A 144,179-nucleotide genomic window follows, 5' to 3' on the forward strand; every position below is an offset into this window, starting at 1 on the left:
CCTGGATCCCACTGCATTGTCAAGCTATCACCCCATTTCCCTCCTCCCATTCCTGTTCACACTCTCCAACAGGGCTCTATTCACCTGCCCTCATCCACTTGCCTGCTGTGTGATGTTGGGCAAATCACGTAACTACTCTGTGCCTCAGTTTCCTCATCTGTAAAATGGGGATTCAAAACCTGTTACAATCCATCAATTATATTTATTGAGAACTTTCTGTGTGCAGAGCACTGTACTAAGTGCTTGGGGGAGGACAATATAACAGACACATTCCCTGCACACAACGAGCTTACAGTCTTTCTCCCCATTAAACTGTGAGCCCCATGAGGGACAGGGACTGTGCCTAATCTGATTATGTTGTATCTACCCAGTGCTTGGCATATAGTAAACATTAACAAATATTATTACTATTCTTATTATCATCATTATTACTATTATTGTTATTATTCTTATTATTATCATCCTTTGAAAACAATAAAGGTGACTTTTGATGGTGAGATCTTTTTACAAGCATTTGCTAGCTCCTCTGTATTCAGCCAGCAGCTATGGTGGAGTCCCAGCCTGCTCAAGGTGCCTAGACAGTAGCTGTCCGGTAGGTCTTTCCTGCATCTGCCCTCCACTCTCTCCAATCCAAATTCCAACTGTCCTGTGGAAGGACAATACCCCCGAGGTGCACTGGGCAGCTAATGGCCAGAAGCAGGTCCTGCAAGACAGCTGGTAGTTCTCCAACTGTGTTTGAATCCATTAACCAGGCCTCAAGCCCAGAAGCTCAGCAAAGGATCTGGCCTCCGCTGAATCTGGGTCAGCAAAGGCGCTGGCCTTTGCTGAAACTCAGTGGGTGTCAGAGAAGGGGGCCAGAGACTTGGATTTTGGAGTCTTGGCAAAATGTTGCGCTCCAGGGCTGACCTCCTGGAGTATAGCATTGCCTGGAACGATAGTCAGTGGGACAGGGAGAAGATGGCAAAGCTGGCACCCCACACCAGAGAGTCTCTGACCAGTCCTCCTGTCTCTTTCCTCTCCAAATCCCCAACGCACAGAGTTGAGGGTCCAAGCCCTGTGATTGCCTCTACCATTTCCCCCCGCCCCGGTGTCTCTCACCACCCATACTCCTGTCCTGCTGTGACTGGCTCCTCCATCCTTTGGCCAGTGACATTTTAGGTGAATGACTGTAAAAATCAACCCATCAATCAATTGTATTTATTAAGCAATTACTGTGTGCAGAGCACTATACTAAGTGCTTGGGGAGTACAGTATAACAGAGTGGGTAGACTTGTTCCCTGCCCAATCACAAGTTTACACTCTAGAGGGGGATACAGACATTAATACAAATATGTAAATTATGGATGTACACATAAGTACTGTGGGGCCAAAGACTTGGTTCCAACAAAAAAGGTCCTCAAGGATCTTGTAAACTTCTTCACTAGATTCTAAACATAGATTGATTACTGCAAGCCTGCTTCCTCCTTCATTCAATATTTGAGCAGGAGAAGTGATCCTCTTCCTCTGTGAGTGAAAGTAGGAGTTGCCGGTTCATGATTGCAAAGTGCTTGATTTGGGCAAAGGTTACACAAGTGTAAAGAACTGGAGGGGTGTTATTTTTCTTTCAGCCATTCTGATTAGCAAAGGCACAAAGCCTGTACCTTGAAATAAATTAGGTTGGAAAGAGACTAGTCATGAACAACATAAGAACTCTATCAGAAGTGGGGAATTGGACCACGGTTGTGGGTATGGACCTAGGGAAGAGAGAGAAAGCAGAAAGTTCCCCCTATCATGCCTGTTTTTCCTCTCCCTATCCCTGGTACCCAAAATGATTCCCCAGCCATCACTCCCTGCCTGGGGACCCCAAAACAAGGGCCTAAAGCAGGAAAAAAACCCCCTAAGAATGGAAACATCCCCAGATCATAACTCCTACTACAGCCCAGTCAGTACACTTTGCTCCTCTAGTGCCATCTTACCTTGTACCTGGGTCTCAGCAATCAGTAAGTGCTCAACAAATGCAGTTGATTGATTGTCAGAGCCACAGTTCTTTCTGACTGCTGTGGAGCTCAATAAGCTAAAAACCTGTGGGGAGTGAATGAAGGGTATAAGAGGACAGTGGTCCCAAACTTTTAGAGCAGAACAAAAGGACACCTTCGAGCAGCCCTCTTTTTTTTAATGGTATTTCTTAAGTGCTTATAATGTGCCAGGCACTGTACTAAGCACTGGGGCAGACACAAGCTAATTAGGTTTGACACAGTCCACTTCACACATGGGGCTCACAGTCTTAATCTTCATTTTACAGATGTGGTAACTGAGGCACCAAGAAGTTAAGTGAATTTCCCAAGGTCACCCAGCAGATAAGTGGCAGAGATGGGTTTAGAACCCAGGTCCTTCTGACTCCCAGGTCTGAGCTTTATTCACTAGGCAACATTGCTTCTCCTGATTAACTTGTATCTACTTAAGCACTTAGAACAGTGCTTGTTGTGTAGTAAGAGCTTAACAAATGCCATTATCATTATTATCTCACTGCACCCACATCCTCTCTTTGACCTGGAACTTTTTCCCTAGCGATGTAAGCCAGAACACCACTCTCCCCTCCTTCAAAGTCTTATCAAAATCTCATCTCCCCCACGAGGCCTTCCCAGATTAAGCCCTCTTCCCCCTACTCCCTCTCCTTTCTGTGTTGCCTAATCACTTGGATGTTTCCTTGAAGCACTTGATATTCACCCCACCCTCAGTTGAGACTGTTTTATGTCTAATTTATTTATTTATATTAGTGTTTCTCCTTCTAGACTGTGAGCTCATTGCGGACAGGAAACGTGTCTACCAACTCTGTTGTATGGTACTCTCCCATGCACTTAGTAATAATAATAATGGTACTTGTTAAGCACTTACTATGTGTCAAGCACTGTTCTAAGCACTGGACAAGTTAATCATGTTGGACACAGTCCCTGTCCCACATGGGGCTCCCACTCATCCCCATTTTACAGATGAGGTAACTGAGTCCCAGAGAAGATAAGTGACTTGCCCAAGGTCACACAGCAGACATGTGCTGGAGCTGGGATTAGAACCCAGGTCATTCTGACTCCTAGGCCTGTGCTCTATCCATTAAGCCATGCTTAGTACAGTGCTCTGCACACAGTAGGTGTTCAACAAATACCATTGGTTGAGGAGACTGGAGGGGCCACATCCAGTGCTTCCAGTCTGTGAAATTCCCTGGTTCTTGGGTGGACTCAGAGTGTGGATCCCATCGCTGCCTGGGCTTGGGGAGGGGGCAGGGGCTGGGGTAGGGGCAGGAGCTGGGGCAGGGGCTGGGGCAGCGGCAAGGGCAGGGGCTGGGGCAGAGGCAAGGGCAGGGGCACTTGTTTTCTGTGTGATCTTGGGCTAGTGACTTCACTTCTCTGTGCTTCAGTTACCTCATCTGTGAAATGGGAATTGAGACTGTGAGCCCCATGTGGGACAGGGGCTGTGTCCAACTCGATTGTCCCGTATCTACTCCAGCTCTTAGTACAGTGCCTGGCATGAAGTAAGCACTTACCAAATACCAGAATTATTATTATTGTTATTACTGGGGCAGGGGCAGGAGCAGGTGCAGGGGCAGGAGCAGGGGCTGGGGCTGGGGCACGGGCAGGGGCAGGAGCAAGGGCAGGAGGTGGGGAAGGGGCACGGGCAAGGCAGGAGCTGGGGCAGGGGCTGGGGCAGGAGCAAGGGCAGGGGCAGGAGGTGGGACAGGGGCACGGGCAGGGGCTGGGAGAGGACAGGGTCAGGGGCAGGAGCTGGGGCAGGGTCAGGGGCAGGCTGCAGACGGGCGGGTTTTGCGGGCGCGCTATTCTAAGGATTACGGGTGCGGGCGGTGGGCCGGGGCTCCGGGAGGTGGAGTTTCCGACGTGGCAGCCGCTCAAGCGAGCTGAGACCGCCGCAGGAGCGGGAGGGACCAGCTTTAGCAGCAGCAGCAGCAGCAGCAGCAACAGCAACAGCAGGACCAGCCGGAAGAAGAAGACGCCTGTTCTGGAAAGTCCGGCGCTGCGCGTCCCAGGTGAGACACCCCGGGGGGAGGGGGGCGTAAGGCAGGGGGTCCCCGCGTCAGCCCCAGCCCCCCGCGATCCGCACCCCCAAACTGGGCGGCCTGGGGGCCTCCGATGCCCTGCCCGACGCCTGGGATGGAGGGGTGGGGGGGCTGGTCGGGGGGGGGAGGAATGGGGCTCCCCCCCACAACACACCTGCATAATAATAATAATGGCATTTATTAAGCGCTTACTGTGTGTAAAGCACTGTTTTAAGCGCTGCGGAGGTTACAAGGTGATCAGGTGTCCTACCAGGGGGCTCACAGTCTTCATCCCCATTTTCCAGATGAGGTAACTGAGGCCCAGTGAAGTGACCTGCTCAAAGTCACCCAGCTGACGAGTGGCGGAGCCGGGATTTGAACCCTTGATCTCTGACTCTAAAGCCCGGGCTCTTTCCACTGAGCCACACTGCCTCTCTGCATCCCTGCACCTCTTCTGCATTCCTCCCCCCTCCTGCATCCCTGCCCCCCCCTTACATCCCTGCACCCTTCCTGCGTCCCTGCCCCTTCGCCTGCATCCCTGCGACCCCTCCTCTAACCCAGCACCGGGCCTAAGTCCCCTGCCTCGACGTCCACTCCAGGACCCCCCCTGTCCCGACCCCATGGCGCTCCCCAACGCCCTGCTCTCCCCGGGGCGCGCTGCGGGGAGCGCGTTGCATGCGGAGATTGCGCACTGGTGTGAGGGTCCCGGGGTCGGGGGGTGGAGGAGGGAGGCCGACCCGCCCTTCCCCTGCCCCTCTGTCTGTTCCAACCCGGGGGGGAACGTGTATACAGGAAACCAGGGCTGGGGGATAGGTGAGGGGTCCTCAGTACCCTGCTTAGAGAAGCAGTTTGGCCTGGGAGTCAGAAGGACCTGGGTTCAAATTCGGACTCTGCCACGTGTCTCCTGTGTGACCTTAGGCAAGTCACTTCTCTGGGCCTCGGTTACTTCATCTGTAAAATGGGGATTAAGAGTGGGAGCCCCATATGGGACAGGGACTTGTGTCCAACCTGATTAACTTGTGTCTACCCCAGAGCTTAGAGCAGTGCTTGGCACATAGGAAGTGCTTAACAAGTACCATCATCATCATTATTATTACCCCATCCCCCGGTCAGTGGGTCCAGCCCCCATCCAGCCCCCAGCAGTAGGAGACTCTCCAACCCTGCCTGGAGGAGGCACCCTTAATCCAACTCCTCTTTGATGCTCTCTGCCTTCCTCCACCCGACTCTCGGCCTGGATTCCACCTGTCCAGGTCCAGGATTGGAGCTTTGACCCATCAAGGGGGACTGCGGTTCCTTACTCCCCTTTTCCCTCCTCCACCAGCCCCTACTGTCGGCCAACCCACCCTCTCGGGTGCTGGGAGATCCCAAATGATGGAGAGTACTTAATAATAATAATAATAATTACAGTACTTGTTAAGTGCTTACTATGTACCGAGCACAGTTCTAAGTGTTGGAGTAGATACAAGTTAATCAGGTTGGACACAGTCCCTGTCCCCTGTGGGGCTCACAGTCTTAATCCCCATTTTAAAGATGAGGTAACCAAAGTCCAGAGAAGTGAAGTGATTTACCCAAGGTCACACAGCAACATGTGGCAGAGCCGATATTAGAACCCAAGTTCTTCTGATTCCCAGGCCTATGCTCTCTCCACTATGCCACACTGCGCGTTTTCTCAGTCTGGTTCCCCACACTGCCAATGGGCCAATCAATCAATCATACTTATTGCACACTACTGTGTGCAGAGCACTGTATTGAGCACTTGGGAAAGTACAGTACAATAGAATTGGCAGACACATTCCCTGTCTACAACAAGTTTAGAGCCTAGAAGCAGGGACAGACATAAATATAAATAAATAAATTTTGAATGTGCACATAAGTGCTATGGGGCTGAGGGGAGAGTAAGTAAAGGGAGCAAATCCAAGTGCAAGGGTGATGAGGGAGGGAGTGGGAGAAAAGGAAATGAGGGTTTAATCAGAAGAAGTTGTCTATCCAGTCCCAGAGTCAGTACTGGGGGCATTTTGAACCTCCTTCTCACTCCCTGAACCTTTGGGCATGAGCGGAGAAGTCTCAGTGATTTTGACAGAAGCAATCTGTCAGAGCTCTTAGGAGCTGAAAATGAGAATGAAGTTTGTGTTGGAGGTAGGGGGAAAGAGAATAGTACAGTTCCATGGTGTGTCTGACCCTAGCAAGTCAGGAAATTAACGTGGATCTTCCCAACTCCCTTTGCAGGGATGAGGGAGAGAGGGAGGTTGGGCCTCTGGACGGTAAGGGCTGAGGAAGGGGAGGGGCAGGCTTTGAGGATTTTAGCAGTAGTATGTGTAGTTTGGACGTGGGACTGAGCCAGGCCAGCCTGCTCCCATCATGCACGGGGTTAACCGCCATCGAGTAGATGAGACAGGGATGGATGATTCCTTCCCTCCATCTGCACATTAAGCACATTAGGCCCCGGGGGCTGCTTTGGATCACTGTCTTGTTGAATTACCTCATGGTTGAGGCATTTTACCCTGAATCATTTAAATAATGTGCTTTTATCTTTGCTGTGTTGCAGACTGGAGTGATTCAGGAGAAGGTCTCAGAACTCCAGCTTCTTTCAGGTAAAACTTGGTGTTGGAAAGAGGACGTTACCTAATGAATCATTCTCTGATCCTCTGGGCTTTTCCAAAAGAATAACAGGAACGCTGCTCATTCCTTGGAAACTTGAAAGTGGTAACCCAGGCAGTCCATGAAGTTTTGAGTTGAGATGAGCCGCACGTAGCCGGTCTCTTGGCTTACATCGTGTTTCAGCTTTGTAACATGTCTGTTTCAACTTTTCAACACTAGCCTCCTTTGCTGCACTAACTGGCGTGGACAGGGAGGGACCTAGGAGCTGTGGGGAAGTGGGGAAGCAATTTTCAAAACCGTGATGGAGCGGAGGGAAAGTTTATAGAGGGTAGATGTTGGGGGTGGCAAGAATGGAATGAGAGAGGCCAGGAAGCAGGGGATTGACTCATCAGGTAGAGTCCCAGATGAGGTCGACATCCATTTTACTTCCAATGAAATGAAAGTTGGTTCCCTATCATGGAGCCTTTCTGACTCTAGAGACATATTAATAGAGCTGTATTACCCATCTATGGTTGGAGTGCACAATTCTGGGTAATTTTGATAATAATAATACTCGTGGTATTAAGTGCTTACCGTTTGTCATGCATGGTTCTAAATACTGAGATGATACAAGATAATCAGGTCAGACAGAGTCCTTGTCCCACACAGAATTCACAATTTAAGTAGGAGGGAGAACAGGTATTGAATTCCCATTTTACATATGAGATGACTGAGGCCCAGGAAAGTTAAGTGACTTGCTCAAGGTCACACAGCAGGCCCTTGGCAGAGCTGGGAGTAGAATACAGATCCTCTGTCTCCCAGGTCTGTGTTCATTCATGCTGCTCCTCTAGTTCCAGAATTAATCCCCCATGTATAACATTGTTCTTTTGAGAAAATTGGAATTGGGTTGCAATTTTCAGGAAGCCATTGTATTATCTAAAAGGACTATGGTATTAAAATGGAATTGAAACTTCTCAGTTGACTCAGGTGTGGTTTGTCCATGTTTACTTTTTTCAATTGTTTGTTGTTTATTCCTCCCTCTAAAAGCAAGGGCACCTCTGCCTCCAGAGACGCACAAGCACATTTTTGACTGGAGGGTGATGGGGGATTTGTGGGTGATATCTTTGAAAGCTTTTCTGACCAGCTGTAAAAGATGTCTTGAATTTGGTTAAGGAAAAGCAGACCAAAGGCCTGCTTTTGGTTTTTGGCTGAGGGTAACTCAAGGGAAAATGATTGAGTTGGGATTGCCTCCCCTCTTCTTGCACCGACAGTATTTTGGACAGGAATGTGACAAAAATATTTCCTTTGGCCGTTGGTCCCTGATAAGTCATTCTTAGTGGCAACACCTGAGATTTGGTGAGTGGGTGTGAAAATTCCTTTTTACCAGGAGAACTGGAGGGGTGGGTGTGTGTTAGAAGATGTGCTGATTCAGTCGCTGCTTAGGCTTACATAGCTAAGCCATGTTGCCTCGGAGCGATTCATTACTATTGAAATTGTTCTTGGGTAGAATTTGGTACACTGCACTTGGCAGAAGCTCCTCTTGGCTCAGAAAGCAAATGGTGAGCAGAGCGCATAGCTCAGCCTATCAGTGCCTGGGCGAGCTTAATCAGTTTCAGATGAGGATCGGGAGAAACCTTGTTGATGCAGGCATTTTGAGGTGATTTTTCTATCTCAGGGCCCTAAGAGTGGCCTTGAAAGTGAGCCAGCCATTGTCCTGGGGTCCTGTGGAAGGGGGGCACCCTGGAAAGAGATTCTAACCCTTTAGCCATTCAGGGTGGCGGTCTGGGAGTTTCAAGACCGAGACTCCTCTGTCACTCTCTGCAGGAGACTCTGCTCATCCTCATTGTTGATTGATTCATTCGTTCATTCATTCATAGTATTGAGCTCTTACTGTGTGCAGAGCACTCTACTAAGTGCTAGGGAGAGTATTGTATAATAATAAACAGATTAATTTCCTGCCCACAGCGAGCTTACAGTCCTGAGGAGATGGTTGCTTAGCCTCAGCCTAGGTTGGGCTGATCCATCGTAGCCAGAAAATGTTTGAGCCCCCAGGAATTCTACTAAAAACTGCTGTGGTCCTAGCGTGGAACTACTCATCTCCAAAAGTCCAATCCTCGTGCTGAACATCACATATTTTCCTGGCCTGGGGTTGGCTTTTCTGGGCAGCTAGACAGACAACCTTTCTCCTGAGACAAGGAAGGGAACACAGTGAGTCACAGACCTTCGAGGCTGCAGCATCTTGTGTCCTCAGACGAATATCCAGAACTGTGGCAGTATTTCAGAAACTATGGCTTTTTCACTCTCAGGGAACGGTGGCTGCTTCCACCTCCTCAAGCCCTTAGGAGTTTATGGTTTACGATGCCCCTGTGGGCCTGCTCTTAACCTCCAGCGGACAGCCCTGGCTAGTGTGATCATCCTTCCTGGGTTACTGGAAAGTCTGGTTTTCAGCTGGCCCACCCTCTGTCTGGTACCTATATGGAACCAGATGCATTTATGTATGGTTTTTGAATTCTGAGTGCTGAGCACCTCCGTCACTGAATTCCTTAGCAGCATTAAAGTTCATGCAGAAATAAGAATAGAATGCAAAGATTGGAGCACCCAAGCTGGGCGGCACTTAATGTACAGATCCTTATACTCTACTGTTTCTCCCATCTGTAATTTATTTTATTGTCTGTCTCCCCCTGTAGACTGTACACTCCTTGTGGATAGGGATCACAGCTACCACCTCTACTGCATTGCAATCTCTCAAGCGTTTAGTACAGGACTGTACACACAGTAAGCTGTGTGAAACAGCATGGCATAGTGGATAGAGTATGAGCCTGGGAGTCAGAAGGTTCTGGGTTCTAATGCTGCCAACACCACTCATCTGCTGTGTGACGTTGGGCAAGACACTGCACTTCTCTGTGCCTCAGTTTCCTCACCTGTAAAATGGTGATTGACTGTGATCCCCACATGGTACAGGGACTGTGTCCAACCTGGTTAGCTTGTATCTATCTCAGTGCTTAGTACAGTGCCTGGCATGTAGTTAAGTGCGTAACAAATTCCATAAAAACATAAATACCAGAAAAACAAAGTAAGCACTCAATAAATAGAACAATACTTGTAAGATCTGCCAAAAGTAGACATACTGCTGCACATTGGTGCCTGTGATGTCATCACAGGCCAGGGGCCTGGCATGGTGCATGTGATATCACGGGTGTCTCCTTGTCCGGAATTTGTGAGATCCATCGGGGCCTACGCTGGCCCTGGAGCTGAGCAGAAGCCAGCCTACCTCAGTTCAGATGTAGAAGTTGATTGATACAGGAAAGAGGAATGTTGCCAATGATGCCTTTTAAAATCCAAGTGAGGGTGGGGCCAGAGGAGCTGCAATTAGCCCAGAGGCACAGCCAGCAGGAGCTAGTTGGCATTGGAGGGGGCGGTGAAAGAGGGTGAGCTGCCACGGCACTAGGCAGCCCTTGTAACCTCCAATTAGTGTCTGTTCTCAAGAGGGAGACTGCTGAACGGCGCCTGGAGTGTAAACACACCAGCAGGGCTGATGTCCTGAACCCAAACAGTGGCACTGGGCCCCAGGAGACAGTTTTTTTCTTTTCCTCCTCTCTACCCTCTGTAATGGAACAGCTCAATCAATCAATCAGTCAATCATATCGAGCACTTACTATCTGCAGAACACTGTGCTAAGTGCTTGGGAGAATACAACAGAATTAGCAGACATGTTACCTACCCATAAAGAGCTCAAGGTATAGAGGGGGAGGCAGGCTTTAATATGAATAAGTCCAGGTAAAGGCTGCCATCAGCAGTTTTTAGAAGGATTTTAAGTGTTTAAATTGGCCAGTGCATTCTGAGTGTGTTCCTGGGGATATATCTGGTTAGTAGCTGGTTTTACACACACACAAACACACACACACACACCCATGCACACCTGTATTAGAGACAAATGAACTGCCTTTTCATGAGTTTAGTTTTGCACTAGTGTGAAATTGCCTTAATTTTTCACCTTTTTAAAATGATGCAGTAATAATAATGATATTAAGATTTTACTACGTGTCAAGCGTGGGGGTGGATACAAGGTAATCAGGTTGGGCACAGTCCCTGTCCCACATGAGGCTCACAGTCTTAGTCCCCATTTTACAGATGAGGTAACTGAGGCCCAGGGAAGTGATGTAACTTGCCCAAGATCAAACAGCAGACAAGTGGTGAAGTCGGGATTAGGACCCAGGTTCTTCTGACTCCCAGGCCTGTGCTCTATCCACTAGGCCAATGCTGCTTCTTTAACATTTCCCTTAAAGGAATGAACAAAATAGGAGACCTGTGATGTGAATAGTTGACGGGGGAGGAGAGGCAAGGGGTGGGGCAGGGCTTCTGCTTTTACCAACACTGTATTTGAGTTGGTCCGTTTCCAAGTTTTGACTCGAAAACCATATTCTACTTTTACCAGTTTCTGCGTCACCCTTGCTGGATATTAGCCCAATGGGGACGGGAGAATATTTGGTGGCTGTGACATCAAGTAGAAAGCGAGAACGTGAAGTGAATGCGCCCAAGCATGGCTCTGTGTGTGAAGAGAGTAGAAAGCAAAGGAAATAGTAAATGCATCATATTCTGTGCCCATTTGACAGACACAATAGAAGTGTGTAAGTTAGAGAGATAATATAAAGTAAACCTGGGAAGAAACAATGGTAGGCAAGTAACAGCTGGGAAACATAATTGAATTTGAGTCTAGCAGCATTGAGGCTGAAATGGGGATTACGATTTTGAGCTCCACAAAACTTGTCCTCATTTTGGACCAGCTCCAATAAAAAATTTGGCTCTGGTACTAAACAAAAAATCCACTCGAGTCGAGGCCTCGCCGGGCTGAGATGAGGCAGAGCTGTAAGTTGACTTAAAGTCTGTAAGTCTTCTCTGGGGTTGTGGATATATATGTATGTATGTGTATATGTGTGTGTGTGTGTGTGTGTAACTGAGACAAGAGATTTGGGTAGAGAGACATTTTGACAGTAGTTCAACAAGGCAGCATTGCCTGCTCATGGAACAAGATAAAATAAATGACTTCAGTGGCATGCCAGTCAGAGATGAATCCAAAAATAACAGCAATTCTAAATCTGGGCCAGTGTTAGTGCAAGGCAGACCATAACGGTTGGGCAAGGGGAGTTAGGTACATGGTCTGCTCCAAATGAACCTCCTCTCTTGCCTCCTTCCCCCCACCCCTGGCCACAGTGGTGCTAAGAGAGGGAGATGAGGGCAGATGAGGCAGAGATGAATAGCCAAGAGGCAACAGGGCCTCAGATACTGGAATAATAATAATAATTGTTGTATTTAAGTGCTTACTATGTGTGAAGCACTAAGGGACAGATTCAAGATATCTGGTCTCATATGGGCTCACAGTCTGAGTAGGAGGGAGCACAGGTATTGGAAACCCCGTTTTGCAGATGAGGGAATAGAGACACAGAGAAGCTAAGTGACTTGTCCCAGGGGAAACAGCAGACAAGTGGTGAAGGCAGAATTAGAACCCAGGTCCTGTGACTCGCAGGCCCGTATTCTTTCCACTAGGTCATAGTGCTTCTCCATACAGCAGAAAGCTGCACATCCTATGGGTCTGAACAGAGGCCTCATTGCTTGAAACAACAGGAATCAACAGGAGAAGCATCCATCCTAGAGCTGTTTATTGTTCTCTTATCTAGACTGCGGTTATCTGAGTCCACCCACCTTAATTGTTGTTTCAACAGTGGCTTTCTACTGAATTTAACCCTGGCTCTGCTCCAAGAACAACTGCCCAGAAGTTTATTCTTTTAGAGGACAGATTGTGCCGGTACAGCCTGTTGCTGGAACCCTCCTACTTAGGAAGGCTGAGTGACAGTACTGGCTATTATAATAATAATAATAATTATTATTATTATAATAGTGCCCACTATGGAAGGGTTGTGAATTTGGGTTAGGGGCTGGAGGGGTGAACCTGGCTTTCTCCAGAATCAATCTGGTACAGGCCTGGAAGTTTGTGCAAATTTTCCATGTTGGCCTTTTTTAAAAAAAATGGTATTTAAGTGCTTACTATGTTCCAAGTGCTGTACTATGGGCTGGGAAAGATGCAAGATAATCACGTTGGACATGGTCCATGTCTCACGTGGGGTTCTGTAATCCCCATTTTACAGATGAGGTAACTGAGGTGCACAGAAGTGAAGTGACTTGCCCAAGGTCACACAGCAGACAAATGGCAGAGGCCAATTTAGAACCCAGGCCTTCTGACTCGCAGGCCACGCTGCTTCTTCTTTTGCTTCTTGTTCCCCAGAGTGACTCCCCCAGATCACAATTATGGTATTTATTAAATGCTTACTTTGTGGTAAAGGCTGGGGTAGTTAAAAGATAATCAACTCAGTCACAGTCCCTGCCCTAGTCAAGGCTCACTGTCTAAGAGGTAGGTAGAACAAGTATAATATCCCCATTTTACAGAGAAGAAAACCGAAACCAGAGTAGTAAAGTGACTTGTCCAAGGTCCCACCTCCGGCTGTGGCGAAGCTAGGTCTAGAACCCAGGACTCCTGGCTCACAGCCCCATGCTCTTTCCTCCATGCCATGCTGTTATACTGTTTCCTTGGCAAGATTGGAGGAGTAGTTTAGTCTGAGACTCAGTGTCAAACATCGTCAGCTTATCTACTAGTACATTTCCCATCTCTCCTGGAGGAACCATTTGTACTCACGTGGACACCAGTTAACTCTGATTTGAAGTGATCCTGCTTTCCCATCTCTTTTTATGGGAAGTTGGTATTATCAGACATAACGTGTCTACAGAGTTTGCATTAAATTTACCTTGTGGGAACCTCAGAGGGGGTCCTGATCTCCTCTTGTGTTTAGAGCTGAATATTCTCCATCAATCCCTCTCACGTTAACGTTCGAGAAATCTTCCTTTCACAGTAAGTTGCCTATTGGGAAAATAGGCAGTGTGACCTATCACGAGTCTGGAAGTCAGGAGAGCCTGAGTTCTAAACCCAGCTCTGCCATTTGTCTGCTATGTCACCTTGGGCAAGTCACTTAGAGAAGCAGCATGGCTCAGTGGAAAGAGCACGGGCTTTGGAATCAGAGGTCATGGGTTCAAATTTCGGCTCCACCAATTTTCAGCTGTGTGACTTTGGGCAAGTCACTTAACTTCTCTGTGCCTCAGTTACCTCATCTATAAAATGGGGATTAAGATTGTGAGCCCCCCGTGGGACAACCTGATCACCTTCTAGCCTCCCCAGCGCTTAGAACAGTGCTTTGCACTTAGTAAGAGCTTAATAAATGCCATCATTATTATTATTATTACTTCACTTGTCTGTACCTCAGTTACCTCATTTATAAAAAAGGGATTAAGACTGTGAGCTCCATGTGGGACATGGACTGTGTCCAACCTGATTAACTTATTTATATCCCAGCACTTAGTACAGTGCCTGTCACTGAGTAAGCACTCAACAGAAACCATTGAGGGAAAAAAATACTCCCAAGTTTACACTGTAAACTCCTCCTCTAGATTGTAAGCTTGTGATGGGCAGGGAATGTCAGCCAACTCCTTTGTACTCTCCCAAGTACCAAATACAGTGTTCCACACAGAGTAAATGCTCAGTAAATATAATTGATTGGTTGATTGATTTAAATGATGACCCTAATGTTAATAATAATTATGGTACTTTTTAGGTTCTCTTACTATGTGCCAAGCACTGGGGTAGATACAAGTTAAACAGATTGGACCCAGTCCCTGTCCCACATCGGGCTCACACTCTTAATCCCCATTTTTTACAGATGAGATACCTAGGGCACAGAGAAGTGACTTGCCCAAGGTCACACAGCAAACAAGTGGTGGAGTGGGAATTAGAACCCATGACCTTCTAACTCCCAGGCCTGTGCTCTATCCACTACACCATGCTGCTTCTCGACCCTCTAAGGTTTGGTTTCCTGATGGGATCGGGCCCCTTGGGAGGGGCAGCTCTGCTCTGCTAGGGTGGCTTCTAGCTTTGAGGTGGAATAGAGGAACCAGCTGTGATAAAACCGAATAAAAGCACTTCTGGTGCTCGGGCAGGAGAGGGTTTTGTTGATTGTGAATGCCTGTTTATTGGCTTTGGCAAGTTCGCAGTCACCACCAGGCTGCTAAAAACATTGTAAAGCTCAAGCTGTTCGACTTGGGAAGCGCCTGGGCCCTTGGCACAGCATCTCAGACTCTGAAGAAAGGGAGGACCGGGAGATTCCCAGCTGTGCGCGAGCTGGAAACTCTTTCCTTGTTTTTTCATTCAGGCTGCGAACATGGTATCCAACCACGGTTTCCAGGGAACATGAGCATACCAGCTGGGTTTTCTGTATCAGAGAGCACATGCATTGTATGGAGCAGGGTCCTATTCGTTCCATTTCTGTGGCTTTGTCCTTGGCAGGTCTCTTCGTTGGCTCTCTTTCAGCAGGCCTGAATCCTTCCGTCATTCAGGTATATGGTGTGGAGTCAGACAAATAGCTAGAGCTCTCAAGGTCCTCTGGGTTGGCTGCAAAAGTGTCTCTCTGGCCTGGAAAGACAATTGGCCCAAATGAACTTGGATCAGTGTAGGCAGCCAGTGTTGCTAGGGATGCTGTGACCCAAGCGTCTCGGTTGGTGACAGAATTCCACCCAAAAAGACAGGAGGGTGGCGTATAAACAGCTGGGGGTGGCATGAGAATCAGAATGCAGGACTTCTCAGCAGAAAACTGGGAAGGAATTTATGCACAGGACCCAGTCCTGTTTTCCTATAGCCTCAGATCTTCTTCTCAACTTGGAAACTCTGCCAAGATGGGGTCCATCCCTAGAATCGAAGAAATGAAACCCCTCCTGGGGCCATGGTAATCGTAACTGTGGTATTCGTGGAGTGTTTTTACTATGCATCAAGTTTTGTGCTAAGTGCTGGGGTAGATCCAAGACGGTCAGGTCAGACGCATTTCCTGTTCAAAATGGGATGCTCAATGTAAGTAAAAGGAAGAGCACATAGTGAATCCCCTTTTGGTAGACAAGGAAACTGAATCACTGAGAAGTTAAGTGAGCCTAAAGTCTCACAGCAGGCAAGTGGCAGAGCCGGAATTAGAACTCAGGTCCTCTGACTCCTAAGCCCATGTTCTTTCTGGTAGGCCACATTGCTTAATCAATTGTATTTATTGAGCATCTACTGTAAGCAGAGTGCAGTAGTAAGTGCTTGGGAGAGTACAGTATAGCAGAGTTGGTAGAAACATTTCCTGCCCTCTTTGTACTCTCCCTTTAAGAACTGTAAATGGTAACTCATTTTGTGGTCTTATTTCCTCTGTGCTCTGGAGGAGAAAATTGGAGCTGGATGCTCTTGGGAAGGATTTTCAGTTGCTATGAGTATTTTGTGTTTTACCAGTGAGAAAGAATTTCAAGAGAGTTGCTCCAAAGGGAATTTCAGTATAATAATTATGGTATTTATTGTTTACTATGTGTCCAGGACTGGAATAAATATCATATAATCAAATCAGAGACAGTCTCTCCCCTGATACAGAGCTCACAATTTAAGAAAGAGGTAGGAAGAAGCAGGTATCTTATCCCTATCGTACTGATAAGGAAACTGTGGCACAGAGGGGGTGATTAATAATTGTGCTATATAAGTGTTTAATATGTGCCAACTAGCATACTAAACTCTGGGGTAGATACAAGATATTCAGTGATATTATTGAGTGATTACTATGCACAGAGAAGCAGCTTGGCCCAGTGGAAAGAGCACGAACTTTGGAGTCAGAGGTCATGGGTTCAAATCCCAGCTCTGCCAACTGTCAGCTGTGTAACCTTGGGCAAGTCACTTAACTTCTCTGTGCCTCAGTTACCTCATCTGTAAAATGGGGATTAAAACTGTGAGCCCCCCGTGGGACAACCTGATCACCTTGTAACCGCCCCAGCGCTTAGAACAGTGCTTTGTACATAGTAAGTGCTTAACAAATACCATCATTATATTATTATTATTATTATTATAGAGCACTGTACTAAGTGCTTGGAAGAGTACACTACAACAGAATTGGCAGGCACATGCCCTGCCCATAATGAGCTTACAGTATGTAGAGCTCACAGGTGTTGAGTCTCCATTTTACAGATGAAGAAATAGAGGCACAGAGAAGTAGTGACTAGTCTAAGGTCACACAGCAGGGGAAAGATAGAGCTGGGATTATAAATCTGGTGGAAGTGATAGCACCAGGTCTTCTGTCTCCTAGGTCAATACTCTTTCTATTAGGCCTCTAGACCGTGAGCTCCTCTAGGCTGTGAGCTCTTTGTGGGCAGGGAATGTGTATGTTTATTATTATATTGTACTCTCCCAAGTGCTTAGTACAGTACTTTGCACATGGTAAGCGCTCAATAAATACAATTGAATGAATAGGCCATGCTGCAAGGTCACTCAGCAGGCTAGTGCCTGAGTGGATTTAGAATCAGCGCTTTGACTCCTCATCCCAACCTCATTTCAGCAGTCCCATCCTCTAGGGTAAAACATGTAGCAGGAACCCAAGGGACCAGGGTTGTAGTCCAGACTCCTCCACTGATGAACTGTACAACTTGAGAAGGCAAAGTCAAAAGATCTTTGCCTTTTATAACAGTTAGGCCGGGGCAATTTAAACTTCTCAAGCGTGTAGAATGAATAAATGTAATCATATGTGTAAGCTACTTGCTTTCCAATTAAGACACCAAGTGCATGAGAGTTACTGATCATTGATTCCCTTCTACTCCCCTATCCGAAACAAGTATAGCCTTGTTGAAATGATAATAATAATAATTAGGGTATTTGTTAAGCACTTACTATGTGTCAGATACTGTTCTAAGAGCTGGGGTAGATACAAGATAATTGGGTTGGACACAGTCCCTGTCCCACATGGGACTCACAGTCTTAATCCCCATTTACAGATGAGGGAACTGAACCCACAGCAGACAAGTGGCGGAGTCGGAATTAGAACCCATGACCTTCTGACTCCCAGGCCCGTGCTCTATCTACTAGGTCATGCTGCCTTTCAAGAGCACAAATCAAAAGATCTGGGCTCTAATCTTGCCTCCTTCACTTGCCTGCTGTGTGACCTTGGGTAAGTCATTCATCCTTTCTATGCCTTAGTTTCATCTTTGAAATGGGAATTCAGTACTCCTCCCTACTACTTAAACTGAGCCATCTGTAGGATAGGGGCTATGTCCAACCTGATTATTTTGGATCTACCTCAGAGTGCTTAGTACATTATTACTATTAATAATAATAAAATATGACAGAGCTTGTCATATTTGGAAGTGGCACCTGTATTCAGAGGGGCTTGGGAGGGGAATAGTATGGCTCTGGAGCCAGGTGAGTCAATCAGGGGACTCTCGAGAAACAGTTTGGGTTTGGGGTTTAAGTGGACATTTGAGTGATGTCATACAGATCCTGAACAGTTTATGAACAGGAATAAAATGGCTGTGATGTTATATGGAATGGGTTAGGGGGTGGGAAGACATGTAAATTTTTCTCTGCCACAGAATGGCCAAATGGCAAAAACCCATGCTGACAGTACATATATGCTTCGTTCCTTCTCCCCTTCCTTTCCCCTAGTTTTTACTGCTCTCAAGCATGCTGTAGTAAATAACTCCTTGTTGGAAATACTAATTAGCTCAGGCTTAAGGCCTGAGAGACCAGCTCTTAGAACAGTACTTGTTGCATAGTAAGTGCTTAACCAATACCATCACTCTAAGACCGAAACTCAGGGATATCAGGCAGCATCTTGTAGAGCCTTGCATTTGCCAAGATTACTGGGCTCAGCATACTCTGGAGCCAGGGCTGAGGTAGAGTGGCCATGTTACCGGTTTTCAGTGGGTATGCCCCGTGTCCAATACAGACATTCATTCATTCAATCGTATTTATTGAGTGCTTACTGTATACAGAGCACTGCCACCTTTGTGTCTGATATTTTTGTTTTAAGTGGCCTGTCTCCCTCCCCTTCACCTCCTGCCACCAAGTTACAGGGACCCAGCTTAAGTTCACGAGGACCTGGGAGGGGAAAGCAACAACTCTGGCCCAAGAGTGAGGGGCAGGGGCAAAAGGGAGGAGGAGGAGGCAGAAGCTAGGGACCCTCCCCTGGCTGGTGAGTCAGCAGCTTTAGCCAAGAGCTGAGCTTTCAACATTGTCATCCAGCGAGGCTGTCCAGCCTGGTTTCCTGCTGCTGCTTTGCATTGTCGGGTGACATCCAGGACCAAGCTGTGATAAGTCCGAGCTGAGCTAGCTCGCACATTCCTATTGGAGCAAAGGAACCCAGCTGCAAATCTCTGCCCCTTGGGCTTTTCGAAACTTCTGGGATCATCTCCGGAAACACAAATACTTTGCCACACCAGCCACGCTTTTTAATACTCTCTCCAAGTGGGACTGCCAAGGGAAACTCGGGGTGGAAAAGGAGCTGGAAGGAAGGGAATCCAAGATCCAGTTTGGGTCTGGCGGGCGAAAGGATTGCGCTCTGTTTATTCATTCAATCGTATTTATTGAGCGCTTACTGTGTGCAGAGCACTGTATTAAGCGCTTGGGAAGTACAAGTTGGCAACATGAAGAGACAGTCCCTACCCAACAGTGGGCTCAGGGTCTAGAAGGGGGAGACAGAGAACAAACCAAAACAAGGATGGGGAGGGGGAGGATCTCCCCCAATCAATCAATCGTATTTATTGAGCGCTTACTGTGTGCAGAGCACTGCACTAAGCACTTGGGAAGTACAAGTTGGCAACATATAGAGACAGTCCCTACCCAACAGTGGGCTCACAGTCTAAAAGGGGGAGACAGAGAACAAAACCAAACATACAGAACAATGCTGGGCAAATAGTAAGTGCTTAGCAAATACCAGCATTATTCCTGGTATTATTACCAAATCCCAGAATTATTATTCCTGTGAGGGGAGGGGGGGAGGAGGGCCTTCTCCCCAGGGCTAGTTTAGCCCTAGACTGCTCTGTCCACTTGCTGCGTGAGGGACCACAGCCCTCCGATTCAGTAGGCTGTTGTCACAGATGGATTGTTAATGGGTTTGGCAGCTAGTGAGCCTTGTGGCCAGGGAAGAAACAGACTTACCAGGTGCACTGTCCCTTCCGATGGCCAAACAGCAACAGAGCTGAGTGAAGCAAGAGGTGGGAGCCGGGTGTCTCAGTCAACCCAATTCAGTCCCTCTCTCACTTTCCCTCTCATTCGCCTTTTGTCACACTCAGGTGTCCCAAACAGAGCCCCCCTTTAATCCAGGGACTCTCCCTGCTGACCGAATAGCCCCTGCTTACCACCTCCGCACACTGCATTCAGCTCCTATTCTCCTCACTCAGAGCAGGCGTCCTGGGCCTCTCTCCTGAGGGTTGGAGCTTGGGGGGAAATCCTCCCTGCCTCTGATAGCATCTCTGGGGATGGCTAGGCCACTAAACCCACTGGCTCCTGCTTCTCTTGGCTCCAGGCAAGAGAACCCATCATGGTTCCCAGCATACTCAATTTTCCAGGTGTTGGTAGTAGCTGGACTGGTTTGTGTTTGAGGTGAAACCTCGTGACATTCACGTACTTGGACAAGGGGCCACCTGTGCCCCCAAATACACGTACCCACAGAGGCACAAACCCTCCCTCCATGGGGACAGTCTGTTCTGATAATAATTGTGGTATTTAAGTGCTTACTGTGTGCCAGGCATTGTATGGGGTGGATACAAGCAAATCGGGTTGGACACAGTCCCTGTCCCACATAGGGCTCACAGTCTCAATACCCATTTTACAAGTGAGGTAATTGAGGCCAAGTGAAGTGATTTGCCCAGGGTCACACAAGTGGCAGAGTTGGGACTAGAACCTATGCCCTTTTGACTCCCAGGCCCTTGCTCTAACTGCTATGCCAGGCTTCTTATTCACTGCTTATGACTTTTGCCAAGGAACATTTGCTGCTGGGCAAGTCTTGCATTCTCTCTGCTCACCCGCTTGACACTGGGAAACCTGAGGCAGCAGGTCTGCAGGACCCCAGGAAGCAGAATCCTCTGAAGAGAGAGAAGGAGGGGCCTGAGGACTGGATCCTATCTCGTCTTTTATCTGCGAAGTAGCATTCCCTAGCAGAAGGAGCATGGGCTTTGGAGTCAGAGGACCTGGGTTCTAATCCTGTCTCTGCCACTTGTCTACTGTGTGACCATGGCCAAATCACCTCATTGTCGGCAGGGAATGTGTCTGTTTACTGTGGAATTGAATTCTCTCCCAAACAGTACAGTGCTCTGCACAAAATAAGCACTCAATAAATACGATTGAATGAATGAACTTTAACCTCCCTGGGCCTCAGTACTCCCACACCTGGGATTATAAATGAATATCCTCTGACTCCCAGACCCGAATTCTTTCCACTAGGCCACACTACTTCTCTAATAATAATAGTGGTATTTAAGTATTTATTGTGTGCTAAGCACTGTACCAGGTGTTGGAGTAGATATAAGATAATCAGGTCAGAAATAGTCCCTGTCCTACATGGAGGCTCACAGCCTAATCTCCATTTTACTTATCAGCAAACTGAGGTGCAGAGAGGTTAAGTGACGTGCCCAAGATCACATAGCTGGCAAGGCCCAGATAGCAGTGCTTTCCATCGTATCAATGAGAAAAGCCCCCATGAATATACTGTGTGGGTAGGCTTGAGCTGGAACTTTTCATTCCTCTGAGCACTCATCTCCTTAGTTACCACATAATAATTGTATTTTTTATGCCCTTTCTAACTGTCAATCATTGTACCAAGCCTCACGGAATATACAAAATAATCAAGTCAGGCACAGTCCCTGTCCAGAGGAGTGATTTCTGGGGAGAACTTTAGCTGGGAAGTGAAATTTGCAGTTCCGAGTAAGGTAATTTCTGGAGAAAACTGCCCTCATTTGCTGCTGAAAGAGCTCATTAGACAATGGGTATTATATATTTAAAGGATGAAAAATGTCACCATCTATTTTAAGGCTACCGGAACACTGGAAAACTGAGGTCGAAGTTAAGCAAAGTTTGCCATGTAGGCAACCCAATTATAGTGTCTGAGGTGAATAACTGGATAAGGAGAACGAAGTAAGTTTTTTCACTGTTCTACTCTCTGGGGAGCCCTGAGCTGCTCATGGATTTGGTATAAGCTTATTGCAAGCAGGGAGTATTTCTGCCAACTTTGTTTCATTGTACACTCCCAAGCTCTTAGTGCTCTACACATACTAAATGCTCAATAAATACTGGTGGTGATGATGATAAGAGGAATCAGCTTGTTGTGAGCAGAGAATGTGTCTATTTATGGTTATATTGTACTCTCCCAAGTGCTTAGTACAGTGCTTTTCACAAAGTAGGCACTCAATAAACACAAATGAATGAATGGATGGAATAGAGGGCATCCAGACTATGATGAGCCAATCATTCGCTGCTTTGAGCAGCTCTTGTCCCATCTGGCAAGTTCCTATCTGAACTCTCTTGGAGAGGTTCATTCATTCATTCAATTGTATTGAGCGCTTACTGTGTACAGAGCACTGTACTAAGCGCTTGGGAAGTACAAATCGGCAACATATAGAGGCGGTCCCTACCCAACAACGGGCTCACAGTCTAGAAGGGGGAGACAGACAACAAAACAAAATATGGAAACAGGTGTCAAAATTGTCAGAACAAATAGAATTATAGCTATATGCACATCATTAACAAAATAAAAAAAATAGTAAATATGTACAAGTAAAGTAGAGTAATAAATCTGTACAAATATATACAAGTGTTGTGGGGAGGGGAAGGAGGTAGGGTAGAGGGGGAGGATGGGGAGAAGGAGAGGAAAAAGGGGGCTCAGTCTGGGAAGGCCTCCTGGAGGAGTTAAGCTCTCAGTAGGGCTTTGAATCAATCAATCAATCAATCGTATTTATTGAGCACTTACTGTGTTCAGAGCACTGTACTAAGCGCTTGAGAAGTACAAGTTGGCAACATATAGAGAAGGGAGGGAGGAAGAGAGCTAGTTTGGCGGTTGTGAGGCTTCATTGAAAATAGCATTTCACTACTGGTGAAATGATTTAAGATGGAAGAGAGATGTGTAGGTTACCAGATTGGATCGAAGAGGAGGAGTGGGGTAAAGAGGGTGTGCTTGTGACATTATTACTTAGCTACTTCTTCCAACCCAAGAAGAGGCATATCTGTAATTGATATAGCCATAATTTATATTCAGTAATTTACTTATATTAATGTCTCTCTCCCCATCTTGAATGTGAGCTCGTGGTGGGCAGGTAATGTGTCTACCAACTCTGTTGTATTCTCCCAAGCACCTAATACAGTGCTCTGCACACAGTAAGCACTCAATACATGCGTTTGATTGGAAGTTCTCATAACCAGGGTTCAAAAATTACAGGCCTCCCTGGCTTTACACTGGGTTTGCTTTCAGAGGAAGCTCAGGACAAAATGAATTCACTCATTCATTGTCATATTTCTTGAGTGCTTACTGTGTGCAGAGCACTGTACTAAGAGCTTGGGAAGTATAAGTTGGCAACATATAGAGACGATCCCTACCCACCAGTGGGCTCACAGTCTAGAAGGGGGAGACAGAACAAAACAAAACACCTTAACAAAATAAATAGAATAAATATGTACAAATAAAATAAATAAATAAATAGAGTAATAAATACGTACAAACATATATATATATATACAGGTGCTGTGAGGAGGGGAAGGAGGTAAGGTGTGGGGGATGGGGAAGGAGAGGAGGAGGAGAGGAAGGAGGGGGATCAGTGCAAAGTTGTTACAGATCCTTTCTGGCCATAAAAACTATGGTGCGGATATGCTGTGAGAAGCAGCGTGGCCTAGTGGTACAGTACAGGCCTGGGACTTGGGTTCTAATCCTGATTTTGTCGACCCCTCACCCACGTTCTGACTCTGGCCTGAAACGCTCTCCCTCCTCAAATATGACAGACAATTACTCTCCCCCACTTCAAAGCCTTATTGAGGGCACATCTACTCCAAGAGGCCTTCCCTGACTGTCCACTCCCTTTCCTCTTCCACTCCCTTCTGTGTCACCTTGACTTGCTCCCTTTGTTCATCTTCCCTCCCAGTTGCACAACACTTACATACATGTCTGTAATTTATTTATATTAATGTTTGTCTCCCTCGTTAGACTGTAAATTTGTTGTGGGAAGGGAATGTCTGTTTATTGTTATATCATGCTCTACGATTGATCGAATGAATGAATCCCGATTCCACCAGATGTCTCTTGTGTGACCTTGTCCAACTTCTTAGTGCCTCAGTTCTTTCATCTGTAAAATGGGGATTATGAATGTGAGCCCCATGTGGGACATGGACTTTGTCTAACCAGATTAGCTTGTATGTACCCCAACACTTAATATAGTGCTTGGTACATAGTGAGTGCTTAACAGGTACCATAAAAAAGACAAATACACACAAGTGCACATACACACATCCCTTCCCCACCGTTTCCTCCCCAACTCTGTAAGAGCAATGAGATAGAGAGGCTCGCACGGGGCTCACATTCTTAATCCCCATTTTACATTCGAGGGAACTGAGGGACAGAGAAGTGAAGTGATTTGCCCAAGATCACATAGCAGACAACTGATGGAACTGGGATGACCCAGAAAGACCCAGGTCCTTCTGACTCCCAGGCCCATGCTATATCCACTAGGCCATTCTGCCTCTCACTGCACACCCGCAAAATAACTTTTATGGCCAGGTCGTAGTATGGGGAAGAACTGGAACTAGCAGCATCTTATGCCGAACATAAATCCTGGGACAACTGAAATTCAGGATTTGACCCGGGTGTCAGTCCCCTACTTTTTGAGTTGTGGGTATCAGAGTATAACACCGTGAAATCAGAAATGTGGTGAGGATTTTTTTCGTTTGTTTCATGTTTTTTTTTAAAAAATAGTTGGATCCCAAGGAATGTAAAGTGAGGAAAACCGGAAACACGACCGGTTCTGGCTCAGTTTCCCTTCTCCGCTGCCCACACATCTGGACTGGGGCTGGAGGGAGTCCAGACCGGAATTACTGTAAACTAGTTTCCTGAGGCCAAGCAGACTGGCGTTCCAGACCTGAACGCACAATAAATCAAAGCAGTCCAATCAAATGAGAAGTCTGGGTCCTACCCTGGCACCACCCTCTGGCCAGAAGCCAGGCCTCACCCTGCCCTTGGGAGCCTGGTCAGACACAGGGCTGGGGCTCTAATTCCGTCAGGTTGTTTTTATCGATTCTGCCTTTGGTTCTGTGGCTCTGCAGGGCCAAGGCTCTCTCTCGGCTATTTTACATCTGTTCTTATATGGATTCAGAACATTTCCCCAGAGGCCTCTGCTCTAAAACCCGTGAAACCTGAGCGGGTGAAAAGCCCGGCATAAGAGCCACTCGGTGTTGCCCTGGGCTGGTGAGCAGGGCTCTGATGGGCAGCCAAGGGCTGTAAGTGGATTCAGTGTCTGCCTCTCCCACCCTTAACTAAGGCTTCTTTTGGGGCATTGCCTCAAAGTCTCATTGGGGACGGCATTTTCCTTTCCATTCAGGACCGGAAATACAATCCCCGATCTCTTCCTTTTGGAGCACACCCGATCCCTTAGTGCTGCACCCACTGCCTCCAGGGTCTGCCCACTCTGCCCTTCCCAGCTGGTCCCTCTCTCCTTCCCCCTGCTCTCCCTAATCCCTCCTTCCTCTGCAGGAAATGAGGGGTGTCTCCCAGGATATCAGCAGGGTCGTCAGCCTGCAGTCAGAGGAGGGGTGCCGGTTTTGGGGGTAGGGCATAGCGGGGGAGCCAGCAGACCCAGGTTCCAATCCCAGCTCTGCCCCTGACCTGGTATGTGACCTTGAGCCAATCGTTTAACCTCTCTGAGCCTTTTGTTTTCTACTGATAAAATACCTGCTCTCCCCACCCCGAGGGGGACAGGAACTGTGTCTGCTATGATTATTTTGTGTCTACTCCAGTGCTTGACAGAGTGTTTGACACATAGTAAATTCTTAATAGGCTGTTAGCTTACTGCGAATAGGGGAATCAATCAATCAATCGTATTTCTTGAGTGCTTACTGTGTGCAGAGCACTGTACTAAGTGCTTGGGAAGTACAAGTTGGCAACATATAGAGACAGTCCCTACGCAACAGTGGGCTCACAGTTTAAAAGGGGGAGACAGAGAACGAAACCAAACATACTAACAAAATAAAATAAATAGAATAGGTATGTACAAGTAAAATAAATAAATAGAGTAATAAATATGTACAAACATATATAAATATATACAGGTGCTGTGGGGAAGGGAAGGAGGTAAGATGGGGGGATGGAGAGGGGGATGAGGGGGAGAGGAAGGAGGGGGCTCAGTTTGGAAAGGCCTCCTGGAGGAGGTGAGCTCTCAGTAGGGAGGGAGGGAAGGGCTAACTTGGCAGATGGGCAGAGGGAGGGCATTCCAGGCCCGGGGGAGGACTTGGGCTGGGGGTCGATGGCGGGACAGGTGAGAACAAGGCACGGTGAGGAGATTAGTGGCAGAGGAGCGGAGGGTGTGGGGTGGGCTGTAGAAGGAGAGAAGGGAGTTGAGGTAGGAGGGGGCGAGGTGATGGAGAGCCTTGAAGCCGAGGGTGAGGAGCTTCTGCCTGATGCGCAGATTGATTGGTAGCCACTGGACATTTAGGATATTGTTGTATTACTAAGCCCAGGGCTTAGTACAGTGCTCTGTGCACAGTAAGCACTCAGTAAATACAATTGATGGACTGGCTTAATACAATAATATTAATAATAATTTTATAGCAGTTCAGCAGGAAATTTGTCTAGCTACCAATTTTTCTCAACCATATGTTGCACCTTTGGGAGATTCTCCCTCAGTGACTTTGATCAGTCGATCAGCCAATGATATTTATTGAACACCTACTGTGTCCAGAGCACTGTTCTGAACACTTGGAAGAGTACAGCACACTAAAGTTGGTAGACACAGTCTGTAGAAAGCCTGGTCCCTGAGCCTGGGTCTCCCTATGGACATTATGGAAGCAGAAGAGGTTCATTTTGAGAGGATTTTCACTTTATGGGAATGTGTCTGTTCATTATTGTACTGCACTATTCCAAGAGCTTAGTATAGTGCTCTGCACATAGTAAATGCTCAGTAAAGACGATTGACTGACGGACTGACTGACTTTATTTACCCAAGGGAATAGTAGGCTTTCCCACCCCTTTGGCGTGCTCACTAGTAACCCCCCTTTTTAATTGTTTTGCAGGTCTGACCTCGTTCAGGATGCATCTCCGGGTCCTGTCTCTGCTGTGGGCCTCCCTCAGTACCTGGGTTCATGTTCAGGCTGAGTTCTTCACCTCTATAGGTAATAATAATAATTATGGTATTTGTTAGGTGCGTACTATGTGCCAAGCACTGTTCTAAGCATTGGGGTAGATAAAGTTTATCAGGTTGGACACAGTCCCTGTTCCACATGGGGCTCACAGTTTAATTTAGAGGGAGGAGGTATTAATCCCCATTTTGCAGATGAGGTAACTGAAGCCCAGAGAAGTGAAGTGACTTGCTCAAAGTCACACAGCAGACAAGTGGCACATTAGAACCCATGTCTTTCTAATTTCCATGTCCGTGCTCTATCCGCCAAGTCGCCCTACTCCTCTGGTCTGGCAGAGTTGGGGAAGAATACCAGAGATCCTTCTCCTGACCGGCAGGGTTGGCTTTTCACTCTTAGCTGCTGTGGGTCCTACCGGTCTGTGGAAGGCTGTCTGCACAGAGTGCCGGCGTGGACTTGAATGCTTCTTCCTCTTCTCCCCTGCAGGGCAAATGACAGACCTGATTTATGCAGAGAAAGACCTGGTGCAGTCTTTGAAGGAATACATCCAGGTGGAAGAGGCCAAACTCTCGAAAATTAAAAGGTAATTTGGAGCTCCCTGTAGGGACGCACCCTGGGCTCTCTATCTCTCTCCAAAGTCATGGCTGCTTTGTTTTTAGGGAGGCAGTGTGGGCTAGTGGAAAAGGCATGGGCCCAGAAGTCCAAGGACTGGGTCCTGGTTGGGCTGGTCTGTTACCCTCTCAGAACCTTAGTTTTCTCATCTAATAAGTCCTGTGGCTTGGTCGAAAGAACATGGGCCTAAGAGCCAGAGGACTTGGTTTCTAATCCTGGTTCCCCCTTTTACCTGCTGTTTGACCTTGGATGAGTCACTTAACTTCTCTGTGCCTCAGTTACCTCATCTGTAAAATGGGAATTCAAACCTGTTCTCTGTCCTTCTTAGACTGTGAGCCCCATGTGGGACCTGATGATCTTGTATCTGTCCCAGGCTTGGCACATAGAAAGTGCTTAACAAATATCATGGTTATTATCTGGGAAATGGGGAAAATCCCTACCTCACAGGGATATTATGAGGACAAAAATGAGATGACTAATGTAGGAGTCCTTTGGACATATAAAAATGTGGTATAATTTCACAGTATTTTAATTATTTAACACTTTGGCACTTACCTATTCCCCTCTATATAGGGAGGAGAGGTGGTGGGGAAACAGGCCCTGACAGGTAATCCCCATTTCTCTTGGCTTGGAACAAGAACTGATTCTTCTTCACTCAAGCCCATTCAGAATGGGTGCTGCAGTAACCCCTTACGCCTCTTCTGTTGTTAGTGGGAAGGTTTGTGACTCCAGGAGATCCCATTGCAGAGAGAATTGTCATCAGGCCTCATGAAGAGTATAAAGAATTTGGCACCGGGAAGTGGAAAACCTGTGTGATCCTGGGCAAATCACTCAAGTTCTCTGGGCTTGAATTTCCTCTTTGGAAACATAAAGAAATAAGATTCTGTTACCACTAAACTCACTTGAGTGACAGAACTGCCCTGCTAGGTAATCGTTACTGAAGGGTCCACACATTCACACCAAGATCATGGTTTAGAACAGATCCTCCTTATTGTAGTGACCCGCCGGCCCCATATGCTACAGTGCCTCATCGCAGCACCACCGGGTAGACACAAACTTTCACAGCAAAGACTTGTACCTTCTATAGCTAGGAAATCCCAACTCCCAAATTCTTCCCCTTTTCCTCCCCTTAGTTCCCAGCCCAACAAAGACTGTCTTCTAGGCTGTAAGCTCATTGTAGACAGGGATCGTGTCTGTTGTATTGCGTTGTCCTCTTCCAAGAGCTCAGTAAGTACTCAAATATTGTAAATTGATTGAACAAAGAGTCCTTCAGAGTGAGCAACTTTTTCCATTCTTTGGATGAACGCATGTGGGAAACTCTTCTCAAGGAAATTCCTGTTCTGCTGAGCATTCAATCAGTGGCATTTTCTATGTGCAGAGCACTGTGCACAGTCCATGTCCCACATGGGGCCCGCAGTCTTATTCCCCATTGTACAGATGAGAAGTGAAGTGACTTGCTCAAGGTCACACAGCAGACAAATGGCAGCGCTGGGATTAAAGTCCAGGTTCTTCTGACTCCCAGGCCCATGTTCTATCCATTAGATGACCTGCTTCTCAACTAATAATACAAACTTAATAATAAAGGAGTCACTTTTATCCCAAAAGCTGATTATCTCTGAGACGAGGGACGGTCCACAATGTACCTCATTTGGCAAATACAGTGACTTGGTAAGGTGAAATGAATCCAAGCTTGCTCATCTTTCTTCTCCCCCGACAGCTGGGCTGAAAAAATGGACGTGCTGACAAGCAAGTCCACGTCAGATCCCGAGGGTTACCTGGCACACCCGGTGAATGCCTACAAACTGGTGAAGCGTCTTAACACAGATTGGCTGGCCCTGGAGCAGTTAGTCCTCGAGGATGTGACAAATGGTGAGATGCAGAAGCTGGGATAGTTGGTATCTGGAGGGCAGACCCAACTCCATCTCCTCCTACAAACTTTCCCCGATCCATTTTCCAATAATAATAATAGTAATAATAATGACTGTATTGAGCGCTTACTATATGTCAAGCATTGTTCTAAGTGCTGGGGTAGATACAAGATAATCAGGTTGGATACAGTTTCTGTCCACATGGGGCTCACAGTCTTAATCCCCATTTTACAGATGAGGTAAGTGAGGCACAGAGAAATGAAGTGACTTGCTCAGGGTCACAGAGCAGCCTGCTGAGTCATAGAATCCAGTCAACCCTGGGATTTAGGAACAAATTTCTTCCTTTCTAACACTCATGCATGAAGTTCTGCTCAGTGTATTTATATTGACCACTCTAATTGCAAATAGTTTTATGTTTGCCTCATCCCTTAGACTGTAAAATCCTGACAGGTGGGGTCCATGGCATATCCTTAATCTGTGCTTTCCAAGTACTTAGTGCAGTACACCAAACCAAGAGGGTGCTCAATAAATACCACTACCAAGGGTACTGTCGGGTGTCTCTTCTGGACTGTGGATCGCCTGAAATGACTCTCCAGCCAGACATCCCAGTCTGAGTTGTCTCCTGGCCTAGAGGCACAGCTGTGTTTGCATATGTGTGTGTGCATGCATGTGTACACGTGTTATGTGTACACACACAAATAACTTCTTTTTTCCTAATGAGATCTGTGAGACTCTGCTGCTCTTGTTTAAGTGACTTTTGTTGTGGGCAGGTACCTTCCTCCAAGCCCTGCCAACCTAATGCATGGCAGCCAGAGTCTGTTTGTTCTCGGCCAGATCGTGTCTTTTCCAAGCCTTTTGGAGGTAGCTGGGGTCCGCTCTCATCTCTGGCGGGCTCTTTCTCACTGCTCTGAAAGGCAGGATAAGGCTCACTCTCCAGGACCCTGAAAGGAGGAGTTTGCTTCAACTTGGAAAAGGCTAGGGAGTGGATATGCCCATTCCCACTGGTCTTCCAGGCTCAGGAAGAGGTGAGAGGGCTAGGCTTTCACCAGATATGTAGGTCACAACAAGTATCAGAGCCACCAGAAAAGACCTTCCTCATTCATTGCCTTCAAAGTGCTTTCCAAAATAAGAACCAAGCCCCTAGAGTTTTGCTTAAGTGCCTCTCAATGCTGCTTTTGTTATATTGGACTCTTGGAAAGAAGAGGAGGAAAGCAAATATACCCCGCATTTCCCTTTTGATTCAGATGTAGTGGTTTGATCAAGTATTTTTGCTCCTGGAATAAGTGAGTCCTCAGGGCTCCAAAATCTACTTAGCATCTATAATAATTTGACTCCACAGACTTTCTAAACTGAAGCCTTGTGTGTGTCCAAGCCTCCTGACTGGATTGAGAGTCCAATTGTTAATCGAAGTGATTTAGGAAGTGAGTTTGAACTCACTCCTTCAGAGTTACCTGTTCAATATTTTTTTAAACTGTGATTTTGACTTTTGTCCTTACAATGCAAGAAGTTGCAAATATAAGTTCCTACAACATATCATTCTCTCCGTTTTTTAAAATAGTATTATTAAGCACTCCCTATATGCCAGGCACTGTACTAATTGCTGAGGCAGATAAAGCTACAGATTAGGTAACTGAGGCACAGAGAAGTCAAATGTTTTCCCCAAGGTCACACAACAGACAAGTAACAGAGCCAGGATTAGAACCCAGGTCCTTCTGACTCCCAGGCCCAGGGTTTACCTATTAAGCTGTGCTGCTTCTCAGTCCATTCTCCCCAGAAGAAGATTTTCATTAAGTCCGTGAATGGCAGGTTACTAATGCATATGGATGGATGGTGTTTTTTGTTTTTGTTGCTTTTTTATAGAATTTATTAAGCACTTTCTATGTGCCAGACACTGTATTAAGCACTGGGATAGATATGAGAGAATCATATTGGACACAGTCCCTGTCCCTCATAGGGTTTACAGTCCAATTCTCCATATTACAGATTAAGTAACTGAAGCACAGAGAAGTCAAGTGACTTGCCCATGGTCATGAAACAGTTCTGTACTGGAGTCAGGGCTAGAAACCAGGTCCTCTGGTCTTTCCACTAGACCGTGCTGCTTATCATTGGCTGATTACTAGTGGATATGGATGAATGCTTCTAAAACTCAGATCAATCTAGCACTAGGGCAATAGAGGTTGATGTTGGGATTCTAATACTAATGCTGTGCCTGACCTGCTGTGTGACCACAAGTACTTAACCTCTCTGTGCCTCAGTTCCTTCCATTCAATGAAATGGGATTACAGACCCTGATCCTCCATTTCTTACAAGGTAGGTGTGAAGACAGAACAGGATTTTGGAGGTAAAAAGGGACCCGGAAGTTAAAAGGTGATTCATTCATGGAGGTCACTGGGCCTAGTGGAAAGAGGATGCAAAGAGGGTGCACTCAGGAACCGTTTGATAAATACGATTAGTTGGGTTTGGCATCTGATCCCAGCCCTGCTTCTGGCCTGCTGGGACACCCTCGCTAAGTTACTTAGCCTCTCTATATGCCTTAGTTCCCTTAACTGTATAGCGGTACACAAATAGATTGTGAGCCGTGTGTTGGACAGAGACTGTTCTTTTTGATGATCTTGAATCTACCCTTGCACTTAGCGCATCATAAGTGCTTAATTAAAAATAAGGTGTTAAGAATAAATTATAAAAATCTGTGATTTGATTTCTCCCGGTCTCCAGGTTTCATTGCCAACCTCACAGTGCAACGACAGTTCTTCCCCACGGAGGAAGATGAGACCGGAGCAGCCAAGGCCTTAATGCGCCTGCAAGACACTTACAAACTGGACCCGGACACCATTGCTAAAGGGGACCTTCCAGGTGGGAGGCCTGCAACTTCCCACTCCTCCCATTGCTTGCCCTTTAGCTCTTGAGAAAGCAGCTGAATTTACATTTGGGCACCTGCCACTTTCTCGGGGGCCCTTGAAAAACACCAGGACCATCCCTGTCAATTAGTAAAATTTATTAATTTCTTACCATGTGTAGAGCGCTGTACTGAGCCCCCAGTGTAACTCTCAGTCTGTCAATTGACGTCTTCTTGATGTGAGGCCTGCTGGGTGCCCTGGTGCTGATCAGCACCTTGCCCCTGGGTCTGTATCCACCCAAGATAATTTGGTCTGGATCTGCAGAGATCCTGGGAAAAAAAAAATTGGAATTGCATTTTTTCTTTCCTGTGGGAAGTCTTCCCCAATTCCCAGCAGCAATACATATGCCCACCCTGAGCACTTATATACATATGCATTAGAGAAGCAGCTTGGCTTAGTGGAAGGAGCATGGGCTTGGGAGTCAGAGGTCGTGGGTGGCTCCGCCACTTGTTTGCTGTGTGACCTTGCACAAGCCACTTAACTTCTCTGTGCCTCAGCTACCTCATCTGTAAAATGGGGATTAAGACTGTGAGCCCCACGTGGGACAATCTAATTACCTTGTATCTACCGCAGCGCTTAGAACAGTGCTTGGCACATAGTAAGCGCTTAACAAATACCATAATTATTATTATTATTATATGCTTCTTTTTTGTAGAACAATTTATTCAGTTCTCTCAGCTTGACATTTGTACTACCTTTATTTCCTTGTTCTTTCTCCTTTCTCTATTTGTAATTCATCTCTGTATGTGTGTCTTTCCTATTAGGATGTAACCTACTGTAGGGAAGATAATTTGTGTCTTGATTCTGCTGTACTCTCCCAAGTGTCAGTCAATTAATAACAATAATAATAATAATAATGGTATTTGTTAAACACTTACTATGTGCCAGCGCTGTACTGAGCACTGGGGTGGATGCAAGCAAATCGGGTTGGACACAGTCCCTGTCCCTCTTGGAAGTCACAGTCTCAATCCTTATTTTGCAGGTGAGGTAACTGAGGCCCAGAGAAGTGAAGTGATTTGTCCAAGGTCACAAAGAAGACAAGTGGTGGAGCCAGTATTAGAACCCATGACCTTCTAATTCAAATCCTGACTGTACCATTTGTCTGCTGTGTGACTTTGGGCAGGTCTCAACTTCTCTGTGTCTCATTTTCCTCAACTGCAAATTGGTTATTCAATACCTGTTCTCCCTCCTACTTAGACTGAGCCCTATGATGGACATGGACTGTATGAGACCTGATAAAGTTGTATCTATCTGAGTGCTTAGAACAGCCCTTGCCACATAGTAAGTGATTAACAAATAGCATACAAAAAAATCAGTTTACCAATCACTGGTATTTACTGAATGCAAAGCACTGAACTAAGCTTTTGAGAGTGTTTACCAGAAGCAAAGAAACACATTCTCTGTCCTTGAGGAGCGCACAATCATTGTGTCACTGCTCTTTCCCCGCATCAGGCAGGTATCCCTGGAGAAAAACTGGGTGTGTTTTTTTAAATCATGTGAACACACAACAAAAACTTGAGCTCTGTCATGAGGTTTTGGAGACTTAAGTTGTTAAGCTCTCTGATCAGTGAGCTAGGAACTTTTCATCATGAAACATCCCCCTTAAACAATGGTTGGTAATTTGTTAGATTTGCATCTTTCTTGATAAAATCACCCCAAGAAGCAAGAGCACTCAAATCTGCTAGGACATGTGTTTTCACAAAGTACTTTGACTAAGACACAGTTGCAGTTTTGGGGTGCACTCTCCCAACAATGCATGTCTGTCTGGATATAGCACAGCGTGGCATTGGAAGAAAACATTGTGTGCATATGCAGTGATCATCATAATAAGCTTTCTGAAACGTGGAGTTCTGCAAGAATGCAACCCCCTTAGAACAGAGCTGGGAGTTCAAATAGTCAGATTAAAATACATAAAACCAAGCAACAATGACCATCTTATATTAATTCCAAGTTTAACAGCGATGCACCCCTGGGCATATGCAGGCTGGACCCTGTTGGGCTAGTGGAGGGAAGAGTCCAAAATAAACTCCCTCTTCCCTCAAGGATAAACTAATCAGTGGCATCATCAGTGCCTATAATCAATAGAAATTGGCCCAGAGAACTGTGGATCAAAAGTAATTCATTATTATAATAATATTTTTTTAAATAGCATCTGTTAAGCCTTTAGTTTGTACCAGGCACTATACTAAGCACCAGGGTAGATACAAGCTAATCAGGTTGGATGTAGTCCATGTCCCACATGGGCCTTAGTGTTAGTCTCCATTTTACTGATGAGGTAACTGAGGTACAGAGGAGTGAAGTGACTTGCCCAAGGTCAAACAGCAGGCAAGTGGTGGTGCTGGGATTAGAACCCAGGTTCTTCTGACTCCCAGGCCCATGCTCTATCTGCTAGGCCATGCTGCTTCTCACAGAAATAATTATGACATTTAAGTATTAATTGTGGTATATGTCCAGGGATGGGGCCAGTGGCCCAAGATAGGAAAGGGAGATTATCATGATTGTGGTATTTAAGTCCTTACTATGTGCCAAGCACTGTACAAAGTACTGGGGTAGATACAAGTTAATCAGGTTGGACACAGTCCGTGTCCAAAGTGGAACTCACAGTCTTAATCCCCATTTTATAGATGAGAAAAATGAGGCACAGAGAAGGTAAGTGTCTTGTCCAAGGTCACACAAGAGACAAATAACAGATGCAGGATTAGAACATAGGTCCCCTGACTCCCAGGTCCAGGCTCTTTCTACTAGACCACACTGCTTCTCTATGTACTAAATAGTTTTCTTTGTTTCTTTCAGTTTACTACCCTGTAACATTCAAACCACCAGGCTTTGGAAGCAATTTAGCCTTTCTGGGTAACTCTATTCTTTAGAGAATTCCCCCAAATGAAAGTGTCTTTAGTATTAACACAGCTACGATCTCAGGTGGATATCGACACACTGAGTGTGGGTTAAGAGTTTCTGACCAAACAACATTCATTTTGCCATTGTCCCACGGGCAACACAAGGAGAGGCAGAAGGGTCGGGGAGAGAGGAAGTTTAGGGAGGAGTTTTAGGGGGAGGAATAGATGTGGGGCTTGGAAGAGGAACAGCAGATCCAGTCTCCCCATTGGAATAAGTGTCAGTTGTCTTGTGTCTCCCGCCTTGAACTCTCCTTGGCCTGCTTTTTTGTGGCCATCATTCCCACCATCGCAACCAACTCTCTACCCTCTTCCTCCTATCCCCTATGTCCTGCCCAGTTACAATCAAACCAGAGGGATGCCTTCAAGGCAAGTGCCATGTAACTAGGCTGAGAAGCAATGTGACCTAGTGGGAAGAGCATGGACCTGGGAGTTAGAGGACCTAGGTCCTAATCTTGGCTCCATCACTTGTCTGCTGGTTGAACTTGGGCAAGTCACTTTACTTCTTTGCACCTCATCTGTTTTCTCATCTGTAAAACGGGGATTAAAACTGTGTGCCCCACATGGCACATGGATTGTGTCTAACCTGATTAGCGTATATCTACCCCAACACTTAGTGCAACGCTTGGTACATAATAAGTACTTAACAAATAACATTAAAAACAAAAAAAATCCCTGTGTTTTAACTGGGCTCTCTCAAGGGGTCTGTTCTTACATGTCCTGTTAGCAGGAAGAAGGAGAAGATTTGGGATTAAACTCCTTTTTCCAGGAGCAGAATGGCTTTGTCCCTATAGACCATTGGTTCAGCCTGAACGCTGTTTGCCCAAATAGGGTACTGAGTTATGGGTGGAAGAGTTGGTTTCAAGAATTCACTCTCTAGCTTGGGAGCTGGAGAAACTAGGTGAAAACATAACTGCCTCTTCTTTTCAAAGCCACTGAGGGAAGTTAATTTTCACAAAGGCAAGGAGGCTAGTACCTCATGCTTTGCTGAAAAGATCCTTCATTTGTCTGATGATTTTTTTTGGGGGGGTAAAATTTATAAAACTCCACCACACACAATATGTGTTGGTTCAACAAAACCTCTGCCCTTTAGGTTGGGAGCTAGCCACCCATAAGGGGTGGGGGATAACATTTATACCAATTCAGAAAGTAATGCAGATTTCCTTTTACTGCCAGTAATCCTTTAGAGGGAGGGTGGGCTGGTGTCTATCTTCAAGGCCGCTGTACGCAGTGTTGTTACAGCCTTCGATGTGCTCCAGGGACCAAGTACAGATCAACACTGACGGCAGACGATTGCTTCGGCATGGGCAAGACGGCCTACAATGATGGGGATTACTATCACACGGTGCTGTGGATGCAGCAGGCTATGAAGCAGCATGACCAGGGGGAGGATGCAGTCACCTCCAAGGTGGAGGTCTTGGATTACCTCAGCTACGCCGTTTTTCAGCTCGGAGATCTACACAGAGCAGTGGAACTCACCAGGCGCCTGATTTCTCTGGGTAAGCACTAGGCTGGTGTTTATCGGGCAGCCTGAGATGAGACTGGGGCTGCAAGAAGAAGAGATAGTGATGCAGACATCCTCTGCAATATCATGGAAAAATCAGTTGATTTTTGTTTCCCTCTGGATCATTCCGGTGAGGTGGTTGGCTTTCTTTCTTGAGAAGCAGTGTGGCTAGGGCAGAGGATAGAAACCAGGAGACCTGGGTTCTAATCTCAGAGCCACCCCTTGCCTGCTGTGTGACCTTGGGCAAGTCCCTTAACTTTTCTGTGGGTTCATCACAGGGAATGGGGGTTTAATTACCTGTTCTCCTTTCCCCTTTCCTTGGGTCATATCCAAATTATGCAGTGAAAACACGTTATAGGAAAATTGAATGCATTCATCTCTTTGTGGGAGAACATGTCTACCAACTCTGTTATATTGCACTCTCCCGAGTGCTTAGTTCAGTGTTCTGTACACAGTAAGCACTCAATAATTATGATTGATTGATTCACTATTTAATTGGCCACAAAAGGGGTTTGGAACATTGAGAAATGGAATAAAGACTAAAAGGAAATAGTTTTCCAAGTGAGCTGAGGCCAGGGAAGTCCAAGGGTCACATTTTAAGACTAGGTGGTTGGAAATAGTTGAAGTAGAAGAGGGAATGAAGAGACGAAAACTGTGCCCCCTGTTAGGAATAATAAAAAAAAATGTTTAAAATGGGGTTTAATTACCTGTTCTCCTTTCCCCTTTGTAATACCCATGTAGGACTGGTACTGATTTGACTATCCCATGTCTATCCCAGCACTTAGCACAGTTCATAGCACAGCCAGGCTTAGTCAAAAGAGCACAAGCTTGGGAGTCAGAGGACCTAGATTCTAATCTAACCAACAGCCTGCCACTTGTCTGCTGGGCGACCTTGGGCAAGTCATTTCACTTCTCTAGGCCTCAATTTCTTCATTTGTAAAATGGAAATTAAATCCTACTTCCTCTATTAAGACTGTGAGCCCCATGTGGTACAGGGACTATGTCCAACCTGATTATGTTGTATCTACCCCAGAATTTAGTACAGTGCTTTGGCACATAATTATTCCTTAAAAATTTCACAACTATCATTATTATTATTTTTGGTGCATAGTAGGCTCTCAACAATTACCACAGTTATTTTTATTATTTCTACAGGGGGAACAGTTTTCGTCTCTTAATTTCCCTCTTCTACTTCAACTGCTTCCAACCATCTGGTCTTAAAGTGTGACCCTTGGAGTTCCCTTGCCTCAGATCTCTTGGAAAACTATTTCCTTTTTGTCTTTATTCCATCTCTCGTTTTGTGGCCAGATAAATACTGAATCAATCAGTCATAATTATTGAGTGTTTACTGTGTACAGAATACTGAACTAAGCACTTGGGAAAGTGCAGTATAACAGAGTTCCCTCCCACAATGAGCTGAATGAATTCAACTTTCCTATAACGTGTGTTTTCATTGCATAATTTCATTGCATAATATGGATTTGACCCAAGGAAATACTAGGCAACATTCTTCCCACAATCTATCTGTTCATTGTTGCATCGTATTCTCCTAAGCACTTAGTACAGTGCTCTGCACACATAAGTGCTCAATAAATGCAATTGAATGAATAAATGAACAACTGCAAGTCTGTTCTGGTAGAAAATGATCCACAAGTTGGCACAGGTAGACTGAGTGTAGGAAGAAACACATGTGAACTTTGGGTGTGACATTGGCCAAGGTATGATGTGGCTACACTTTCCGGCCTCTGCCTCACTACTTTTCTTTCTGTGTTTCCAATTTCACAGAATTTCATGCAGTAAAATAACAATGAGTGCCAAGAGGGTAAAGTATTCTAGTGGTGAGCCAAATAATGATATAGGAATTTTTATCAATAAATGTCACTAATTCAGTAATTTCCAGAGTCCAGGGTTACTATACTATGCTTTTCCTCTAAATAAGATTCTTCAGAAGCATAGCCACTATGGCAGAGCAGAAATACCTATACCTGAACAAATAAACACTGGCAATCTAAGCTTAATTCATCTGTTTGTCTAAGGGATGTGAGCAAAGCTCTATGGAACCATAAACACCCGTGGAACAACATAAAGCCAAGAAGCGAAAAATCAACTGGAAACCTCTTCTAGTTCTCCTATGCAGTGTGCTTTCACTACTTATTTTGGATAGTGCATTCTTGAGGAACTAGGGAGTGTTCTTTCAGCAGCCTGTGTCTGGGTAGAATGAGACGTGGCCTAGGAATCAATAAGTGAATGATATTTATTGGGTGCTTACTGTGTGCAGAGCACTGTACTAAGTGCTGAAAGTAGGAAGAAATGGTCATATGCACACCTGCTCCACCAATCAAGACCCATATACTAGAGCGCAGGTTCTTTAATGGGGGGGTTTCTTCAGGAAGGTAATCACCGTCCCTCCAACCTTCTAAGGAAGAGTATAGAACGACTTACCTAACTGCCTATTCTTTTCTTCTTTGTTCTCTAGACTCCAGTCACGAACGAGCTGGAGGAAACTTACGATATTTTGAGAAACTGCTCGAAGAAGAAAGGATGGAGAAGCGTCTAAACAAGACATCAGCCAGTAAACCAGTGTCACAAGGAGGGACCTATGAAAGACCTCCAGATTACCTGCCCGAAAGGGATGTGTATGAAGGGTTATGCAGAGGAGAGGGCGTCAAGCTGGTAAGAGGCATTAATAGTAATAATAACAATAACCATAATTTTAAATGCTTACTTTGTACTAAGTACTGGGGAAGATACCAGATAATCAGGTCGGATACAAACCTTATCTCATGGCGCTCACAGTCTAAGTGGGAGGGAGAATGGGGATTGAATCCCCATTTTACAGATGAGTGATTTGCCCAAGATCACACAGCAGGCAAGTGGTGGGGCTGGAATTAGAACCCAGGTCCTATGATTCCCAGGCCCATGTTCTTTCCACTAGGCCATGCTGCTTCTTAGGCTTAAAAGTAGGTGTTTTAATCAACCCTCTGGGGTGTTGCCAAGCTTACGGTTGAAGGAACCAGGTCAAAAGCCACAAGCTTCAAGAAACCTTTGGCTTTTGGTTGCCTTCGTGGGATAAAGTGAAATCTGGATTTGTGATTGGAGTTTCTGCCCCTCAGCACTTGGAATGCTGGCTGTTCCTGGAATTTCTGTTTGGCTTTGAGGCCAGGGGTTTTGGGAGGGGATTAATCATTCAAGAAATCAGTCCAATTTATTGGGCCCCTACTATATGCATGGTACTGTACTAAGTGCTTGGGAGCATTCAACAGAAGCTAGACATATGTTTCCTGCCCTCAAGGAGTTCATAAGCTAATGGTAGGGGAGACAGACTGACACAATTATTTACATGTCATGGGAGCAGGAGGGAGAATGAGGATATAGCTGGTAGTAGCATGGATACATCAGGCTGAAAGAGGTGCATGGTTTATTTGTTTATTTGGTTTATTTTTTTATTTGTACTTGCATGTACAAGTACATATATAAATATACAAGTAATACCAGGTACATATATGTAAGTACTCAGGATGAATACAAAACTGATGGATCGGTGCATTAGTGTGCTGTGACTCACCCTGGAAAGGCCTGTTGGAGGAGGGATTTGGAGATGGGAAGAGCTTTGGCCTGACAGATTTGCGGGGAAGAGGCCGTTCCTGACTCAGGGAAATGTGTGAGCGGGTGGCCAAGGCAGGAGAGTCCATTCATTCAATCGATTGTATTTATTGAGCACTTACTCTGTGCAGATCACTATACTAAGTGCTTGGAAAAGAGGGCAAAGGCCCCACCACGACCCAGGCTGCATTACAACATGCTCAACACCTCTTCTTCCCCCATTTCCATTCACCCTGGCCTGGGTCTCATCAATTAATGGTATTTATTGAGCACTTAATGTGTACTAAGTGCTTGTAGGGTACAATACAACAGAGTTGGTAGTCACATTCCCAAGCCCTCAAAGAGTTTGCAGTTTATAAAGGGGCCTACAGTCTAGATAGTCAATCCAAGGTATTTATCGAGTGCTTATTGGGTGCAGAGTACTGTACTAAGTGCTTGGGTTAGTACAGTACTACAGAGTTGGTAGACACATTCCCTGCTGTCAGAGTATACATTCTAGAAAGGAGCCTGTCTAGAGAATCAGTCAGTCAATCAATGGTAATTAATGAGCTCTTACTGTGGGCAGAGCACTGTGCTAAGCGCTTGAGAGAGTACAGTACGAGTCAGTCAGTCAGTCATATTTATTGAGCTCTTACTGTGTCCCGAGCACACAGAGCACAACAGAGTTGGTAGATAGATTCCCTGGCCACAACAAGCGAATAGTCTAGAGACGAGCTTACAGTTTAGAGGCTGATGAGGCTTCTGTCCATGGGAAGGAGACATGGAAGGACAAACCCATCAGAAAATGAAGCAGGTCTGCATGGGTTTGCACTGCAGCAGTCAGCCAACCCCCAGTCTCCCCTAGCAGGCTGTGTGGAGACCAGTTACTGGTCTCCAGCTGCCTGCACAAAGTCCTGTCTGAGACACGGGCCACCATTTCCTGTAGAGCCCAAGCTATCCAGTGCAAACCCACCATGACCCAGCCTCCATGGGATGAAGTTTTGGAGCCAAAGGACACTGATCCTTCCCCATCGCAGCCTAGCCCCGGGCCCCCCCTCCATGGAGGAGCACTGCCTTCTCCCTTAGGGCTTGCTGGGGTCTCAGGGTGGCCTGCTCGGGCTGAGGAGGGCAGGTAGACACTTCAGGTGCTTAGTACGGTGCTTTGATCACAGTAAGTGCTCAATAAATATGATTGAATGAATGAGAGAAGGGAGAGGTCAGTCCCAGATCAGTCTACCCTTTCAGCATCACTCTAGACTATAAACTCGTTGTGGGCAGGGAATGTGTCTGTTAATTGTTCTATTGTACTCTCCCAAGAGCTTAGTACAGTGCTATGCACACAGTAAGTGCTTAATACGATTGAATGAATGAAATATGATTGAATGAATCACTCACATTCACATGGTGCCCCTGTGCCTGAGAACACAGATAGGGGCAGGAAATCTAACCAGTAATTCTCCTGATGTTAACCTGGGACTGTGCCCGATGTCGTTTGTCTCAGGGAAGGGCTGGGAGATTTTGGGAAACCCTTTGAACCAGTCCGGAGTTTTTCCTGGGAACTGGCCTTTGTCTCCTAAAACTAGCCTAGGTATTCAGGTCCTCTGCAGGGACTTTGGCAGCTGGACAATTTACTCAACATCTGCTCCGTGGCTTGCTGTCAGGGGAAACACCCAGCTGCAGGCCAGGTGTCAAGGAGTAGTTGTAAATGTAGAAAGCAGCACCACCTAGTGGAAAGAGCACCACTTGGGAGGCAGGATCTGAGTTCTAATCCCAAATCTGCCACTTCATTCATTCAGTCATTCATATTTATTGATGATGATGATGGTAGTATTTGTTAAGCACTTACTATGTGCCAAGCATTATTCTAAGCACTGGGGTAGATACAAGGTAATCAGGTTGTCCCACATGGGGCTCACAATCTAAATCCCCATTTTATAGATGAGGTAACTGAGGCCCAGAGAAGTTAAGTGACTTGCCCAAAGTCACACAGCTGACAAGTGGTGGAGCAGGGATTAGTACCCATGACCTCTGACTCTGTACTGTTTCCACTGAGCCACGCTGCTTTGAGCACTTGCTGTGTGCAGGGCATTGTACTAAGCCCTTGGAAACTACAATACAGCAATAAAGAGAGACAACCCCTGCCCATAATGGGCTCACAGTCTAGAGTAGGGAAGACAGACATCAATACAAGTAAACAGACATCAATATTAATTAATAGAATTATAGATATGTACATATATTCATAAGTACTGTGGGATACATAAGTAGTTGTCTGCTGCTTGACCTTGGTCAGGTTGCTTAACTTCTCTGGGCCTCAGCTTTCTCATCTGTAAAATTAGGATTGAATACCCCATTCTCCCTCCGATCTAGACTACGAGCTCCACGTGAGACAGAGATTGATTCATTCAATCATGTTTATTGAGCGCTTACTATATGCACAGCACTGTACTAAGCACCTGGGAGAGTACAACAAGAAGCAGACACATTCCCTGCCCACAACAAAATTGGGTCCTACCTGATTATTTTGTATCTACCCCAGTACTTAGGGGAGTGCTTGGCACATAGTAAGCACCTAACAAGCACCACCAACCAGTATGTGAGAGCTGTGGGAACTGAAGCTTTGTGGCTTGGTGCCAGAACCAGATCACAGCAAGTGGGTTGCTTTGGTTTTGTATTTGAACAACAAAGACATTTGTGGCAGGGAGAGTTTTCATAGTAAAGGCAGTTTGGTCTTATGAGACAGAAGAGGGCTGTTCTAGAGAGCAGATAGGCCACGTTTCAGTGGCCCATGAATGAACTTTCAGAGCTGGCCTGTCAGAGAACTCTCAGCGTCTGTTTAGCTCCCTCTAATAGCGCTTTGTTGCCTGTGAGGTGGAGGCTAATTTTCCCACCTTCCATGTGATTTTGAGGGCTTGGAGGGGAACCACTGGGGAGAACTCAGCAACAGGAGCAATAATTCCGCTGGTCATCAGTCAGTCAATCAGTGGTGTTTATTGAACTCCTACTGAGTGCAAGCATGGTACCAAGCACTTGAATGAATGAATTCATTAATTCATTCAATCGTATTTATTTAGTGCTTACTGTGTGCAGAGCACTGTACTAAGCGCTTGCGAAGTACAAGTCGGCAACATATGAATGAATGAACTTGGGAGAGTACTTAATAATTAATAACAACACATAATATTTGTTAAGCACTTACTATGTGCCAGGCACTGTTCCAAGTGCTGGGTTGGATACTTCAGAAGCGGTCAGTCAGTCAGTGGTATTTATTGAGCACTTACTGTGCACCGAGCACTGTTCTAAGTGCTTGGGAGAGTAGCATATAGCCGAGTTGGTAGACACGTTCCCTGCCCACAACGAGCTTACAGTTTAGAGGGGGAGTCAGACATATAAACAAAGAAGTTATGGATATGAATCCTGTGGGGCTGAGGGAGGGGTAGGTTAAGACTGAAAATCCAATTACAAGGGTGATGTAGAAGGAAGTGGGAGAAGAGGAAATGAGGGTTTAGTCGGGGAAGGCCTCTTGGAGGAGGCGTGCCTTTAATAAGGTTTTGAAAATGGGGAGAAAGATCATCTGTTGGGTATGAAGAAGGAGGATGTTCCAGACCAGAGGCAGACATGTTCCCTACTTTCAAGGAGCTCATAGTATAGTAGTGGGGAGACAGACTTATGTAATTATTTACAAATAGTGAGAACAGAAAGTAAGAACAAAGATATGACAGGTATTCTAAATTGTAACTCCCGATCATTCCCCCTAAACCCACTTCCCTTTGACTGACTTTTCCATCTTCATCAACACCACCACTATTTTCCCAATCCCAAAAGCCTCCAGTTGTTAACCTCAAGTCTTCATTGTTTAACTCTCACATTTAATCTACTACCAATTCATGCTGTGGGGTTTTTTTGCACATCTCTCATATCCTCCCTTTCCTCTCCACCCAAATAATAATTACTGTGGTATTTGTTAATCACTTTAAAGCACTTTGAACACTCAATCACCTTGCTCCCTCCTATCTCACTTTTCTACTCTCCTACTACAACCCAGACCACACATTGCTCTCCTCTAATGCCAACATCCTCACTATATTTTGATCTCATCTGTCTTGCTGCCGACCTCTTGCCCACGTCTTGCCTCTGGCCTGGAGCTCCCTCCCTCTTTATATCTGACAGCCCACCACTCTCCCTACCTTCAAAGCCTTACTAAAAGCACATCTCCTCCAAGAAGCCTTTCCCTTCTAAACCCTCATTTCCTCTTCTCTTACTCCCTTCTGCATCACCCTGACTTGCTCCCTTTATCCACCACCCACTCCATCCAGCCCCACAGTGTTTATGAACATGTCCGTAATTTATTTATTTGTATTAATGCCCATCGCCCCCTCTAGACTGTAAGCTCACTGTGGGCAAAGAATGTGTCTATGTTGTGAATGTAGGCAGGGAATGTATACTTTGTTCTCTCCCAAGTGCTTAGTACAGTGCTCTGCATACAGTAAGTACTCAGTAAATATGATTGATTAAGCACTTGCTATGTTTCAAGCACTGTTCTAAGAGCTGGGGTAGATACAAGATAATCAGGTCCCGCATGGGGCTCAGAATATAAATAGGAGGGAGAACAGGTATTGAATCCCCATTTTGCAGATGAGGGAACTGAGACACATAGAAGTAATGTGACTTGCTTAAGGTCACACAGCAGGCAAGTGGCAGACCTGGGATCAGATCCCAGGTCCTCTGACTCCTAGGCTCTTTCTACTAGGCCACACAGTTTCTCTTTCAAACTGCTACCACCCTCATGCAAGCTCTGGAGTTACTTCAGGCTGTTGTTTCAGCCTCCTTGTTGTCCTCTAAACCTCCAGCCTCTTCCCACGCCAATCTATAGTATGTGCTGCTGCACGGTTCATTTTCCTGAAGTCTCACTCAGCCCACATCACTCCTTTCCTCAAAACCTGCTGGCTCCCTGTGTCCCGCTACATCAAACACAATTGGCTTCAAGGTTCTCCATCATCAGGCTGTGTATTATCTATTTGTTCCCCAAATCTCTCTCTTCATTCCTCCAAAGACAACCTTCTAGCTATACTTTTCTCTCAATTCTCCCACCTCCCTCCCGTTTCTCATGTTATTCCCCTGGCTTGGAATTCCCTCCCTCCGCACAACAGGCAGACTACAGCTCTTCCACCATTCAGATCCCTCCTAAAATCCCATCATCTTCAGCAAGCTTTCCCCAGTTAATTTCCCAGAACCCTGAACTATAGCATCCTTTGTCAACCTTTGCACTTCTGAATTTATTTACCTCCCTCCTTAACCTTCATATATAATAATAATAATAATGATGTTGGCATTTGTTAAGTGCTTACTATGTACAAAGCACTGTTCTAAACACTGGGGGAATACAAGGTGATCAGGTTGTCCCACGTGGGGCTCACAGTCTTAATCCCCATTTTACAGATGGGGTAACTGAGGCTCAGAGAAGTTAAGAGACTTGCTCAATGTTACACAGCAGACATGTGGCGGAGTTGGGATTCGAGCCCATGACCTCTGACTCCAAAGCCCGTACTCTTTCCACTGAGCCACGCTGATGTCTGCACAATGTATTTATTTTGACAGCTGTAATTATACATTTTTTTGTTTGTCTCTCCTATTAGAATGTAAGTTCCTTATAGGCAGGGAATGTGTCACTTTGTTATTCTATTTTTCCCAAGTGCACCTCACCAAACAGGTGCTCATTAAATGTGGTTTCTACCACTACTAATGCCACTAACATAAATGCATCATGGTAAAATAGCTGAATAAATAATTGAATGTACAGAGATATAAATGGGCAGAGAATGTGTCACTTGCTTCTTTTGAATTTCCCAAGCATTTAGTATAAAGAGTTGCAACTAGTGGCTCTCAATAAATGTACTACTACTGCTACTTAAAGTGGTTGTTAAATTGGCATGGAGTGGCAAATTAATTGGGGTCTTAATGTGTTTCTTGTGTGTGTGTGTGTGTGTGTGTGTGTGTGTGTCTGCCTCAGACGCCCCGGAGACAGAAGAGACTTTTCTGCAGGTATCATGATGGCAACAGAACCCCCCAGCTGCTCATCGCCCCCTTTAAGGAAGAGGACGAGTGGGACAGCCCTCATATTGTCCGCTATTACGACGTCCTGTCCGATGAAGAGATCGAGAAGATTAAAGAGCTGGCTAAGCCCAAGGTAGGAGTCGCCTCTTTCCCCGGTCCTGTTTTTCCCTTTGGCTGTTGGAGGGTTGCTCTCAATTCGAGAGGTGGTGTGTTTTCTCAGAAGAATTAAGACTGTGCTTTGCTGGCTGGGATACATATTTTGGCTTTCCTAGAGGTAGAAGAACATTTCCCAGGGTGTAATCCCACAAGGTCCTCTGGCTAAGGAGTGAGACTGATCCTCCCATGACTTATGGTTGTCTATTCTAATAGGGGTGGAAGTACAGATATTGAGTTAGATGCCAGTAGGGAAGGGGACAGGGTAGTAGGTGTACAAGTACAGGTGATGCAGACTGGTGAAATATGAAGGGCCGTGATAGCCTCCTGTTTGCACGGGAGCAAGAGAAAGAAGAGAGGTGAAGGGTGTGTCTCCCTGAATGCCTGGCTAAAGCCCCCCTCCCCTCAGGCTATCCTATGCGACTCCTCTGTCTGACTTGGAATGGGAGCCGTTTGCCTAGAGCGGAGAGAGCAGACCCAAGGAGGAAAAATTTAGCCACAGACTGAATGTGAAAGTTGAGAGGAAGTGAAGAGTCCAGGGAAACACCAAGGCTGTGGGTTTCTGGGAAGGGGAAGATGGTGATATTATTGAATAATAATAATAATAATAATGATGGCATTTATTAAGCACTTACTATGTGCAAAGCACTGTTCCCAGCACTGGGGAGGTTACAAGGTGATCAGGTTGTCCCCCAGGGGGCTCACAGTCTTAATCCCCATTTTACAGATGAGGGAACTGAGGCACAGAGAAGTTGTGACTTGCCCAAAGTCACACAGCTGACAACTGGCGGAGCGGGGATTTGAACCCATGACCTCTAACTCCATAGTCTGTGCTCCTTCCATTGAGCCACGTGAGGGGATGACATAAATGTCCTTGAAATACAATAGGTTTCAGAGAGTCAGAACCAAAGGATCCCAGAGAAATTTGGTTGTTAGTGAGTTTATTAAAACTTGAGACAGGTCTGTGAATTCCTGACTCAGAACTGTTAAAGGGAAACTGTCCCTTTTATGGTAAAAATTGACCCCAGAAAGCAGCACAGGAGTATTAACCTGTTGGCGGAGGGTTGAGACACATGGGGAATTAAGGCACAATTGTTGAATATCAACAACCTCCCATTGCCACAGTTTAAAAAAGGAGTTCATGCTTGGGACAAGCAACTTACTCTTTTTAAATCTCTAATTTCCACATGCTAGAGACTGATTTCACTCAAATTTTTAGACGATGTTTAGAAAGTGTCTACTTCATGCTGTTTTTCCTTGTTTGTTACCATGGAAGTAAGGGGTGGTTTTGGCCAGGTCTGGTTTCGATCAGTCGACCTTTCCTTAGTTGCCAACTTTTCATCTGGAGCAGAGGAGGGTGAACCTGGGGTGTGGCTCTGAGAGGTGGTGGGGCTTCCAAGAGGCAGAACCTCTTGGGAACCAGGCTTGGAGGGAATCTGGCACCCTGACGTCCTCTGAGATGGCTGAAAAGTGACCCTGCAGCCCACAGGAAGAGAAAAGTCCATGACTGAGTGACAGGCCCTGCGGAGATGCGAAGGAGCCCCGGCTCTTTCTGGGAATCCCAGCCAGACTCCCAGCTGAGGCAGAGAGCCACAACTTCCAATAGGAGGGGAAGAATCAGAAGTGGAGCTGCCATTTTAGGAGCTTTGCTTCTGGCTGACTGCCCCTCCCCAAAATCAGTGGGACCGAGCTAATGGCTCCATCCCCACGGTCAAAATTATGTGAGAGGGCAGTGCGATGGCCCTCACTGACGGCCCTAGTTTCCTATCTTCCTTTTTCACGGTGTCTCCCGAACATAAGATCTATTCCTATGTCAGGAATAATCTTACCAGTCTGTGGAAGCCCTCTTCCTGGACACTGTGGGCTGAGGGAAAGAGACTCCCTGGGTTTCACCTTATCCCCTCAGCATAGAAGAAACTGCAATACTAGTACAAGTACAAGAAGAAACTGCAGGCTGGATTGGATGGAGCGAAGGTCCAAGTTCCAAAACCAACCCAATTTCAGTTCACGGTCCAAGGGGTGGAGATGGAAGAGGAACATTTTGACCCAACTTGCAATAGTCCATGGAGCAAAGAGAGAGAGAGAGAGAGAGAGAGAGAGAGAGAGAGAGTTGGAAGGGAACAGGGAGAGAACTAGACAGCAGACATGGAGAGAAGAAACAGCTGAAGAAAAGACAAAGGGAAAAGTGAAGAACTGCTGTGTGGAATGATAACTTGTTGGGCTGCTAGGTCACTTAAAATCCTCATTAAATTTCAGTAGGATCTTAGCCTCTCCTGCTATCTACCCCTTCCTCCATGTAGGTTAATTATTGTTAATATTTTTGTTGTTATTATTGTTATTGTTATTCTGTTTGTTAAATACTTACTTTGTGTTTAGTACTGTTCTAAGCATTAGGGTAGCTACAAGTTAATCAGGTTGGACACAGTCCCTGTCCCAAGTGGGGCTCTCAGTGTAAGGAGAAAGGAGAACAGGTATTTAATCCCCATTTTACACTAGAGGAAATTAATGCACCGAGAAGTGAAGCCCCACATGGGGCTCACAGGGAGTAGAATTTAATCCCCATTCTACAGATGAGGAAAATGAGGTAGAGCAACTGGTAGAGCAAGGTTAGAATCCAGATCCTCCAACTCGCAGGCTTGTGTTCTTTCCAATAGACCATGCTGCTTCTCGGTCAATTAATTTAGTTCATTGGTAATTAATTGCTTTCCAGGAGTTGGAAGTGAATAGGGGTAGCAACAGATGCTGAGTCCCCAGGGACAAGCAGTCCTTCTCTGAAGAGTTCATTTCTTCCAAGGGGAGAATTGACTACTAAACATTTCCCAGTTCACTTCATCAACTGGCACTGTCATGACTTCTCATGCTCCTCAGTGACCCATCTCCCATCCATCTCACCTTGCTGCTATACTTAGTGGGAGGTGTGAAAGTCATCTCTTCCCCTCTTCCCCAGAAGAACATTTCCTGTGTCCCTTCCTGGGGGGGGCGTGTAAGAGAGAAATCCTAAACCTACCAATGAGATTAGACTGAGGGACATAGAACGAATTATCAATCATCAGTCAATCATATTTATTGAGTATGCAGAGCACTGTACTAAGCACTTGAGAGAGTACAATACAACGATATAATAGACACATTCCTGAGATCCCCCAATGGGCAAGGGGAAAGCCAGCAAAGGCTTGACCCGACCGTTCAAGAGAGGGTGGGTAGGATGGCAGAGGTTGGCCTGGAGACCAGTGGGACCTTGGGAAAATGATATCACTTTGCCCTCTCCCCACTCTCCTCTCATCCTTTCCAACTCTCAGCATTCAGTGACTCCATGTCCCATGGCTGTTGTTTGGAGGGTGGCCATCCCATGGATGGAGATTGGTCACAGGACCCTGATCAAATTCCCAGAGGTTTCCCAGCATTGGTCTTGGCATTACCCATGCAGCCTGGGTCTGTCTTTATTCCAGGTGTCGCTGGAGAGAAAAGTGCCCACTGGATTTAGTTAATTATGGTATCTATTAAGCACCTTACCATGAGTCAAAACACCATGCTAAGCACTAGGGTAGGTACCAGATTATCAGATCATCACACTCCCTGACTCACCCAGGGCTCACATTCTAAAAGGAAGAGTGCAGGTCACTCATCCCCATTTCACAGCTGAGGAAGTTGAAGCCCAGAGAGGCCAAGTAACTTGCCCAGAGTCACATAGCAGGCCAGGTGCAGAGCTGAGGCTAGAACCCAGGTCTCCAGACTCCAAGTCCCGTGCCTTTTTCACTAGGTCATATGGATTAGGGGCACGTAGCTACTTGAGAGGGCGGCCTCAGCTGTGTCTTAACATTAGGCTAATTTTGGATGGATGCCGGCCTGAGAAATCTGCCAGATTCACTTCACTCTCAAAATATGCACAATTACGCAACTTGAAGGAGAAGCCAGGCCCCCAAACTCACTCTGTAACTGTTGCACAACTGAAATCTGAAGAAGATCAGAGAAGCAGCATGACCTAGTGGAAAGAGCGAGGACCTAGGTTCTAATCCCCACTCTGCCACTTGTCTGCTCTGTGACCTTGGACAAGTCACTTAACTTATCTGTGCCTTACTTTCCTCATCTGTTGAATGGGAATTAAATCCTACTCCCTGGGAGCCCCAATCGATTTATCTTGTCTCTGCCACAGTACTTAGAACAGTTCTTGGCACTGAGTAAGCATTTAACAAGTACCATAATCATTAAGAATTATTAGGTCGAGGGAAGGGGTGGCTGGAAGGAGGGGAAGAGTCTCTTCTTTAAAGCTGCTGTTCTTTGGTCCTTTCCTTTCTGGCTGTTTCTCCCAGTTGGCAAGAGCCACAGTTCGCGACCCTAAAACAGGTGTCCTTACCGTAGCCAACTACCGAGTATCCAAAAGGTAAGTGGTGGGGACTGACCCCTGTCCTCTCTCCCTGTTCCAGGGGCAGATTGACCCCAAGCATATCATCACCTATCTGCATGGGGTTATTTCATTTAACTCTTTTCCCACCTGCTTGAGAGGATTTCTTTTGCATGCATAACTGGCATAACCTCTTGATCTTGCTGATGGTTGTCTTTCATTCCCTCTAACCCTGGGCAGAAGAATGCAGAGTTCTCTTTGGATTCTCATTATATGCATCCTCACTATCAATCACCAGTAAACTACAGCCATACATTTTGGGTATCACCTTTCAGACCACCACATCCCTTCAGGATGTGGGGTGCCTAGTCGATGACTGCTGAGTAGAAATTCCAGTTATTCATCTGTATGGATCATACCCGGGCCCTAGTGACTAATAAGCAGAGAAGCCTGCCTCCCCCGGGGTCTCCGATGGCAGATTGGGGAAGGGAGGCTGGGCCTGTGCGGTGATGGCTTCAAAAAGGGCCACAAGGGCAAATAGCTATTTCATCTACAGAAAAGGAGGTTGAGTCTGTCCCTTCCTCTCCTCACCCAGTGTCAGAGAACAGCTGAGAGGGGGTGTCCTTTAGTGCCCAGCTGATGATTAAATTGACTTTGGGCCTAGAGGAAGTGATCTGTGGATCCTGTAAAAGCAGAAATACATTTCACCTACAGGCACCATCCAGTGGCCAACTAATTAAATAATAGTTAAAGCCTATATCCAAGTGGAGATCTTCAGTCTGTCCCAGGACCCACCCCACTTTCCCCTCCGGGCCCGATGATGATGATATGAATAATAATGATAATAATAATGATAATAATAATGAGCTTACCATGTGCCAAGGACTGAAGTAAGTGCTGTTATAGATAACCAGATTGGGCATCCCACACAGGGGTCACAGTCAAAGAGGGAGGGTGAGCGGGCATTTTATCCCCATTTTATGGATGAAGAAACTGAAGCTTAGGGAAATGAAGGAACTTGCCCACGGTCACACAGAAAGCAGGTGGCAGAGCTGGAACTGGAACCCCAGTCTCCTGACTCCCAGTCCCATGCTCTTTCTAGTAAGGCATGCTGATTCCACCCACTGTAACCACCCGGGCCTCCCTTGCCCATGTAGGACCTGGGATGTCTCCTGTTGGCCAGGCAGAGGACCAGTCTGGGACTTTTCCAGGCTCTTGGGGTTTTCAGTGGCAGGTCCCATGACTCTTTGCCACCCCCTTGGTATGGTCGGACTGTCTGGACTTCCTCTTCAGCTGCATTTTCCCCCTCTCTCCCTCTTCCCTCCCTCCCAGCTCATGGCTGGAGGAAGAGGACGACCCTGTCGTCGCCCAGGTTAATCGGCGGATGCAGTACATCACCGGGTTGACGGTGAAAACGGCCGAGCTGTTGCAGGTACACTGTGGGGTAGGGAGGGCCGAGGATCGGTGGTGTGTGGATGTGGTCGCGTTTCTCCACACTGTCATGCTGAGGCACCGGAACCCATCAGCAGTGAAACAGAAATTCCAGGTGAAAGTGGAAAATGACTGTGGGCATAGGGAAACATCTGGGGAAAGATCAGACTCAAAAATTTGTTCTTCTCTGTTCTTCTCTTCTTTTTAAGTTTCCCTGATAGTCGCTTTATTCCTCCCTTAAAAACCCCCTGAGCACTCAACTACTTGGAGTACCCCGAGGCAACTACCAGTTTTGACTGTCTCCCGCCCCTCATCACTTTGGTTAGACTCTGGGGTTAACTGAAAGGAAAATAAAATCAGTTTGAGAGACTGGAATCACGTCACTGCCCTGCTGTGACAGGAAATAGTAGTTTCTCTGCCTCCCTTTCTGAAAGTCCTAGTGTAGACAGATCCCTTCCCAGGTAGCCAAACCCTAATTGCAACCAATATACCCAGAATAATGACCCATTTTCTTTTTCTGTTTTCTTTTAGTCTGCCAAGGCTAAGCTGGCAGGAAAATTCTCCTCGATCAGGCAACTCCCCCAGCTCCCTTAGCAAATGTTGATTGTAGGCTTGATTTAGACATGTGGCTTTTACAGGAAGGGCATTGCTTATTTATGCTTGCAAGAATGTTTGTGTTGGGTTCCTTTAAACCTGTAGTATTTCTTCCTCCAGGTAGCTAATTATGGGATGGGAGGACAGTACGAACCACACTTTGACTTCTCCAGGGTAAGCACCTCATTTTTTCCAAGTGACTTCAAACAACGCAGAGTGCAAGTTCCCTAAATTTATCGGAACTAATTTTCTGTGGTCAGAGAAAGGGGGCTGGAGAAGCTAGAAATCTCGTTATCATTTGCACTGAGAATCAGGACCCAGTCACTGAAGCAGGGCCAGCTTTGGATATTTAACTGCCTTGAAGTGGGAAAAAGTTACCATCTCCCTAGGTTGTGCATACTGCAGGATGCATTCATTCAATCATATTTATTGAATGCTTACTGTGTGAAGAGCACTGTATTAAGTGCTTGGGAAGTACAAGCCGGCTACATATAGAGATGGTCCCTACCCAGCAATGGGCTCACAGTCTAGAAGGGGGAGACAGACAACAGAACACAACATATAGACAGGTATCAAAACCGTCAGAATAAATAGAATTATAGCTATATGCACATCATTAATAAAATAGAGTAGTAAATATGTACAAGTAAAATAGAGTAATAAATATGTACAAATATATACAAGTGCTGTGGGGAGGGGAAGGAGGTAGGGTTGGGGGGCGATGGGGAGGGGAGGAGGAGAGGAAAAAGGGGGCTCAGTCTGGGAAGGCCTCCTGGAGGAGGTGAGCTCTCAGTAGGGCTTTGAAGGGAGAAAGAACGGTGCATGATGCTGTGTGTATTCTATCAGGCATACAGCATAATAAAATGCCATCACACAACTAACCTAGAGGGTTTGGACCCAGAACATTTCTCTGGGAGACCCCTGGTCCTCCCGCGATACTCCCATCCCTTGTTCCAGAGCCACTGTGCTCTCATTCCAGGTCTCTCTGATTCTGAATCCCACAACTCGATGGTAGGAGCTCTCTGAATGATGTTGTCTCTTGCTGGCCCCTCTGAAGTCGGCCCCACCCTGAAGGCCTGGCCAGGATAGAGGGTCGGGGGCAGATTGGATTGTGGTGGTTGTGTCATGAGCTAGCTGGTCTGGAGCAGTATTAAATTCTCCTTCAGAGGTCAGCTCTAGAAAGTGTGTTGCCTGCCTCTCAAACCAAGAAGCCCAACGCATTTTGGAAGGTTCGGCCCAATCTTATCTGGGCACTGTCCAGCCATGGAGGAGGAGGAGGCACAGTTGAATTTTCATCCTCTTTGGGCTGCCATAGTTACTGCCAGGAAACATTTGGATTTCATTAAAGATTGGCTTGGCTGGTCCTGGCTCTGTAGTCATTACAAATTTAGAGATCGGAACTCAGCTACATTTTGGAAGAGCTACCCACTCAGAGGTGGCTTGGGTTTTTATTTTATGGTTCTTTTTCCCACCACACACAATTGGAAGAAAACCATGTAATATGTCTGTATGGTAAAGCGGCCTCCACCCCCTTTAAAACAGAAAGCCTCTGTACTTAGCTCTGGGGCAGATTCAAGATGATCAGACTGGACACAGTCCCTGTCCCACATGGGGTTCACAGTCTTAAGAGAGAGGGAGGGAGAGCACGTGTCACCCCCGTTTTCCAGATGAGGAAACTGAGGCCCAGACAGGTTAAGTAGTCACACAGAAGGCCCTTGGAAAAGCCGGGCCTAGCGCATGGGCCTCCTGACTCCCAAACCAGTAATCCTTCTCCTAGGCCCTGCTGAAAAGCTGAAATTACCTATATTTGGAAGTTTCTGTCACCAATCAATCGATGGTACTCAGCACTTACTGTATGCAGAACACTGTACTTAGCACCTCGTAGAGTACAATATAGTTGGTAGACATGGTTCCTGCTTCCAAAGAGCTGACAATCTAGTTAGGAGCTTACCTCCTGGTGGATTTAGACTATTCTCACCCTTCCTACATCGAATGGGCCTTTCCCTGAAATCCCTGTTCCTCAACATGTCAAAATGGCTTCGGCTTCTGACTCCTTCAGAACTGTGAAGTGGCACTATCTTGTCTCTGTGGTGGGTGGGTGGGTGCCCCGTCCCATAGCCAAACATCCTGTTTTGCCAATTCCTCGATTCCTAAGCAAGGACTGAGACCTCACTAGTGAGTGGACACCAGAGCTTCCTTAGATTGGGTAGGGATTCTCAGTTTGTTTGTTTTTGTGGTATTTTGACTAAGACTTCTGGGCTGCGCGTCCCCGTGACACTGGTGTGGGCCGACCTCAAACTCAGGTTAAAGTTGTTGTCTGTTGCAGCGACCCTTTGACAGCAGTCTCAAAACGGAAGGAAATAGGCTAGCGACGTTTCTTAACTATGTAAGTATCTGTGTGTCCTTGTCTGTGTCCTTGAGGTTTGCAGTTCATTCTCATTTAATTTTTGTAGAAAGATGAGCCAGATGCTTTCAAGCGTTTAGGGACTGGAAATCGTGTGGCCACTTTTTTAAACTACGTAAGTACTATTATCCCACACTCTGAGTGAGAGCTTCAGTAAAAATGAATGGTAATAGATGTGTTATTTATTGAGCATCCAGGCTGTGCAATGTACTGTACTAAGCACTTGGGAAAGTACACAACAAAAGCATGAGGCATATTCCCTGCCCGCAAGAAGTTTCCATTTTAACGAGCATAACTTCCAGAGAAACCCACCGTGGTACTGAGTTATATCACCACAGGTTACTCTCTACGACCTTAGCACAGACCAGCTTCCTTTAGTACAGCTAATTTTCCAGGCCATTATCTTCTCCTCCACAACTTGTAGGTGTCACCCTTGTTAAGAATATGTTAAGAATGTTAAGAATATGAAGATTTGTACAGAAGTGTTGAAGTGGCAGTCAGGGGAATATATGGAGGAAAGATTAGAAATTCATTGAGGATGGCCCTTCTGAAAGAGAAAAAATTTCCTCTTCCTTCCCACTACCTTTCGATGGGTCATTTTTCTATTCGCTAGCCCTTTCCCAAGAGGGTTTGCAGGGGTAGGAAATGGAACTGAAATTCAAGAAGAGCTCCTTAGAAGTTTCAGACAGAGGTTTGGTGGAGCTCAAGGTTGCAATAAATAGTGAAGGTGATTTTTTTTTTGTGGGGGTTATCTATGATTTTCAGTTATCTGGGCTCTTCTTGTCCCCTGTTACCATGGATAACAGAGAATGGGAGGTTTGTGAGTGGTGACAAATCACACTCCATCTCATCCTGACTCTGAAAATGTCTTGGGAAACCACTTGGAAATTTGTGGTGTTAGGGCCTTTTAAGGAACACTAAGGGAGCCAAAGTGTTGGTGGATCAGCAGAATTAGGCCATAAATTAGAATTTGCTGAGGAAATGTCCCAGTCTGCAGGCCAGTGACAGAAATGTAGTGTCTCCACAGCCTGCAACAATAGGTCACACTGCCACTTGAAATCTTTGAGGCGGTGGTCTGGGGCAGCCCCTGGGGACTTCACTCTGGGGCTTCTGGACCACCTTTGGTCAGCTTGTGGGGTCCAAGGCATGAAAGACCATTGGGCTGTAAGCTGTGCTATTCCTGGGTCAGACCCACAGTCCATCCATCCACCTCTTCAGCTCCCAACTCTGGCAGCGGGATGCTGGGGTGATCAGAAGACTGTAAGAAGACTTAACTAGTGAAGTCAAAGTAGGGTTTGCATCTCAAAATGGTGACTTTGCAAAGGAAACTAATCCTCTGCAAAAGTTGTTTGAGGCACGTATAAGAAGCCAGAGACAGATCAAGCTGAGAGTGATTTGATCTCTCCAAGTTTTAGTGCTGGCCTCAACCCTGACAATGTTTTTGGCCAGTTTTTATTCACTTGTGGGGAAAACATCCTGCACTCCAGCTGGGAAGCAGCTGTTCATGACTGAGGGCCCTACCCAGGCCCCAGTACTAACAGATTGGGGATCCTCTAAGCAACACAGCAGAGACTCAGGAGTTCTGAGTTCTAATCCTGGCTCTGCCACTAACTAAACGAACTGTGCATTTCTACTCTCACCAGTACAGGACAGGGGACTGGAGGGTCATGGGGGAGGCAGGGCAGTTGACCAGCTAAGGTTAGCAGTCATGTTCCCAGAAAGTATCTTGTCCTGCTTTCAACTATTTTGAGCTCCCTCTGACAAAGCTGAGAGGGCGTATTTCTTTTTCAAAACTTAACAGAACAGATCTTAACCTTCTGCTCTCTCTTTTAGCTTTCAGCTCAGGTATCTTTAGAGGATGAGGAGAAGGGAGAGGGGAAGGGAGCAAAGGTGGACAGAGAAAGAGGTTGGCACTGTAGTAGTAATAATAATGATAATAATTGTGGTATTTGTTAAGCCCTTACTCAGTGCCAGGTACTGTAGTAAGCTCTGGGGCAGATACAAGCAAATCGGGTTGTACACGATCCCTGTCCCACATAGGGCTCACATTTTACAGACGAGGTAACTGAGGCACAGAGAACTTAAGTGACTTACCCAGGGTCACAAAACAGACAAATGGTGGAACTGGGATTAGAACCCAGGTCCTTCTGACTCCCAGACCGGGGCTGTATCCACTAGACCATGCTGCTTCCCAGGTGACTGATTGGCAGGAAGCTCAAAACACGTCAGGAAAGAGAAGTTGTCGTTAGAGGGCAGAATAATTAGGAAGACCAAATGGCAAACAGGAAGTTTCCTAAACTGTAAATTAGAAATTAGCCAAGCATATCTAAGGGAATCAAATACAGATATTTCCTGTTGTGAGGTGGGTTTCAGGGTCTTGATGCAGCTTAACAGAGATAGGAAGGAACTGAGAGTGGAGAAGGTGCCTGGCCAGAGTCGAGAGGAGTCTCCTGAACCTACCTCTGGGTCTGAAAATAAGATCTAAGGGTTCCACCCTCCCCAGCATCTTCATACTTTCACCCACTTGGCAAAAGCTGGGACCCTGGAAAAAGGATTGATTATGATACATGTAAGTGCTTACTATTTGCCGAGCACTGTACTAAGCACTGGGGTTAATACAAGGTAATCAGGTGGGACACAGTCCCTGTCCCATACCGGGCTCACGGTCTAGGCTGGAGTAGGATCATGGAAGTCCCCTCCTTCGGGTCAGAAAATGACGACTGGCTGTAACCCGTGGTGCCATACACACACAACTCACTGGAGTGATATTTTGTATTTGAAAAGAATGAAACACGTCAGAGTTTAGCAACATTTCCTCTTTCAAAGAAGAAAGGGGATCAGTGGACCTTCAGGCAGGTTCTGGGCCCATCAGGGGCCATGCCAGAGGACACGATTTCACTCTTTTTGCTCCCAGAATCCAACTGTAAATTTCACTTACAAAGTCTAAGAAGGCTGTCTCCCTGTGTGCCATTGAGAAACATGGATCTGAGCCGTCTCTGTCAACCGAACTTTTTTTTTTTTACCTCAGGCAGATCTGAAGGATGGCTGAGTTTCCAGCCTCACTTTCCCCCTGGGAACAGGAGGAGAAACAGCCGCCGGGCCTTGAAGCATCAGCAGTCTCCGTTGCTTGGTGACTGAATGTAAATAAGACCATGGGGCTGCCTTCCTGGCCTGCGTGCTAAACCCAGGGAGGAATTTGTAATGCTTCACAGTCAGTTACCTCATCTGAGGCCATTCCAAGGACATGGTTCCAATTTACACAAGAAGCAGTGCCAACCTCATGAAAAGCCTTTTTGAATTCTTCCCCCTGCATTCGAGGAGGATGGAAAGCCATGATGTGCAGCTGTGCTTCACTCCCCTCTTTCCGTTGTTGGTTTAGAGCAGGATGGCCTAGCTATCCAAATGCCATCTTGAAAGGCCTGTTGCACCTCGAACGTTGACTTCCTGAACAATCATGGATATTCCACGAAGTAGGATACCCAAACAGCTGCTGAGTGGTGGGCTGAAATCAGGAATACAGGGAAGGCAGGAAAAACTTTGGAAGGATACAGTATAACTTTGGAAGGATACAGTATAGCCCAGCCTTAGACAGTGCTACATCTCAGCTGAAAACCAGGAGCCAATTGCTCCAGATAAACTAGCAGTGGACACTGCAATCTGGAAAGGAGCTGCTCTTTTTGAGCAGATGCTTATTATCAATAATCAATTGTATTTATTGAGTGATTACTGTGTGCAGAGCACTGTATTAAACTCTTTGGGGAGAGGTCAATTTGACAGAGTTGGGAGACTTTTTGTTTTTTTTTAAATGGTATTTGTTAAGTGCTATGTGTCAAGCAGTATTCTAAACACTGGGGTAGATACAACTTAATCAGTCTGGATACAGTCCTTGTTCCACATGGGGCTTGTGGTCAAGTAGGAGAGAGGCCGGGTATTGAATCCCCATTTTGTGGTTGAGGAAACTGAGGCACAGAGAAGTTAAGGGACTTTCACAAGGTTACACAGCAGGCAAGTGGCAGAGCCAGGATTAGAACTCAGGTCCTCTGGCTCCCAGACTTGTGCTTTATCCATTAGACCACGCTGCTTTCCAACATGTTCCCTGCCCACAACGAGCTCAGTCTAGAATACTAAGGATCATGACACAAGAGACCAAAGCAAAAAACAGGGCCAGATGCTGCAAATAACAAAAACAGCAGCGCAAATAGGGACAGTCAGAGTGTGTGTGAGTGCATAATACAGTCAAGACTGTATGTCCCATAATGCACACCCGTCTCTGACCCAGTGGGTCATCTTTGACAGTATGACAGTGACTGTTCTATGTGTCTGGGGGTAAGGAACTCCTGAAAATAGGAAAACCATTGAACATGAAGCAATTGGAAAGATGGAGCCTTTAAGAATAGCCTTGTAGAAAAGCCCACTAAATTTTCATCAGCTCTCTACACACAAATCCAGTGCTTGTAGATGGTATTTTTAGGCCTATTTTAATCAGTTAAGCATGATCTGATCGAGCAATTGACATAATCCCTCCCAAAGCCTGTTGCTCTGTCCAGGTGAGAAACAGAATCTGGTTTTCCTTTTGTGCACACTCCTATGACATTGTCTACACCAACATTTTGGGGGAAGGAGAAACAAGAATGCACATTGTGTCAAAATTTAAAATGTCTTCCACCCATCATGATTCAGCTGAGAGCATGGTTTGGAGAATATTAAACTACAGTATATGATAGATGTATCTGTGCATGTGTCTAGCAAGCCTTTGTTTTCAGAATTGGCACTTCTGAAGGTGAGCGCCTCCTTACGTCTGTGAGGGCTGCCGAAAAGTTCAATTTGTGACCGACACTTCCTCCTGCATGGTTGCACTTAAGGATAGGACATTTCTGTGCAAATTTTTTATCAACCAATGGTATTGAGCGATTACTGTATGCAGAACACTCTACTAAGCACTTGGGAGAGTACAGTATAATAGTGTTAGTAGACACGTTCCCTGCCTACAAGGAGGTTACAGTCTAATAATAATAATAATTGTGGTATTTGTTAATTTCTTACTATGTTCCAGACACTGTAGTAAGTGCTGGGGTGGACACAATTTAATCAGATTAGACACAGTCCCTGTCCCACATGGGGGCTGCCAGTCTCAATCCCCATTTTACAGAAGAGGTAACTGAGGCCCAGAGAAGTGAAGTGGCCTGCCCAAGGTCACATAGCAGACAAGTGGCAGAGCCAGGATTAGAACCCGTGACTTCCTGATTCCCAGGCCCGGGCTCTATCCACTATACCATGCTTCTCCTCTACAGTCTAGAAGAATTGTAACTCACTTAACCCTGGGAATCAGCATGGCTTAGTGGAAAGAGTGTGGGCTTGGGAGTCAGAGGATGTGGGTTCTAATCCTGGCTCTGCCACTTGTCTGCTGTGTGACCTTGGGCAAGCCACATCCGTAAAATGGGGATTAAGACTGTGAGCCCCATGTGGGACAACGTGATTACCTTGTATCTACCCCAGTGCCTAGAACAGTGCTTGGCACATAGTAAGCATTTACAAACACTATTATTATTATTATTATTAATAATAAAAAAAAATAACCCTGGCAGGTTCTCCAGATTGGGCATCTGTGGCTTCCATTTGAGGTGAATGGGGGAATTAGAAACAGTAAGAGGAAATGGATCAGTAGAGAATAAGGGTCTCTAATCAGTAAAGAGACTGACTTTTTTTTAAAGAAAACAAGTAGAGTAAGTAGTAAGATAGTAAATTGTCACTATACATACAGGGTGAACCCTGGAACAGCTTGTCTCCTGGAGTGGTTGCACTCTGGGACCAAGCCTTTGGGCAGCCTGCAGAGGGACTGATGGATGGGATCTATTCCAAAAAATAGAAGTACGTCCAAATCGCTCAGAGCAATGGAGTCTCTCATCCACAATGATGGCAAGCCTCAGTCCTGCCTGTATGAAAGAATGGATTAGAGTGATGATGATGATGATAATGGTATTTATTAAGTGCTTACTATGTGCCAAACACTGTACTAAGTGCTGGGGTAGATATAGTAATCTGTAAACAGCACGGTTTGCCCTGAGCCCAACACCCAGGTCTGTTACCGAGGTCTTGTCTTTGTAGATGAGTGACGTCGAAGCCGGTGGTGCCACAGTGTTCCCAGATTTTGGGGCTGCAATCTGGCCCAAGAAGGTAAGCAGTCTGCTCCAAGCGCTTAGTACAGTGCTGTGCACACAGTAAGCGCTCAATAAATAAATACGATTGATGATGCTCCATCCCTGCTCAGCCCACGGGCCGAGTTGGGAGAACATTGTTATACTTGATGCCATTTATTGGCCTGTGCCCTTCAAAGACCTGACTTGGGCACCTCAGGCTTGGCCTTGTTAACGATGGTTCCCTAGAGCAGCTGAGAGGAGCCAGCCGAAAGAGCTGAGTGATTCCCTGCCAACGGGAGGGGCTCCTAAACCTTCCCAATCCCCTTCTCCTGCCAAATCTCTTGCCCCCCTCCTTGGGGAGCGTCCCAGTCCCTCCTCTACAGGGCAGCATCTGGGATTGCCCCAGTCTGGCTTGGGGCAACCGGAGCTATCATGTGAGTGGGTGGGTGATAGTGGATTGGAATATAATTGACCTGGCTGCCATCCCCTGGGTCAATTAATCAATCAGTGGTATTTGTTGAGCACTTACTGTGTGCTGAGCACTGTACTAAGCACTTGGAAGAGTACAGTGCAACAAAGTTGATAGATCCTTTCCCTGCCCACAGTGAGAGTGAGGTCCTCTTCATCCTCCAGGACCCATTCGATGGGTCTGTTGAAATGTCTCTGGGGTGGCTGGAAGGGTGAGATACCCAAGGCCTAGCCAAGGGTCTGCCCTGAAGGTTTGCGTTTCATGAATAAAACCCCAAAGCTCTGATCTTGCGTTCTAGAGTACATGATTAGTGATTACACTCAACAGTGTTTCCTGGTCTTGGTTGTGGTTGAGGAGGAGAATCTGTAGCTTTTTAAAATACTTTGGCTCCGTGAACAGTGTCGGGTGTGCCTGGGCAGAATGAAAACCACATTGCCTGATGCTAATTATGTGTAAACCATCATCAGAAAGCGGAAGACTGGTGCAATTGTGGAATCGGCTGGGGATGAACAAATTACTGAGTTATGTTCTTTAAGCCCCCTATCATCTTTATGTCTCTGCTCTGCTTCTGAGCCCTCAGGGCTTGGGGGTGGGTAGAATGGGTCTCTTCCTAACAGCTTTGTCCTTCCTTGGATTAATTTAGCCTTGTGTTTTCCGTTCAAACCCCATATTGCCCGCTCTCCCATATTGGGTGTGGGGAGTGGTCAGCGACCAAACTTCACACTCATTTCCAAACCCCGCCAGCACACCAGCTTTGGGGTGAAGTTGGGTGGGGATGGGAGTGCTGTGAGGGTGAACAGTGCTTCTCCAACATATCATAGAGTGCCCTTTTCTTTCCAGGGGACGGCGGTGTTTTGGTATAATCTGTTCAGAAGCGGAGAGGGAGATTACAGGACACGACATGCGGCTTGTCCAGTACTAGTAGGGTGCAAGTGGGGTAAGTGAAGGTCACTTCTTGGGGCAGCCCCGGGTCTGCAGGCCAGGGCCGAAGCCTGGTGATTGGCCAGTGCCCATGATGCTCATGCCTGTGGCCCTGCTTGACTAAGGGCCAATGGGGCCCAGGCCTCGATTTCTGTATTTGAAAGGAGAGATTTATGAAGGTTATCTTGGTTGGACTTAGAAGCGATCAACAAGCTCTAACAAGGAGGCGGGAACTAAAAACATACTCTCTTCCTCAGCAAGAGAGCATGGTCTCAACAAAAAGCAGCATGGCCTAATCGATAGAGCATGGGTCTGGGAGTTAGAAAGACCTAGGTTCTAGTCCTGGCTCTGCCATGTGTCTGCTGTGTGACCCAGGGCAAGTCACTTCATTTCTCTGTTCCTGCTACCTCTTCTATAAAATGGGGATTACGGCTGTGAGCCCCATGTGGGATATAGGCTGAGTCCAACCTGATTACCATCTATCTACCCCAGCGCTTACAACAGTGCCTAGCACATAGTAAGCATTTAACAAATACCATAAAAAACAGAGAAGTAGTGGCATTGCCTAGTGGAAAGAGCCTGGGCCTGGGAGTCAGAAGGATCTGGGTTCTAAACTTGGTTCTCTCACCTGCCCGCTATGTGACCTTGGGCAAGTCACTTCACTTCTCAGTGCCTCAGTTTCCTCAACTTTAAAATGGAATTTCAAAACCTTTTCTCCTTCCCGTGTGGGACAGGGACTGGTCCAACTGATCAACTTGTACCTATCCCAGTGCTTAGTACAGTGCTTGACATATAGTAAACACTTAACACATATAATTATGATAACAGTAATAACACGGAATTGGGGTCCCCTGCATTCTATCCTATCCCATTTCCACACACCCTGGGAGAAGGTTCAGAGGTTTATTCTATTCGTCAGAGTGCCCAGCATATTCAAGGTAAATGTTTATTTTTGGTTTCATTTGAGCTGCAAAGAAACAAACGCAGTTAGAGATGAAACTGCGGTATGTTTAAAACGCTCATGTAGGGTGAGATTCAAACAGTTGGCCGCCTTGAGTTGGAGAGAAAGTGGCCTCCCCACCCCCATTCCATATGGCCTCATTGCCTCAAGCTGAGTATGCAGGTAGCATAAGGTAATGGCATATGCAAAGCAGCGCAGAAGTGACCCACAGCAGCATTGCCTGTTAACCGAAGACCCAGAGCAGTTTAACTGCATGACCTCAATGCCCACCCTGCTGTGGATCATTTCCTTCCTGCAAAATACACAACCCTGCTACCATCATCTTCAAGAGGGGCAGAAGGACACCTAGCTCTAGCCTCTGCCATCTTTTTGAGGGACCACGTGCCACCATTTTAGGGGATTGCTCAACCACCCCCATCATTAATTCATTCATTCAATTGTATTTATTGAGCGCTTACTGTGTGCAGAGCACTTTACTAAGTGCTTGGGAAGTACAAGTTGACAACATATAGAGACGGTCCCTACCCAACAGCGAGCTCACAGTCTAGAAGGGGGATAATGATGGTATTTGTTAAGCACTTACTATGTGCAATTTACTGTTCTAGGCACTGGGGAGGTTACAAGGTAATCAGATTGTCCCACGGGGAGATCACAGTTTTAATCCCCATTTTACAGATGAGGTAACTGAGGCCCAGAGAAGTTAAGTGACTTGCCCAAAGTCACACAGTTGGCGGAGCCGGGATTTTAACCTATGACCTCTGACTCCAAAGCCTGTTCTCTTTCCACTGAGCCACGCTACTTCTCCCATTTTCATTGAGGGTAAAGAAGAGCAGAAGGGAGGAAGAAACTCTTAAAATAGGAATAGGACCCTTAGAGAGTCCTTCTTTCAAAAAATGCTTTCACAAATTAAAATATTTCATATTTATAGAGGTTGAGAGAGCAGGTCACTTGATTTACTTAGTCTGGAATATTCATGTTAATATGTGCTGAATAATGTATTTGCAGGGTATAATTCAGTTATAATTCAGTTATTCAGACTCCTTTAGTCTAAGAGATGGAACCCTAAGGGCTGAACCCTTGCATTCTGATTTACAGATAGATTATTATAAAAACCAGACTCTTCTGTGCACGTCCATGGTGTCTTTTATCCCAAAACCCCCCAAAGTAACAGGTATCCATCAGCAGTTGCTTACCTTGTTTACCATCTGAAACCAGTCCTGAGTAGATGCAGTATAAACTTAGATGACAGAGAGAATTAATACCCCCAGAAAAGGGACTTTCAGAGGCCTGAAGAACAGGGCAGGCAGGCTTGTTTTAACCCTGGATTCCCAGTAATCAATCCATCAGTGGTATTTATTGAGTGTTAACTGTGTGCAGAGCACTCTAGTAAGCAGTTGGGAGAGTACAATACAATAGAATTGATAGACACATTCTCTGCCCACAAGAGCAGAGAGGAGCTTAGAGCAGTGCATTTCCTAAGCTGAATTGGAGGGATGAAGTTTAACTGGGCCCAGTGGTTGGATAGATGTTCACTTTTATCTTTTGTTCTGCAGTGAATTAAATATAAATTTCACTGTCACCCTGAACTGTATTTGCTAGCAATTGGAATGACTGTTAGAACACACTTTTCATGTGTTTTTATAGTCTCCCCAGTAAATATGACCAAGTGTCATCTTGTTCAACTACTGGTTGGGAGAGCACATTCGGAGTTGTAGGGTTCAGTTGTGATCTTGGACAATGTGTGCCTTTTTTAAAAACCCTTCTATTTGTTCTGACTACTTGACACCTGTCCACATGTTTTGTTTTGTTGTCTGTCTCCCCCTTCTAGACTGCGAGCCCGTTGTTGGGTAGGGACCGTCTCTATATGTTGCCAACTTGTACTTCCCAAGCGCTTAGTACAGTGCTCTGCACACAGTAAGCACTCAATAAATGCGATTTAATGAATGAATGAATGACAAAGGTCGACTTTCGTACAAAGGTTTTCATGCTCTTTGGTTGGGAAATTTGGTGAAATCAATCAGTGTTATTGAATGCTTCTGTGTGCAGAGCACTATCGTAAGCACTTGAAAAAATACAACACAGAGTTAGTAGGTGCGATCCCTGCCTGTAAGCTTGTAGGCACTGAAAGATGATTTTTTTTTATGGTATTTGTTAAGCACTTACTATGTGCCAGGCACACTACTGGGATAGATACAAGGTTGTCGGTTTGAACACAGTCCCGGTCCTTCATGGGGCTCACAGTCTTAATCCCCATTTTACAGATGTGGGGACTGAGGCCCAGAGAAGTGAAGTGACTTGGCCAAGGTCACAGTAGAAAAGTGGCAGAGCTGGGATTAAAACACAGGTCCTTCTGACTCCCAGGCCCATGCTCTATTTACTAGGCCATGCTATGGTTGTCTACATGCCAACAGAGTTTGCTTTCTTTTGAACCCTTTGCAAATTGACCATTTTCTCAGGTTTTACGAGGAAAACCAGTCAGGTACTGTGGCAACATCAACAATGGATCTTCATTTTGAATTTCCATCTGCTGCAGTAAGTTATTCTCTTCCTCTGAACACACACTGTTTTTCAAAGTGAGCTAGGGGGCAAAGAAATGCCTCAACAAATACCCGAAATGCCCACAGGTGTCTGAAAGTGATAAAGAACAGAAGAGATAAACAATATGCAGTAGAACATAATTTCTCAGGGGCACGTGAAGCTTTGGTGATTCTCTCTTGTTTTAGTGTGTGACTTAATTTGGGATATTTAATCCATTCACAGTTTCAAATAAATGGTTCCATGAACGAGGACAGGAATTCTTGCGGCCTTGTGGATCCACAGAAGTTGATTGAATGTCACTTCCTGCCCCCGCCATCCCCCCACCCCCTGTACATCTTCTGCCTGTCTTCCAGTTCACTCCTCCAAAGGGACCCATCTGTTTCTAAAGAGAACCGACCAGTCAATGGGATCAAACTTTTGTAACGCAGCCAAGTGGATTCAGACTAGGGGAGACAGACCTGGTTTGGGAACTATTGGTGTTTATCATTGCCTGTGTCATTGACTGTTGCCTCCTCTTTGTCCCATGGCTGATTTCAGTCTCCTCCAACAACAATGAAATTTCAGTATATCGAGTGCCTGGTGTCATGCCTTTGTACCTCAGATGCTATGGATGTTAAATATTTCATCAAACCAAAAAAACTTTAAAGGTTGTTTGTATGTTTAATTTTATTGCATTTCTATGGATTGTGGGTTTTAAGAAAAAATTAAATGGTCCTACAAAAAAGATACGGATGCATTGGCAAGTGGCTTTGATAGTGATGGGTAACAGGTTACGTCTGGAGAGCGTTTGGTCACTCGAGGTGTTTGGTGCCTATGAATCTTTATCTCAGGGTTGGTGTTTTCATTTCATCTTTACACTTCTAGTTCCAAATTAGAATTAACCTGCTTTTGGCCTGAAGGAAGACCCAGTTCTGGGTTCTAGGAACCTAACAATCCCATTCGAATAGATTTTTTTCCCCCAATACAATAGGCAGCTCTGGAAGTCTAAACTGCCTCCTCAACCTTTTTCATATGAAAAGTTTCAAAAACTTCAGGTATTTCATCCTAAAAAAGAATCAGAGGGAGGGAAGTTTGTCTTTGGGGTACCTTTAACTTTTTAAGTTTGTGATAAATGTGAGGTTTTTTATCTGCAGCTCTTTGCTGATAACTCTCTTAAGGGCTCCGATTTTCTGTGTCCACATTCCTGCTTTCTGGGATTTTCCAAGTCGAGGGACATTACTCATCTGTGTTCTCCCTCTTCTGACCAGTGTGGGAATAATAGTTTCTAAGACACTATCAAATAATCATTTCCAAATAGGTTTTTTTTGTTTGTGTCTAGTTTGGTCTTCACAGGAGGATAGAGCCTTTGAAGGTCTGAATGTCTGAAAAATGTACAATGGAAACATTTCTAGAAATCAAGTTCTCAGCTCTCATATCTTCTTGTAGAGAAACGTGTATAATATTATAACTGCAGGTTATATACCTCTAGAACAGCTGAGAGTAACCACCAATTGCCTAGAAATTCATTATTAGTTACAGAAGATGCCATTTGGAACCAGGAGTTTTCTTTGCAAACTGTGGTCCCAAAGTGTTTGTTTCACCAAAATTAAATCGTTCAATGTCGGACACTTAGTCACCATTTAATACAGATCATAATTGACTAACTAAAGCCCAGATCCATCCACTGTTCCAAGCGGAGAAGCCAGGATTTATTCAGTGTTTACTGCAGGCAGGTTCCTAATGCATAAAAAAAGGCAGCCTGCAAAAGGAGAAGCAAGTCCTTGCTCATCGTGATTTTGAATCAGCTACCTGACCTCCGCACCTTCTTTCCCTCCCCTCCCTGCCATCCCTCCCCTACTTCTCCCCTCCCTCCTGTCAATATTAAAGGGAGCAAAGTTGGTCCTTTAATATCACCCCCAGCCCCCAAAAGAACAAATGGTAGGTGCTAAGTTCTCTTCCAGAAAGGGTCACAGGATCAAGTTGCATTGAAATTATGAACTTTTCTGTTAGACTGCAAATGCCTTGTGGGCAGGACATGAGTGTCTTAATACTTGTTGTACATTCCCAGATGCTTAGTGTGGTCCATCATCACTACAGCAGAACAACTCTAGCATGTGTCCTCCTGGGGTTAGGACATCTTTCTCACTATTAACCATTGGTGCCTGAGCAGTTCTAAGGGCAAGGTCCCTGAAAAGGTAGCCAACTATTTTCATGGGCAGAGTGTGCCAGAGATTCTCTCCATCCCTGACATTCACGGATGCAGTTTCATGCCCAGCAGCACCATCTTCGAGCCAAAGTTCAACTCTACCTTAGTACCAGGTATCATGCTCAGAAATGCCTTGATTCCGTCAGGTTAAAGTTCCTCAAACATTCAGCCGTATCATGGGTATATGTTTTCCCAGAGACTCACGTGCAATTCGTTACATTCCGTTCCAGCTCCAACCTGATGTGGTGAACTGAGCCCTGCAGGTAAGTTAAAATTATATTACCAGTCTTCCCCACCATCCTCCTGTAATAATAATGATAATAATAGTACTATTTGTTAAGCACTTATGTGCCAGTACTGTACTAAGCGCTGGGGTGAATATAAGCAAATCAGGTTGGACACACCTCTGTCCCAAGTGGGCTCACAGTCTCAATCCCCATTTTACAGATGAGGTAAAGTGAAGTGACTTGCCCAAGGTCACACAAAAGATAAGCAGTGGAGCCGGGAGCCCAACTTTGGTTCCACACCTAGCAAGCAGGTGCTTCTGCATTCTGAGCTTTTTCTAAAAAAAATTGTATTGAGCACTTACTATGTACCAAGCACTGTTCTAAGCACTAGGACAGATACAAGGTTATCAGGTTGGGCACATTGTTTGTCCTGCATGGGGCTCACAGTCTAAGTAGGAAGGAATAGGATTTAATCCCCATTTTATAGATGAGGAAACTGAGGACCAGAGAAGTTGTGATTTGCCCATGGTCACATAGCAGACAAATGGCAGAGCAGGTATCAGAAGCCAGGTTGTCTGACTCTCAGGCCTGTGCTTTCCCCACTAGACGACACTGCTTCCCCAGGCTGAAGAGTAAATTAGTTTTCCAGAGCAGGCAGCAAGGTGTCTTAACCCCAGCCTTGGAGCTCTGCCGCCCCCTCTAGGCCAAGGACGAAAAAGCTTCCTTCCTCTTTTCCTCCCCTCATCCCTCACTCCCTCTACTTACCGGCTTTCTTGACTCTCCTGCCTTTGCAGTAGGTCCCCCTGCAACCCCCGACCTGGACTTCCACATATTATAATAATAATAATGATGGCATTTATTAAGCATTTACTATGTGCAAAGCACTGTTCTAAGCACTGGGGAGGTTACAAGGTGATCAGGTTGTCCCATGAGGGGCTCACAGTCAATCCCCTTTTTACAGATGAGGTAACTGAGATGCAGAGAAGTTAAGTGACTTGCCCAAAGTCACACAGCTGATGATTGGCAGAGCCAGGATTCAAACCCATGACCACTGACTCCAAAGCCCGTGCTCTTTCCACTGAGCCATGCTGCTTCTCTAATATATATATATATATATATATATATGTGTATATATATATATATATATAAAAATATGCATATTTTAGATATATAATTTTTTTAGAAAAAGTAACTGTGGTATTAAGATTGCAATGCTGATGTAGGACAGGGACTGTGTCCAACCCACCAGTATTCAGTGTTTATTACAATAAACATAGTTAAGATATAGTAACATAGTAAGCATTTTAAAAAATACCACAATTATAAAATTACAAAAATGCCACTCCAAAGCTTAGTACAGTGTCTCACACATAGTAAGCACTTAACCAATACCATAATTAAGTGCCGGAGTAGATTCAAGTTAAGCAGGTTGGACATAGTCCCTGTCCCACTTGGGACTCACATTCTTAATCCCCATTTTATGGATGAGGATTAACTTGAATCTACTCCAGCATTTAATTATGGTATTGGTTAACTGCTTACTATGTGTGAGACACTGTACTAAGCTTTGGAGTGGATACAAGCAAATCGGGTTGGACATGGTCCCTGTCCCACATGGGGTTTGCATTCTCAATCCCTAATTTATAGATGAGGTAACTGAGGCACAGAGAAGTGGAGTGACTTGCCCAGGGTCACATAGCAGACAAGTAGCAGAGCCAGGGTTAGAACCCATGACTTTCTGACTCCCAGGCCCGTGCTCTATCCACTACGGCATGCTGGCTGCTTGGCACATAATAAGTGTTTAACCAATATCATAATTGTTTTAGTATTATTATTCTGATCATGGAGAGAGAGAGAGAGAGAGGCCTGAAGCTGGTTTGCTGGCATGGATTGGGGAAAAGTGCACTTAAACCAGCTGCCCTCGTGGCTGGCAGCAGTGGCACTTGCTTTGTGATGCTTTATGGTCACGGCATATGTCTGAGGGTGGCTTTCAGCTTAAGATGGCTTGTATTTAAGGTGGCTTGCAGCAAGCAATGCCAAGGGAAGTGGCTACTAGCTTTAGGAGACATGCAGTAGAAGCACCACTTAACTTGGCTAGTTTTAAAATGCCATAGTGTGGGGAAAGAGAGAAGCAGGGCTGAGTTCAGGGTGCTGCGGGGCAGAAAACCTGCTCGGAGCTGGGGAGAGCGAGAAGGGAGTGGGCCAAGGGGAGCAGAAGGAGGAAGGGAGTTGATTGGCCAGCAGTGATTGTCAACAATTAATGCTCTGTATCCCCCAGGGGTGGGTATTTGGGGGTGGCTGTAACCCAGGGTATGCCTGCACTACTACTTCTCAAGAATGAATTCGCCAAGTGTACCAGATTGTCATCAGGATTCTCTCAGTGCCCTCCACAGAATCTGGGTCCCTGGTGTCAAGGGGATCTATTCCTTTCCCCCTACTAGCTTTGATCAAATTTCCAGCTGACTTGGCCAATGAGACCTCATGCTTGAGGCTGGGATTTCTCTTGGGAAGGGGATCATCTAGAGGAGTTAGAATTTCTTCGGTCTTGTGGGGAAAGTCACTTAACTTCTCTGTGGCTCAGTTACCTCACCTGTAAAATGAGGATTAAAACTGTGAGCCCCACGTGGGACACAGATTGTGTCCAACTTGCTTAGCTTGTATCTATCCCAGCGTTTAGTACAGTGCCTAGAACATAGGAAGAACTTAACCAATACTATAAAAAAACAATTTCCCAAGCAGAATGTGCCCCTCTTTTCAGTGAACGAGGCTTGTGTTAGTTTGGAGATGCTATAGACAGCCTTGGGTTGATTATTGGTGTTGGTTAACACCAACAGATTATTGGTGTTAGGCCTTCATGAAGCTTTAAAAAGGAAATTATCAGTTTGTTGTAGGATGGGGACTGTGCCCAATCTGATTATCTTGCATCTATTCTAGCCCTTAGTACAGTGCCTTGGCACCTAGTAAGCACTTAATAAATGCAATAATGAATGTGGACAAACAATCTTCTTGTTGGTTGAAATCTAGAAACATTGGCCCCAGATGACTCCACCGAAAATGCCTTGCTAAGGGAGGCAATCAATCCAAGGTATCTATTGAGTGCTTACTGTATGCGAGCACTTTAGTAAGTACTTGGGAAAGCTCAATGCAACAGAGTTGGTAGACACATTCCCTGCCCCTAACCATCTGATTACTTTTGGATCCCCAAATGTCCCTACAAGGTAGGTGACGAGTCCTGGGGTCACTGTCAGCAGTCTCCACTCTGAACCCCAGAAACATCTGTCCCTGCAAACCCCAGTTCTTCATTTAGACTCACTTCAACTGTTGAAGAAGTTCCTGCCACTTAAGCAGACTTGATTCAACTTGGAAGATGCAGTAGAATCAGACAAACGTGTTTTCTTTCAAAACTCTCTCCACTTCTACAGCTTTGCCAGAGAGCAGATTTGTGGGCATGAGAGAGCCTTTGTGTACTGGAAGCTGCCAAGAGCAATTTTCAAAGTGAGAAATTCCATTTTTGAAAAGTCTACCGCTTATTTCTCCTTATGGGGTTGGACGTGTTTGGCATCAGTTTTCTTTGTTAGCCTTCTCCTCCATAATGTGAGGGGTAGGACCCTCTTCAGATGGTCAGTGAGAGAAGCCACCTTTTCTAATACCAACCTACTCACTGTACCTGTACAGAAGCAGGATGGATAGAACATGGGCCTGGGAATCAGAAGGTCATGGGTTCTAATCCCAGCTCCTCCACCTGTCTGCTCTATGGTGTTGGGCAAATGACTTTACTTCTTTGTGCTTCAGTTGCCTCATCTGTAAAATGGGGATCAAGATTGTGAGCCATATGTGGGGTAGGGACTCTGTCCAACCCAATTTGCTTGTGTCCACTCCAGCACTTAATACGGTGCCTGGCACATAGTAAGGGCTTAACAAATATCATTAGTATTATTGTTATTATTACCTCAATCTCATCTACCTCACCACTGACCCCTTTCACGCATCCTCCCTCTGACCTGGAACTCCCTCCTGCTTCACATCCAATAGACCACCACTCTCCCCAGCTTCAAAGTCCTCCTAAAATCACATTGTCCCTCCTAGATTCCCTTGAACAAGGAAGCAGCATGAACTAGTGGAATGAGCAGAGACCTGGGAGTCAGAGAATCTGGGTTCTAAACATGGCTCTGACTAAGTCTTCTTTCCCCTTATTCCCTCCTCCTCCTGTAGTAATAATAATAATAATAATAATAATAATAATAATGCCATTTATTACGTGCTTACTATGTGCAAAGCACTGTTCTAAGCGCTGGGGAGGTTACAAGGTGATCAGGGTATCCCACGGGGGGCTCATAGTCTTAATCCCCATTTTACAGATGAAGTAACTGAGGCATAGAGAAGTTAAGTGACTTGCCCAAAGTCACACAGCTGACAAATGGTGGAACCGGGATTTGAACCCATGATCTCTAACTTCAAAGCCCAGGCTCTTTCCACTGAGCCATGCTGCTTCTGTCACCTACACACTCAGGATCTGTACCCCTTAAGCACTTGATATTTACTCCACCCTCAGCTCTACAGCACTATGTACAATTCCATCATTTATTTTAACATCTGCCTCCCCCAGTAGACTGTAAGCTCCTTGTAAGCAGGGATCGTGTCTACCGAACTCTGTTGTATTATTCTCTCCCAAGCACTTCTAGTGCTCTGCACACAGTAAACACTCAATAGATACAACTGATTAAATGATTAATTGAAAGGCACCCATCAATAGGGCTGTGGTTGAAAATTTGAAATTGCCTAACTTCTCGCAAATATGAATCAAGCCGATGAAGCTTGGGTCTTAGAAGTGACATGCACTTTTTCAATTTTTTTTTATTAAGCATTTACTATGCACCAAGTACTGTTCTAAGCACTGGACTAGATACAAGATAATCAGGTTGAATACAATTCCTGTCTCACATGGGGCTCACAGTCTAAGTAGGAGGGAGGTCAGGTATTTAATCTCCATTTTACAGTTGAAGAAACTGAGGCAGGAGTGAAATAATTTGCCCAAGCTCCCACAGCAGGCAAGTGACAAAGCCATGTTTAGAAGCCAGGTTCTCTGACTCCCAATCTGTGCTCATTCCACTAGGCCATGCTGCTTCCCTATTCAAGGCAATTTAAGTGGGATCACGTGGAAGAAGGGCTCTTGGTTTGGGTGGACTTGGGCAGAGAGGTTAAGTGACTCATCCAAGGTCACACAGTAGAATGAGGGGCTCCTGTCTCCCAGTCCCACACTCTTTCCACTGGACTACCCAGATGCCTCACCATTTACACCCACTCCCTTGGATAACTCATTCGCTCCATGGCTTCCAATTTTACCTCTGTACAGATGACTCCCAAATCTACATCTCCAGCCCTGATCTTTTCTGCAGTCTTGCATTTCCTCCTGCCTTCAACATCTCTATTTGGATGTCCTCCCATCATCACAAACTTAACATTTCTAAAACAGAACTCCTTAGCTTCCCACCTAAGCCCTGTCCTTCCCCCCGACTTTCCCATCACTGTAGGTGGCCCCACCTCTGTCCTGTCTCACAGACCTGTAACCTAGGCTTTATCCTTGACTCCTTTGTTTCATTTAACCCACATATTCAATCCATCACTAAATCCTCAGTTTGACCTTCACAACATTGCTAGACTCTTTCCTCTCCATCCAAACCGCTAACATATTAATCCAAGCACTTATCCTATCCCACCATGATTATTATATCAGCTCCTTGCTAACCTCCCTGCTTCCAGTCTCTCCGCATACTTCACTCTGCTGCCCAGATCATTATTCTATAAAAAGGTTCAGGCTACATTTTCCCACTTCTCAAGGACCTCCAGTGGTTGCCCATCTACCTCCACATTAAACAGAAACTCCTTACCATTGACTTTAAAACATTCAATCACCTTGTCGCCACCTACCTCACATCTCTACTACAACCCAGCCTGACTTTGCTCCTTTGCTAACCTTCTCACTGTCTATCTTGTCTATCTCGCCACCAACCTCTTGCCCACATCCTGCCTCTAGTATGTAACGCCCTCCCTCTTCATATCCAACAGACAATTACTCTCTCCCCCTTCAAAGCATTACTGAAGGCACATCTCTGAGAGGTCTTCCCTAACTAAGCCCTAATTTCCCTTTCTTCCACTCCCTTCTGTGTCATCCTAACTTGCTCCCTTTTGTTCATCCCCCCTCCCAGCCCCACAGCTCACATATATATATTTATATATATAATTTTATTTATATTAATGTCTACCTCCCCCTAGACTGTAAGTTCATTCATTATATATATATAATTCTATTTATCTATTTTGATGCTATTGATGCCTGTCTATTTTGTTTTGTTGTCTGTCTCCCCATTCTAGACTGTGAACCCGTTGTTGGGTAGGGATTGTCTCTGTTGCCGAATTGTACTTTCCAAACACTTAGTACAATGCTCTGCACATAGTAAGCGCTCAATAAATATGATTGAATGAATTGTGGGCAGGAAATATGTCTGTAATAGTGTTATACTGTACTCTCCCAAATGCTTAGTACAGTGCTCTGCACAAACTAAGCACTCAGTAAATATGATTGACTGACAGTCAGCACTTGTGACCAGTCTGGCCTTGGTCAAGCTAAAGAGCTGAAGCTCACTAACACCCGAGGAACTTGATGGGAGTGATAAGTAGCAGTTGACTAGCCAAACACATCCCATACCTCCTGGCCCACCGACCCCCAGGGCTGGGTGAGCAGTTAGGCCAAACAATTAGACTGGAATGAGTAAATTCCAATGGATCTTATGACATGATCCTTTCCCCACTAAATATGGCTAGGGGGAAAGCAGAGGATCAATAGGGAAGTAGCAGGGTATATCTGGGGAGAGGTCTTCGGGAACTCTGGGTAGTCAGTTGGAACACTGTCACAATGACGTGGCAAGTTGCCTCTACCCAGCATGGCTCAATGGAAAGAGCACGGGCTTTGGAGTCAGAGGTCATGGGTTCAAATCCCGGCTCTGCCAATTGTCAGCTGTGTGACTTTGGACAAGTCACTTAACTTCTCTGTGCCTCAGTTACCTCATCTGTAAAATGGGGAGTAAGACTGTGAGCCCCCCATGGGACAACCTGATCACCTTGTAACCTCCCCAGCGCTTGGAACAGTGCATTGCCCATAGTAAGTGCTTAATAAATGCCATCATTATTATTACCCAGGGTTGGAGACGCCCACTCTGTCAGACCCTGTGTGGTGGCGAGTGGCTGATCAGGCCTCCTTGCTGGAGTTAGGAGGAGTGAGTAATCCCACTGGGAATTTGATTACTGGGTAATTTGAAAGGTAGTCCTGGAGAGAGTTGGGGACCGTGCTGGCCGGTATTTGTTATTGTTGTCTTATGCTGTCGTCATGTCCGACCCATAGCAACACCATGGACACACCTCTTCCAGGATTCCCCATATCCATCTGCAATTGTTCTGGTAGTGTATCCATAGAATTTTCTTGGTAAAAATAAGGAGGCAGTAGACCATTGCCTCCATCCATGCAGTAAACCAGAGTCTCCGCCCTCAACTCTCTCCCATGCCACTGCTGCCGAGCACAGATGAGTTTTGACTTGTAGCAGATTGTCTTCCACTTGCTAGCCACTGCCCAAGCTAGGAATGGAATGGATAGGCCTCTGCTTGACTTTCCCTCCCATAGTCGAGACTGGTAAAGAACTGGAAACTCTCCAGATGTGACCCTGAGAGGTGCTGGCCAGTATACTTAGCCTAGGAATAGCTTTTCCCCTGAAGATTACCTATTGTAGATTCTTTGTGCTATCATCTCAATAAGCCTACCTCTGTTACTCATTAAGCCTCTAGTCTGTGAGTCCATTTCCAACCCTCTGGTCTGAGAACTCACAAGTTACCCCACTGCTGATTCCACCCGGTGACATAAATTTGGTGTCAGAAGTAGGATCAGAGGCAAGTGGAATGGCCCCCCTGACTCTTTTCCTGAAAAACAAGGGGTGGGATTCCCCTGAGTGGGACACCAACTGGGTTAACTGACATTGGAGTGATTCAGCTGGCTTGGTGGAAGAGTCCACTATCTGGCAGATAGCAGCCTGCGGAAAGAAGAGAAAGGGGAAGGGAAAGACAGTACTGACCACAGAAGTGTAACTCTCCTGAGTAGGAAGTGTTTGTGGGCTGGGGGCCAGCTGCTCCAACACGTGCAATTAACTAAATAAGTATATTCCTCCCAGAAGGGAAGTTCAATTTGCCACATGGAATGAATCTTGCATAACTCAGCCTTCCTGATTCCAGTCTTTCACTCTCACTGCACTGATCCTTGAACCCCTTCCCACATGACAGGTGACAGTTCTCAATAAATACCCTTTACTGATTGATCAATTGATTCCCTATTCCTTAAGATATGTAAATTCAGCTATATGAGACTGGGCAGGGCAAAGGGGTCAGGAACCAGAAGGTAGTGGAAACTTCTATTTTCAGTATCTTTACCTCAGGGAACCCCTCAGTATTGCATATGCTCCCTCCCCAACACTTGAAATGGGAAAGAATTTATCTTATTATTACTGCTTAAGTGACTGCTTTGCCCTTGTTCTGTGAAGCCGCCTGCCCTTTTCAAACCAAAACAATTTTTTTAAGTTCAAAGTCAGTTTAGTTTTGAGAAATATTAGCTCTGATCCTTCTTACAAACACTAAGAAATTTTTTGCATATCTTTGGGTATCAGCTCACCAGCGATGAGCAAAGTTACATGGATAGTGATGGAAAGCCCATGGCTAAAAAATAGGCAGATGCAGTAGTTTTCATGTTGGCTTCCAGAAATAGTAGCCATCTTACAGAAAGAGACACTCCTAAAACATGATCAGAGAACATGGGTATGTCTCAACTGATGTACTCAAACTGCTTCCTGATTTATCCTTCTTTTCCCCCAGGATTTCACTATTGGGAAATACATTTTCTCAGTCTCCCCCATTTGACTATAACCTTCTTGCATTCTCTAGAGACCTCAGTTTAATACCCAGTACTCAGTGGGCACTCACTAAATGCCAACTATTGGCTGAATCTTAAAAACACAGTGAACTCAGCCTGGGGCTTTTAACTTCAACCTTGTACGTTCAAGATCAGATTTATTTGAAAACATATTTAGAAGTCGATTTTCTTCAAGAATTAAAATGTTCTGTCACAGCTAGCAGGGGTCTCCTGAGGACATGTCTGGGTAATTATCTCAAGCACGCTACATTAAACCAGTTTGTTGTGGACAGAGAATGTGCTTGTTTATTGGTATATTATACTCTCCCAAGTGTTTAGTGCAGTGCTTTTGACACAGTTAGCACTCAATAAATACGATTGACTGACCTAAGTGACTTCATATGGGGTCAGATCAACAGTCCCTCCAGTCCAGCAATCTAGCTCCTACAGCAGCACCAGCAGATGCTAGGAGAAGCAGAGTGAGGGCACCTCCTTGAGCCAATCCTCTGATTTAAAGATTTACCTCATCCCAATAATTCTGGTGTTTATTAATACTGGATCTTCTCAAAACTCTTTACCTCTTCAACTACCATTTCCCCTTATGTATTTATGCCCAATAGCAGTGCTTATGTGTATATTTGATTGAACATTCAACTTTATCCACTTGCTTGTAGATCCTTCTGTGTGCCCCATTGGAGTATAAGTGTTAGCATTCTGTAGGCAGGGAATATGTCTTGAGAGGCGCTGTTGAACTTCCCAAGAGCTTAACATAGGGCCAGTTTGGGAGTCAGTCACCCATCCAGAAGTACTTTTCCTTTCTGGTCCTGAAAGATTCCCAGCTCAGTCTCAAATTTGGGTACATTACACTGTTACATTCAGTAGACGCGCATTAAATCCTATTGCTACTACTACTATTACTACTACTACTACTTCTACAACTAAAATATTACTACTAGACACTCAATAAACCCAATTACTGTTGCTATCACTACTACTACTACTATTACTACTTCTATTACTGTTATCATTATTAAACACTTTGTAGATACCAAGTGACAGACCACAGCTCTTCCCACCTTCAAAATCCTCCTAAAATTCCACCCTTATCAACAAGCCTTCCCTGCAACTCATCAGTCACCTCTAGCACTTAAATACTTACCTTTTATGCACTCCCTCTGTATGTATATATATCTATACATATCTATACATGTATATATCTGTACACATATATATGTATATATAAATGTACAGATATATAGATTGACTGTACTATCTATTTCAGTTACCTCCTGTCTGTCCCTCCTATTGGAGTTTAAGTTCCTGTGGGCAGGAAATACATTTCATACTTCGTTGTACTTTCCCCAGTGCTTTGTCCAGTGCACTGCACCCAGTTGGTCCTCAATACATATCATCTTTTCTACAACAACTCTACTAAGCAGTGGGATAAATTCAGCTTAATAAATTCAGACTTAAGCATTGTCCTGCACTAGATTCTCAATGTTCCCAATCTGAGGAGTTCTTCTGGAGCTCAGCTGACTGCTGAGAATCATCACTTTGCTGCTTATATTCAGAGGAAACCCTCAAATTTGACGTACTTTAAGAAAATGTCCTGAACCAAAAGATGGTATCTTATCCCTATTTTACAGAAGAATAAACTGAGGCTTAGAATGATTAAGTGACTTGCCTGAGGCCTCACAGCAGAAAAGTAGGAGAGCTGGGATTAGAACTTTGGTCTGTCACTCCCAGTCCCAGCCCAGGCCTCAGTGAACCCAGGCTGCCCAAAATTGAGACTGTGCCAGGAATCCTTGAGGACCAAAAAGGAGAAGAGCCTCTGGATGGGCGACTGACTCCAAAACTGGCTCCTGGAAATGGACATTTTTTCCCTCATATGTCCCTCTGCCTTTTGCTGCAAAGTCAAAGCTAGAATGGAAATCTCAGCCTGTGTTTGGAATGACTTAATGGCCTGTTTCACCCAAATCCCCCCTGCCTCCCTACCCCAGACTTTGCCAACTACTTTTCCTGTTGCTCTTATCACTAGGCTCAGAGAAAAAGAGGCATCTGCCTTCTGAAAAGACACCATGGTCTTCTAGAAACCCTGCAAGCCAGCCAAAATGAACTAGAAAGAGGAGTCAGAGATTACTATATTGAATTTCTTTTGGTCCATTGCCTGAATTTCCATTGCACCTGGCCTGATTTCTTTTAGACCCTGGGCTACTATTATAGCTGATTTTATTCATTCACAGACCACCCTCCTGAAGATAGTAGGGGTGAGTCACAAAGCATTTTCACAGAAGAGCTGAGATTGAGACAGAATGTTTTTGTCTCTCCTGGCCCAAAGTTCACCTACTCTTTCTTGATTTTTTTGTATATTATTTTCAGGATGATTTGATGGCTTGTCTGCTCCTTAGGAGCTTGGCTGCCTGCTTATGTTAGGAGGGAATCCTCAAACTTGACTTGTTTTAAGAAAATGTCTCAAACCAAAAGAGAGGTTATAAAGTTTGTTTTCATTCTTGCTAACTGTCCATCAATCCATAAACAGGCAATAAAAATGAGTTCAATTTGGCCATGTTGTTAAAATATATTTGGATGCCTACAAATATAGGCAGCCACCAGTTTGGGATAGTGGCAAGAGGAATCCTGGGGTGTCATCACTTCTGCCATCAATTCAGTAAAAGGAGCAGATGATAATGATGATGATGATGATGGCATTTGTTAAGTGCTTAATATGTGCCAAGCACTGTTCTAAGATGCCTGAACAAGTCCCAGAGCTTAGAGGCTGGGCTGACAGCTGAAGCAGGGAAGGCCCCATTTTGGTTCTTTGAGGGCAGAAATTCTCCATTTCTTCCTTGGCTTCTTCCCACCTCCAAAAGGCACCAGGGCAGGCTAGAGACATTGCAGGTAAATAATAATAATAATAACATTTGCTAAGCACTTACATATATCAAGCACTGTTGTAAGCACAAGGGTAGGTATAAGATAATCAAATCCCACCAGGGGCTCACAGTTTAAGTAGGAGGGAGAACAGGTATTGAATCCTCATTTTACAGATGAGGGAACTGAGGCACAAAGAAGTGACGTTACTTACCCAACGTCACACAGCAGACAACTGGCAGAGGTGGGTTTAGAACCCAGGTCCTCTGACTCCCAGGCCCACATTCTTTCCATTAGGCCACACTGGAAGTGAACTCGGGGCCAGAGGGTAGGGGAGGAAAATGATAGATATCTTTTATAATAATAATACTAATTGTGAAATTTGTTAAGCATTTACTGTGTGCCCAGCACTGTACTAAACACTGGGGTGGATATAAGCAAATTGAGTTGGATGCAGTTCCTGTTTCACATAGGGCTCACAGTCTCAATCCCCATTTTACAGATGAGGTAACTAGGCACAGATAAGTGATGTGACTTGCCCAATGTCACACAGCAGATAAGTGGCAGAGCCAGGATTAGAATCCATGATATGTTGTTACTTATTTAAGAAATGCCTTATTACTTGGTGCAAACATTATATGTAAAATCCAGCTTATAATGGCTCACATTCTTCCATCAGATATCATTCCAGGTAGTTTTGTGTGGATGGTGCCACGGATTACAGCCTGCCACTGTTTTCTGAATGGGATAAGGGGTTACCCATGGCCCTACTTTCTCCTACTTAAACCATGAAGGAGGTAGAGGAGGACCCAAACCTCCTTAGGGAAAGGTATGCTGCATGGGAAATAGGCCTGGGACTTGGACCTGAGTATAGTGGAATGGTTATTAGTTATTATTAGTAGTAGTAGTAGTAGCATTTGTGCTTACTAGCATGGTGTATTGAAAAGAGCACGAGCCTGGGAGACACCAAGGTCATGGGTTCTACTCCCGGCTCTGCCACTTGTCTGCTGTGTGACCATGGGTAAGTCACTTCACTTCTCTGTGCCTCTGTTATGTCATCTGTAAATTGGGGCTTGAGACTGTGAGTCCCAAGAGGGACAGGAACTATATTCAACCCAATTTGCTTGTATCCACTCCAGTGCTTAGTACAGTGTCTGACACATGGTAAGTACTTAACAAATATCATAATTATTATGGTATTATTATGCCAAGCATCCCTTTAGAAGTAGGGATTTGCAGGCTAAAGCACAAAAGTTCCCCTTGCCTTTTGGGGACTTAATCAGAAAGTCAAAGTGGAGGTGGCAGTGAAATTTGGGGGGGTGTTTTGGTGTACAAGTTACAAACTCCTAAAGGTGGCCCCTATATCAGGAAGGAAGATAATCTAAGAGCTCCTGCTTTCTGAGGATTCCTCCAGATGTCCTGACTGCCTACTTCCCAGCAAATTTGGAGTCCTTTCTGATAGCAGAAGAGCCAGGGCAACCCCACATTACCACAGTCATGCACTGACTTCTTCAGCCATGAGTTGACCTGATCTCTCAGTAATGACATTTTTGAAAATTAAGGCCTGCTGGATATATGCATATACAGACATCTTGGGACCTAATTTTATAGATGTATGCACATAGCTATAAAATGTAAGTACCTATTTATTAATTCATTCAATCACATTTATTAAGCCCTTACTGTGTGCAGAGCACTGTAATAAGCACTTGGGAAAGTACAACAATAAACAGTGACATTCCCTGCCCACGATGAGCTCACAATCTAGAGGGGGAAGAGACAGACATATCAATACAAACTGATAAAATTACAGATATACACATGAGTGCTGTTAGGCTGGGAGAGTGGGAAGAGCAAAGGGAGCAAGTCAGTGCAATACAGTAAGGAGTGGGAGATGAGGAAAACTGGGGCTTAGTCTGGAAAGGCCTCTTGGAGGAGATGTACCTTCAATAAGGCTTTGAAGGTGGGGAGAGTAATTGTAGCATTTGAGGAGGAAGGGGTTAGAATTTTTTTTTCAGCTCCTCAGAACCCCTAGAGCCTCATCCAAACCACCCCAGTCAAGGGTCCTGGAACAGGATTAGATAAAAATACTGTGGGCCTTCACCATATCCCGTATCTCGCCAAAACTAACCTTGCTTCTGAGTAGTTGACTTTTAACTGCTCTTTGGTGCTAGACAGCAGTCATGTCAAGGATAAATCAATCAATCAATCAATCATATTTATTGATGTTAACTGTGTGCACAGCACTGTACCTAAGCACTTGGAAGAATACAATACAATAGAGTTGATAGACACATTCCTTGCCCATAACGAAATCACAGTCTAGAGGAGGAAAAGGTTGCAAAAAAACCTCTAGATGGTTCCAATTATGTTCCATCTGCAAGGAAGTTTCCATGCCCTTGTGTGATCTAACCTCTCTCCCTAATCAGGTTTCCAGGGAGTAGGTTTCTAGGAAGCAGAATCTTTCTGCACCTTTAGTAGCCATGTGTTTTGTATTATGGCTTTTACAGCCAGAAATGTCATTTTTTGAAGTGTTTGCATCTTACTCCTTTTAAGATAAAAGCATGCACCACTTCTCATTCTACTAGTAGATGCTTAATAATTATGATTTTTTAAAATGGTCCTTATGAAGCACTTACTTTGTGCCAAGCACTGTTCTAAGTGCTGGGTAGATACAAGGTGATGTATCTAAGGTTGGTTGGACATAGTCCCTGTCCCACTTGGGGATCACAGTCTAAGTAGGAGGGAGGAGGATTTAATCCCCCTTTTACAGATGCGGTAACTGAGTTACAGAGAAGTTGAGTGACTTGCCCAAGGTCACACAACAGGCAAGTGGCAGACCTAGAAAGAGAAACCAGGTCCTCAGACTCTCATGTCCAGGCTCTTCCCACTAGGCCACGCTGCTTCTCAACTAATTAATTTTTCTCACTAGAGGGAGAGGCAGACTGCACAACTATGAAATTTTTTATAGACCCAAGAAGCTGGACCTTTCAAAACAGACTTTTTTTTTCTTAACCAAACCTCCCCCACAATTCCATTTCCTGCATACGCTGCTTCTTACTCCTCCTCCCCTGTGATCGGTCAGATAGAGGCCTGTGAGTCTCTCCAGGGGAAGCCTCTGACCCCGGAGCCAGATTTCCCTCTTGCAGTTTAAATCCCCATTTTGAATACAGATCTGTCTTCTGGCAAGCCCTGAGGAGTTTTCTTTCCAATGGAAAAAGTGACTTCATATCAGCTTTGCAAAATGCTTGTGGTGAGCTGATTGGATTTTGCCAATGTTTCTCAGGGGAGAAACTAATCCTGGCTTTGCCACTTGCTTGCTTTGTGTCCTTGGGCAAGTCACTTCACCTCTCTGTACCTGTTCCCTCATCTGTAAAATGGGGATGAAGACTGTGAGCCCCATGAGGGACAGGGACTGTATCCAAACTGATTACCTTGTGTCAACCTCAGCACTTTGAACAGTGCCTGGCATATAGTCAGCGCTTAACAAATACCATTGAAAAAAACACCAAAAGGAGAGAAATACAGGAGTGATGGGGTCCAGGCTACTCAGTCAACCAACAAATCAATCAATAGTATTTATTGAGTGCCTCTGTACTAGGTGCTTGGAGAATTACACAACAGAAGCAAGACATATTCTTGCCCACAAGGAACTTACCCTCTAACAGATGAAACAGACATGAAAATATTTACCAGCAGTGGAATCAGAATGAATAGATTGAATGTTCAAATGAACATATACATACATTCACAAGTGCTGCTTAGCAGCATTTCTCCCCATCACCAACTGTGACCCCTTACCCCTTTCATTCTGGCTTTCTGACTCAGAACTCAAATATTTTCTGAACAGAATTCTTATCCAGCCGGGGCATGTTTGGGGGTAGGCCTGGAAGAGGAAGCAAAGAGGACATTGGTTAAGAAAGGAAGCCTTGTTGCTACAATACAATGAGAGGAAGATCTCTTCCCCTGAGTCCCCCAGGCCTAACCCCAAGCCTTGGAGGGCCAGAATTAATCCTGGTCCAGGCATCAGGCTGGGACTTTTCTGTCACCTTTATCTCACCACTGACCTCTTGCCCACATCCTTCCTCTGGCCTGGAACGTCCTCCCACTTCATATATGACAGACGGTGACTCTCCCCCTCTTCAAAGTCTTATCGAAGGCATATCTCCTCCAAGAAGCCTTCTGTGACTAATCCCTCTTTTCTCTCCTCCCACTCTCGTCTGTATCACCTTGACTTGCTCCCTTTATTCATTCCCCCTCTCAAACACACAGCACTTATGTACATATATGTAATTTTATTTATTTATATTAATGCCTGTGTCCCCCTCTAGACTGTACGCTCACTGTGGGCAGGGAATGTGTATGTTTCATTGTTATATTGTACTCTCTTAAGCACTAAGCTCAGTGCTCCACCTGCAGTAAGCACTTAGTAAATATGATTGACTAACAGTCTTTTATGCCTTTAATTTCTTAACATTTCAAGAAAACAGTATTCTCCTTGGGGAGAGAACAGAGACTCAGTGGTTTGGTTACTCAGCCTGACCTGTGCCCCGATCCAAATAAATAACCTATTGCATCTGTTAAGGGGGTCCAGAAACTGTGATTGATTCATGAATGGGTTCAGATTTCCAGCTGGACAGCTGCTGAACCCAATTCGCTTCGCTGAGTGAACTCAGTCTTTGGCATAATTGAATCACGCATGTGACTCACCCTGGAATATGCATTTCCTCATGGGGCTTGGGAGTGAATTTTGTTATAGAACAACCCTGAGATCCAAGGCCTCTGCCTGCATTTTCTCATCTGTTGGAAGAGGTGGCAGGGGCCATTTGCCTTTGGGTCAACAAGGCCACGAGTGGTGGCGAATTTTATGAATCGGAGCAGGGGGTACTGAGACCCAGAATCCTCCCTGTTCTGCTTAAGGAGCAGGCAGTTCCCCAGCTCAGTCCAATCAATCAGTCAATCAATCAGTGGTACTTATTGAGCACTTACTATGGGCAGAGTACTGTAAGATCGTTGTGGGCAGGGAATCAGTCTACCAAATCTGTTATATTGTACTCTCCCCAGAGCTTAGTGTAGTGCTGTGTGTGCTTAATAAATACAATTGATTGATTGATTGTAGTAAATGCTTATTTGAGTGCCTACTGTATGAAGAACCCTGAATTAAGTGCTTGGGAAACTACAATTCTGTAGAGTCAGTAGGCATGAGCTTACAGTATCATTCTCCACTCTAGCCGTGTTTGCTAAAATGGCAAAGCGGAGGGGAAGTGGATCAAAAAATCTGTTCCTGAGTCATTTTAGGTTCCCCTGACTCCACTCCAGGCTTCCGTCTTAAGAGTATGTGAGGCATGTACAAGATCCTAGCACCTCAGACTTTGTTATCAGCAGTAAGTGCAATTCATTCATTCATTCATTCAATCGTATTCATTGAGTACTTACTGTGTGCAGAGCACTATACTAAGCGCTTGGGAAGTACAAGTCAGCAACATATAGAGACGATCCCTACCCAAAAAGGGGCTCACAGTCTAGAAGGGGGGGACAGACAACTAAACAAAACATGTAGACAGGTGTCAAAATTGTCAGAACAAATAGAATTATAGCTATATGCACATCATTAACAAAATAAATAGAATAGTAAATGTGTTCAAGTAAAACAGAGTAATAAATCTGTACAAATATATACAAGTGCTGTGGGGAGGGGAAGGAGGTAGGGCGGGGGGATGGGGAGGAGGAGAGGAAAAAGGGGGCTCAGTCTGGGAAGGCTTCCTGGAGGAGGTGAGCTCTCAGTAGGACTTTGAAGGGAGGAAGAGAGCTAGCTTGGCGGTTGTGTGGAGGGAGGGCATTCCAGGCCAGAGGAAGGATGTGGGCCGGGGGTCGATGGCGGGAAAGGCAAGAATGAGGAACAGTGAGGAGGTTAGTGGCAGAGGAGTGGAGGGTGAGGGCTTGGCTGCAGAAGGAGAGAAGGGAGGTGAGTTACAAGGGGGTGAGGTGATGGAAAACCTTGAAGCCGAGAGTGAGGAGTTTTTGCTTGATTCTGATACTGTCCCCTCCCAAGCAGTGTGAGTTCTTGTCCTAGAAGCCTGATCTTTCCATAGCCCCAGTGCTGATTTTGGATAGGGCTTGGGGCCCCAGGATAATCATGGGGTCTATAAGTATATATTCATTCATTCATTCATTTGTATTTATTGAGCACTTAATCTTTGCAGAGCACTTGGGAGAGTACAATACAACAATAAACAGACTCATTCCCTGCTGTATGCATGATGGCATTCATTCATTCAATCCTATTTATTGAGAGCTTACTGTGTGCAAATCACTGTACTAAGCACTTGAGAGTGTACAATAGTATTGGTGATTCAGTTGTAAAATTCTCGTCCGATACGCAGGAGGCCCGCGTTCGATTCCTGGCCAATGCATATACCATTTATGGGAAGCAGCATGGTGTAGAGGATTGAGCATGACCCTGGGTTTCAGCGGTCATTGGTTCTAATCCTGCCTCCACAACTTGTCTGCTGTGTGACCTTGGGCAAGTCATTTTACTTCTCTGCTCCTCATTTCCCTCATCTGTAAAATGGGGATTGAGACTGTGAGTCCCACGTGGGACAGGGACTGTGTCCAACCCAATTTGCTTGTATCCACCCCAGCACTTAGTACAATACCTGCCACATAGTAAGTACTTAACAAATACCATTATTATTATTATTATTATTACTATTAATAATAATAATATGAATTACTATTACAATTACAATACAACAACAGATACTCTTGCCAGTCATGTCAAAATTCTTGTCATTTAGGAAGGGAGTTCATCCTGTGGATGTTCGGTGTCAGTTCATTTTGTACTGAGTCATTTTTAAAACACTTTGTCTAACTCACTGTTAAGCTTGAGAGCTGGGCTTAAGTCTTCTATCCATCAATCAAGCAACAACATTTTTTTAGCACTATTATGTGCAGAGCACTGTACTAATGTATTCATTCATTCAGTTGTATTTATTGAGTCCTTACTTTGTGCAGAGCACTGTACTAAGCACTTGGGGGAGTACAATATAACAATAAACAGGCACATTTCCTAGGTGCTTGGGAAAGTACAATATTATAGCATAGCAAAATTGGTAGGCATGTTCCCTGCCCACAATGAGCTTATAGTCTATAGACCAGTCTAAAGTCTACAATCTACTGTACTCTCCAGTAAATGTTCAATAAATTCCATTGATTGATTGAACAAGAGGATTTTGGAGTCAGTGTTGAACAACCACCCTGCATCTCCTACAGAAACTGCACTGTTTCTGGGCAATAAAGAATTGGATGATAATATCCCAGCAGAGGGAAAATTGTGTCAGAAGACTGTTACATTAAGACTTTTTTAACTAAACAAAGAGAACTCATAAAAACTGATGAGGATATGGGATTCTCCTCCAGTGACTTCAGCACTTACACATTTCCTGGGAAAATCCCACCTAAATCCCACCTCCATCCACAAACTTCCTTAATTAGCACCCTGAATCATTTCAGCCCTCCTTGACCTTTTGTATCTACTTATTCTCACGCTCTGCACTTTTATGAATATATATGTGATTGAACTTTCACTGCATTTAGTCTGGTTCTTCTCTTTATAGTACACTCTCCCCTATTAAAGAGTAAAGTCCTTTGGCCAGGGTACGTGCCTTTTGCTTCTATTGTACTTTTCCATGCACTTGGTACAGTCAATCGTATTTATTGAGTGCTTGTTGCATGCAGAGGATTGTACTAAGCACTTGGAAGAGTAAAATATAACAATATAACACACACATTCTCTGCCCAAAATAAGCTTACGGTTTAGAGGGGAAGACAGACATTATATAAATAAATAAATTACAGTTATGTACATAAGTGTCGTAGGGCTGGGATGGAAGATGAATTAAGGGAGCAAGTCAGGGTGAGGCAGAGGGAGAGGGAGAAGCAGAAGGGAGGGCTTAGTCAGGGAAGTTTTCTTGGGGGAGATGTGGCTTCAATAAGGATTTAAAACGGGGAGAGTAATTGTCGGATTTGAGGAGGGAAGGTGTTCAAGGCCAGAGGCAGGATGTGGGCAAGAGGTCAGTGATGAGACAGATGAAATTGAGGTACAGTAAGAAGGTTAGCATTACAGGAGCAAAGTGGGTGATCAGGGTTGTAGTAGGAGAGTAGCGAGGTGAGATAGGAGGGGGCCAAGGGATCAAATGTTTTACAGACAATGATGAGCAGTTTCTGTTTGAAGAGGAGGTAGATGGGCAACCACTGGAGTTTCTTGAAGAGAGGGGAAACATGGCCTGAACGTTTTTGTAGAAAAATGATCTGAGCAGCTGTGTGAAGTACAGACTGGAGTTGGGAGAGACAGGTGGCAGGAAGGTCAGCAAGGAAGGGTAGGATAAGTGATTGGATTAATATGTTATCAGTTTGGATGGAGAGGAACGGGCAAATTTTAGCAATGTTGTGAAGGTAGAAGAGGAGCCTGCAAAAGAGACTGAGAATGAATGGCCAGAGAGATTGGAGGAGGACCAGGAGCAGACAGTATCAGTGAAGCCCAGGTTGGATAATGTTTCCAGTTGAAGGGGGTGGTCTATAGTGTTGAAGGCAGTTGAGAGGTTGAGGTGGATTAGGATGGAGTATACACCATTAGATTTGTCAAGAAGGAGATCATTTGTGATCTTTGAGAGGAAAGTTTCTGTGGGGTGAAGGGGATGGAAGTCAGAGGAGAGAATTGGAGAAGAACTTGAAACAGCAGGTGGATGCAACTCTCACAAGGAGTTTGGAGAGGAGTGTTAGGTGAGAGATGGGATGATAGCTGAAGGGAGTCATGCGGTCAAGGGAGGTTTTTTTTAGGATACTAGAGACATGGGCATGTTTGAAAGTAGTGGGGAAGAAGCCATTGGAGAGCAAATTTTTGCAGATGGCAGTTGGTGGGGGAGAAGGGATGGATCAAGTGTTTGGTTAAGGTTCGAAGGGATGGGGTCAGATGCACAGGTGGAGGGCATGGATTTTGAGAAAGGCAGGAGGTCTGTAAACTTACTGCTGGGAAAGATGAGAGAGTTGAAGAAGGTGCAGTGATGGAGGGACTGGAGAGGGGCTGGAGAGATTTTAGGAAGATCATGCCTGGTAGTGTCAATATTCTCAATAAAATAATAGGTGGTCAGGTCATCAGAGGCAAGGGATGGGGAGGTAGGGGGACAGGGGCCTTCTGAGGGAGTTCGTTGTCTGGAACAAATGGTGAGGGCAATGGGCATGGGTGTCAATAAGGTTGGAGAAATAATTTTGCCAGGCAGAGTTAAAGCACACAAAGATAAAGTTGAAGTGGACAAAGTCGGTCTGACATTTAGATTTCTGCCAGTTGTGCTCTGTGGCTCATGCACAAGAACAAAGGAGGTGCACTATGGAGGTGATCCAGGGCTGTGGGTTCAGCAAAGGGATAGGGGAGTGAGTGAGTTGAGTTCAGTAGAGAGGGTGGTGCTGTGAGCCCGTAGTTGGGGAGGGACCATCTCTATACGTTGCCGACTTGTACTTTCCAAGTGCTTAGTACAGTGCTCTGCACACAATAAGAACTCAATAAATATGTTTGAATGAATGTTGAGAGTGTCAATTTGGTCCATCAAGAGAAGGGAGTTTGTGTATGGAGACTAAATGGGTAATGATGAACTGAGAAAAGTGGATGGGGTCAAAAGGTTGGAGGTCCCTGTTGGGGGAACAGCACAGATTTACTGGGAGGAGGTGTGTGGGAGAGAAGGTGGACAGGAGGTTTTGGTCAGAGTTGGTGAAGGTAGAAATTGTGCAGTGACTAGAGATGATGAGATCAAGTGTGTGTCCAAATTGTGAGTGGGTAAGATGGTGTGGAACAGGAGGTCAGTGGAGTTGAGGAATAATAGAAAGTGGGCAATGGGTGTGCTGTCAGGAACATCTGTGTGGATATTGAAGTTCCTAAGGGTCAATGTAGAGATGGAGAAAGAAGGAATGTGAGAAGGGGATCAAAATAGTCAAAATTGATCAAAATAAATAAAAATGCTCTATCTCCTCCAAGAGGGCTTCCCTGTCTAAGCCACCTTTCCTCTTCCCCCACTCCCTTATGCATCACTCTGACTTGCTCCCTTCATTCACCAACCTCCCAGCCCCAGAGCACTTACTTACCTATCTGTAATTTACTTATATTAATGTCTGTATCCCCCTCTAGACTGTGAGCTTGTTGTAGACAGGGAATGTGTCTCTTTATTGTGATATTGTACTCTCCCAAGTGCTTAGTACACTACTCAGTATGCAGTAAGGTCTCAATAAATATGATTGAGTGAATTAATGGTTAAAAAGGTTGGAGGTGGGACTTGGGAGGAGATAGATGACTGTTACTAGAATCTAGAGTGGGTGGTAGAGGTGGATGATATGGAAGGAAGGGAAAGAAGATGGGGCAGGTGGAATGGTGTGAAAGCTGCACTGGGACATGAGAAGGAAGCCGACACCTCCTCCTTTCCCAGTGAGTCTGGGGCAGTAGGAGAAGATGAGACCCCCTCTGGAGAGAGCAGCAGAGGAGACCATGTCATCTGGGAGACCATGTAATATAGACCAGTCTATACTTCACGCTGCTGCCTGGATCATCTTTGTGCAGAAACGCTATGGACATGTTACTCCCCTCTTCAAAAAATCTCCAGTGGCTGCCAGTCAACCTACGCATCAAGCAAAAACTCCTCACTCTCTGCTTCAAGGGTCTCCATCACCTCACCCCCTCCTACCTCACCTCCCTTCTCTCCTTCTACAGTCCAGCCCACACCCTCCCCTCCTCTGCCACTAACCTCCTCCCTGTACCTCGTTCTTGCCTGTCCCATTGTCAACCCCTGGCCCATGTCCTCCCCCTGGCCTGGAATGCCCTCCCTCCACACATCTGCCAAGCTAGCTCTCTTCCTCCCTTCAATGCCCTACTGAGAGCTCACCTCCTCCAAGAGGCCTTTCCAGACTGAGCCCCCTTTTCCCTCTCCTCCTCCCCATACACCCTGCTCTGCCTCCTTCCCCTCCCCACAGCACCTGTATATATGTTTGTACAGATTTATTACTATTTATTATTACTCTATTTATTTTACTTGTACATATTTACTATTCTATTTATTTTGCTAATGATGTGCATCTAGCTTTATTTCTATTTGTTCTGATGACTTGACACCTGTCCACGTGTTTTGTTTTGTTGTCTGTCTCCCCCTTCTAGACTGTGAGCCCGTTGTTGGGTAGGGACTGTATATGTTGCCAACCTGTACTTCCCAAGCGCTTAGTACAGTGCTCTGCACACAGTAAGTGCTCAATAAATATGATTGAATGAATGAATCTGGGGAAAGCCAGGTTTCCATAAGGGTGAGGAGGAGTAGTGACTGGGTCAGGAACAGGTCATTGATGAAAGGAAGCTTCAATACCATTACTCTTCCTCCTCCTCCTCCTCCTCCTCCTATTAAACTGCAGCTACTACCTCTACTACTACTACTACTACTACTACTACTACTACAATTACCACTGAATAATCGGGCTCTCACTTTCTCCTCTATCTTTCTCTCTCTTTCTCCTCCCTACCCCACCCAACTTCCATAATCAGACTTAACAGAAGCCCCAGGTGGGTAGAGCAAAGGCCTAGGAGAAAGGACCTGGGTTCTAATCCCCACTCTGCCACTCATCTGCTATGTGATCTTGGGCAAATCACAACTTCTCTGGACCTCAGTTACCTCATCTGTAAAATGAGGATTAAGACTGTGAGCCCTATGTGGGACAGGTCTGTGTCCAACCTGATTAGCTTGTATCTACCCAGCACTTAGTAGAGTAGCTGACCCATAGTAAGTGCTTAACAAATACCATAAAAAAATAACCTCCTTAGGCCATCAGTCAATCAGTCAGTGGCATAGGGAACATTTCTACCAACTGTTACATCGTACTTTCCTAAGCACTTAGTACAATGCTGTGCACACAATAAGTTCTCAATAACAATTGATTGATTGAATGAGGAGTGAGTGAGTGCTTACTGTGTGCAGAGCATGTACTGAATCTTTCAGAGGGTACAGTAACACCAGAATTGGTAGGCACGTTCCCTGCTCACAGTGAGCTTGCAATCTAATACTATGGGTCTTGTTTCTGTTTCACTCTCTCAAGTACTTAATATAGTTCTTGGCACTCAGGCACTAGGTAAATGCTGATGGAGAACTGAAAGGTGACGGGATAGAATTCCCAATACCGAGAAACATGTCTCTGCCTGCTTAGGATCAATAACCAAGTTGTACTTCCTACCCAACATGTGAATGAATCAGGTTTTAAGGATGGGGATCCTATTCCCATTCCACAAATGGGGGAATGAAGACTATAAGGGAAGTGGTGAGGCCTAATGGAAAGTGCACGGCACTGGGAGACAGGGGACCCAGATCTGCCATCTGCCTGCTGTGTAATCATGAGCAAGTCATTTAACTTCTCTGTGCCTCCATTTTCTCAACTGTAAAATGGGGATTCAGTGCTTGTTCTCCCTCTTACTTAGATGGTGATCCCAATGTGGGACAGGGATTGTGTGCCTCCTGATTGTAGTACAGTGTTCTGCACACAGTAAGCGCTCAATAAATACAATTGAATGAATGAATGATTATCTTGTATCTACCCCAGCACCTTAGAGCAGGGCTTGACACATAGTAAACCCCTAACAAATACCATATTTATAAGGAGATTCAGTCTCTCAATAAGTCTGTCAGGTCAGTGGGTGATTAGTCAATGGTTTTTATTGATCACTTACTGCATGCAGAGCACTGTACTAAGCACTTGGGAGAGTACAATACAATAGAGCTGATAGACACATTCCCTGCCCACAGTGAATTTACAGTTTAAATGGATGGTTGAAGTCTCAGCCCGGCACCCTACTGCTCTCCATGGAGATGTGTTTTTTGTAGAGGAGATTGGGGGATTCCCTTACTCATCTATTTTGAGACAGTGAATACAGCCTATGGAATGTCAACCCCACCCTCTGGATGACTCCAAAAAGCAGCCCGTCCGAATATGCAAACCAGCAAGATTGGCAGCGTCAAAGGAAAAAATTGAACCTACCCAATTTCCTGAAAAACAGTTACTCCCCCAGGCTACTGTCCACCCTTTGGCTTCTTCCTCACAGGCGCCCGGTTTGAGAATTCAAGGGTTGGAGACAACCCACCTTTTCTTTCCATTCCCATGCGCCCCCTGCTTGGAGGTGATTTTTGAGATTTGTGCTCTAGAGGCCTGGAAGACTCAAAGTAAAACTCAGTTGCGGGTTTTGAGGTTTGCTTGGTTTGAGCAACAAAGCGGTAAACTGCTTGTTCACCTTTGTGTTCTCTTGGGGAACTATCAGACAACTGGGAGTAGGTTTCTGAGTAGTCTGCCCTTCTCACTGTATCTATATTTGCCCTCCTGCACCCACTGTAAGCATAAAAGTTGTATCTGCCTGTCTCTCCTGTTAGCTTGTAAACTCCTGGAGGGCAGGGTCACTATCTTACTTCTATTATTATTCCCAAGTGCTGAGTACTGTCAGTGCTCTGCACACAGTAAGCCCTAAATAAAAGCCACTGATTGACTGATTGTATTCTACCACGTTCTTAGTACATGTTCTGAGCTCAATAGGTACTGCTTTGAGTTGAATTGAAATCTTGCTTGGACCTGCTTGGGACAAAGCTGTGGCCAGGGTTGAAAAGATTTACAGATTTGTATGAGTACTGTTGGTGTCCAGTGATGTGACTCCTTAGCTAGTGAGCATTGCTTAGTACAGTGCTCTGCACACAGTAAGAGCTCAATAAATATGATTGAGTGAATAGAGCCCTGAGCTGGCAGTCACTCAGGTCTGAGAAACATTGGATTATGCTGCGGAGGGAGTATAATGATCAAGATTGCTTCCTTGTCTGGATCACCTGATTGATCCGGGTCTATAAAGTTTTCAGAGGTCTCATAAACTCCCTGCCAATTTTCCAAGGCTTACAGATGGTAGCAAGAGAGAACAGACTGAAACATTAATTGTCAATTAGACTATTTTGCTGAGAACCAGTGTAGCCTAGCGAGTAGAGCCCGGGCCTGCAAGTCAGAGGACCAGGGTTCTAATCCCAGCTCTGCCACCTGCCTGCTGGGTGACCATGGCCAAGTCACTTCACTTCTCTGTGCCTGTTTCCTCATCTGGAAAATGAGGGTTCAAAACCTGTTCTCTCTCCCTTCAGACTGTGAGCCTGATGTTGGACAAGGACCGTGTCCAACCTGATGATCTTGTATTGATTCCAGTGTTTGGCACATAGTAAGTGCTTGACAAATACCATAATAATTATTAGGTCAGAATTCCTGGTACAGACTTAGAGACAGGAGTAGTAGAGAAGACATTAAAAAAAATAGTGTGCATTTATCTGGATCAATCACCATTCCCATTAAGTTGGGGTTTAGTGCGGGGCATGCACTGTACAGATTTAGGCCAAAAATAAATTTGATTAGAAGCTTCTTTTTTTTTTTCCAGTGGGCATTTGTTAAGCCCTTACTATGTGTCCAACACTGTTCTAAACACTGGGGTAGGTGCAAATTAATTAGGTCAGACTCAGTCCCTGTCCCACTTGGGACTTCTAGTCCAAGCAGGAGGGAGAATAGGTATTTAATCCACATTTTACAGTTGAGGAAACTGCAGCGCAGAGAAGATAAGTGACTTGCCCAAAGTCACACAGCAGACAAGTGGTAGTGGGTGGATTAAGAACCCAGGTCCTTCTGGCTCCCAGGCCCATGCTCTTTCCACTAGGCCATGTTTTTTTCTCCTGAGGACAAGGGTTGTATCTTTTCCTTCTATGGTACCTTGTACAGTGCTCTGTGCTTAAATTCAATCTCCTTTCAGGAATGATGGATAAGCCTTGGTCCTGAGAGTTGAGGACCTGCATGAAGGAATTGCGAACAAATTATGCAGCCCCACCTGTACTCTGTTGTCCCTGCCCTTGGTGCCCCCTGTCAGGGTATGGAATGGAAAAAAATGAGTAGGCAGTTGGGAAGTGGCACACTGTGAAGTGTGTACAAAGTTTTTTTTTCCCTGTAGGATCCATTTGTGCACCTCAGCCTTGTGCCGATGCCAAGCTCAAGCGCCATGACTCAGTAGGTGGTTGGTTGCATTGGTAGCATTTATGGGCTTTTGCCACCCACATTAGCCAACTACTTTCCAGCATTTCTGTCGGGCTCTTCCAATGCACAGAACTTGTAACCGATTCATTCATTCATTCATTCATTCATTCATTCAATCGTATTTATTGAGCGCTTACTGTGTGCAGAGCACTGTACTAAGCGCTTGGGAAGTACAAATCGGCAACATATAGAGACGGTCCCTACCCAACAATGGGCTCACAGTCTAGAAGGGCGAGACAGACAACAAAACAAAACAAGTAGACAGGTGTCAATGCCATCAGAATAAAAAGAATTATATCTATATACACATCTGTGCCACATTAATGATGGTATCTGTTAAGCGCTTACTATGTGGTATGATGTAGGATCTCATAGTAGGATGTATGAGAAGCAGCTTGGCTCAGTGGAAAAAGCATGGGCTTTGGAGTCAGAGGTCATGGGTTCAAAACCCGGCTCCTCCACCAGTCAGCCGTGTGACCTTAGGCAAGTCATTTAACTTCTCTGTGCCTCAGTGACCTCATCTCAGGATGGCCCACAAGGCTCTCCGGGACACCAGAAGTCCACTGCTCCTCTCCTCTTTGGTCAATGGGGGTTGGCAGGCATTCCAGGCCCCTTTGTGAGGAAATCGCTGCTTCCCATTCTCCTTGTGAGACGAGGACAATGGCTGTGTGGATGAGAGGGAAGGCATTCATTCAGTCAGTCATTCAGTCGTATTTATTAAGCACTTACTGTGTGCAGAGCACTGTACTAAGCACTTGGAAAGTACAATTCGGCAACAGAGACAATCCCTAGCCAACAACGGGCTCACGGTCTAGAAAGGGGAGGTGCTTTGGTCTGAATCCTTCACCACTAATGATAGAGCCCCAGCAGACAGAACCAGGATTATTCAAACCCAGATCTCCTGATTTCCAGAGCAGTGCCCTTTACAATGGTCCAAAAGCAATTTTTTTTATGGTATTTGTTAAGAACTTAGTCTGTTCTAGGAACTGTACTAAGCGCTGAGGTAGATACAGGCTAATTGAATTGAACACAGTCCCTGACCCTTATGGAGCTCACAGTCTTAATCCCCATTTTACAGATGAAGTAACTGAAGCACAGAGAAGATAAGTGGCTTGCCCAAGGCCACACAGAAGACAAATGGCAGAGCCAGGATTAGAGCCCAGGTCCTTCTGACTCCCAGGCAAGTGTTCTATCTACTAGGCATTAAATTAGGTATTATTGATGGGTGAATTGAAATATTTTCTTCTGAAAACATCTTTCCAAATCAAATCCTTGCCCCATACAGATAATAATAATAATTTTTATTATTATTATGATATTTGTTAAGCACTTCTTTGTATCAAGCACTGGTCGAAGTGCTGGGGTAGATACAACTTAATCAGGACAGACACAGTCCCTGTCCCACATGGGGCTCACAGTCTAAGTATGAGGAAGAACAGGAATTAAATCCCACTTTACAAAGGAGAAAAATCAGGCATGGAGAAGTCAAGTGACTTGCCCAAAGTCATACAGCAGACAAGTGGTGAAGACAAGTGGTGAAGTGGACAAGTGGTGAAGACAAGTGGTGATTAGAACCCAGGTCCCTTGTCTCCCAGGCCCATGCTTTTTCCACTAGTCCATGCTACGTTTCCATGAGATGAAAACAAAGGGATTCAGAGTGAAATCATGGAATTGCCCATTCTAACATGCTGCCTAATTGCAGAGGAGAACTACAATAGTGATGGAAAAAAAAACCTCAGTCAATTTAAAGATGGAAAACTTAAAAAAAAGCCACAAGGAGAAAATTATGAATTTTAAAATCATGGCACTTTTACCTCAAGCAAATTTCAAAAATACTCACATCTCAGATCACTGGCCAAAATAAAAACCTAAATGATAATAATAATGATGGCATTTATTAAGTGCTTACTATGTGCAAAGCCCTGTTCTAAATGCTGGGGAAGTTACAAGGTGATCAGGTTGTCCCATGGGGGGCTCAAAGACTTAATCCCCATTTTACAGATGAGGTAGCTGAAGCCCAGAGAAGTTAAGTGACTTGCCCAAGGTCACACAGCTAAGTGACAAAGCCAGAATTAGAACCCATGACTTCTGACTCCTAAACCCATGCTCTTTCCACTGGGCCATGCTGCTTCTCTAAATGTACAATATTGTGGACAATTTCTTGCCTCTTTTCAGTTTCCACAACTTTCAGTTTTGTTTGTTACTGTATATCAAGCTCTGTGAAGACTTTTAACTGCAAAGAATCTTTTCCTTTTCAGGCTAATTTTGTGGGTCTGTCTATCACCCGCCAGGTTTTGAATAGGCTTCCCTGAGCTGGGGCTGGTGGGGTCCAGTGGTGAAGAGGGGATTGCTGACCTCATTAGATTACTCAGAATTCTTGTCTCCATGGGAATAATCTTGAATTATCTTTCAAAATTAAGTCTTATTATTTATTCGGGGAGCTAGAAGGGTGATGGGGGTGGAGGGAGAGAGTGGTTTAACAAGATAGCTTTTTTTTGTCTCTCACCTCATCATATCTTAACAATTACAAAAATGATGACTTCTCCAAGCTGTGCTTTACTCTTGGTAAGTAGCTTTTGGATCTGCAGAAAGAAGTTAAGAATGGTCAGAGTCAAGTAGTTTTAAGCTGGAAGGTTGAAGTACGAGATATTTTTAACACTTGCGATATTTAAGAGCCTTAAAGTACATAAATATATGGCCTGATTTTGGTTAATTATCAGGTCTATGTCTGCCTCCCTGAATAGACTTAAACCTCTCTAAGGGTAGGAAACATGATTTGTGCTTCTGTGAACTTCTTATATGCTTAATTACATTCAGTAGTTGCTCAAATGGAAGAAGGTGATGGTAAGCCACTTCTGTATTTTTTCCAAGAAAATTCAATGGATACACATATGAGAATGGCCACAGATGGCCAAGGTAGGACATTCTGGGGAAAGTGTGTCAATGGAGTTGCTATGAATCAAACAGCACTTGATGACGATGATGACGAATTGCTCAAACAGATACTATTACTACTACTACTTCTAATAATAATTGTGGTATTTAGCTTTCACTGAGTGCCGAGCACTGTACTATGCACTAGGGTAGATCCAAACTAATCAGGTTGGACACAATCCCTGACCCACATGAGGCTCACAGCCTAAGCAGGAGAGAGAACAGGAATTTAATCCCCATTTCACAAAGGAGAATACTGAGGCACAGAGAAGTAAAGTGATTTGCCCAGGGTCACAAAGCACACAGGTGGCTGAGCTAGAATTGGGAACCAAATCCTCCGACTCCCAGGCCTGTGCTTTTTCCGCTAGTAGTAATATTAGTATTACTACTATCACTCCTCCTTCTCCTCCTACTCCTCCAACTACTATTTCTTTTACTATTTCTATTAATACTGCTGCTGCTACTAGTATTAATTCATTCAATTGTATTTATTGAGTGTTTACTATGTGAAAAGCACTGTACTAAGCATTTGCGGGAGTACATTATAACAATAAACAGACTTGTTCCCTGCCCACAGTGAGCTTACAATCTAGAGGGGGACAGACAATTAATATACATAAATTCGGTCAATGGGGGTTGGGAGATGAATAAAGGGAATAAAAATAGTAATTATTCATTCATTCATTCATTAAATCATATTTATTGAGCGCTTACTGTGTGCAGAGCACTGTACTAAGTGCTTGGGAAGTACAACTTGGCAACATATAGAGATGGTCCCTGCCCAACAATGGGCTCACAGTCTAGAAGGGGGAGACAGACAACAAAACAAAACGTGTACAGGTGTCAAGTCATCAGAATAAATAGAAGTAAAGCTTTATCTGGATGATTCAAAATCATGATTCTCCTGTGAGTTGTTCTAATCTGTCCTTGCCAGCAGATGCGCTTACGCCTAAAATCAGACTCGCTTCTCTTCGACTCATTTTCTGTTCAAACCCTCCTTTATAGTAGGATGAAAGGCTAGGGGTTGGAATTTTCTTTGCAGTCTCTGAGATCACGTGTTCCAGAGGTTTCCAGATTTGGAAGGCGTAGCGGCCTGCAAATGCAATGGTGGCCACACCCAATCCTACATTATAATAATTATAATATTATAACATTATAATATATAGTCAATCATATTTATTGAGCAATTACTGTGAGCAGAGCACTGTACTAAGTGCTTAACATATATGTAATGTTATATAATGTTATATAATATATAACATTCTAATAATAATGTTATTTGTTAAGTGCTTACTATGTGCCAAGCACTCAGGGTGATGCAGAAGCGGGTGATTGAAGAGGAAAGTGGGGCTTTGTCAGGGAAGGCCTCTTGAAGGAGAAGCTATTACCACCACTACTAGAGAAGCAGCATGGCTCAGTGGAAAGAGCATGGGCTTTGGAGCCAGAGGTCAGGGGTTCAAATCCCGGCTCCACCAGTTGTCAGCTGTGTGACTTTGGGCAAGTCACTTAACTTCTGGGCCTCAGTTACCTCAGCTGTAAAATGGGGATTAAGACTGTGAGCCCTCTGTGACAACCTGATCACCTTGTAACCTCCCCAGCACTTAGAACAGTGCTTTGCACATAGTAAGTGCTTAATAAATGCCATCAAAATACTACTACTAGTACTACTACTACCGCTACTACTACTACTAATAATAATGATATTTGTTAAGTGCTTACTATGTGCCAAGCACAGTTCTAAGCACTGGGGTAGATACAGTGTATTCAGGTTGTCCCACGATGGGCTCACAGACTTAATCCCCACTTTACAGATGAGGTCACTGAGGCACTGAGAAGTTGTCTTGTCTTCCCTCCCAAACCCTGCCCCCTCCCTGACTTTCCCATCACTGTTGACGGCACTACCATCCTTCCCATCTCACAAGCCCGCAACCTTGGTGTCATCCTCGACTCCGCACTCTCATTCACCCCTCACGTCCAAGCCATCACCAAAACCTGACAGTCTCAGCTCTGCAACATTGCCAAGATCCACCCTTTCCTCTCCATCCAAACCGCTACCCTGCTCATTCAAGCTCTCATCCTATTCCGTCTGGACTACTGCATCAGCCTCCTCTCTGATCTCCCATCCTCGTGTCTCTCCCCATTTCAATCCATACTTCATCCTGCTGCCCAGATTGTCTTTGTCCAGAAACGCTCTGGGCATGTTACTCCCCTCCTCAAAAATCTCCAGTGGCTACCAATCAATCTGCGCATCAGGCAGAAACTCCTTACCCTCGGCTTCAAGGCTCTCCATCACCTTGCCCACTCCTACCTCACCTCCCTTCTCTCCTTCTACAGCCCAGCCCGCACCCTCCACTCCTCTGCCGCTAATCTCCTCACCGTGCCTCATTCTCGCCTGTCCCGCCATCAACCCCCGGCCCACGTCATCCTCATGGCCTGGAATGCCCTCCCTCCCAACATCCACCAAGCTAGCTCTCTTTCTCCCTTCAAGGCCCTACTGAGAGCTCACCTCCTCCAGGAGTCCTTCCCAGACTGAGCCCCCTCCTTCCTGTCCCCCTCGTCCCCCTCTCCACCCCCCTGTCTTACCTCCTTCCCTTCCCCACAACACCTTTATATATGTATATATGTTTGTACATATTTATTACTCTATTTGTTTATTTATTTATTTTACTTGTACATATCTATTCTATTTATTTTATTTTGTTAATATGTTTGGTTTTGTTCTCTGTCTCCCCCTTCTAGACTGTGAGCCCTCTGTTGGGTAGGGACTGTCTCTATATGTTGCCAACTTGTACTTCCCAAGTGCTTAGTACAGTGCTCTGCACACAGTAAGCACTCAATAAATATGATTGATTGGTTGATTGATTGATTAAGTGGCTTGCCCAAAGTCACACAGCAGACAAGTGGGAGAGCCGGGATTAGAACCTATGTTCTCTGACTCCTAAACCTATGCTCTTGCCACTGAGTCCCGCTGCTTCTCGTGGCTACTACTACAATCATCAGTGACTGCTTCTTAAGCCTTATAATACATGGTGAGGGATATGCATGAAGGTCACGTCTAGACTGTGAGCTCACTGTGGGCAGGGAAGGTGTCTGTTGTTATAATGCACTTAAATAATAATAATAATAATGATGGTATTTGTTAAGCACTTACTATGTGCCAAGCACTGTTCTAAGCACTATGATTGAATGAATAAATGAATGCATATTAATTTATAAGAATCTGCCGGAGTAAGACATTTGAGAAGACTAGCCAAAAGGATAAAATCCTCTATTACCTGGATTGGTAAAGGTGCAGGAAGAAAGACACTGGAAACCCCCTCCTCCTGCCTCCGCCACCAAACACCATGTGAGTGGAAGCTTGTTTCAGGTTGCAAGTCATTGCTGGATCTGTAGGAGCTTCATTTTGTGGCCACAAACTCTGAAAAAAAGACTTGTTCCATGAGAAGGTAGTTTATGGTGTGATGATGATAGCAGTTCTCTGAGAAACCACATGAAACCCAAGTCCTCCCTCCCACCAATTCCCCAGCCTACAGTGTGAAGAGACACAGGATGGGATGGTATGAATTTTCCACTAAGGATTGAGGCAGGGCAGAGGGTGGGCCGTGGTGAGAGAGTTGTGTGGGGGGTGATGGCAGTGGGATGGCTTTGAGTTGGGGAAAGCAGTGAGCAGCAGTAGGAGGACATTGGGTGGGTAGAGATTAGCTACCAGGGGGCGGTGCCCAGTGGCAATCAGAGGGCTTTTAATGGGAGTGGGGTGGGAGGGGCACCAAGAGGATGTTTCACGGTGGAGTCGGCAGCGGCCATAGCGGAAGAGGAGGGAATCGGTTTGGTCTAGAGGAAATCAATCATGAATCATGAATCATTGGTTCATGCATTCAATCGTATTTATTGAGCACTTACTGTGTACAAAGCACTGAAGCAGCATGGGTCAGTGGAAAGAGCACAGGCTTTGGAGTCAGAGGTCATGGATTCAAATCCCGGCTCCACCAACTGTCAGCTGTGTGACTCTGGGCAAGTCACAACTTCTCTGTGCCTCAGTTACCTCATCTGTAAAATGGGGATTAAAACTCTGAGGCCCCCATGGGACAACCTGATCACCTTGTAACCCCCCCAGTGCTTAGAGCAGTGCTTTGCACATAGTAAGTGCTTAACAAATACCATCATTATTATTATTATTATTACTGAGTGCTTGGGACAGTACAATATAACAACAAACAGACACATTCCTGCCCACAGTGAGCTCACAGTCTAGAGGGGGAGATAGACATTAATATAAATAAATAAATAGATAAATAAATTACTGCTATATATTCATTCATTCATTCAATAGTATTTATTGAGTGCTTACTGTGTGCAGAGCACTGTACTAAGCACTTGGGAAGTACAAGTTGGCAACATATAGAGAAGGTCCCTACCCAAAAACAGGCTCACAGTCTAGAAGGGGGAGACAGACAACAAAACAAAACATGTGGACAGGTGTCAAATCATCAGAATAAATAGAAGTAAAGCTAGATGCACATCATTAACAAAATAAATAGAATAGTAAATAGGTACAAGTAAAATAAATAGAGTAATAAATCTGTACAAACATATATACAGGTGCTGTGGGGAGGGGAAGGAGGTAGGGTGGAGGGATGGGGAGGGTATTTAATATATGTATAATACATATAATCAATCAGTTTTTTTATTGAGCACTTTTTATGTGCTCTAAGCACTTAGGAGAGCACAGCATAAGAGAGTGAGTTGATGTGATTCCTGCTCATAATGAGCTTACAGTCTAGAGGGGGAGACAGGCATTAATATAAATAAATAAATTACACCAATGTACATGAATGCTATGGGGCTGAGGGACAGGTAAGTAATGGATGCAAATCCAAATGCAAAGGCAACACAGAAGAGAGTGGGAGAATAAGAAATGAGGGCTTGGTCTGGGAAGGCCTTTTGGAAGAACAGGGGCCTGGAAGTCTGTGACCAGGGTTCTAATCCTGACTCTGCCACTTGCTGGCTGTGTTACCTTGGGCAAATTACTCCCTCAATCAGGTAATTGGTTTAGAGTAACACTGCCTACCCTGCAGGAAAAGTATTGCCCAAATGCTTGATACCTTGTCAGCAATGAGCAGGGAAATATTTAAAGCACCATTTTCTCCACACACACACACACCACTTCAGAAATATAAAATAACCAGTGAGCTTTAAATGCTAAATAACATTTCCCAAATGACACAAAATAAGAAAAGAAAATTAATGGAAGAATTGTACAAAGCCTGGATCCAATTCTAGTAAAGAGGAGCAGGGACCAAGGAAGAAGGAACCATGGAGGCTGAACTCTAGCTTCTCGCAGGGTCAATCAATCAATTAATCAGTCATATTTATTGAGCACTTACTATGTGCAGAGCACGTAGAGTTGGTAGAAATGTTCCCTGCACACAGTGAGGTTATAGTCTAGAGGGGGAGACAGACATTAATACAAATAAATAAATTCATGGATATGTACAGAAATTCTGTGGGGCTGAGGGGGGCATGTATAAAGGGTGTAAGTGCAAGAGTGATGCAGAAGGGAGAGGGAGAGGGGAAATGAGGGCTTAGTAGGAGAAGGCCTCTTGGAGGAGCTGTGCCTTCAATAAGACTTTGAAAGTGGGGAAAGTGATCGACTGTAGGTCTGAGCTGAGAGGTATTCCATCTTCCCTCAGTCCCCTCAAGCACCCATTTAGGAATGTCAGCTATGGCTGGTGTCTGCCACTGCTATGCCTTCCTGGGTCTCCTTCCTTGAGCAGAGCCTATTCCAAGGATAACTGTATGGGGCAATGAAATTAAGAGGCACTGCCTCTCAATAGCCTTCCCTGCTGGCTTAGTGGTTGGCTATAATAATAATAATAATGATGACATTTATTAAGTTTACCATGTGCAAAGCACTGTTCTAAGCGCTGGGGAGGTTACAAGGTAATCAGGTTGCCCCACGGGGGGAGCACAGTCTTCACCCCCATTTTACAGATGAGGGAACTGAGGCACAGAGATGTTGAGTGATTTGCCCAAAGTCACGCAGCTGACAAATGGCAGAGTTGGGATTTGAACCCATGACCTCTGACTCTAAAGCCCATGCTCTTTCCACTGAGCCACGCTGCTTCTCTAAGCAGCTGCTATGCTCAGAGTCCTGCTCTGTGGACGGTTCCAGATGCTTGGGAGGTGGCGAATAGTGGTAGCTGTACCCCCACTCAGCACTCCGATAGCCAGCTTCTCCACACTCCCTTAGCTGTGGTGCTAATTAAACACTTGCTAGGTATTAAACATTGTACTAGATTCAAGATTGTCAGATCAGACACATTCCGTATGTGAGAGGCAAGGATTTTGCCTTTATTTTCGCCATTTACATATAAGAAAACTTGGGTCCAGAGGGATTAAATATGCCAAAGGTCACAAAGCTGGCCAGTGACAGGGCTGGGACTGAAGCCCAGGCCTTTTCTTTATTCTCCGTCCCCTGATCTTTCCACTAGGTCATCCTACCTCTGCTGTGTGTGTGGCCTGGAATACTTGCCTCAGTTTTTTCCCTGCTTCTCTGGCTCTGTGTTATACTAACTTGGTCCTCATGCGATGCTGCTCAGGTTTCTTTCCCTCACTTGCCTGGAAAGATCATTATATGATTCTCCCTGACCAGATTGTTAATTCCTTAAGGCCAGAGATCATGTCTCTCAACCCTGTTGTATTGGGCACTTTCTCAAGCACAAAATACCACATAGTAACTGCCCAGCAAATTGACTGATTGATTAATGCTTACCCTCTTTGCTTCCCTGATAGTAGTATGACAAGCCAGCCTTCTGGAAGGGAGAGGGTGATGTGGATTTTTTTCTGTACTGCAGTAGATACAAGTTTAAACAGGTTGGACACTGTCCCTATCCCACATAGAGCTCACAGTCTTAATCACCATTTGACAGATGAGGCAACTGAGGCCCAGAGAAGTGAAATGACTTCTCTGTGTGACTTCAAAGTCATACAGCAGACAAGTAGTGGAGCTGGGATTAGAACTCGGGTCCTTCTGACTCCCAGACCCATGTGAGATCTGGTGGCCATCCCTGTTTAACAAATTTTTGGTTCATGAAATGCTGATGATGGGTTGTCTGTTATTTCTGAATTGAAGTGACTTGCCCAAGGTCACACAACAGACAAGTGGCAGCTACAGGATTAGAGCACAGGTCTTCCTAACCTTCTCTCCTGACCTTCTCTTCTGACCTTCTCTCCTCTTCTCCCACTCTCTTCCTCACTGCTCTTACTTGCTCCTTCATTCATCCTCCCTCCCATCCCCTCAGCACATATTTATATATCTGCATATATCTGTAATTTATTTATCTATTCATTTATTTATTTACATTAATGTCTGACTCCCCCTCTAGGCCGTGAGCACATTGTGGACAGGATTTTGTGCATTTGGTGTTATATTGTACTCTCCCAAGCACTTAGTACAATGATTTGCAAACAGTAAGTGCTCAATAAATACAACTGAATGAATGAGTGAATGAAGTGGCAGAGTCAGGACTGGAACCCAGGTCGTTTGACATTTAGGCTGTGACTTTTATACTGTAAGCCCACTGTTGGGTAGGGACCGTCTCTATATGTTGCCAACTTGTACTTCCCAAGCGCTTAGTACAGTGCTCTGCACACAGTAAGCGCTCAATAAATACGATTGATTGATTGATTGATTGATTAGGCCCATGTTCTTTCCACTAGGCCAAGCACTTCTCATGAAGTTGGGGAGAGCAGTGGTCTGTCGAATGTGAGGTGGGAGGGATTTCCAGGCAGGAGGAAGGAGGTGAGCAAAAGATTGAAGAAGACAAGAGAGAAGCACTGTGAGTATGATGGCTTAAGAAGAGCAAAGCCTACAAAATGGAGTGTAGTGGGAGAAGTGGTTAGATGTCTTCCACTCCCCTCTTTGTCATTCTGACTTGGTCCCTTTATTCATCCAGCCATCCAGCAGTTATGTCCATATCTGCAATTTATTTCTATTAATGTCTATCTTCCCCTGTAGACTGTAAGTTTGTTGTGGGCAGGGAATGTGTCTGTTATATTATTCTATTGTATTGTCCTAAGGGCTTAGTACAGTGCTTGGTGCACAGTAAGCTCTCAATAAGTACAATTGATTGATCGATTGATTGACTCCCAGGCCCACGCTGTATCCACTAGATCACACTGTTCTTGCTGCCCTTCCCATCATCTACCTGCCACTCTCTTCTTCCTCTATTTCCCTTCTCCCTCCTGAGCCCCATCATGATATAATCAGCTAACAAGTATTTCAGTCTTTTCGGATACTATTCGTTCATTCAATTGTATTTATCGATAATCTGTCTGTGAAATTAGAAGGTCCACAAGATCAAGTACATGTCAAGTACACTAGAAGGCCAAGTACAGAACTTGGTATATAGTAAGCAGATTAACTATTATTATTATTATTATTATCATAGTCAGCAGCCATGCAGAATGTGGAAGTGGACATATTCATTCAATCATATTTATTGAGAGCTTACTGTGCACAGAGCACTGCACTAAGCACTTAACACTGTACTGGACATATCTCCATCACATGTCTACTTTGTAACCTTGGACAAGCCACTTAGTTTCTCTGTGCCTCAGTTATCTCATCTGTAAAATGGGGATTAAGACTGTGAGCTCCATGTAGGACAGGGGCTATGTCCAACCTGATTATCTTATATCTATCCCAGCACTTAGTACAGTGCCTAGCACATAGTAAGCACTTAGCAAATATCCTAAAAATTTTTTTTTTAAATCTAGCCCAGTGTTTAGTTCAGTGGCTGGCACATAATAAGTACTTAACAAATACCATTTAAAAAAGAAAAATCTGGGTCCTGATAGTGGCTAAGTCTCCCTGGGGTTTATCAATGGAGGTTCTTTTCCTTGAGGGCTGAAGACTGAGATGGGGGGAAACTGAGGAAAACAAAAGAATGTTTTTAAGAAAAAGCTCTGTGTTTGGAGGAAAGGAGTGAGTGACTTAAGTGTCTTTGGAGAGATCTGATGGGGTCCTGAAGCAAGAGCCCTGGACCATGGACAAGGGAAGGGAACAGGACTGGAATTTTGGAAGTGAGGCAGCAGGGAGAAAGCCTCTTTGATGCTCACATTTTCCTTCTCTTCTAAGTGCTCACACTCAAGGCCAAAGTGAAAAGTCAGTGTCAGTGCCTTACCCTTCTCCCTCCTCCAAAAAATGAAAAGGAAAGACTACAGAAAAGACTTGAGACAAAGATAAGCAGTGTTGCCTAGTGGGTAGACCCTGGGCCTGGGAGTAGGAGGACCTGCGTTGTAATTCCAACTCTGCCACTTGTCTGCTGTGTGACCTTGGGCAAGTCACTTCACTTCTCTGTGCTTCAGTTATCTCATTTGAAAAATGGTGATTAAGACTGTGCCCCACATGGGCCATGGACTGTGTTCACTTTGATTAATTTGTATATACCCCAGTGCCTGACATTTAGTAAGTGCTTCGCAAACACCATAAAAAAAGTTGGAGAATCAGATTCAGAATCAATCAATCATCTATCAATGCTATTTACTGAGCAATTATGGAGTGTGCAACACTACACTGAGCACTTGGGAGAGTATAACTCAGGACGTGACCCCTGCCTTCTAGGAGCTTACACTAATAAGAGAGGAACAGACAGACAGCCACGTTATCTCATACTGACACCAAGTGTGCCCAGTATGATGGGTATGGGTATGAATTTCATAAAGGTGTATTTGATTGGATTATGGCAACCCCTGGGTGCCCCTAGCTGATGATCTTCTACTCAGCTGAAGGTATAGGTTTATGACATACTCGTGAGTCATGTCCTCTGATTGGTTCCTGTAGATAAGTTCCGATTTTATCAGAACATCTACCAATCTTCCAACCTGGTGAAATCATAGCAGAACACAGAGACTAAAAGAGAGGCTGTATCTGAAAAATCAAAATCATTATCCTTCCCCATCCTTGCTGGTCCTTCGCACTTCTCCCTTCCTAGTCCAAAGAGGAGGTACAGAATGCTCCTGGGTTGTCAGAGAGGAGGAAGAGGGTCAGAGAGGGGAGCTAAGGGGGCGTCATGTAGCTGGAGAGGGACAGAGAGGTGGATCCAGGGGTAGTAGGAGCCAGGCTGACTGAATGCCCAACCTTCCTCTTCCTCGGTATGGTGCCAAGCACTATTCTAAGCGCTGGGGCAGATATAAGGTTATCAGGGTGGACACAGTCCCTGTCCTGTTTGGGGTTCACAATCTTAATCCCCATTTTACAGATGAGATAACTGAGGTACAGAGAATAATAATAATAGTGGTAGAGCAAAGTGAGTTGCCAAAGGTCACACAGCAGACAAGTGGCAGAGCCAGGATTAAAACCCATTACCTTCTGAGTCCCAGGCCCAAGCTCTATCCACTATAACACACTGCCTCTTTAGTCAGGGGAGTGTTTGAGTTGCTGTCTGGGAAGGGTAAACAGAGGCCACTGTGGGAGGGCTGGGAGCTGGATTCAGAAAATGTGTCACCTCCCTTTGCCCCGTCACTGCCCATTTGTCTCTAGGCCGGCAGCTATGTGGCTTAAACCACTCAGACCATGGATGAGGCAGTTAGAAAATACAGCTGCATAACCAGTCATCTTGAAGATCAACAGGTCATAGTTCAAAATGATACTAATCTTCCATGGAACATTCTTATGTATGCCTATTCATCACATTGACTAGGGCAGGGCAGGGACCAGCAGGGGTTCACTGTCTTCCAGATAAACTTCTGTCATATCTGACAGACAGTGACACTCCCCACCTTCAAAACCTTATTGAAGGCACATCTCCTCTAAGAGGCCTCCCCTGAATAAGCCCTCATTTCCACTTTTCCCACTCCCTTCTGCATCACCCTTGCACTTGGATTTGCATCCTTTATTCATTTCTCCCTCAGCCCACAGCACTTATAATAATGATGGTATTTGTTAAGCACTTACTATGTGCAAAGCACTGTTCTAAGTGCTGGGGGGAAACAAGGTGATCAGGTTGTCCCACATGGGGCTCACAGTCTTAATCCCCATTTTACAGATGAGGGAACTGAGGCACAGAGAAGTTAAGTGACTTGCCCAAAGTCACACCGGTGACAATTGGCAGAGTCATTGGGATTTGAACCCATGACCTCTGACTCCAAAGCCCGTGCTCTTTCCACTGAGCCACGCTATTTATGTACATATCCATAATTAATTTATTTATTTATATTAATGTCCCTCTCCACCTCTATACTTATAAACTCGGTGTGGGCAGGGACCACATCTACCAACTTAGTGTAGTGCTCAATAAATACAATTGAGTGATTGATTAATCCTCTAGACTGTAAACACAGTGTGGGCAGGGAATGCGTCTGCTGCATTGTTGTGTTTTACTCTCCCAGTGGCTTAGTATGGTTCTCTGCACACAATAAGCACTCGATAAATGTGTTTGATTGATTGACTGACTTCTAATCACTGGGAAACCAAGCACACTCAGGGAATCATTAGAGAATGACTAGCATTAAAAGGATTCAATAATCACAACTAAATCTGGCTGATTTAGGTGGGAGGCAGGGGCTGCAAGAAAGGAACTGATTGCTCCATTAGATCACTTAATTCTAGGGTATTTCAGCCTCAACTGTATGGATTTATTTTTGCCCAGCACATAAAATTCAGCTATTCAGCCCACGTAAGCCAGATGCTTTGCAGCAAACATTATCGTGGTTTATCTTTTTTGTCATTTCTGAATGATATTATCTTGGATTATTTTGAGACTGCCAATAGTGCTTTGGTTTTAACAGGAAATATAAAATGGTTTGTTCACCTTGGACTTACATTTAGTATAAAAATATTTACAAGGTCGGGGCACTGGGAACACTTTGTAGTTCAGTCCCTCTCTAGCTTTCTCAAAAATTAAAAAAAAAGAAGCGGCTACTGTATTTTTAAAAGAAAAAAAACCAGAAATGGTGATCGGGTGATCACTTGCTGGTGATCAATCAAGTGATCACTTGCTGAACTCCCAGCTGCATGTGTGATCTCAGTAATGTTGAGAATTCCAGAGGAGAATGGCTTGTTAAGTCATTCCTATACACTAAGAACATTTTCACAGGGCAGAAAGAATTGAGCAGAAAGAATCTAGTCCCTTCTCTATATGTTGCCAATTTGTACTTCCCGAGCGCTTAGTACAGTGCTCTGCACACAGTAAGCATTCAATAAATACGATTGAATGAATGAATGAATGAAAACAATAAAAGGAAAAAAAAAATAGGCCAGTTGACAATTTCATTACATCAGCATTTAGACAATTTGCCAAGTGTTAGTTCTATTCTTTCTGGATCTTTTCCTCTTTTGACCACACCGGTTCCCTGTGGCTTTAAGTGAGACATAACTGTGGTATTTATTTGGTTCTTTCTCCATTCCCAGGAGCCTGCTGGAAATTATCTGGTTCACTTGTTGGGTTTTGAGGTATACTGTGCTAAGCGTGCCTTTCTGGGGTCTCTTGGTATTCTTTTTTGTGAGGGGTTCTCACTTGCCAAATTTGGGACATGATATCTTTTAGAATGGGATGATCCCTCTCCTGCTCCTGGATTCTTCTTTTGATAAGAATCTAGAAAAAACTGCATTCTACTACTGGCTCTGCCTCTGGCTCTCCATCTGCTGTGTGACCTTGGGCAAGTCATTTAACTTCTCTGCACCTCAGTTACCTCATCTATAAAATGGGGATTAAGACTTTAAGCCACATGCAGAACATGGACTGTGTCCAATCTGATTGGCTTGTATGTACCCCATCACTTAATTTAATGCCTGAAGTGATTGCCCAACAAATTTCATAAAAAAAATAAAAAGTGCACTCTGTTTATGAACAGTGACCAGGACCTAGATCTCCTATAGATCAGGATTTTTGTTGAGCTTATTTTGTTTTGTATTCTTTTCTCTAGGATGCCGGAAGGATCAAGGGATGGTGAAAGGGTTGGGGTACTTATGGCACTGGGAGTCACTGTGGGGCAAGGGAAGGCCCTGGAAATTATTATTTAGTACTCAGGGTTTTCTGATGGCAGCTCCAGGGCAGGGAAGGTGATAGGATGTAGGAACTTGTGGTTTCTTTAACAGGAGACCATTGTGATGCTTGAAGATATTTTTAGAATACTAGATTCTGGGGTTTTCAAAGAACCTTTCAGAGTAGTGTGAAACAGGATTAGCTGTGGCTTCACCTCAGCCCCTTCATTTCCTCAACTGGAGACTCAGCCCCCTGCTCCTCTGTAGAACAATTTCTCAGCCAGGGGTTGCTCCAGATGATTTTTTTTAATGGTATTTGTTAAATGCTTACAGTGTCTCAAGCACTGTTCTAAGCGCTGAGGTAGATACAACTTAATCAGGTTAGACACAGTCCCTGTCCCACATGGGGCTTACAGTCTAAATAGGAGGGAGAATAGATCTCACTGAGGGCAGGGATTGTCACTGTTTATTGTACCACTTTACTTTCCCAAGTGCTTGGTACAGTGCTCTGCACAACGTTAAGTGCTTAATAAATACAACTGAATGAATGAATCCCCACTTTACAGTTGAGGAAACTGAGGCACAAGCAAGTGAAGTGACTTGCCCAAGGTCACACAACAGGCAACTGGCAGAGCTGGGATTGGAACCCAGGTTCTAGAGAAGCTGTGTGGTCTAGTGGATAGAGCATAGGCCTCAGAGTCAGAAGGACCTGGGTTCTAATCCTGCCTCCACCACTCATTTGCTGTGTGACCTTGGGCAAGTCACTTAGCTTCTCTGGGCCTCTCTTCCCTTATCTGTAAAATGGGGATCAAGCCTGTGAGCCCCATGTAGGACAAGGACTGTGTCCAGCTCTTTTCTTCTATCTACCCCACTACTTAGTACAGTGCCTGGCTCATAGTAAGAGCTTAACAAAAACCACAATTATTAGTATTAGGTCCTCTGACTTCCAGGCCGGGCTTTATCCACTAAGCCATGCTTGGTAACTGTGACAGCTTCTCGTGCTTCTTTGAGGCAGTTGCTCCCAGTTTTGAACTTCAGCAGGTGGTCTGTCATCAGACTCCCAGACAGAGTGATGCCCAGAGTGGGTCCACAGTGCAAACCCTCCCTATTTGCTGGGTTTCTCATTCTCATTTCCCAGTGGAAAGGCAGCATGATCTAATAGAAAAGAGCATGGTCCTGGAAATCGGCAGGGCCGCAGTTGACTTTGGGTAAGTGACTTAACCTTTCTAAGTTTCAGTTTCCTTCTCTCTAAAATTCAGAAGAAAGTATCTGCTCTCTTAGATTGTGAGCCTTTATAGGAACTATGCCTGATCTGATTATCTTGTATTTGCTCCACAACCAGCATGGTTCTATGGCACCTAATAAGCATTTAATAAAAGCCACAATTATTATTGTTTCCTGAGATGAGAATAATATTATCAAGTGCCGTCAACTTGTCTCTGATTCATAGCAACTCTATGGATATGTTTTCTCCAGAATTATGGTATATGTATCCATAGAGTTTTCTCAGTAAAAATACAGAAGTGGTTTACCATTGCCTTATTCTGCGCGGTGAAAACTTGAGTCTCTGCTGTTGTATTTGATCAACATTTCGATCTTTCAATCATCGCCTTTGACTCTTTTCCATGCCGCTGCTGCCCAGCACAGGTGAATCAACTTATTCTGACGCTTCAGCTAAACCTTTCCACTCTGGGTAACCCTAGCGAGATGGTATCTCTCTATGGCACAGCTCTACGCTTCATTGGCATAGGAATACTCTCCTGACACAGGAAGGTGTTGATTCATAGGAGGGGAGATGAGTATAATGGATAAGAATAATACTTTTTTTTAAATGGTATTTGTTAAGTGGTTACTATGTTCCAGTAGGCGCAAGCTAATCAGGTTGGACACAGTATATGTCCCACATGAGACAGTCTTAATCCCCTTTATACAGACAAGGTGACTGAAGCACAGAGATGTTAAATGACTTCCCCAAGGTCACACAACAGCAGACAAGATAAGAACTCAGGTCCTTCTGACTACCAGACCCCTGCTCTAGCCACTAGATTACAATGCTTTTCAGCTAATTGCGATATTTGTTAAGCATTTATTATATGCCAAGCACTGAACTAAGTGGTGGGTGAGATTCAAAAAAGTCATACCAGACCCAATCCCTGTGAACATGGGGTTCACAGTCTAAGCGGAAGGGAGGAATTGAACGGAAAAGAGGTATACAATAAATGGGAATCCCCTAAGGATCTTTACAAGGCTCATTACACCTCACTCAAACAATTAGAGGTGTTTATTGGTTGTCTACTGAGTTCCAAACACTCTAGGGAAAAGCAGTGTGGTTCAGTGGAGAGAGCATGGGCTTGGGTGTCAGAGGTCGTGGGTTCTAATCCCTGCTCTGCCACTTATCAGCTGTGTGACTTTGGGTAAGTCACTTAACTTCTCTGTGCCTCAGTTCCCTCATCTGTAAAATGAGGATTAAATTGTGAGGCCCCCCCCCCAACGCTTAGTGCTTGGCACATGGTAAGCGCTTAACAAATGCCACAATTATTATTATTATTTTTTGGGAGGAAATAGGAAACAGGAAACAGACAGGTTACTCCCTGCCCCCAAGGAGCTTGTAGTCTAATGGAGGGTGGATCTGGCTGCATTTTGTTTGCAATGACAAAATCAGATTCAGGAATCAGTGGCTTGTCTGGCCCAGATAGAATTGTTGACCTGGGATTAGCTAACCCAACAAGGATGTTCTGCTTCCTCTGCAAACTCTTTATCAATAGGGATCTTGTTTACCAGATCTATTGTACTTTCCCGAGTGCTAAATACAGTGCTCTGCACACAATAAATACCATTGATTACGCATCTATAAAACCCCTTACTTGTTTATGTAACCATCAAAAGTCATTAACAACATGGGAAGAAATGTAGCCTAGTGGAAAGAGCAGGAGCCTGGGAGTCAAAGAACCTGAGTTCTAATTCTGACTCCTCTACTTTATCTGCTGTGTAAACTTGGGCAAGTAACTTAGTTCCTCAGTGTCTTAGTGCCTTAATACCTCTGTGCCTCAGTTATCTCTTCTGTAAAATGGGGATTAATTCCTCCTCCCTCCTTTTCGATTGTGAGTCCTATCTGGGACAGGAACTATGTCCAGCCTGTTTATCTTGCATCTATCCCAGTGCTTAGAACAGTGCCTGGCAAAAATATAAGTGCTTAACAAGGACCATTTAAAAATAAAAATAATGAAAAATACTGAGAAAGGCAGAGCAAGAGCACTGGTTAGATGTGATGAAAGTGAGAAAACAATCAAAGCAGATGATTGGCTCAATCAATCTGTAAATTTACCTAAAAAACCAAAGCCATGGAACCAAGGCCCATTTGATTAAGTGATACATTAAAATAACTTCACTGAAGCACTCAAAGATAAGACTGAAAACTACTGTGTTAGACATTTACTGCTTTATGGCCTCATTATACTGCAGCATTCACTTGGCACTGAAGCTGTGAGTCTCAAATAATCTAGTGCCATTTTTTCAGATTTGGGGTCATGACCCAGGCCAGGGTAAACCATTTTATGCTTTAGGCCAGTACCCAGGAAAAAAGAGTATAAGAGTGTCAGCAACAGGAAACCAAACAAACCAAGTAAGCTGATTCTAGGACAGGGTGGGGAGGAAGGGGAGTGTAGAACTAGGATGGCCATTTGTCCAGTTTTACATCAAAGAGTCAGATTTGGGCTAGTCTGTCCCTTTTCTAGCATTAATTTGCTAACACATGCTTTTAATTCTATTATTTCAATTTTCAGCACACAGCCTCCCTCTGCCATAGCATCGCCAACTGAGTTCCATGACTTGATTGCAGGATCTGATTATTAGCACCCTGAATCTTACCAACACTTCAGCTGCCTCTTTCAATTAGGCATTTATGCCCAGCCTTAAAGGTTGGTATATTCTATTGAATATTTGACTTTATTAATTTTGATCCATTTCTGGTGGAATTTTCTATGTCTGTCTTCCCCATAGGAGTATAAACCCCTTGTGGACAGGGATCATGTTTTGTCCTTCTGCTGTACTTCTCAAGAACAGGACACTGCATTCAGTAGGCACTCAATATATATCATTACTAGTACTACTACTACCTGGGAGGGAACCTAAACACTCGGGAGCAATTGGGAGGGTCAAAGTTTAGGCTGATATAAACCAAACTGAATGGACCTCCACAAATTGGCACCTGTATAACATTGTACTCTCCCAAGTGCCTAGTACAGTGCTCTGCACACAGTAAGTGCTCAATAAATACAATTCATTGATTGATCTATCATCCTGTCAAGCTGCATGCCACCATAATGCATGGGACGTCATGTGTGTCCCAGGTCCTGGATCTGTTGAGGGAAGGGGCCATGGGCCATGACTGGCCCATCCTCTCTAGAGTTCTTATCCGCAGAAAATCAGGGCAGGCATTGCCAGGAGATGGCTGGTTTAAGGTAGGCCATGGATCAGAAAGGCAGAAAGTTTCTTCCTTATGTGATGTAGAAAGCTGTCAGTAAGTGATGTAGAAAAACCACACTGCTTCTGCCATTGGAAAGTTTTAGAGACAGCTCAGTCTGCCAGGGCTGAGTCTAAAACAGGATTGCTTGGCTGAGGGAAAGAGCCAGTTCAGGCTGAGAAGAACTTACAAGAGAGAGTTGGTTCAGACTGAGAGGAACCTACAAGGAGAGACCTTGCTCAGGCTAAAGGGACCCTACCAGTCACTAAACAAGCCCCTCACCCAGGAGGTCACCTAAGCCAGCCCTGAATATAGCCCCCAAAAGATCATCTGAAGTGTGAAATTAAAGAGGCCTGAATTTTGATATGAAAAAGAGAAGGGAAAGTTACCTGCTTGCAAAGATTTGCCTAAACATGAAGGCATTCACGCCTGCTCTTTCTCTGTTTTAGTGCAGAAGTAACCAATGTTTTGATAACTTGGAAGATAATCTCAGTGACCTATTTTCAGGGGCTTGTGGCGACCAGAGGAATTTTTGCACATTTCATAAAGTGTCCTGTGGCCACGTCCAATACAGTCAGCTCAGGAAATTGCAATTTTCCAAGTTTACATCATAAATATTAAAACAGCCATTTATTTGTCATCTCTGAAGATGAGAGGTTAGATTATTTTTACCTGCCATTGAAAAATAAACAATTTGGCCCATGTTATCATGGTCTCCTGCCTACTAGTTAATTATAATGAACCATGGTTGAGACAGTATTGGGTTGGCAAAAAGAAAAATAAATGAAATCTCAGTTGCAGTTTAAAACCAATTTGTATGGTCATTTAACTGGTTATTTTATTACTGACACTCCAGTTTTTGCCAGAATAAGGATGATGTATGTGAGCTATCCTCTATAATTCTACTGAGAGACCCAGAATGATTTAAGATGATTTTCCACAGTGCCACTACTTGGCAATATTTGATATCTAACTCCTCCATTTAATCATAAGTACATTGAGGACAGGCGACGGTGTCTTTTAACTCTCTCTTCCAAATGGTCAGACCAGTGCTCTGCACACAGAAGGCAGGCAATAAATATGATTGCAAATGACATCAGAGGCAGGGAAGCAGCATGTGGCCTTTTGCAAGAAGCGTGAGCCTAGGAAGCAGGGGACCTGGGTTCTAATCTCAGCTCTGCCACTTGCTGCTGTGTGACGTTGAGCAAGTCACTTATATTCTCTGTGCCTCCTCATGTGTAAAATGGGGATGAAATGCTTGTTCTTCCTCCACCTTAGACTATGAGCTCTGTGTGGGACAGGGCTAGTGTCTGACCTGATTATCTTGCCTCTATCCCAGGGCTTAGTACAGTGTTGTGCACAAAAAAAGCGTTTAGCAAAAACATGAAAAAAAAAGAGGTGAAGAATGAAAGAGGCTAGGAAATACCTATGTGGAAATCCAGGTCCAGAATCAGACAATGAATGGGTTAGGGAGGAAATCGATTAGTCAATCACAGTATTTATTGAGAAGTTACTGTGTGCAGAGCATTGGACCAGGCACTTGGAAAAGTACAGTACTAAAGAGATGGTAGACACGTTTCCCACCCACAATGAGCTCGCAGTCTAGAGAGGAAATCAGACATTAATATAAAGAAGTAAACTACGGATATGTACATAAGTGCTCTGGAGATGCAGTTGAGGTGACTATCAAATCAATCAATCAATCAATCAATCGTATTTATTGAGCGCTTACTATGTGCAGAGCACTGTACTAAGCGCTTGGGAAGTACAAATTGGCATCACATAGAGACAGTCCCTACCCAACAGTGGGCTCACAGTCTAAAAGGGGGAGACAGAGAACAGAACCAAACATACCAACAAAATAAAATAAGTAGGATAGAAATGTACAAGTAAAATAAATAAATAAATAGATAAATAGAGTAATAAATATGTACAACCATATATACATATATACAGGTGCTGTGGGGAAGGGAAGGAGGTAAGACGGGAGGATGGAGAGGGGGACGAGGGGGAGAGGAAAGAAGGGGCTCAGTCTGGGAAGGCCTCCTGGAGGAGGTGAGCTCTCAGCAGGGCCTTGAAGGGAGGAAGAGAGCTAGCTTGGCGGATGGGCAGAGGGAGGGCATTCCAGGCCCGGGGGATGACGTGGGCCGGGGGGCGATGGCGGGACAGGCGAGAGCGAGGTACAGTGAGGAGATTAGTGGTGGAGGAGCGGAGGGTGCGGGCTGGGCAGTAGAAGGAGAGAAGGGAGCTGAGGTAGGAGGGGGCGAGGTGATGGAGAGCCTTGAAGCCCAGGGTGAGGAGTTTCTGCTTGATGCGCAGATTGATCGGTAGCCATTGGAGGTTTTTGAGGAGGGGAGTAATATGTCCAGAGCGTTTCTGGACAAAGATAATCCGGGCAGCAGCATGAAGTATGGATTGAAGTGGAGAGAGACACGAGGATGGGAGATCAGAGAGAAGGCTAGTGCAGTAGTCCAGACGGGATAGGATGAGAGCTTGAATTAGCAGGGCATTATCAAATGCCCAAAGTGTACAGATCCCAATGCATAAATGATTCATTCATTCATTCAATCGTATTTATTGAGCGCTTACTGTGTGCAAAGCACTGTGCTAAGCACCTGAGAGAGTACAGTATAACAATAAACAGGATCATTCCCTGCCCTCAACAAGCTTATAGTCTAGAGGATGCAGAAGGGAGAGGGAGTTGAGGAAGAGGGCTTAATCAGGAAAGAACTCTTGCAGGAGATCAGTCAGTCAAAGTTATTTATTGAGTGCTTACCATGTGCAAAGCACTGTAGTAAGGAGTTGGGAGAGTATAAAACAACAGTTGGTAGATAGGTTCCCTGGTTACAATGAGTTTACAGTCTAGAGGATGTGAATGGACTGCTTGTGAGAGGCTTCCTATAGGACAGCGGTGAATGCGTGTGCAAGAGGCAAGATAGTCATCCTAAAAGAACACATCAGGCTTCATGGGTTTTTAGCTACAGAACAATACTGAGCAGCAGGAGGTACATCAGTCTGTGGGACTCCTGCTCTGTGGCCTAGCGGGGCTGTGCTTAGACCAGTGCTTAATAAATGCCATCATTATTATTACTGAAGTGATGATTCCTGAGGAGAGTCACTTCTCTTTTTCCTATAGCAGGAGCTAAGAGCCCATGGTACCAGAGAAACAACTGCGGGTTTGAGCACTCTTTATATTTAAGAAAGTTTGAAATAAGGTCATGCTTACTCTTTGTTGATAAAGCCACTCACCAAGTTGCTACTTATAAATGCTCTCATCTTCCTGATTCCTTTACCTCTATGACCTTTATGACCCACTGCATTCTTGGGCCACTGTCTCTCCTTTCTCACCTGGCCCAAAAACCTTACGTACACCTTTGAAACTTCTTGTGGCCTGCCAGATATTCAGTAATGTGAAACTTGCTGGCAGAGGGTACTGTTCTTATTCATTGTGTACAGTGATATCATGCATCAATTGAGCAAGAACCAATGAGTGAACGTGTGTGTGTTTTAAGCACAACAGGAAGCAAAAATATACCAAGATAAAAGAGCAATATTAACTAAAACAACATTTGAAAGATACTCTAAGGACTTGCATGAGCAAAGTTACCCAATGATGGTGCTGAGTGCAAAGTAGAATAAGGGCTGACATGTCAGAAGTTTTCAGAACCAGAACTGAGAGCCAGACAATGCATAGCTTAGGAAGTTTTCTGGAAGGTGATCTATGTGCTTTGCAATTTTCAAGGTCCTTAGTCAAGAGGTGGATACACAATGGAATTCCTATGATCAGATGGCTTGCATTAGGGGATATCCTCTCTGCTAGGTGCTGTTGTTCCTTTATCATTTCTCAGAATCTCAAACTGAACCACCTTTGTTGATCACTGAATGCCTCTATCTGGGTATAAATACTGCATCTTGAGCATTGAAAGTTTGGGGTTGAGGTTCAGGCAGCTGTGTTTTCCGGGTTCAAAGCCTCTTTGAAAGTTGGTCCTGTGGAATGGAGCTATCTCCATGAATTCCCCTGAGGGAAATGCACTCAGATTTTTCTAAGCCCCATTATTGAAGGATCCCACTTCTCCATTCATTCATTCATTCATTCATTCATTCAATCGTATTTATTGAGTGCTTACTGTGTGCAGAGCACTATACTAAGCGCTTGAGAAGTACACGCATGCAAATGACCACAATGCTGTTCCAAGAAGTTCTCATAGACCGCCTTTTCTATTATGTCAGCCTCCTTGCTGACTTCCCTGCTTTCAGTTTCTTCATACTTCACTCCGTTGCCCAGATCATTTTTTTTTAAAAAAACTGCTCAGTCCACTCTCCCCACTCTTCAAAAACCTCCAATGACTGCCCATCCATCTCCCTATCAGCTCTCCGCTTCCTACCTAGCCTTGCTACTCTCCTATTACAACCCAGCCTGCACATGTGGTTCCTCCAAAGTCAACCTGCTCACTGTACCTCTCTCTCTCGCTCTCATCTGTCTCATGGATGACCCCTTGCTCATGTCCTCCCTCTAACCTGGAGCTCCCTCTCCTTTCTTAGTCGACTGACCACAGCTCTCCCTACATTCAATGCCTTACTGAAGTCATACCTCCTCCAAGTGACCTTCCTTGATTAACCCCTCATTTTCCCAACTTCCTTCCCTTCTGCATTTCTTATGGATCTGAATCCCTTGAGCACTTTGATTCTCTCCTCACCTCAACCACACCACCCCAGCTCACCCCTATTCTTGCGTCCCCCCCACCTGGCCCAACACTTAATGACATATCTTTATAGTCTGCTGCTTCCCCAATCTGGAATTAATTTTAATGCCTCTCTCTCCCACTAGACTGTAAGCTCCTTGAAGGCAGGAATCATGTTAACTAGTTCTGTTGAATTGTACTCTCGCAAGCGTATAGGACAATACTCTGGATACCGTAAGCGTTTAATAGATACCATTGACTGATTCACAACTATTTTTAGAGGTGTGCCCTTGGGGATTTACAGAAGGTGGAGATGGCACAGTCTCTGCTTTCAAGGAGCCTACCTTCCAGAAGACAAGGTAGCCTATGTGATTAAACAATCTAAAATAGAGTTAGAATCAAATTATCTTAAAAAAAATCAATCTAATTGCTTAATCGTGCAAGGTTCCTGGGAAGAAAAACACACTAAGCAAAAGATAAATTAACACTCCTCTATGACCTCCAAAGGCTTTTGAAAATGACTGGCTTTTTTATAGAAGGTGATTTTGATTTCTGGAGTTTTCAAGAATTCATCTGTAGATTTTTAATATTTTGGCGTACACAGGCAGGCAAGTGGTATACTGGGAAGTACTAGGTCAGTTACTTATGGGTGGAGGCTAAACATTATTCAGTTTTGGAAGCTTCATGGTGGAGATGAGATTTTCATTAGAAATGAGAGGATGGAAGTGTGGTAGAAGGAAACAGAAAAACTGACTTGGCAATTGGGAGAACAAAAGTAAAGGAAGCTGGGTATAAAAGAATAGTGCAAAATTGTCTGGGGTTGAGGTTGAGATAGGGAGAGCATTTGAATGGAGAAAATGAGGAGTCCCATTTTAGCACAGTGCTTTTGGCTGGATATGGCAGTTGGACAACTGTATGGAGGTGCTGCAGAGAGAAACAGGATGGGAGGGCTGAGACAGGTTTGGGGGTTATAAATCTGGAAATCATTCACAGTAGACAGCTGAAGGATGCCTTAGTGGATAGATCACTGGCTTGGGAGTCAAAGGAACTGGGTTCTAATCCTGCCTCCACCACATGTCTGCTGTGTGACCTTGGGCAGGTCACTTAACTTCTCTGAGCCTCAGTAACCTCATCTGTAAACCGGGGATTAAGAGTGTGAATCCCATGTGGGACAGGGACTGTGTCTAACCCGATTAATTTGTATCTACCCTAATTCTTAGAATAGTGCTTGGCACATAGTAAGCACTTAACAAGTACCATTATTATTATTATTATTATTATTATTATTATAGCTATTATTATTAGAGATTGGACCCACACATAAAGAGGGAAGAAAAGTTTTACAGGGAAATAAAAACTGTCTAGGGCAAGTGTACTGCTGAGCCAACCTAATGCTGAGCCAATCTGAAGTGAATGTTGAGGCAAGATAGATATTTTTGCAGCCATTGGCCACTGACTTCAACCCCAGGAACCCTGAATTCAGTTCATCTTCTTGATAGGCAGCCCTTGAAAGAGACTTTCCAATCCAGGGAACCCTGAATTCAGTTCATCTTCTTGACAAACAGCCTTTGAAAGAGACTTTCCAATCCCCTCAACCCTGGTTTCCTCACCACACTATCACACCACCATCACTACCAGTTTCTGAGCAGGCTTCAAGAGTCCAGGCAGGCAAGCAGAGTGCCTGATCTTCCCACCTTCACTGCCTGGGGGCAACCTATCATTTTGCAACTGTTCTACAATAAGATATGGCCAGACAGGAATCTCCCTCTGTAAGCTGACTAATGAGTCAGGTCATTTTAGTTCTGAAAGGAAGAGGTAGAGACCAGGTTCTGTTCTTTTCAATCTGCTGATAGGCACAGACAGTGTAGGGAGAGAAAATTGGCCCGTCCATCCGAAAAGCCAAGAAGGTAGGTCTCTAAAACCCTTGCCAATTGTTTTCAACAAGCATTTCGTTTTTAAGATCTATGAGAGTTCTATTCAGTCCCCCAAATCATCACCACTTTCTCTTCCTTAGCATTCCCCCCTCTTTCGATGCATCTTAAACTAAGAGACGTCAAACTAAAGTTTTCTTCATTTTCAGACACCACTGATGGTGAAATTAACCTATTAGTGTGTGTATATATGTGTGAGGAAGCACACTTTCCACAAACACAATTCCCCCAACAAATCGAGATTTTGGGCAGTGGACAATTTTTTGTCTGTCTCTTCCTATTAGAGTATGAGCTCCTTGAGGGTAGGGACCATATGTCTTGCTTCTGTTTAATTTCCCCAGTCGCTTAGTACAGTGCTTCCGGCTCAGCAGGTCTTTAACTGAATTGAATTCTGATATTTTTCTGAGGCCCAACCTGATTTTTTTTCAGTCCTGGATGATGTAGTGGATAGAGCACATGCCTGGGTCTCAGAAGGTCATGGTTCTGATCCCTGCTCTACCACTTGTCTGCTGTGTGACTTTGGGCAAGTCACGTCACTTCTCTGGGCCTCAGTTACCTCATCTGTAAAATGGGGATCAAGACTATGACCCCACATGGGGCAGGGACTGTGTGCAATCCGATTTGCTTGTTTTCACCCCAGCACTTAATACAGTGTCTGCACATAGTAGCCCTTAACAAATACCAAAATTATTATTATTATTATTACCTGTGCTTGGCACAAAATATAATTATGATTGAGACTTAGCCTGGAATGTCATAAAGCACCTTTTCTAATGAGAAAAGTTTAGATTAAAGTGTAGGTACCTGAAGAAACCTGGCTCTCATTCATTTATTCATTCAATCATAGTTATTGAGCACTTACTGTGTGCAGAGCACTGTACTAAGCACTTGGGAAGTACAAGTCGGCAGCATATAGAGACGGTCCCTACCCAATAACGGGCTCATAGTCTAGAAGGGGGAGACAGACAACAAAACAAAACATGTAAAATGGGGATTAAGAGCGTGAACCCCAAACTAATTCAAAACTCTCTCTCTAATTCAAAACTCTCCAAACTAATTCAAAAAACGAGAATGGGGCTGGGGAGTTAGAAAACCTGAATTCAAATCTTTGCTTTGTCCTGGCCTGTTTTGTATCCTTGGGTAAGTCACTTACCCTCTCTGGGCCTCAGTTTTCCCATTTGTAAATAGGAATAATAATATTTGTAGCTCCCCACTGAAGGTAAAATGAAATAAAATGAAATAACTGATGTAAAAATGCTTTACGGAGTACAAGGCATGATTAGTGTCCTTATAACTGAAAGTTTGAATCATTAAGTAAATGGAGTTTTGGTGACCTCAGCTAGATTTGCACCTGACTCTATTACTAATCCTAATGCCAGACTAATCCTAGCCTTTTGGGACTATGTGAGCTAGTTTTGGTTTGGGTAGGCGAAAGCTGGATAATCCTCCTTCTACTAAAAACCAGATTTACCACCAGTTGTCTTGGTGCGTTTTTCTATTAGACTACCATTAGAATATAATGGAGAAAACTCAGGCCTGGATCATTTTCCGTTGTAGGTGTAACCAGTGTCACAGAAGTAGCATACTAGGACGGCTGTGTTCTGAGTCTTTTCCACATTTCCTTCTGCCTGGTTTTCCCAGAGCGTGAGTCATTTGTGAGGGATGTGTGTGCCAAACAGTGGTTCCTCACAAGTGACTAAATATAGGAGGGCTGGCAGACAGAACTAGAATTCCATCTCCACAGTCACCAGCTCTGAGTGAGGGGGAGTCAACTAGCTGGAATAATTACTTCTCTGCTACAGTTGGCCTAAGTAGGAACTGATGAGGTAGAAATCAGTAGACACACGATTAATGTCTAAGGATGTGTACACCACTGATCAGCACGATGACAGTATTGACATGAAAGTTAAGTCGAGGGAAAATACTTCTAAATATATCATTATTAAGTTACTTGTACATGGTCACACAGCAGGCAAGTGGCAGAGCCAAGATTAGATCCCAGGTCCCCAGGCTCCTAAGCCTGTTCTCTTTCCACTAGGCAACACTGCTTCTCAAGTACAAAATGTGCATTTGGAAGAGTTTAAGATGATGATGACAGCATGGATAAGAAAGTTAAGTGGAGGGAAAACACTTCTAAATAAAAAGAAATGAGGCTACACTTACAACTGGCAAAATTGTTGTTGCTATTTTCTATTACTTTTTGTTAACAAGGCCTAGAGGAGTCTTTTTTATTATAACTCTAATTTCACAGAGGAGAAAATGGAGATAGAGGTTTCCTAACATTATTTCTCCTATTGGTGTACAGCTGAAATTACCCTTCCCAAACCATTAGTTATCAATTAATCAATCAATCAATTGTATTTATTGGGCACTCACTGTGTGCAGAGCCCTGTACTAAACCTTTGGGCAAGTCACTTAACTTCTCTGTGCCTCAGTTACTTCATCTGTAAAATGGGGATGAAGACTGTGAACCCTACGTGAGACAACCTGATTACCTTGTATCTACCACAGCGCTTAGAACAGTGCTTGGCACATAGTAAGCGCTAAACAAATGCCAACATTTATTTTTTTATTTTTACAATACAACAGTGTTGGTAGACATATTCCCTGCCCTCAAGGAACTTATCTCAGTCTAGAGGGGGTGAAAAATATTAAGAAAATAAATTACGGATATGTACCAGGCCATTGTTTATTTTGCTGAAGCACACTCACTTTGTAAGAGCCCCTTACTACGAAGGTGTCTTCTGTGTTCTAGAATAAAAGTCACAGTGGCAAAGAATGGTGAATCATACACACATAAATTAACCTTTGGAACTCTGCCTTCTTAATCCTAATAACAACTGAATTACACTCTGTTGGGTTTTCCAATTTCAAAATGTAACTACTGGCATTTTTGTTATAATAATAATAATAATAATGGCATTTGTTAAGCACTTACTATGTGCAAAGCACTGTTCTAAATGCTTTGGAGGATACAAAGTAATCAGGTTGTCCTATGTGGGGCTCACAGTCTTCATCCCCATTTTACAGATGAGGGAACTGAGGCTCAGAGAAGTTAAGTGACTTTCCCAAGGTCACACAGCAGACATGGCAGAGCCGGGATTAGAACCCATGACCTCTGACTCCCAAGCCCGTGCTGTTTTCATTGAGCCACGCTGCTTATATATCACCGAAACATATTTGTGAATACTTGCTCAGTGGCTAATTTCCCAATCAAAGGTATTCATTGTATGTTTACTTTGTACAGAGTACTGTATTAAAGCACTTGGAAAAGTTCCATATAATCGAGTAGGTAGGTGTAATCCCTACATACAAGGAACTTACAGTCTACAGGATGATATGGTGTCCTCTCTATAGAAACTTACACTTCGACAACTACTGGGGAACAGACCAAGATGTAGTAAGTAGTGTTTTGTCTAAATTCACGGGGGAAGAGAGGAAGTGTTTGTTTATTTTTCCTGCACATCTCATTCTAAACTCCTCTGAATGCACATATTGTATTTGAGAGGCAGTGTTGCCTAATAGAAAGAGCACAGGCCTGGGAGTCAGAGGACCCAGGTTCTAATCCTGCCTCTGCCACTTGCCTGCTGTGTGACCTTGTACAACTTAAATTCTCTGTGCCTCTGTAACCGCACTTGTAAAATGGGGATAAAATACTACATGCTCCTACTTAGACTATGAGCCTCATATGGGACAGGGACTGTGTCCAACCTTATTAAATTGTATCTACTACAGTGCTTGGCACATAGTAAATGTTTAATAAGTGCCATAATTATTATTTTTACTTGGAATCTGACAGTGAGGAAGGGGAGGAGATGAAGGAGGAAGACTGTTTAGGTGAAGATGAGGAAGAGAGGTATTAAACTGGAGCTAGTACTAAGAGAATGGGAAAGGATTATTACAAAATGTCATGATCTGTGAACTCTTGTTAAACTCTGGTTTAGTGGTTAGTGATTACGTCCTGCCCACATGCCAAGTAGCACTGATAATTGAATGGGAAACTCTGAAGAAGAAGTGATGTTTCAATCCCTCTCTCTCTCTCTCTCTCTCTCTCTCTCTCTCTCTCTCTCTCTAAATGAGCCTTTTCTGGTCTGCTGTTGCTGTTTTTCAGTGGTAGCTGGGTGTCTCCCCAGAAGTAACTGACTTTTGTCAGTGACCATTAAGCAGGGGTGTAAAGTAGTCTGGGATTTTTTGAAATAAATGGATGGGAAAAGCCAATTTATAATGGAAGTGGTTCCCTATCCTGCTTCCCACTCATGACTAGGATCAGATTTTTAAATATTTTCCCTGATTTTGAATACACTTTGCCACTCTGACCTGCCAGATTCTCTCCCCTGAACCCCTTCATCTAACAATCAATCAGTGGTATTTATTGGTCACTTTCTGTGTGCAGAGCATGGCATTAAGCTACTGAGAGCTCACCTCCTCCAGGAGGCCTTCCCAAACTGAGCCCCCTCCTTCCTTTTCCCCTCCTCCCCCTCCCCATCCCCCCGCCTTACCTCCTTCCCCTCCCCACAGCACCTGTATATATATATATGTATGTATGTATGTATATATATATATGTATGTATATATGTTTGTATATATTTATTACTCTATTTACTTATACATATTTATTATATTTGTTTTATTTTGTTAATATGTTTTGTTTTGTTGTCTGTCTCCCCCTTCTATCCTGCTGTTGGATAGGGACCATCTCTATATGTTGCCAACTTGTACTTCCCAAGCGCTTAGTACAGTGTTCTGCACACAGTAAGTGCTCAATAAATACGATTGAATGAATGAATGGGAAAGTTTAAAGCAGTTGGTAGACAGAAATCCCTGCCCACAAGGAGTTTACAGTCTTGTGAGGGAGAAAGACATTAAAATAAATTACTAGTAAGAGAAGGAGCAAAGTATAAGAATATGTATGAAAGTGCTGTGGGGGGTGGGGATGGGGTAAGTAGGCTGAGTATTAAAGCACTCAAGGGTATGAATTGCAGTACCTTAGTGAGGCAGAAGGGAGGGAGTGAGGGTAAAGAGATGAGAGGTTCGTCAGAGAAGGCTTCCTGGAGGATATATGTTTTTAAAAGAACTTTGAAGATGGGGAGGAAGAGTAGTGGTCCATCAGATATTAAAGGGTAGGAAGTTCCAGGCAAAGGGGAGTGTGTGAGCAAGAGACAAAAGAGACAAGGTTGAGTTTCAGTAAGTAGGTTGATGTTAGGTGAACTGAGTGTGCAGGCTGGGGTGTAGTGGGAGAGGAGCAAGGTTAGGTAGGAGGGAAGAAAGCTGATTGAATGCCTTAAAGCTGGTGGTGAGGAGTTTTGGCTTGACAGGGCTCTTTCAAGGCTTACTTCTGTTGAATATGTTTTGGAATCCCCCCAGACAGTCACTGACTTAAAAGTTTCCTGGTTTCTCCTCTGGGTCGTTACCTACCTTCCCACTGAATACATTCCTCCACTCTGGGCTTGTGTTGAATAGGTGTCTTTTGATTTTTATTAGTTGGTAGTGAGGTTTAATTCTTTAGAAGCCTAAAAATTAATATTGGGTTTGATCCTATGGTGAGTCATAATGACTGAACTGTCCTCTATGAGTATAATATGAGCAGAATGAACTTATTTATGCTACAGAGGGAACTGCTGATCAAATCAGCTTATTCATCAAGGGCCTAATGCTCTTAAGAGGACACTGAACAAGACATCAGCCCTTGGTGGTGCAGAAGATTTCAATCTAATTCAATCTATGTCCCTAGCAGGAATAATTTACCCAATGGCCAAAGGAAAATTCACTCCAGCCTCAGCCTGACGTATACCTGACATATACCTGCCCCTCTGAACTTTGAGCTCGTATGGGTAGGAGTGTCTCTCTGTCATTGTATTGTACTCTTCCAAGTGCTTAGTACAGTACTTTGCAAACAGTAAGTGCTCAGTAAATGCGATTCAATATTCCACCTACAGCATTGGACACCCCCAATCAATCAATTGCATTTATTGAGCACTTACTGTGTGCAGAACACTATGCTAATCACTTGGGAGAATATAATAGATATAGGTAGATATATTCTCTGCCCACAACGAGCTTACAGCCTAGAACCCATCTTTGCGATTCTAGCTTGGATTAGCTTTGTGCTGAGTTGCCAGTTGCACTTGGTAGCTAGGAGAATGGTTTACATGGGATTTTTACAAGATTGACTCAGATGAGATAAGGATGGAAATCATGAGTAACCATCCATTAATCTGCCCCTTCATTTCTTAGTACTGGGTAGGTGTGGGTTTCCATGGCACATCATTAGAGCATACGAATGTGGTTTAAAAGATAGAGTCGCCAAGTCAGGCGGTGGGACTAAGCACAGCAAATGGCCTTTTGCCCTCCCAAAAGCTTGCACTTAATTACTTTTGAATTATCCTAGTTCCTCAGCAGTTTCCCAGACCAGATTACCCCACCTGGGGGAAGAAAAATGGTGCATTTTTTAAAAGCCTCAACATCTAATAGATAGGATGTGCATTTTTTCAAACACCAAATTCTGCAAAACCAAAATCAAGCTGTCATCTGACTGTGAGCCCACTGTTGGGTAGGGACTGTCTCTATATGTTGCCAATTTGTACTTCCCAAGCGCTAAGTACAGTGCTCTGCACATAGTAAGCGCTCAATAAATACGATTGATGATGATGATGACAGGCATTAATATAAATGAGTGAATTAGGGTGTGTGCCTAAGTGCTGTGGGGCTAACGATGGGGTGAAAAGCAATGGCCCTAAGGGTACAGATCCACATATGTAGGAGGCCCAGAAGGGAAAAGGAGCTGGAGAAAAGAGGGCTAAGTGGGAGAAGACTTATTTTTCTACCCCCACCATCATCGATGTTTATTGAGCACCTATTGTGTATGAGGGACTTGGGAACATACACTAGGTTAGAAGTAAAATCACCAAGGAGGAGTTTGCAATGTGATGGGGGAGAGAAACAAACATAGATTTCAAGCTAAGGGGACCAATAAAGGCACTCAAATACTTAGGTTAATGAGGAAGCAGCATGGCTTAGTGGATAGAGCATGAGCCTGGGAATCAGAAGGACCTGGGTTCTAATCATGACTCTGCCAGATTTCTGCTGTGTGACTGTGGGCAAGTCACTTAACTTTTCTGGGCCTCACTTACCTCATCTGTAAAATGGTGATTAAGACTGTGAGCACCATGCGGAACAGGGACTGTGTTTAACCTGATTAACTTGTATCTATCCCAGAACTTAGAACAGTGCCTGGCACATAGTAAGCACATAACAAGTACCATTATTATTATTATTATTATTATTATTATTATTATTATTATTAGATGCATTTGCTATCATGTGCTTTATGCTAGGAGCAAGGTGTAATGGGCTGGTATCGTACATGTCATTTTGAGAAAGAATGCCAAGATCACCAAACCTAGAGGGTTTCTAGGGGAAGCGGAGGGGAGACCTCTGACCCTCAACACTCACTTTAGAGTCATTGCATTCCCTAAAGGATTCTGTAAACCCGGGGGCCATCTCTGAGTGACAGAATTCAGTGACAAGGAACTGAGGTAAAGAGAGACTGATCAGACTGTAAGCTTACTGTGGGACGGGAATGTGTCCATTTATTGTTACATTGTACTCTCCCAGGTGCTTAGTACAGGGCTCTGCACACAGCAAGTGCTCAATAAATGCTATTGAATAAATAAATGAATGAATTAAAATTTCAAATACTGGACTTAAAAGGTATCCAGTGTCATAGTCACACTGGACAGGGAACAGAACAGAGGAAAACAGAACTGCCCAGGGTAAAACCGGATAACTGACCACTCTGTTGCACACACACAATAGGCAAAAGAGTAAAAGCATAGATACAAATGATAAAAATGAAAGTAGGAACAAAGTTATTAAATAAGAAAGTAGACACAACTACCTAAGAGTTCTAAGGTAGCTGATCCAATCACATGGCCAAGATGGTGGAAATTCATTAGGGAATGTCTCTTGGAGGAGGTGGCTTTTAAAGGGATGTTTGTATTTACAGGTATGACAGTTCACTGAGATCCAGATTAAGCATATATCACTCTGGCATCTTTCTCCTATATCCAGTTCAATTGCTCATCTTGAATGGTGAGATCTCCGTAACTTCAGCAGTATTCAAGACTACTGAATACTTCTATAGAGGTTTTTAGTCTAAGACTGTTTTGGTTGATGGCTATTAAAGCCCTCACAACATACAATTTATTGTAAACCTTCAAGTCCTAGAAGAAATCTGGCCAGGCCTTATATAATAATGGTGGGGGTTTTTGTCAAGTGCTTACTATGTGCCAAGCATAATAAAGAACCTATGTGGCCTAGTGGAAAGAGCACAGGCCTCAGAGTTGGAGGACTTGGGTTCTAATCTCAACTCTGCCACTTGTCTGCTCTGTGATCTTGAGCAAGTCACTTGACTTCTCTGGGCCTCAGTTACCTCTTCTGTAAAATGGGGATTAAAATTGTGAGCCCCATGTGGGACATGGACTGGGTCCAACCTTTTAGATCGTATCTACAAGCACAACAGTGCTTAACACAGCACCTGGCATATAATAAGTGCTTAACAAATTACTATAAAAAATAACCTATACTAAGTATTGTGGTATATACAAGATAATTTCAGGCTCCACAGTCTAAGTAAGAGGGAGAACAGGTATTGAATTTCCATTCTGTAAATGAGAGAACTGAGGTACAAAGAAGTTAGTGACTTGCCCAAGGTCATACAGGATACAAGTGGCAGTGCTAGAATTAGAATCCATGTCTCTGACTCCCAGGCCTACGCTCTTTTTAGTAGGCAAAACTGCTTCTTGAATATGCTTCATGAATCTTGCTTCAGGCAAGTAAGAATTTTAACCAGAAATGAAAGTAGGAAGCATATACAAATATCTTATATCTAGGTAGTCGGTCAATCATATTTATTGAGTGCTTACTGTGTGGAGAACACTGTACTAAGCACTTGGAAGAGTACAATATAACAACAAACAGACACATTCCCTTTCCACAGCAAGCTTATAGTCTAAAAGGAAAGATAATGTGTCAGCCATGGAATTTGAACCTATGCACCTCAGAGAGACAGGAGCCTAAATCCAGCACCTTAGACTTCTCAGCCACTCTACCAGCAGATAGAGTGGCAACACTACTTCTTGTGACTTCTGTTGCCTCCTGGAGGAGATGCATTTGAGGGCAATAAGCAGCAGAAGTCAGCAGTTTAGTTCATGTGGGTGTTCAAGCTAAGAAGAGTAAGTTATTTTTACAGAAACCTGTCTTTTTGTTGTTGAACTTTCCTAAGCACTTAATGTAGCACACGGCATCCAGTGGTTGCTCAATAAATACTTTATGATTACAACTAAGGGTTGGAAGGGCTGCGGAAAGTTTGGTTAGAATAGTAACACATTGACTGGGATGAATGTTTTGAGCCTTCCTGCTTTAAACAGCTAAACATTAATAAGCTTTTTGTGTAAAGTGCATATGGATTTGAAAGTTAATGGCTGAATTTTCCCCTCAGTAATGTGCTTGCTCACGTTGCACCCAATATACTTCAGGCATTAGAATTTGAGGAGAGAATGTAATACCCTTGATTCAAAATGGAAGCAGCATGGCCTAGTGGAATGAGCCCGGTTCTGGGAGTCATAAAATTTTGGCTCTGCCAGTTGCCTGCTGTGTGACCTTGGGCTAGTCACTTAAATTCTCTTTGCCTCAGTTCCCTCAACTGTAAAGTGGGGGTTCAGTGCCTGTTCTTTCTCGTACTTAGATTGTGAGCCCCATGCGGGTCAGAGACTTTTTCCAATCTGATTAACTTGTACCTACCCCAGAATTTAGAATGGTGCTAGCCACAGAGTAAGCGCTTAACAAATAGCAAAAATATTATACGAGATCATGAAATTGATGGCTCTCTGCCTCGTCTTTGTATGTACTGTGACTGATTGGATTCAGTACCAACTTATAAATATCATCTTAATAGGAATAAAATACTAATTTACTTTCATTACACCTGTATTTAGTATGGTAATCTTGTAAGCAAGAAGATTCCAACTAAAAACTTTCTTATCAGGACTGGACCTTGTATTATTAACTCCAGATAGTAGCTTCTAAAGATAGAGGTAAATTGTACCCAGAATTTGTGCTCGCATATAAGAGAGGGGAGGATAGATAACATCATGGAAAGTTATGTTACTCTCCCTGTTCCCAAGGAGAGTAACCCCAAATTCTGGTGTGAGCTGCAAAAAATTAAGTAACGTGCATAACTATGTTTGGTTGTTCAGACTACGTGGGGAGCAGAAAGATGATCTTTTAATATTAACTCTGTAATTTTCATTGCCTCTGTGCCAATGGAGGTATTGTAAATCAGGTTAGTTTAATCTTCATTTTAATAGAAAATGGAACTCAGGAATAATCTGTAGAATATTCTCTTCCATTTCTCACTCACAGAGTAATAAGAATTATAATAATTGTAGTATTTGTTAAGCACTTACTGTGTGTTAATCATTGCACTAAACCCTGGGGTAGTTACAAGATAATTAGACCAGACCCACTACTTCTCCCACATGGGGCTCACAGTCCAAGTAGGAGGGAGAACAGGCATTGAACCACCATTTTACAGTTGAGGAAACTGAAGTGCGAAAGTTAAGAGACTTGCCCAAAGTCACATGGCAGGCAAATGACAGAGTCAGGATTAGAACCTAGGTCCTCTGGCTCTCAGGCATGTGCTCTTTCCACTAAGCCATGCTGCTTCTCATAACTATAGCCCTGCTGTTGGTCCAGTGGAAGAGTGCTGCTGTTGGTAACAGGAGACCTGGGTTCTAATCCTGGTTCTGCCTGCCAGAACTATACCATACCTGGTGAAAAACCAAGTAAGGGATTCCATGAAGAAAACAGCATTGGCAGAAATCTTGAAAAAATACCTGGATCAGTACCAATTCTGTTGTACTTTCCCAAGCGCTTAATACAGTGTTCTGCACAGCGTTGGCAGAAATCTTGAAAAATTACCTGGAGCAGTACCAATTCTGTTGTACTTTCCCAAGTGCCTAGTACAGTGTTCTGCACACAGTAAGTTCTCACTGATGGATTGCTTGCCAGGCTATGGTATTACAGCCCTGAAGCATCTGCACTATGCTGCGTTCACCTCAGTCATTAATGGACCAGTAGTAGAGAAGCAGTGTGGCCTAGTGCATAGAGCAAGGGCCCGGGAGTCAGAAGGACCTGGGTTCTAATTCCAGCTCCACTACTTGTCAGCTGTGTGACCTGGGGCAAGTCACTTTACCTCTCTGCACCTCAGTTACTTCTTTGGCAAAGTAGGGATTAGGAGTGTGAGTTCCATGTAGGACATGAACTGTGTCCTCCAGGAGGCCTTCCCAGACTGAGTCCCCTCCTTCCTCTCCCCCTCCTTCCCCTCTCTATCCCCTCTGCCTTACCTCCTTCCCCTCCCCACAACACCTGCATATATGTATATATGTTCGTGTGTATTTATTACTCTATTTTATTTGTACATATTTATTCTATTTATTTTATTTTGTTAATATGTTTTGTTTTGTTCTCTGCCTCCCTCTTCTAGACTGTGAGCCCACTGTTGGGTAGGGACCGTCTCTATATGTTGCCAACTTGTACTTCTCAAGCACTTAGTACAGTGCTCTGCACACAGTAAGCGCTCAATAAATACAATTGAATGAATGAATGAATGAGTGTCCTATCTGATTAGTTTGTATCTACACCAGTGCGTAGTACAGTGCACTGCAAAAAGTAGATGCTTTACATGCACCTTTAAAAACAGTGGGTCCTGCATATTAAAAAAAAAAAAACCTTTTGCTTGCTCTTGGCAATGTGCTACACCTTTAGCCCAACTGTGTGTTTGTTGCACTTTGAGTACCAGCAGAAACACAGACACAGAGCACATGTGAGGGGGACTGCATAAAGCACTATCATTGTACCCAATCCTTTCACGAAGGGTCTCTGTCCGGACATCTCAGGACTGAGCTCATCTGTAAGTCTTGACAGGAATCTCTGTCATCACTGACTCTTAAACGGTGCTTCCTCACTGCTGGTGATGATGAAGCAGTTGAAAAGACAAATACCAACTGGAAACTCTAGACCATAAGCTCGTTTTGGGCATGGAATGTGTCTGTTTATTGTTGTATGGTACTTTCCCAAATGCTTAGTACAGTGCTCTTCACACAGTAAGCACTCAATAAATATGATTGAATGAATGAACTAACCTACAGAACAAGGTGGGCCACACTTTTGCTGCCTTTCTCTGTTGATTTTTTGGGGTTTTTTTTTTTATATGTATTTGCTAAGTGCTTGCTATATGCCAGGGGACTCAAAGTCTCCAGTTAAAACTGGAATACATAAGACACAGCACATTTCATAAAGCTGAACAGAACAATTCATTGATTCAAAAAGCCTCCTCTTTATCTGAAGAGCTCGCTGACTTTACTTAGATGGGACTAATAGTATTATCTCATTGGGCACAGGTTATTTTTTACTATTTTGCAGGGTATAGAGATTTAGCACTGCATTTCCATATACCAAAATTATCAGGATTGTTCATTATTTATATATTCAAAGCTGTTCCGTGCATTCAAAGATGTCACTCCAGGTGGTGAGATTCTATTATTATCAGGGTGTGTTGATGTAACTGATAAAATGAATGTGCGATTGACAATCTTTCACTTTGATGCATAAAATGATTGCCCTTCGCTGCATTGTTGCCTTTGATACCCACAGGGCTGCAGTAGCTGACTCTATTTTTGTTTTACCACTTGTCATAAAATTCCTGAAACTTCCGTTCCAAGGCAGTGGATCCATTTTTGACTTCTCTGGCTCTCTCTCAACTATCCAAAGATATACCACATATTTGAGGTTTCTTCTATCCACGCTGTTAGTGATAACCCTGTTTCAACTCACTATAGAGCAGCTGATTAGGTATCTGTTGTCACTCATTCTCCTCACATGTCGTGTCCGGGAGATTAATCAGGAGCAGTCTCTTGGAGAGATGTGATTTTTCAGGGGCCTTGAGAATGGGTAGAAGTGTAGCTGGGTGAATTTCGTTGGAAGGGAGTTCCAGGAAGTTGGTAGGTAGGTTGATTAGTAGGTAATAAGTGATTAACAAATACCACTAATTATTATTATTATTATTATTATTGGATGGTTCAGGCTGGGTCCCCTCTAGACTCTAAGCTCGTTGTGGGCAGTGAATGTGTCTGTTGTTATATTATACTCTCCCAAGCTCTCTGCACATGATGAGCTCAATAATATGAATGAATTATGAATGAATGAATAAGAGTTTAAGTTCCTTGTGGACAGGGAAAGTATCACTTTTTTATTGTGTATTTCTCAAGCACCTAGTATAGTGCACCATGTCAAACAGGCACTCTTTGTGGATTTAGTCTCTGGTGTGTGAAGTGGTTTCTGTGTTGGTGAGCGAACCGGGCGGACCTGGGGCAGGTCCTACCCCTGCTGGAGTCTGACTGTGTTGGGGTCTTAGAGTCTGAAGCAGCATAGCTCAGTGGAAAGAGTGCAGGCTTGGGAGTCAGAAGTCATGGGTTTGAATCCCGGCTCAGCCACTTGTTAGCTGTGTGACCTTGGTCAAGCCACTTAACTTCTCTGTGCCTCAGTTACCTCATCTGTAAAATGGGGATTAAGATGGGGATCAGGTGGGACAACCTGATCACCTTGTATCCCCCCCCAGCACTTAGAACAGTGCTTTGCACATAGTAAGTGCTTAACAGATACCACCATTATTAAGCAATACCACTATGCCTTCATGGAATGAAAGGTGAAGATGGGGTGTAGTGGGAGGAGAGTGGCTAAGTAGGAGGGAGAGAGCTAATACAACCCAGATCTCACACTTGGCTCCTCTACAGTCAACCTTCTCATTGAACCTCCATCTCATCTCTCTTGCTGCTGTCCCCTTGTCCATGTCTGCCCTCCGGCCTGGAACTCCCACTCCCTTCATATCCAACAGACTCCCACTCTTCCCACTTGCAAAATGATTTTTTGCTTTAATGCAAAGAGGAACAGGTAAATAATTTAGGTGTGGGTTGTTGTGCACGAAAGCAGCCTGGAAGTCAGAAGGACCTGGGTTCTAATGCTGGCTCCACCACTTGTCTGCTGTGTGATCTTGGGCAAGCCACTAATTTTTCGGGGCCTCAGTTACCTCATCTATAGAATGGGGATTAATACTGTGAGACCTGTGTGGGACAGGGACTGTGACTAACCTGATTAGTTTGTACCTACCCAGTGCTTAGTTCAGTGCATGAACCTGTACTTAAAAAATACCATAAACAAGAATAATGTTAAAGCAAAATGATCTGGGCAGCCAAATAAAGTATGGACTTGGGAGGGAGAGACCATAGGTTAGGGGAGCGAGATTGAAGTTGTGGGGATTAGAGGCAGGGAGGATGGTGGTTTTTACTGTGATAACACAGTAAGCTCTCAATGAATACCAATGATTGATACCAATTGATAGGAAAGTTAGGTGGAGGAGATGTTTTAAGAGGAAAGATGAGGAGCTCAGTTTTATACCTTTTGAGCTTGTGGCACCAGTTAAAAGTCAAAAGAGAAAGGGACTTAGAACAAGAGAAACCGGGTGGTCTTGTGGATAGAGCATGGGCCTGGGAGACAGCAGGACCTGAGTTCTAATCCTGACATCACTCCTTGTCTGCTGTGTGATCTTGGGCAAGGTGCTTAACTTCTCTATGCCTCAATTACCTCATGTCTAAAATGGGGATTGAAACTGTGACCCCCTTGTGATCCCAAGGGACTGAATTAGCTTGTATCTACTCCAGCACTTAGTCCAGGGCAGAAAGAGAGCTAGTTTGGAGGATGTATGGAGGGAGGGCATTCCAGGCCAGAGATAGGGTGTGGGTCAGGGGTCAACGGCAGGACAGGAGAGGAGGCACAGTGAGGAGGTTAGCGGCAGAGGAGCGGAGGGTGCAGGCTGGGCTGTAGAAGGACAGAAGGGAGGTGAGGTAGGAGGGGGCAGGTGATGGAGAGCCTTGAAGCCGAGAGTGAGGAGTTTTTGCTTGATTCGAAGGTTGATAGGCAACCACTGGAGATTTTTGAGGAGGGGAGTGGCATGCCCAGGGTGTTTCTGTAGAAATATAATCCAGGCAGCAGAATGAAGTATAGACTGAAGCAGGGAGAGCCAGGAGGATGGGAGATCAGAAAGGAGGCCGATGCAGTAATCCAGTCGGGATAGGGTGAAAGATTGAACCAGAAAGGTAGCGGTTTGTTTGGAGAGGAAAGAGCGGACCTTGGCGATGTTGTGGAGGTGAGACCGGCAGGTTTTGGTAACAGATTAGATGTGTGTGGTGAATGAGAGAGCAGAATCAAGGATGACGCCAGTGATGTCTTTTAGGGGAAAGGAAACGTGAGCAGGTTTGAAGTCAGGGTGTATAGAACAGTGTCAGGGAATTAAGGAACATTTCCCGAAAGTCTGAACCTGTTTCTGAAGAAGCAGTATGTATGTATGTGTATGTTGTGTTACACAAAATGAGAACTAGAGCATGAGTTTTCCTTAGGAACTTGACACTATTGTAAGGACAATTGGGTGTGTCTGTATCTGCAGGAAAAAGAGAAAATTATCAATCGTGCTTCACAGACCCATCTAATCCTGACCCAAAGGAGGCCAACATTTTGGAAACTTGCAGAAGCAAAGAAGCAGATTGTAATTATTCTTATTGTCTATAATTTCCCCTACCCATGATCTATTTTAAAGTCTCTCTCCCCCTTGTAGACTGTTTGCTCCTTGTGGGTGGGTAACGTGTCTACATCCGTGTTGTATTGTGCTTTCCTAAGCAGTTAGGACAATGCTTGATTGATTGATTGATTCAGGCCAAGGCTGATGAGAAACCAGACTGAGCATATTTAAATCAAACCAAGGATTTCTCCCTATTCTTGAAGTCTATCCGTAATAGTAGTGACCTAATGGATAAGGCATGGGCCTGGGAGTCAGAATGTCATGGGTTCTAATCCTGCTTCCCCACTGATATGCTGTGTGACCTTGGGCAAATCACCTAACTTCTCTAGGTTTCAGTTCCCTTATATGTAAAATGGGGATTAAGATTGTGAGCCCTTTGTGGGGCAAGGAATGTGCCCAACCTGACTATCTTCTACCTGGCATATAGTAAGCCCTTAACAAATACCATAATAATAATTATTATTATTTACTAAACACCCATTGAGAGCAATGCATAGTACTAAACACTTGGGAAAGTCCAACGGAAACATGAAATGCACTCCTGGTCCACAAATCATTACATGATAATAATAATAATAATAATAATAATAGTATTTGTTAAGCGCTTACCAAGTGCCAGGCACTGTACAGTAAAGTAGATGTAAAAATACATGTAGTGAAATCAGAATAAAGTGTTGAATATACAGTTGAATAAATATATAAATTCTAGAAGGTGGCTGTAGGCTTGAGAAGCTGAGTGGATTAATGGAAAGAGCTTGGGCCTGGGTGTCAGAGGACCTGAGTTCTGATCTCAAGTCTCAAACTTGCCTGATGAGTGTCCTTGGCCAAGTCACTTAATTTCTCAGTTTCCCCAACTGTAAAAGTGGGATTCAACTCCTTATTCTCCCTCCTACAAAGACTGTGAAATCATGAATGAATGAATGTGGTGAAGGAACTGGGATCCACCTGATTGTCTTGAATCTACCCAGTGCTTCATACAGTGTTTGGCACATAGTAAGCACTTCATAAATACTACAAGTATTGAGATATAATATTGGGTATTAATCAGTGAAGGCTTGTTAGAAGAATCCGAGTGGTTTCACCCCCATATCGTCCCACACCAAGAAGAAATCTTCACAAAATGGCAATAATACTTCAGTGATCTTAACACACTTTCCGCCCCTGAAGATGTTGTTCTCTGAAGAATAATTTCCCAAGCAGTATGTGGAGGCCCCAGCACTTAATAAAGTCACCTTAGCAAACTCATCAAGAATGTCAAATCTTTCATATCTGATGGGTATGCTTGGCAGACAGTTATACTCTTTATGAATTATGAATGTTATGATTTAGAAAATGAAACCGGAAAAATACCCCCAACAGCCAGGTAATTAGAAAACATTCATGATTTATAAAGTACTGAAAGGTTTGGGAAGGGGCTGTGTGAATTAAAAACACACACAAAAAAATGAAAAAAATGACAAATATAGATTTAACTTGTACATTTTATGATGAGTGAAGTCTAGAGCAATTGACCTCAAATCAGGCCCAAAGCTGATGAAATCTAGGTGCAACATCTGAAAAGTTGAACCATAATCCTCCAAATCTCCCTTTTAATTTATCCTGAATGGCTCTTCCAGGTGAAAAAAGAAATGAAGAGAGGAAAAATACTTTCTACTAATCATTTCAAAGTGAGGCCTGTGACAGATAAAATCTGAAGCAGCCAATATGAAACAGTTACAGTCATTATCACAAACCACAATGAGAAGCAACCATTTGAATGCTGATTATTTCCTGGTAGTCATGCATTTATGTCTTCTTGAAAGAGAAAAATTTGTCAGACTCATTGGAGGAGCTAAGATATTTTTCACCAATTAAACTGTGCTTCTGCAGAGAAAAGAGTCTGGGGACTCCTTAAAAAAAAGCACCCAGGAAACAGCAATAAAAGCTGCCAGAGAAGAAACTTCAGGAAAATGACTCAAAGAATGTTCATGTCTGAACATGCGTTCTTCTAATTCTGTTCTATTTACTTGCCCAAATACTTAGTCCAGTACTCTGCACATAGTAAATGATCAATAACTTTGATTGATTGATTGAATGACATTGATTTATGGGGTGCATTTTAACTGATCCTTGTACTAGTTAAGCCATCCTGAACCCTCTAGACTCTAAGCTCCTTGTGGGAAGGGAACCTGTCTACCAATTCTGTTATATTGTACTCTCCCAAATGCTTAGTACAGCTCTCTGCAGACTTTAACTGCTCAAGAAATATTATTGATTAATTGATTGAGTCAGAAGGTCAGGGGTTCTAATCCCTGCTCCTCCACTTGTCTGCTGTGTCATCTTGGGCAAGTCACGTCACTTCTCTGTGTCTCAGGTACCTCATCGTAAAATGGGGATTGAAACTGTGAGCTCCATGTGGAATAGGGACTGTGTCCAACCGGATTTGCTTGTATCCACCCCAGCACTTAGTTCAGTGCCTGGCACATAGTAAGTGCTTGAAAAATACCATAATTATTTCTGGCCCATAGTGAGATGAAGAAATGATTGATTTTCACTTCATTTTCTGCCCACACTTATACTGTCTAGGTTTTTCTGGGCTCCTGGGCCAATACTTAATGGTCATTCACCCCAGTTTATGTCGGACAGACTGATGTTCAGTGGGTCTGTTCTCTGCCTGGTACTTTTTGTGGATTGGTGGCAAAGGGGTATCTGGTTTCTTGAGTGTCATTAATGGTTACCCTTCTGGACACAGTAAATATGATTGATTGATTGGTTCTGGACAGTGGCACAGGCCCATCAGATTACACTTGCCCTCAAAGCTAGGCAACAGGCTTACATTCATGGCTTCTGCCTTCATTTGAGAGAACTAGTATTGGTGGGGAGGGGTTGGAGATCTCCGGTAAACAGCTCAAGAGAGGAACCACTGAAAAATCTTCATCCCCATCTCTGACCCCATTTGCCTAATTCTGTGTTGATTTTTCTTCTCATACCAGCTCGTGAAAATAAACCAGAGGTTTAGATAAGCACCTTTCACAGATATACTGATAGTGTTCGAAGAATGGTTTTCTTGAAAACTTAAAATTGAATTTGGTAAACAAACTAGGTCGTAAAACAGAAGTCCAAGCATCATCTCAAAATGATGATGTAGCAAGAAAATGCGTCCTAAAATTCAGGCCTTTTTGTAGCAGCATTAAAACATGGGTAAAAGGACCCAGTTGGAAAATGAAAATGCAAAGTCCCTGGGCTCATTGCCAGAAAAGTTCCACCCACCCATCTCTGCGGGGGTGGAGGTAGGGAGAGAAAACACTTGGTGACCTTTGGCTCTTAAAGATTTCTGCCATATTTCAGTGCCTGAAATATGTCTTTTCCTTCTAGCCACTACCCATTTGGACATTCCTTTTGTTTTTCATTAATGTATAAACAGAGTTGAACTGATCAGGACTGATGATCTTGTCCTTTTCCTTTTCCTTCTAGCCACTACCCATTTGGACATTCCTTTTGTTTTTCATTAAAGTATGAACAGAGTTGAACTGATCAGGACTGATGATCTTGTCCAGTAAAATAGTATATTTTACCATCACGATAGAATAGTTCTTCTACCAGTTACCTGAGCAAACTGTACTGAAATACCGCCAAATAAAATGACCACAACCTTCTACAAGTTACCCCATTAGAACCCTGGAAGCCTCAAATCTGTCAAATCTGGAGCCCAATCTTCCTCTTACTTCAAAACCTTCCTATGTGCAGCCAGTGCATGGCTTACCACTGAGCATGCTCCACAGTTCTCCTGTTAAAACAGAGGCTCCACTTTGTAGCTCCCAAGCACAGTAATAAGTTACTGCAAACACTATTTCAGGTGGCTCAAACCCCCTTAAGGAGTCCCCTCCACCAGCTCCTCCTGCCAAATAACCTCTCCAGATCTGACCACTCCTTCAATCACGGTAAGCTTGCTTTCACATTTAAGACTTTGCATTTGAACAAGATCACCACTTAAAATTTTTAATTTCGCAAACAATTAGAAATACTAGAGCCTCTTAAGAGTTTCCGGAGTGGTTTCTTTTTTTGTTTGTTTTTTTTTTTTTAGGAGTTAGCTGCCAGAAGAAAGATGAAAGAAGAGCAGGAGCAATGGAGAAAGGTATGGACTGAATGAAAAGCTAAACTTTAGGATGCAGAGAGGGAGGGGGCAGGCAGTTCAGGAAGGATGGAATACTGGAAGAAAACATTCTCAGCACATATTGTTCTTTCCTTCTATCCCTACTCAAGAGATTATTTTGCAGTCCAGTTTGGTTTTTAGGAGGTCTGGGTATAAGTTGGGATCCTTTGGCCATATTTACTTGTAAAGCAGGGGACTGTCTCCCCACCATTTGTTTGTTAAAGCATGTATATGGCTTAGAAATTGCTGAGGCTAACAAATCTGTAAGGATGCACAAATTCTAATCGGTTTCACTTCTTTCTCTCACCAAAAAACCAAAACTTTAACTCTCATGTGTAAAATGGCTGCCAGACGGACAGTCATATTGTTCAAAAAGTCCAGCCAAGTAAATCCCTTCAAAATACAGTTGCAGTATGGTACCTAGGAAAACTAAAAGTTCCCCTTCACAACAATGTATTTCTGAGGGGGAGTTGTACAGCTCGTTTTAATTTTTATTTGAAGCAAAAGTTGCCAGAAGTGTCACAGTTAGAGTGTGTCATTTCTCACAAGACTGTAGTGGGAGGGGAAAAGATGTAGGAGAGGGAGTGGGAGGTGTATTTCCAGCCATTAATAGAGGGCACCAGATAGGGCTGGCTCAGTCCCCAGCTCCTTTGGGGTTTATTACCCTTTGCATTACCAGTCATCTGTTGATTTTTTTGTTTTGTTTTGTTTTGTTTTTGGTATTTGTTAAACACTTACTATGAACCTGGCACTGTACTAAATGTTGGGATAGATACGGGATAATCGGATTGGACACAGTTCTTGTCACACAGAGCGCTCATAGACTTAACCCCCATTTTACAGATGAGGCAACTGAGGTAAAGAGAAGTTGCTCTTAATTGGAAGCTTGAAACCACTTTCCTGATGAAGACAATTTTTTTAATAAAAAGCTTTCTAAGGGCAAGGTGGTGGTTTGACTGTTTACCCACCAAAATGATGGTACAAGTGCATCATCAGGTTTCTAGGAAAGCTTTAGCTCAGGCTGAGTTTTACAACTACGTTCATTTTAAGCCTAGAGGAGGCTCGAGACCATACCTCAGTCATTTTTCTTAACAGGTTTGTAAAGACAGAGAGGTAGCTTGGTGTTTCTGTTTCCATGTAAGTGGGAAAGGAAATTATAGAAATTATTGGGCTTCCTGGATCTAGAGGTTAGATGCACTATTAAATCTTCAAAAGGTAACGGACCAATCCGGCAATATTTCAGTGGGTGTCCAGTGGGAGTGTCAAGTGTAATAATGATAACACTGGTGAAATTCATTACATGGAAGATTTGGCGTGAAGGGGTTGGGAAGGAGGACTTGGGGGTTTGTGGAGGGGGGCATCTTTTTTCCAGACACCTTATTCAGGAAACTGGACATGCATTTAGCCTGGGGTAAACTCAAGTTTCCCCTCCATCTCCTGCCAGGAAGAAGTGGGGGCCTATCTCCTTCTCCATTCAGACTGGTTACATATTCTATTCAACCACAAACAACTGTCTGTCTCCCCCTTCTAGACTGTGAGCCCGTTGTTGGGTAGGGACCGTCTCTATATGTCGCCAACTTGTACTTCCCAAGCGCTTAGTACAGTGCTGTGCACACAGTAAGAGCTTAATAAATACAATCGAATGAATGAAAGAACTGAGGTTTATTCCAACAGTGCTGCCCATTCCAATCGTGAAATATGACAGTGTCTACTGGACTGGCTTTTGTGTGACTGAGGTCTCAAAGTTGTGCATGATACGGCTCTCCTATGTACAATTTTCTAAGAAATGTCACTGAAGACAGTGAAGCAGCAAAACTTAGTGGCTAGAGCAAAGGCCTGGGAGTCAGAAGGAC

The 144,179-nt window shown here is 44.4% G+C and overlaps 1 protein-coding gene and 1 non-coding gene across 4 annotated transcripts; one reads left to right on the forward strand and one right to left on the reverse strand.

The window, feature by feature from the left end:
- Window positions 1-3,937: 3,937 nt before the first annotated feature.
- Window positions 3,938-66,882, forward strand: P4HA2 (prolyl 4-hydroxylase subunit alpha 2). 3 transcript variants are annotated; one of them, XM_038772886.1, is made up of 17 exons: window positions 3,938-4,015; window positions 6,570-6,615; window positions 26,742-26,840; window positions 27,291-27,387; window positions 29,134-29,285; window positions 32,000-32,137; window positions 36,335-36,574; window positions 39,056-39,252; window positions 46,172-46,348; window positions 50,679-50,749; window positions 52,043-52,142; window positions 52,856-52,909; window positions 55,062-55,121; window positions 55,189-55,254; window positions 61,245-61,313; window positions 62,586-62,682; window positions 66,388-66,882. In XM_038772886.1, the coding sequence occupies exons 3-17, from the start codon at window positions 26,759-26,761 to the stop codon at window positions 66,456-66,458; spliced, it is 1,671 nt and encodes a 556-aa protein (XP_038628814.1). In that variant the 5' UTR covers window positions 3,938-4,015; window positions 6,570-6,615; window positions 26,742-26,758; the 3' UTR covers window positions 66,459-66,882. The 3 variants fall into 3 exon arrangements, with proteins under 3 accessions (XP_038628814.1, XP_038628812.1, XP_038628813.1); XM_038772884.1 differs by lacking the exon at window positions 55,062-55,121 and having other exon boundaries at window positions 3,941-4,015; XM_038772885.1 differs by lacking the exon at window positions 55,189-55,254 and having other exon boundaries at window positions 3,943-4,015.
- Window positions 66,883-76,164: 9,282 nt separating this feature from the next.
- Window positions 76,165-76,302, reverse strand: LOC119920267. Its single transcript, XR_005448025.1, has one exon. It is a non-coding gene; the product is annotated as a small nucleolar RNA SNORA7 (small nucleolar RNA).
- Window positions 76,303-144,179: the final 67,877 nt, after the last annotated feature.

Source organism: Tachyglossus aculeatus, chromosome X1, assembly GCF_015852505.1.
Source record: "Tachyglossus aculeatus isolate mTacAcu1 chromosome X1, mTacAcu1.pri, whole genome shotgun sequence".
In the NCBI taxonomy this organism is placed as follows: Eukaryota; Metazoa; Chordata; class Mammalia; order Monotremata; family Tachyglossidae; genus Tachyglossus; species Tachyglossus aculeatus.

Excerpts from the sequence above, each read along its gene's own strand:
- P4HA2 (XM_038772886.1), top strand. The coding sequence starts at position 26,759 with ATGCATCTCCGGGTCCTGTCTCTGCTGTGGGCCTCCCTCAGTACCTGG. Across the intron at positions 27,388-29,133 it reads AAACTCTCGAAAATTAAAAG|CTGGGCTGAAAAAATGGACG; the intron begins GTAATTTGGAGC and ends CTCCCCCGACAG. Across the intron at positions 52,910-55,061 it reads CACACTTTGACTTCTCCAGG|CGACCCTTTGACAGCAGTCT; the intron begins GTAAGCACCTCA and ends TGTCTGTTGCAG.